Below are 121,896 nucleotides of genomic sequence, written 5' to 3' on the forward strand. Positions count from 1 at the left end.
AGTAACTTTTTAAAATTAAAAAAATTAAAGTGTTTTGAGGATGTTAGTACACCCTAGGTAATTCTTAAAAATTCAAATAACTAAATTGGGTCGTTGCTAGCGTGTCGTTGTTGCCGTTGCCGTTTCCGTTCCATGTCGTTCCGTGCCCACGGGTCGTGCCGTGTACGATCCGTTCTGTGTCGTTCCTGCGTGTCTAATGGGCCGTGTTTAACGGGTCTGGGGCTCTAAAATCCCAGCCCCGACACGGCACGCCAGACCCGTGACGGGTCGGCACGGCACGGAATGGACCGTTCCGTGTCCTCAAATAAACGGGTCGTGCCGGTCCGTTTCCGTGTCGGCACGACCCGTTGGCCACCACTATTTTGTATATTAACTCCCAAATCACGCTAAATTGATCCTACATTATATACTATTTCCACATCTGAAAGTTAAGGGAGAGAAAATTGTTTTGAATTGAAAAATTTACATAGTAAGATAGAGAAAATTGATTTGGTTTCCAAATCTGTAAAGAAGAGAGAGAAAATTGATTTGGAAATATCCGTGGTGATAATGTTTTGGTTTTGGTTAGGATTTTGGTTCTGATTGATTCGGATAATAGGAAAGAGAAAATTTGATTTCCAAATCTGTTTAGAGGAGAGAGAAATTATGATTTGTTTCTAATAAATCTCCATATTTTTGGCTAATAAATCTCCATATCAAATATGTAAAGAAGAGAGAGAAAATTGATTTGCAAAAGTTTGGATTTTGTTTCTAAACAGATTATAGAAGAGAGAGAAAATTTCGTGAGAATCTATCCGTTTTTTCCTAAATTTATCCTAAAATCAAGGTACATTAAACCGTTTGAAATTTTTGTCCGGCCCAACATATTAAAATCCCTTGAAAAACGACTGGGACATGGAAGGAATTATGTAATATATATTAAGGGTTTTTAGTCCCAAGAGCAAAAGGACTAAAAATCCATTTTTTGGGAAGATAGGACCCTAAATCCTTTTTGAACATTATTTTGGGCTATATACCCACGGACCCTTTAGAAAATGGTTAAATTTTGCAACAATGTTATCTTGATTCATATGTTAATAAATAAAATGTATTTTTATTTCAGGCATTTGACTTGTGTTTTTCTTTTCTTTTTTGAAATAGGCATTTGATTCTAAAAGTGGATCACTTGGATCTCTTGACCAAATTTGATGAGTTTCTAGAACATGTTTGATTGTTTTAAGTGTGCAATGAGTAGCATGATAAGGTCAAAATTTATTAATATTTTACTCCATTGATTTGTTTTCTTAAAAGGCAATATAGTAACTAAATTGTTGATTGAAGTTAGGAAATATTTGTTATCACGGTTCAAAATATTATTCTCCATTTGAGGTGAAATGATAATTAAAGCCTATAAATAAGAGGTATCTTTGATTCATATATCCAACAAAGTTTATAAAAAAAAGTTGAGGTACAGGGGCGGAACTAGGATTTCATGCCAGATAGGGCAAGCCTAAAATCTCTATAAAGTAAACTCCTATTTGTAATGTGTGTTGGCCTTACAAAATCTAACACAAACACGAGACAATATTCGAAGGAAATCCTTTCGTATCATGATTTTGTACATTTATCTTAATAAGTTAATAATCCAACTTAACAATAGAAGTGATCTTTTAACTTAGATTTACAAATTAACTTTTTTTTTTTTTTGATGAAATAGATTTACAAATTAACTTAACATTAGATAACTCAATTGAGTACCAAACATCGACATCGATAGATTCTTTATCAACTATTATACATCTTAAAGAAAAAAAATTTGTATATTATTAATCATTAGTCTATGATCTTTATATTATAATTACTCAATTATACTTTTTATGTTGAAATAATTACTCAATTATACTTGAAGTAAACAAAATTACATACCCAAAAGTATACACAAGCAAAAATAGGATTTTCTCTAGCAATTATACTTGAAACCAAAATGAAATAAAAAAGAGAAAATGGGTGGCAGAGGGATTTGAACCCCTGTCTTAGCCTTGGAATGGTGCAGACTCCCCCACTGGAGCTACAGGAAGTGTAATTGATATTAGTAGCTTGAACTACATATGTGGAGATCAGGCCGGGCAACTGCCCAGCCTGGTCTCCACATAGTTCCGCCCCTGTTGAGGTATATTGGAGGGAAATAGAAAACTAGGGTTGCTTCACAAAAAATAACAAATGGAAGGAAGAAATGTGAGAGGAATACTAGTTTTGTTGGTTCTAGTATTTGGAATGTGTATTGAGAAGAGTTCAGCATCCTATGGGGAATGTTACAAGCTTTGCCTGCTCACTTGTATTGCTACGCATGATGGATTTTTTGCCAAGCTCAAATGCCCTTTTATCTGCCTCAAAGACTGCATTGGCCAGCCTACCTCAGAACAATCTGATATTACATTGCGTCTTGAAAATCAGGAATGATGTGCACTTTTTTTTATATTAGATCTCACTTTTATCATGTAATAAAGCTTTATGCTCTAGAGAAAATTATTAATTTAGCAAAAGATATTGTCTTGAATTTTAATTTAGTGTTATATTCCGAGTGGGCCCTAAAGTATGACAAGTTTCTTGTGTGGCTCTCTAAGTTAGAGAAAATGCGGAGACAATATTTTTACTATGTATTGACTAAACAATCAAAAAATTTCAATATATTGATGCTTTGCAGAAAAAAGAATTCGGGCTACAAAGTTGGGTGGAAACAATTTTTTCGTAATTTTTTGTTTTTACACCCTTAATGTTTTTACATTTTCTTCTTACTCCATATTCCCTTCCCACTACCACCATCAACTCTGGCAACAACTCCACCACGTTTTTTTTTTCGAACCTTTCCTCCAACCAATAGTCGATCTAGTTTAAGGGGGTTCTCCCAAACCCGATCGGTCTTCCAACAATAGGTAGAGAAGAAGGAGAGAAAGCGAGAGAAGAGGAGAGAGATAAAAAATGAGAAGAGATAAAAGGGTTTGTTTGGAAGATATTTTTGGGTTTCCAACCCTTTGAAATTTTGTAACGCGGGACCTTTTCTTGTTTCCTTGTTTTCGTTTTTGTTTTTGTTTTTGTCCCTATTACTTTTGTCTTCTCAATTTTAAGCTCTATCACCATCTTCTTCTCCGCTTTTTTTTTGTTGAAATTAGAACTGTCTTTTTTTTTTATTAATCTGGGCAACTATACGTGGTCCAAATCAAGAGTAAGACATATCATTGGATTCGATTCGTCGAGTTCTTGAATTTAGATATAAAGTTTGTCAAATTCCGATTTCTTATGAATGAGTTATCATTGATTTACTTGTGACATAATGAAAGGATAACTACCAAGCGTAATTTTATCGTTAGTACATATTGAAAAAAATAAGGCAAGTTCTACTTCCTTATATATATAGACCTTTTGATTTACTAATATTAGATTCTTTGAAACGATAAGGTGCTTTGCGTGGTTTGCACCACGTAAACCCCACGTGGCATGGACGTATGGACGCATTTGGCGCTTTACTTCAGGGAGCTAGACCGTTGTCATCTGACGGTTAAGATTACACCGGAAACCCGACATACAAGTGCGACTCTTGGGAACATTTTCTGAGTATTCATTTTCAAGCATTAGAGTTTGGAATCATTTTTAAAAGTTCGTATTGCTTAAAAAGTTCGACAAACTATCAAAATTAAGAAGTACCATCTCTTAACTTGATGGATAATCCGTTTTATCCTGGGAGAAATACACCATTATTGTTGGTACTAATATACAAGGTGTAAATTGTCTTAAGGATAGAAGTATCCTCGACTCTTCTGACATATATTACATTTCATTTTAGTTATTTAGTTTTAAGTTTATTTAATTGAGAGAAGATAAGTTTTTTCCTGATTTATTAGATAGAAAGAAACTTAAAGCAGTAATTACATCGATTGTTAGCATTTTCTGAGTATTCATTTTCAAACATTAGAGTTTAAGAATCATTGTTTAGAAGTTTGTATTGCTTACAAAGTTAGGCAGACTATCAAAATTAAAAGGTGATATCTTTATAAATAGTTGATCTTGGTAGTGGCAATTATTTCACGTACGCCAAACATAGCCTTTGTGTTTTTGTCACTAATAGTAAATTCAAGGGGGTAAGCTCAATTACCCATTATTGAGGGGGTAAGCTCAATTACCAATTAGTGACGAGGGGGTAAGTCCAAAAAACACTAAAGTAGTAGATGTTGTCCTATGTAATTTAGGCCCTAAATAAAGTAGATGTTGTCAGGCTTTGGGACCTCTTTAGTTATTGGTTTAAACTAGGTTTTGGACATATCCCTCTCTCCTTCGCCGGTAAATTATGTGAAGGAAGAACATATAAAAAATCACTAACAATAAAGATTTGATAAAAAAATTGGGAGATCGATTTCTTTTGTTGTTGTTTTTTTTTTGAATAAAATTTCTTCGTTTTTGAATAAAGATTTGATTAAAAAAAATTTTGAATAAAGTTTCAAAGATGTAATGCCTGCAAGAAAAAAATAGGGAGAGAAATATGTGAATAGTAGTTATTCTAACTAATTTTGACTGATTTACATAGATACTCTTCTTTTTTTAGTCTTCCTATCCTCTGTATAACCGACTGAGTTGTTTTAATATAATAGATTTTTTTTTAATAAAATTTCTTCGTTTTTGAATAAAGATTTGATTAAAAAAGATTTTGAATAAAGTTTCAAAGATGTAATTGCCTGCAAGAAAAAAATAGGGAGAGAAATATGTGAGTAGTAGTTATTTTAACTAATTTTGACTGATTTACATAGATATCCTTCTTTTTTTTAGTCTTCCCAACCAAATTTCTAAAATAAAATGGACGATGAGACTTACCCCTGTATAACCGACTGAGTTGTTTTAATATAATAGATTAGGCGGTTATGCGGTTATGGTGCTTAAGGACTGATGTTGATCCATTCAAGAAAAAAATAAATATATTAGTACCTGGAGGCGCCTTTAAAACTTTCGTATCAGTTTTGGGATCAAAACTGAACCTCGCGAGCGTAAAAGCCAACAATTTCTCCTGTCTCTTGTTGATCGAAAGCAGTCGTTCTCGTCTTCATCATTTCTCCGACATGGTAATCTCTCTCTCTCTCTCTCTCTCTCTCTCTTGCTCTTCGTTCGCCTTTAGTTTCTACTTACCTTATCTCATTCTCTAGAAACCTTCACTGTAACTCCCACAATCGTCAATCTTTAAGCTTTAGGGTTTTATATTTATGTATGTAGAACTAGAAAGATGAATTTCCCACAATTAGTCAATTCAAAATGAAGGAGAGTGTTAGGGGAAAAGCTTACTTGTGTGAAAACATTTGATTCTAGGTCATTGTTGAGTGATATATTACCCAAGACAAAGTCACCTATGATAGGTAAGGAATCATCATAGGTAGAGGCTGGTTGACTCATGTTCCATGTGATTTTCCTTCTTAATACTGGTTTTATCAGAACATCAGTCCAACAAGTTATGAACTAGGATCAACACCATAAATCCCCGAGGCATGCTGTAGAAATGGGGGCACACTTGCAATTAATCTCGACTAAATCGTAACACAACAAAATGCCTAGCAAATTTGAAAAACGAGTAACTCGACATTTAATGGACCAAGTACTCCAATTTGGGCTACTCTGAAAAGTTCTGTAATTGATTATTGCTCATAATGTTGTATGCCCTTTTATTTTAGCGGCACAAAAGCAATATTATCCTTGAAAGTTGTAGCCATAAGATTGTCACAGTGTATTCTTTGTATCTTTGTAGCATTGTCGCCTTTAAGTTTGTTCAACTTAAACATCATATTCTGACTCATAGGCTGCTTGATTATATTGGTTCATGTGCAGGCTCATAATAGTAAACACACCATTATTCTGATGCAAACATCTCCGAATAGAGCAACACGAACGTTTATGGACTATGAGTCTATCAGTCAAGCAATGGATGGTATGGTTTAGTATCCTGTCTTATATTTTCTTAGTAAACTTAACCTTCATAGTTCGAAAGATAAGTAAGAGTACTGCACATCTCAGAACATGAATGAAGGAAATTATTCATTAATTGCCATTTTGTAGCTGTTATTGCCCCACGTCCAGCATTAATAAGTGCTCTGAGCCTTTGACGAAGGGTTCAAAGTGTGAGTGGTGTGCAACTACCGGTATCTTATTCTTGTGTTTGGATGTTTTTTCTAAAATAAATCTATGTCAATATAAAGAGCTCCACTGAAATACCATCCAAGTGTTGAAGGATTAACATCTGAGCGCAACATTTAGGAATTAGATGGCCGTGTCTTTGTACTTCATTATCTATTAGTGGTTGCCGTTTGCCTTTCTTCCACTTTCATTATTGATCCGGTTTTATTGCATAAAGTTGAGGTGTGTCTTGCACCAAATTGTACGAAAACGACATTCTCATTGTTATCTCGAATTCTTGTCTCAGATTCTCTCTAGAAATACTACTCCGCACATTTCGCCTATGCACCATAGTATCCCCGTATCATTGATCACTCATACAAAAAAACATCATCACTCTTTACTAAATATCCCACGCATCTTAAATAAGTATTCTTTCGTTCCATTGATTACATAGCATATTTATTTCCAGAGGAATGTGTTTCACATTAAAATTGCCTTTTTTGCACCAGAAGACAACTTCTCTTCTTGTAAAAGCTATGACATCAAACTCGCTACTCAGCCATCAACAAGACTACATTTGTTTATTGATTAGCACTACTAAATAATGCTATCTTATTCCTAATTGTCATTTTGGCTAATAGAAAAGATGAAGGTCGTGCCCATGTAAATTAGAAGATTCTTTAGATCTTGTTTAATGTAAATATTTGATATAATTGTCATATTTATAGCTGCAACTGTTGAACTATATTTTGATTCGTCTACTTTTGTGGATTTCTGGACTCACTTTCATAAAGCTCTTTGATTTCCTGTCTAAGTTATTAATTTTTTTTCGTTAGTGAAGTTCAATTCATGATCTCCATCTGCAGGCATCTGTGGACTATATGAACGAAAGCTTAAGGAGCTCAACCCAAACAGGCCAAACATCAATTATGACATTGCAGATCTCTATTGTTACATTGATGCCCTTGCAGATTTGAGTGCATTAGTGTAAGCTCTCAACTATGATAATATTAGGTTTATATCTGATTTGATACTTCTATCATTTTTTTGGGGGTAGATTACTAAACGAGAAACCCTAATTTTTTAGTCTGACTTGCATAGTGGGCCCAACGTTTTAAATCGGTCAAGGCGTACGCCTTGAGGCGTGCCTTGGATCGGTTCGGTGCCTTCTTGCCTCAAGGCGTACACCTTTTTCATACCCAATAAAATGTACGCATTTACTTTGCGAGGCGTATACCTGAAGGCGCACGAGGAGTATGCCTCACAAAATGACCATGTTTGTAAAAATATGAATTGTATACTTGCCTCCATAAGTTCCCTTTCAATCTCTCATGAGGCCTCTTGTCTTCTTATGGGTTTTTTAAATGTCATAAAATATATTGCTCTTGTTCCTTTTGAGGGCTTTGGAGTTTATGCTAGTATCTGACATTAAAAACATTGCTGCGTATGTCTATTAACCTAAGACTTCTGATTATTGTAGCAAAATAAAAAGACTGTTATGCTATCTTTTTAAAAAGGAAAATTATGTACACTTCGTAAGGATGTGGAGTATGCCTTAAGGCACCATTTCACATCTTAGGAACCTACTGCCTTGAGGCGGAAAAAACGATATTAAGCGGGCCTACACCATTTTTAACACTTTGAGTAAAGGCACCATTTCACATCTTAGGAACCTACTGCTTTGAGGCGGAAAACGATATTAAGCGGGCCTACACCATTTTTAACACTTGGAGTAAAGGCACCATTTCACATCTTAGGAACCTACTGCCTTGAGGCGGAATAACGATATTAAGCGGGCCTACACCATTTTTAACACTTGGAGTATATAATAGAAAACCCATAACTCGAGTGGAAGTTTATTTCGATATTTTTCCTTAAAATTCACAGTTCGAGAACAGCCAATCAAACTTGTCATGTTTCGTCAACCCATATGAAAAGTTGGTGATGTTTCAATAACCTTCTATTGTTTGAATTAGACTCGTCTGACTCGTTCGAATCTGAGTAGTTTGAATTTTATGAACCTTCTAAACCTTACTCAGCCATTTTGACGAGCCATACATCACGAATCAGAAAAACAAACATTTTGTAGATTCAAGTCAATTCAAAACTCGAGTCAGATTTCAGATCTGACTTAGAAAAACAGAACACTACCTAAGTGTCAGTGATGTTTCATTCACCCATACTTATATTGGGTCGTATTGCCGTGCTAAGAGTTGGTGAAAAAGATCTGGTTCTGCTGAGTGCTGATATTGTCTTTTTGTTTACGAACAGTGTTAGAACATATTCCTTTCTCTCCTCGTGCGTAGATGGTGTAATTTAATAATCTTACGTATAAATTTTCTATTGCAGTTACGAACAATCTATTCAGGCTTTCCTGCCATATGACCGAGAGTGGATTAAATACCGAATCTTGCAGCACCTGAAGAAATTGGCTGTCTCGTCACCTCACTAGTTAGTATCTAGATTTGCCGTCTACTCTCAAAGAAGTTGATTTGATGGTTCTAATTTACATGGTTGCACTCCATTACATTTTCATCTACCTTCATGTATATTTATCGGATCAAAGGTATATACCGATTTGGTTTGATATGGATGAAAACCTTATTTGCTAGTTGTTGTAGACTTGTATTTCCGAAACATTGGTTTCTTAGATTATACTTTGTACATACTTGTTGGAGAATATCGGGCTCAGGTGGTTTAATGGTGTTTGATAAGTTCATTCAGAGATTCTAAACTTTTAGGTTATTTGGTTTTCTGAAAACAACTGAATGTGCAGGTTATTACTTTTGATGGATGATTTCTTGTTTATAGTTCAAAAAACTAGAGAAACTGCACCCTAGACTATTTTCTTGACGTGTAATTCTCTGCTGCCAGTGAATTGGGTGTGGAATAGATCAGGTACTCCTGGGTGATATCTTTATCAGTTGGGCTACTGAGGGTGGAACTTCCCGTTACACGTTTGGGTTGTCAGGTGGGCTCAGGCTGGATGCTCGACAAATTCCTGTATCAAAGAGCTTGGTTGGGTTATGATTGGCTATGGGAGGTTGACTGCGAAAGCTTTTCCATTGATGTAGAATAACAGGAGGGTTGACCAGGCTGGTGTCTAGCAGCTCTTCGCCTCTTCCCAGTTCCCACCTTACTCAAAACCAAAGTTGAGCTGATTCAATTTGGCATACCAGTGGCTTGAATTACTGTGTCCTTGTCAAAAAAATATTGCTTAATTTAACACCTTTTAGTATGATGCCCACAAGACTCATGTTTTAGGGAAAACAATAAAAGAGACCAAGTTTTGTGGAGCTTTAGGCCTAATTTCCTTACCACAGACTAGTCCTCCACATGCTTACAACTTGAAAATGTGCCAGAAACAACTAAAGCTAGATAAAGCTAAAGAGTAAGGTGATGTTGTATTGATACTGTCTAAATCATAGGCATTTGAATCTGAACGGAATGAACCCAATATCAAAATCATTCAATGAATCAGGCAAAATCAAATATTTTAGATAAACTAGTTCATGCGTCAAATCAGATTTTATATATGACTTACAAAAAGAACAAACACTCGTCTCATCGCGTACCTTATTGACTACAAAAAGAAAATGCACGATATATATGCTGGGTTTGACAACCAAGTATGGGGTCAAGACCTTTTTTCCTTTTAGTGATGCTACAAATACTTCAATGTACACTTTCTACTACATTCTCCTTGATTATCTCACAGTTCATTTATCATCATCTAGCATTAACTACGTAGAAACGAATGTACAAATTCAATATGAATTAGCTAGAAGTTATAGAAACATATATTTTATTCTCGCTTACCTTAATAATAACAATACATTTCGTATGAAGATCAAGTACTTCATATGAATTTCGACTATTGCCTATTTTATGTTTTAGGTCTTTATAACCTAGACCCAAAGCCTTACAACGTGGGAATCTAGATGTTGGCCTCGAGCCGGTAGGATAAAGATAAGTCTTATTACCAACCAACTTAGAAGTTGTAGAAAATCCTAAGTACACCTTGCGACGGTTAAGATGACCAAACTTGATGATCTTCATCGAAAACTTATTTCCAACCATTTGATCCTATTGTTGTAAAGCAATCCCACATTGGTGGGAGACAGGAGTGTGGTGCTCCTCTTAAGAGGTTAAGCACCCTTCCCTAGTGAGGCCTTTTAAAACCGTGAGGCCCGAGTGTACCAAAGCGGACAATATCACTAGCAGCCCAGAAGGCTGGTCCGCACCATCTTATAACACGTTATCAGCACGATTCTCTCTACTATGATGTGGTTTTGGGAGGGTGTGTTATAAAGCAATCACACATTGGTGGGAGACAGGAGTGTGGTGCTCCTCTTAAGAGGTTAAGCACCCTTCCCTAGTGACCCTTTTAAAACCGTGAGGCCCGAGTGTGCCAAAGCGGACAATATCACTAGCAGCCCGGAAGGCTAGTTCGCACCATCCTATAACACGTTATCAGCACGATTCGCTCTACTATGATGTGGTCTTGGGAGGGTGTGTTGTAAAGCAATCCCACATTGGTGGGAGACAGGAGTGTGGTGCTCCTCTTCAGAGGTTAAGCACCCTTCCCTAATGAGGCCTTTTAAAACCGTGAGGCCCGAGTGTGCCAAAGCGGACAATATCACTAGCAGCCCGGAAGGCTGGTCCGCACCATCCTATAACATTGTCATCTTTATTGATTAAATGATACAGTAGTCCTTAAGTCTTATATGGATTCGGGTAACCCGAATCGAAGATGGGTAAACGGGTCAGGTTCCTCATATCCATTTCGTCTAAAACATAACAACAACAAACCTTTTCTCTCTCTAAAGTTTTCCCAATTGTTTTTTGTTCTCCCGTCACAGCTCTCTCGTCGCTGCTGATTACAAAATCCCCACAAGCACAAACCCTAGAAAGCTATCAATTTCCTACTCGATTCAGTTTCCTCAATCATAACCTGCAAAATCATCGGTACGCTTTTTTACTATCTTTTTGTAATTTTTTGTTTTCTGTTCAGAGCTAATGTGTATGTATTTCTAGTAGCTCATTAATAATATATTTATATTCAGGGGCTCAATCGATTTGACTGTTTGATTTAGTTATCACTACCAAATCATAACTCTAATGGTTGTTGATGGTTTTCATCTAATAATGCATCTTAGGACCTAGGGTTTGTGATGAGGTCTCCATTCCAACTCAAATTGAAGGAATAAAATTTGATTGATTTTTTTTTTTTTTTTGCTTTCTTCTTCTTGCTTACTCTTTATGTTTTCAGTAGCTCCTTAAAAAACTGTATGCTTAGTGGCTAATTAGTGTTCTGACTAGTCATTTAAGTTCTTTTTTTGATAATGATTTATTGAGAATTAGGAAGTAAGGGTTTTGTATATCGTTCTGGATTTCAGATAGAGTTGAGTTGAACTCATGATTTGTTGGGGGGTAATGCTCATATTTACTACTTGTTGCTCTTATTGTTTCATTAAGGGTCCGAAACCCCAAATTTTGGATATTCGGATGGTTTTTACGTGAGGATGCATATAAAATAGACGAGATTTATTTGGTTTTATCCATCTGACATGTTGTTCATATTGGGATTTTTAGCATGACAAGATGAATTCTTTCTCTGTTACGCGGAAGAAAACCCCTTTCCAGAAACACAGAGAGGAAGAAGAGGCAAAGAAAAAGGTAGAAATTATTTGCCCACCCTAATTTGTTCAATTAGCTATAGTTTTTACTGACCCTTTGTTTTGCAGAGAGAGGAAGATGAAACTGCGAGATTGTACGCGGAGTTTCTGGACTCATTTCAAGGTGATAACACACCAGGAACAAAGACCTTTGTCAGAGGAGGAACAATAAACACAGGCGAAAAACCTAAGAGCGAACCTGAAGGTGAGCGTCAGTTGTGAAATTTGTATTCACTCTCACATTTATATCCCTTATGCATTTATAGTTCGTGTTTGTTTCTGAATTTGTATATGAGTGGTTTTTATCTACTTATGCTGAGAGCACTTAATAAAAATGTGGGCCTTTTATTCATTCAACGGCAGGTGGAACTTCCAGAGATGGGGCATCTGTTCCAAAGAAGGGAAGTAGGTAAATAAAATACACGATTTTTACAGATAGTGCCTTCGTGTTGGCCTTGTTCTGGATGCTGGAATGTCTCTGTGATCTGTGACGTATATATGTTTATATATTCATGACGATTTAAGATAAATGAAATTAATTCAAAATGGACCTTAGTTACATTTTATTTTATGTTGTTGGGATCCAAAGTATTATTTTAATACGCCGTTTTGGGGATTGGTTTCTTGCAAAAGAATGCATACTTGCTAGTACAAGATCTAGAGCTTGTAGCCCTGGCTACAATCTATGTGGCAGGGAGTTATGATTGTCCATATCGAGCACATAGGTCATGCTTTTGTTGCATTACTAATTTACTTGCATACTTCACATCTCTTAGAGTTGCGTATTCTCAATATGTCAATTGAAGAGCCAATACTGTAGGTTGGAAAGGGGTTGAACTCGGTTTGTTGAAATGTCCCTGGTTTGTGCTAAGTGCAGTTACGAGCGCCTTGCTTGCCTCAGCTCGCCTGAGAACACCTAGTCAGTTGTCAATTTGCAGTTTTTACGATAAATGATTAACTTTTTTTTTTCCTTCTAAATCTCATTTTATGCATAAATAATAAGATCTACATTCTCTGCCCTTTTAATAGGCCAGAAATTCTTTTGTGTGTTAATGCTTGTTAGTTGTTACTGCTTTTGTGAAGAGATTTCTTTAATAGTTGGTTAATCCCTTCCGTTTAATGATGATTGAAGTCATAATAGTGCTGTAAAGTGTATCATTCATCATTCATGTAAATTGCAAAAATATTGTACATGACAATAGCTTAACTGACGCTTAACAATGCTTAGGCGAGTCAATAGCTACGCTGCAATGTCTAGCGGTCTAGCCCTAGGATTCCGATCATGCAAATATGGAAATACCTATATTGTATAATATATTTAATATATCATTCATCAGTCGATTTAATTGACTAATTTATAATGTGTTTTAAATGGTCCCATTCTATAACATGTGATGCAACATAACCTTATATTTAGATAATGCATTGTGAATGGTCGGACTCAGTAAGGAGAAAGTGGTACTGTGGCAATATATTGACATATGGACCACGGTTATATCTATGCCTAACCAACTTATCCATATGTTTACTTCATATTCAAGAATCTTCAACTATTTTAATCAAGAGCTTCCCTTATGTTTGTTTGATCATTTGGTTTTGCTTCACTGGTCACTTGGTTGTCTATCTGTCTTTGGTAAGATCCATTTCAACGAATTGAAATATCATACTTGTTCTTTCAATCACAAGAAAGAATCATGTATTAAATGTGAATTTTTTTATTCAAATTTGTTAATGGTGGCACTCTATAACTGGAAGCGAAGAACTAAATATCATAATGTAATAAACTTTGGCTCGCCCACTTCAATATTGCTTTATTTCTTGCTTTCCACATGCCCCAAAAGAAATGTCATGCTTGGTAAATCAGAATCCCTAGGTTTAGCCCATTCCTTATGTTATTCCTACCAGTAAAATCTGTTTCGAGTTTCACCATAAATATGGATTGGAATACTAGAGCTGGTTTTTGTTTATCGTAGTCAACTGAAGCAGTTCCCTCTACATTGTGTGGACCAAGATTTTGTTAACCTGAAATGCACCTAATCGATTGGAAATTTTCGAGATCCTATACGGAATTCCTTCTTGGAACTAACAAAATGTGGAACTTCACATTGAACGGATAGGAAGTTTACTGACACAGTCAAGCCATCTTTCTACCATAGCGAGTAGATACAAGAACTTACTTGCTTTGAGAGGCGAGCTGATAAAGTGAGTCCAGTCCCCTTAAGGGTCAGCCTCTTTAGGAATTAGGAGTACTTCTTTTTAACAACTTGATTGAATTAAGAAGAAGAGGAAAAGATTGTTACGAAATATTTCTCACTGTAGGGTAGACATTGAGGATGTGAAAGGAATTGGTTATGCTTGTTCTAGGGCTATTAAGGATTTTAAAGATGTTGCTTTCGTAGACTTGGTAGTCATTTGTGGAAGGCGTGGATGTCGTAACGAGTCCCTTCTGATTTACCTTTCCTTTTATATATTTTTTTCCCTCAATATATTCATTCAAATTTTCAAAATAAAATAAAATAAAATAAATAAATAAAAATGATTTTTTTTAAAAAAAAATAAAAAAAAATATTTATCACTGTAAGGAGACCAAACTTTGTACTGAAACCCAGATTTATATAGTACGAGTCTGTGATACTACTGCTGATACATTGTGACTGCTTTGGAATTTCTTAATTTTAGCCACACTATTGTCGACATATTTGTAGAAGGGAATGCATTCTAGAATCTCAATAGCTAGTTTAGTCATTTGTGGAAGCTATATGTGGAGTTTTTTGTATATATGGATGCATCGGAAAGATGTTACTGTTGTTTGGAGGACGAAGGTGTGATATTGTAAGGGTCAACGGGTACAGATGAAACTTTGCTAATTGTCCTCCTTCATGATAATACTTGAAACATAATCAAGGAAAGATTTCATATCCATTGTTATATCAGCTCATTGCATTCATTTGGCCTCTGTTAGTTGGACTAGTAACATGAATATGAATCAGTAGAAAGTAGAAAGATGTAACTAGTAACTACACATTTTCTACTGCAGTTTTTAAGGCAATATAGAGAACTCAGCCTTATGATTCTTGTTATATATATATATATATATATGTCATAAATGGAAGTTTAGCTTCTCTTAGTACGTTGATCAGATGTTAGTGTTGCTTCGCACTTTTATCGAGTTGAAAGGAATACAAAATCTTACAGATCATCATTATTAGTTGGAAATCATTTTTGCGCAAGTAAATGTTTGTTTAGTGGAAGTTCAGTGTTAAATTTTGCTTTGCTGCAGGTATGTTCCTTCATTCATACCGCCTCCTCTGGCAACCAGAGGAAGAGAACATGAGAGACAGGTTAGTTTGTCTAAAACTGCTTTTGGTCAACCCTCCAATTGTTATGTAAATTAGTTATTGATTCTTATACACATATTTAAGATTACTGCCTCTATGTTATAATTTGTAGGAGGAGAAACCAAAGGAGAAAGAAAAGGGGAAGTCGAGAAACATAGATCATTTTATGCAAGAACTGAAGCATGAACAAGAGTTGAGGGAGAGGCGAAATCAGGAGCGTGACCAGTATGGGCGCCATAATGAGAGCTCTGCTGTAAGATTTTTTCTGACACTAACTTGCCATATTTATGCAATTTAAGGAGCAGAAAGGACGTCGTATGCTTCACCATACCTACTGATAAGGGGATAATAGTGACTGCACTCTGTTGGTTCTATCCCTATGGTTTTGTTTCTTCACTCTGTTAGCAATAGCTTCAGCGTTCCTGTTGGAATATAATGGTATATTTCATAATGGAATGTTAGATTCTACTTTATAACGGAATATAAACGTCTTCTGCTACTCTAGTTTCTTTTTGTTGCTTACTGATATTTGCATGTCTTAAATTTATTCTGCAGTCACTTAGCCGATTCGATGAGCTACCCGATGATTTTGATCCTAGTGGGAGGCTTCCCGGATCATTTGAAGACGGAGATCCGCAAAGCACAAACCTTTATGTTGGCAATCTCTCACCACAGGTGACTGACTGCTATTGTTTATTGTTCATATTTTAATCACACACTCTCACATATATAAATGTCAGAGTATTCATATATTTAGTTGTAGTACGAATATACGAGCGTTTGTGGGTTCCACGTAATAGTGATGAAGAACTGACCTTTATTTCGGTTGAACAACATATTCACTGTTCTGAACGTTCTTGTTCTCACCAATAACTCTACATCCTTCTGAAACTTCTAAAAATGAATAATTTATGGTCCGTTCATTGTTTAAATAAATGGAAGTCTAAACCAACTGTCTATGGAGGTAGAGGAAACATCCTTGTGCCCTCGATTCTTCTTAACGTGGGGTCCTCAAAGTCCTACGACTGCAATACATGATGTCTGCATTAGGGTATCAGCCTGTCAGGATCCTTTCCATATGTTACACTCCTTATTTTAGACTCATGGCTAAAGCCTCCTAGAGCTAGTATAATATTGACATGAATTGATCTTTTTTGTTGTTCCAAATGTGACAGGTGGATGAAAATTTTCTCTTGAGGACGTTTGGAAGGTTTGGTCCAATTGCTAGTGTAAAGATAATGTGGCCCAGGACTGAGGATGAACACAAACGCCAAAGGAACTGCGGTTTTGTAGCTTTCATGAATAGAGCAGATGGACAGGCAGCAAAGGATGAAATGCAAGGTTTGAGTCTTCCCAGATATTTCAATGTAAAATGCATTATTAATGAAGCTCGAGATATGGTCCATGTCTTATATGGTGCACTGGTTATCTTGCTCCATTTTCCCTGGGCTAAATCGTGGTATTATGTTATTATGTACATTATATTATTATCCGTGCACGATACTTTGATAATTTTCCGAAATATAAGTCATGCAAGTGTCTACGTAATGAGTTATTGTTTATTTTATAGGCCTATCAATTTATGTTTTTGCTATATTATAGTTTGAGAATGTGAGATATTTTTCTCAATATCTGCGGAAGGGTTAGGGAGTGGGGACTAGTACCAATACAGTTCGTGCTAGTGGTGGGCAGTTAGGATGTATTTTTTCTTGTATGTATTTATCGTACAAGACATTTTTACCTTTATAGTGGAGGGGGCAGTAACCTTTCTTTTCATATTGTTGTTCCAACTGATAACTATGCTGGTGTCCTATTTATAAACATACATGTGGCAGGATTATGAATTTTTTTCTTCTTTTGCTCCAGGTGTCATCGTTTATGACTATGAGTTGAAGGTAGGATGGGGCAAGTCTGTTTCTCTTCCAGGGCAAGCATTGCCTGCTCCTCCGCCTGGACAGATGGCAATTAGGAGTAAGGAGGTTCGTTGAAGTTTTAATTTTTCTTTTTGAAACTTCGAATTATATTTATAAAGAAAGAATTTAAGGAGGAACTGAAGCAGCTATGTTACATCATCATAGCCTCACAGTTGTGAACAAAACCTGTACAATATTATGATTTAGCCCAATTCAAATTTCCCCTCCAGTGGAGCAGCAGGCCTTTAGCATCCTCTGCATCTGTAACAGACTTGGGAGACATCGACTGCTTTGGAGTCTTTACTTGCTGCCATGGCTAAATTGATTGATCAATAGACTTAGGGAGACATAGACTGTTGTTGAAAGCATTGATGAAGTAGAGCCAAAGGCTTGCAGCCACTTTTTGATGCAACAGGAAGTGGTCTGTCGAATCTTCAATTCTCCTTGCATATGACGTATCTGTTCTGAATAACTCCGAAACTTCAGGTGATCCACTATTGGAAGCTTGTAAAGGCAAGCAGCCCACAGAGTGAAGCTAACTCTGGGAGGGGAGTTAAGTGTCTTGGTTTGTCGAAGTTATCCTCTCTTTCCTACCAGACTCTGGAATCTGCATCTTCACTCAGACGATGGCCTTTTGTAGTATCCAATAAGTTTGTCAGAATACTTCCCAATCACTTAAGTTCCTTTAGGTACTAGTTTTCCACCGTCCATGGATTGTGTCGTACACCTGACTAACAGTTGATTCTTCATATGGGGTTGTGATAGATGGCCGCAAATCTCTCTCTGAGGCAGATTGTTGAGCACCATCTATTATGCCAGAATTTTATGCTCTTTCCGACTTCCCGTCACCTAGTTTCCATTTAGTGATGGTATTAAAATACACCTCTCTATTCTGAATTCCTCTCCACATGCTACAGCCGTATGGAATGTTAAAGTTCATGTTGGGCAATCCTTCGTTATCCTCCCCATATTTCTCACAAATCATGTTTAGCCATAGATTGTTCTTTTGCATTGTTCATGTTTCTAAGATTCTCGACCCCAAGGCTCCTTGAGATCTTTGGAGATAATGTTCCAAGCAACCCGGTGCAGTTTTCTTGTTTCTTACTTACTGTGTTAAAAGAAATTGTACATCTTCTTGTCCATGATTTTGAGGAGGCCAATGGGGATAGCGTATAGGGCACAGTAATATCTATCTTTCCTCTCTTGGTAACAAGCAAATATGATAGATATACGAGGTTAGGATTATCTATTTAGTGGACATCTTTCCCTCAGAATTCTGTACCTTATTACTTTGTATATTTCATGCATAGTTATATTAACGAATTAAGTCTTCTGGAGTGTGTCCCACCTTAAAGTATTAAGTCATTTACTTGTCTTGCCAGGGTGCTACCGTCATTTTATCTGGTGCTGCTGGCCCGCCAGTCACTTCTGTGACGAATCAGGGGTCTGAGCTGGTAAGTAGACTCAAAATTTTTGGGGAACTTGTTTCTCAAATTCCTGTTTGTTATTATATTACGAGTTTTTCTATTTTATCTTGTCAGGATTTGAATATAATTTGATTTAGGATTAGCAAGTATAGAATGAAATGGATCTATGTGATACTAAATTACTAATAATTTTAGTTTTATAATGTGGACGAACATGCTAAGTGCTATTACTGTTCGTGTCACTTGTGGGCAAATATAATGAAAAAGGGGGACTCAGTTTTTTATCGTCAACAAGCACAAAGGTCACCCTGAAGTGTTTCTTTAGTAGAAAAAACATGTTTATTGCAACTCTGAGGGAAAAAGTTTTTCTCATTGATTTGCCTTTATTATAGTTCAAGTTCTTTCAGTCTTGCACTTTTATGTAAGAGGAACGAGGACAGTGGATAATGATAAGCTAATATGTTATATTCTATCGTAAAAGCAAGAACAGTAATAATCACAATTAAAAAGCCCACTGGTGCTATTAGCTACATGATATGATGTTATCAGACCTTTGGATTTCAAGCATGAAAAGTTACGAAATGCTACCGGTCAAGGGCGGAGTCTATACAGAAAACTGTTGTTCCCAAAACTTGATTGTTCGACCTCTTGAATCTAGGTGAGGTGCACAATTATTGGCCTACTAGGCCCTCGTGCTTCTCGTTCTCGGTCCATTTGAATTTTAAAAGCAAAGTTACTTTTGTGGTAAAAAAGTAAAAACTACATGCCTTTCTTTTTAATTTTTTTTTTGTTCAACATGTTGTTTCTTAGCTAAGTATGTATATTACGGATACACAGTCTTCCTACAAATATGCTTTTACTAAGTTGAATATTACGTTCAGGTTCTTACGCCTAATGTTCCTGACATAACGGTTGTTCCACCTGAGGATGATCACCTTCGCCATGTGATCGATACTATGGCTTTGTATGTTCTTGATGGAGGATGTGCTTTTGAACAAGCTATAATGGAGAGAGGTCGTGGAGTTCCGCTTTTTAACTTCTTGTTTCAGCTTGGGTCAAAGGAGCATACTTATTATGTTTGGCGGCTGTATTCCTTTTCTCAGGTATGTCTGTTATAGACTTAAGCAGGAATGCTGTGTCTCTCTGCCCACGCCAGTTATTAGGGAGTCCTGTACTATATCCTTATATTGGAAGCGAAGTTGACTCTACGTCTCTACCTTTATATGCCCATTTGACAAGTTTCTTATTCTTGTGTGAACGTAGGGTGATACTCTTCAGAGGTGGCGAACAGAGCCTTTCATCATGATTACTGGAAGTGGGAGGTAAACTTTTGCAGGATTAGTCAAATGGACGATTGATTGTTGACTTTATTTTTATTCCTAGTAATCGCGTTAAGTTGATATATGTTCCTGTTTCTGTTCAGATGGATGCCTCCTTCGTTGCCACCAATTAAGAGCCCTGAACATGAGAAAGAGGCTGGTACTACATTTGCAGCTGGTAGAAGCAGGGTAAGTGTTAATATCTAATGGTCCCTTGATGCATTTGCCCTTTATGCTAGAAAGTAAATGGGCTCTGAATGAGCTTCTATTTATTTTATTTTGAAAGCGTTCCAGCTTAAGGTAGAGTTTTGAATGAATGGTTTCACCATGTCATGGCATACCAATTTTTTCTCTATACAACTGTAACAATTGAACCCACCTTGGTGGTTTATTTCGTCGTACAACTCTCTCATTTCATAAATTTGTGAATAATGCTGTTTTTGATTATGTTTTTTCTCGTAACTGAGCTCTTATTATCATGTCGACAGCGTGTAGAACTGGAGCGTACATTGACAGATCCACAGAGAGATGAGTTTGAGGATATGTTACGTGCTTTAACGCTGGAGAGGAGCCAGATAAAAGAAGCCATGGGTTTTGCTTTAGACAATGCTGATGCAGCTGGGGAGGTAACACTCATTGCGCAATAGGCACCTCCATCAACCGAGTTCATCTCTTTGTTGTTAAAACTCTCAGTTCTCTGATAGTTCGAGTTATATTAGAAGTCTAAAAGTTTAAGATTCAACTCCCTTTAGAAATTGCAAGCAATTCTAAGTTGATTGGTTACTATTGATGTTCACTTTTCCATGTGTACTAATTTTATTTGCGTATTCATGATGCACAAGATGATTTGTTTCTCAACATGTAGTAGGTTATGAGCTATCAGCTATGTAACCTTTCTCTTTGTATTACTTCATTTGCATCTTCTTTGTATTTGCAGGTAGTTGAGGTTCTTACCGAATCGTTAACTCTGAAAGAAACCCCAATACCAACAAAAGTTGCGAGGCTCATGCTTGTATCTGATATCCTTCATAACAGTAGCGCTCCTGTAAAAAATGCATCTGCGTACCGTACAAAATTCGAAGCTACCATACCTGATATAATGGAGAGTTTTAATGACTTGTACCGTAGTGTTACAGGAAGAATCACTGCTGAGGCTCTTAAGGTAAGCTGTAAGAATCGCTCGTAGACTCTTTTTTGGATTTTTTTTTTCTGGCTTACTCAGTTCTTTTTCCTTATTTCGATTTTTGATTTGTCCCTGTCTTGCATTCTGAAGGAAAGAGTCATAAAGGTTCTTCAAGTATGGGCAGATTGGTTTCTCTTTTCCGATGCATATGTGAATGGACTCCGGGCTACCTTTCTTAGATCTGGAAATTCTGGTGTTACTCCTTTCCACTCTATTTCTGGAGATGCACAAGAAAACGAGAAACAAATAAGCTCCGAAGATAGAGCTGAAGGAGTTAAGGTTAACCAAGATGCTGCACTAGCAATGGGGAAGGGAGCGGCTACAAAAGAGTTATTAGATCTTCCACTCCCTGAGCTCGAAAGACGCTGCAGGCATAATGGGTTATCGCTTGTTGGTGGTAGGGAAGTGATGGTTGCAAGATTGCTTAGTCTGGAAGAGGCAGAAAAACAAAGTGGTTTTGATCGAGATGAGGATATTAGACATGGCCAGGTCCAATCAAAATCAATTAGATATTCGGAGGACGACGTCAGCTGGAATGCAGATAACAGTGTCCGTCAAAGAACCAACTATAGTTTTGAACCACAGAGTTCCCAGGGTGAAGGTTCTTCTATGCTTGTGAGCTCAACACTTTCTATCCCACAACCCGAACTAAAAGCTTTCTCGAAAATGGAAAAGCCCGATCCTGTTCTGTTGGATTCTAAATGGGCTCGGGAGGATGGTAGCGATGATGAAGACAAGGGAAGTGCTCGAGGCCTAGGATTAAGCTATTCCTCTTCTGGAAGTGAAAATGCTGGTGATGGTCCCAGTAGAGTTAATGATATGGATTCTGTGCCTGATGCATATATTTCTTCACACCTTGACAGTACGATGAATGAGGGACATAGGTCGTATTTCATTTCTAATATCTGACAATCTTTCTCCAGAAAAGAAAAAGAAAATCCAATTTCATCATTTCTGTACTCCATAGTATTGTTATTAGTAACTTAATCTTATAAATCTGTATTTACTAGTGGCATTTGCATTACAGGCAAAAGTTAAGGCGTCTAGAGGTTGCTGTGATGGAATACCGTGAATCAATTGAAGAGCGAGGTATCAGAAGTCCTGGGGAAATTGAGAGGAAAGTGTCAACCCACCGTCGACGGTTGCTGACGGAATTTGGATTATCAGAATCTAATGAAGATATTTCTGGCAGCACCAGGCAGTCTTCTCGTAAGTAAACCACTAAATTCTGAATATATATATATATATATATATATATATATATATTCTTTAAATATGACGCTGAATGAGCATCCTGAAACAGATATGTTTCCGGTATATCTTCTGTGCAGTTTTCTCAATATTACCTATGTTTACGTTCCATGCTCTCATCGGTTTTTTCTGGTGTACTTCAGCATGAAGTCCAATTGCATAACTTGGCCTTGCTTTTAGTCGTAATATATATATATATATATATATATATATATATGTATATGTTGGTCCGTTATCTTCTGTTATATAACACATTATTCGTTTCCATTCTTGTGGAATTTATGTTCGTCTCTCAATGGCTGTGATCTAATTTTAGTGGTCAAATATTTAACAACAATTTAAATTTCAGAGAGGTCTTCTGTGGAGAGGAAAGATAGACGAGATGATTCACGTGAGGCTTCAAGGAAACGACACCGCAGTCAGAGCCCTCAACGCAAGTCATTAAACAGAGACAAAGAGAGAGAGACTGATCTTGGTAGGCATAGTGGTAGAGACCGAGGCCATGAGCGGGAGAGTGATAGGGGCAGGGAGCGGGAGAGTGATAGGGGCAGGGAGCGCGAGAAGAGTGGGAGTAGAGAGAGAGGCGAACATGGTAGGGATAAAGGTAGAGAGCGAGACAGGGATAGGAGAAGGAAAGGAAAATGAGAAAGATAATCCCGAAGTGCAGATTTCAGGCTCGATCTAATAGAGATTAGTTATTTGGGGTGGAAGCTATGACACTAAAGATTGAATTCAAACGCCAACTCTTTCTCGTCGATTCAACAGAGTGGGGGATAGAATCCTCAAGTGAATTTTATTTTTCTTTGAGCTTTCATCAAGATATATACTCCTAACTCAAATTGAAGATCTATCTATGTAAGGGTTTTATCTTGTTTAGCATTTTACCCCTCTGTGTGAGTTGTTTATGTAGTGATATTTTGTTTCCAACTTCCTAACTTAAGTTACTGCAATTTATCCATGGTGATAATCTGCTATTCCATATTTCCATACTTCTTTTTTCTCTTGTAGAATTGCCCTGAAGGTTTTACTTCTGCAAGTTGATCCTTACAGGAAGTGTCATGTTCAAGCTGGTGATAGGTCTGCATCTAGCTACATTTCAGAATGTGTTACACAATTGTCTGATCAGATATTAATTTAATGTGATTCTGGTCTGCACATTATATTTCTGACTTATTTACAGAAATCCTCAGAGCTAATTGTTCGGCCTATTATATTACTGGACTGGCTGACAAAACTTGGAAAATCTTCGTCCAGAAGTTGTTGAGAGTAAGCTATAAAAGTGACCAAATTGAGTCTCAACATCACGTACTCTGTATCGTCCTTTCAGGTGCCTGGTTCACATAACTGAATAGTACAGCCGCCTAAAAGACAGACAGATTTTGTTGAGGCTGTCGGAGGATTACTTTGATCATGCGATCACTAGAAATGGAATTCTTATGGGGCGGGTTAGTGGTTCAGGACATTTCCATGCCATGTTCGTGTTAATGTCCTGAAATGTTTCTGTTAGTCATTTGAGTTTAAATGTCATGAAACATTTCTATGCCATGTCCGTGTTAATGTCTCGAAATGTCAGTGTTAGTCATTTTAAATGTCAAATGTTATGAAGTATTGGTGTTACTCGTTTAAGACACTTCAAATGTCTGCACAGGGGGAAAAGTCAGTCTCTTCATTGCCATCGTTAATGCGGGCAAAAAGAAATGTTATTGGGCAAGTATTTCTAAGGAAATGGTGTATAATTTTTCAAGGTTTATGGGATGAAAATATCTGATTCATTTAACATTACCCTATTCTTTTTTTATCTTTTTCGAAGGAAGGCCAGTGATTTTTTATTTCTTTTATCTCCACCACCACTATCGACGACCACCAACCACTACCATTACCATTTTTTCTACTAATGATTTACTATTCTTTGTTACAGTTACACAATCTGTACAAGGGAAAATTCATTTCTTGATTTTTATTTTCATCATTAGTGTGGCCACAAAGATATGTTTTTTTTTTTTTTTTTTTTTTTGAACATCAAAGATATGTTTTTTGGTATGGAAATATCTAAGCTGTGATTCATTTAACACTATTCAAATATTTTTTTTCTTTTTTTAGTAGAGAAGCCAGTGTTTTTATCTCCACCACAGCACCACGACCATGAAACCACCACCCAAGGAGCTCCAGAGTTTAGGAGTACATATATATGTACTCCTAACGAGTAACGAAGGATCAGTTGTTGAGAATAAATACATTTTAATAAATTAAAAAAATCAATTGAATCAAATTCTCACAAAAAAATTCTTTGTCCTTCGCCAACATTTTCTCTTTCATCATTCGAGACATTTTCTTCGTGCGCGGCTATTTTAAAGTTTCAGTTGTATAATCGATCTCATCAGCACCAGGAATTGAGAGGAGAGAGAAACACCAGAATAAAATGGGGAAGAAGACGGATTCCATTGGATCTAATAACATAAACCCAAATGCCTCCATCACAGTTCCATTATCATTTCTATTTCATTTCATCTGCTCTCTAGGGTTAGCTCTCGCTGTTTGGTTGTCTAAGAACGTTTATTCAATCAATCTTATCTCTAACCCTTCTGAAACCCTACTTCTCATTGCGGTAAAATTTTATTTGTAATTCTTTCATCCTCAATCATTTACATTTTGGTATTTCAGTATAGTTTCAACTTCTTCAGTTTTTTCTTTTCTGATTAAAGGTTGTTGAGAGCCCAATCGTGATCTTACTTTACAGTCTATTTCGCCGAAATCCTGAAAAATGCTCGGTAACCTTGTAAATTGATCTCATTTTCTGAATTTGTTGTAAATTGGATTGAGTTATTGTTTTGTTATTAGATTTGAATAACTAATTAGGGTTTTATTAGTATTTTGACAGTACTTGAAGGCTACTGGAAGAGGAATTGTTGGACTTCCAATTGGTAAGTGACTAATCTGTGGTTCATTATTTTGTTCAATTTCTGTTAGAGCATCTCGTGTGCAACACTCAATCTTACAAATTTTGAGTGCCACATAAGATTTTAGAAACTCTCTCTCAATCTTGATCTTTAACATGACGACGGTAGTTAAATTGCGATATCTGAAGATGACACTATTTCTAGAGTGTTCTCTTGAGATATCTCTAGTTGTCCGACTCATCATTTTTTTATATTTCAATCAGTAGAATTAAGTCTTCATATATCTTCATAATGACTAATTATTTCTTTACAATAATAAGCATGCCAATTCAAAAAAATAAACAACTTTAGAGATTTGCATTGGAGACACACAAAAATTAGAGGATCTCTATTTCGTCACCTAAGAATGAGAATTTTAATTGAGACTTGACGAATAGGAATGATAGAGTTTTTTTTTTTGAGTTATGCATTGGAGATGGTCTTAATTTGACGCTTTGAAGGAAAAAATGTATGGAATCCATTTTGATTTAAGTGCTAAATGAATTGTATTTCTAAAGTTAAGAACTTCAACATTTACATAGAATTCGATCATATAATTTTGTAACCTTTTGTTATATTAAGCGATTACGTTTCTAGTTATCTATGCTAAGTCAGCAATTTAATTGTCTCTGAGGCATAACTTGATTTACTATAGGTGGTATGTTGATGGCATTTGGAGCTGTTATTTTGGGTGCACCAGTTGGAACTCAGTGAGCTATAATTTGTACTTAGACGCTAATACGCTATGAAGGATATGAATATATGATTTCCTAATACTCTACAACGATGCACTAAGTTCTTTTTATGTTTCCGTTGACAGATTTCTTTGGAAGACCGTTAGTTGGTGCCTTGTCATGTCTTTGTTGACGGTGAATATACCATCTAATGCTCGTTGTGCTTTTGCATGTTTATTTTCTCTGATTGGTTGCTTTCATCTCGTGATCAATGAGTCTTTGTTAGTCTATTTATGGATCATTAAGTAGAAAGAAGTGTACTTTATAAGCCTATAGAAGGAAGTTTAAAAGTGCCTCCCGTTCTTTCCATAAGCGCCACCTTCACCCCCTTTGACTTGGTAAATGTGATTTGACGGCCTTTGGTTAGAGGCGCTCCAGAGGACTTGCTGAAGTTTGTTACAAAAATTGGATCAAGTCCACCGAATTTGAGTTTTACCCAGTAGAAAGTGCTCTACCCCATTGAAATTGGTGAGTTTGAGCCAATTTGATAAGCAAATCAGTTTGAGGACACTGATTTTGAATCACAAGAGGAATATGGGCGCTTATAACAATTTTTTAAAAATTTAAGGGGTGCTTTTACCCGAAAGCTCTTTTAACAACAACGCGAGGCGCTTTTAAGACTTCCCGCCAATAAATCCCTACCTTTCAATGAAAAAGCATGGAAGTATATGTTTGGCCTCTTCCCATGTTCATGCCCTGATGTATGTGGATCACATGGTCTTTACCACAATACTTCCTTGATTGCTCCATTAAGTAAATCTCATTGATGAATGATGGATAGTGGCTTCAAAGTAATGTAGCCATAAAGAACAAGCAAATTCTTGAATTCCTAAACTCTCTTTAATGGTTTTAGATAGCTGTAGTCTACAGTTGCCATTTTTTATTTATTTATGTACGACGCAAAAAAGAAGTTATGTGATTATTAGTACTGTAACTCTTTTGGTTGTTGAGTTCGTCCATGCAAAAATTGGTATGCCAATATTAAGTTACTTAAGTAGGTTAGTGGTGTAACGTACTAAAATATTGGACGTTTTGGCAGGTTGTACCTGCAGCCTGTGTTTTTGGCTCATCGTGGGACGACTGGCAACGTCTGTTTGCACATACCAAGTACAGTTTTCCTTCAGTTTGGTGTTTTATCTATATGGAAATTGGCAAGTAATACCATTACCACATAATATGGCATTATTATTAGAGTATTAGCTTATTATTTTATGCAATTATATATAGTTTTTTGTCCTTCTTTTATATTTAATAGATGAAAACTCTTGACCTCAGACCTGCTGGAATTCTTGAGTATATGATCTGTATACCAGCTTATGGAGCTATTATTGGAGCCTGGCTGGGAGCTTTCCCCATGCCGCTTGATTGGGAAAGGCCATGGCAGGTGATTCTTGTCACTCTCGCTTGTGGTTCACTTGTTTGAGTGCAAATTGCTGATTGATCACTTGACCTCTCTACTTGTAGTTATAGGTATTACCTGTCACTGGTTTAGTCTTCCTCTAATTAGTTGTAGTTACTAGATCTCTTGTTAAATGCTACTATGCTAGTATGAACTTTGTGAGAATAATCCCACATGGGAGAATGGGTATCTAGCAACCAAGAATATAATGTCTAGGTCCTCTCCAGTCTCCCCTCATTGCCAATTGGTTTTGAGTTGGATGACCACAAACTTAACATGGTATCAGAGCGAGGCCCACACTTGATAGGCTTACACGTGCTCCACGTCACCTGAAAAGAAAAAAAGAACTCACGTGCTAGGCTCAAAAGGACGCTACATGTGAGGGGGCGATTGAGAATAGTCCCACATAGGAGAATGGGTATGTAGCAATCAAGAATATAATGTCTAGGTCGTCTCAGCCAATTGGTTTTGAGTTGTATGACCACAAACTTAACAAACTTCTTGGTGTTAATATCGAGTTAGCTGTACTATTGGCCACTTTACTCAACTTATTTATAGTATTTTGAAATACCACTAACAATTCCAACATATATTTAGATAAATGATTTAATTTATCATTTGTAGCAACAGATGTTTATTAGTTCGAGTATCTGCAATACTATAATCCGAATGAGGAAAATAAATATCCGATAAGCTATTCCTAGTTAGTCAGTCCCCGAATTTCGAATTGGACGTCGATAGAATTTATATTTTGAATATTTGTAGGCTGGGTTAGTTTGAAACCATTAAGATTCTTTTTGGGGTTGGTACATTTGGAAGAGTCAGGTGTTTGCAGCCTCAATTACTGAGACAGTTTGAGGTTGATTCCTTCATTTAGTTCATAGTGGGATATTACCCCGATATATCCAGCATCACTTGACAGGTAATAGCAGTGCTATAATCTAACAGATGCCAAACAGCAAGCGTCGTGGCTGATTAGTGATTATTATAAACAATAAATTGGGTGATTTTCAAATACATTGGCTTATTAGTTAATACCTAACAAAGGCGATATAAGTTGTACAAACGTTCTTTATTTTAAAACTAGAAACATATATGATTTTATCTTGTTTATTGTAAAAGCTATAAGTTGCTAAAACCCACATTCTAATCTTAAAGCCATAATTTCTCAGTGCATTGTCTGCAGTTGGTGTATATATTCTGCACATATTTGCATGAAATTATTAATAGGTTCAATGAAATATACATTTGTACATGATCCTGTAACTTCTTTTGTTCACCCGTACATTGGTGTCGCTGATGACCCCTTAATCAATATGGTCCGGGTATCAAGTATTAAGCCAGATTCTCTATAACCCAAGTGAGGAAAGCAAACGTAGTCCATACTGTGATACTCCAATTTCATTCTTAATTTGAGACACAGTTCTTCTGCGTTCATGTAGCTGAAATCAAGAAAACCAAATTCTCTGACCCTCTTATATGGATAATTCATAAGAGATAGTTAACTTGAGTCATTACGTATTTGTTCCAGCCAATTCACTTGATTACTTAAGTTAATTATGAAAGGTATACCATATTTTCTGTTTTTTTTCTTCTTTTGGTGACTATTCTAAATGGACTTGGTAATATTGCTGAAGCCTGAGCTCTTATTTACTTTATGAATCATTTTGCTTAAGCCTGAGCTCCTGAAGTATAATTTTTTTTTTTTGTAGGAATGGCCAATTTGTGTGAGTTATGGAGCAATAGCAGGCTATTTACTTGGAACTTTGGGGAATTTGTTGTTCGTGACCTTGTTCCATAAAAGACAACACATCAAAGGAGAGTAACTAACATGTAAGATAGCTTTTAGTTTATAACAATTTGTTTATCCACTCGAGAGATCTGAACGATTATAACTTACGATAGAAACTTAATCAAGTAACAAGATTTTTGGATTGATAAGAGATTATGGAATGACGACACAAGTTTTTACGGCCTTTCTGTAAGAATACAATCTGTGCACTTGAAGTCACCTGATATTTTTGAGTTCCAGGACAACATAAAAACATTAGTATTTTTGTATTGAACATTTAAGACTATATTACGATAGTAAAGTAGAAAAATTATGTATATAAAATTGATGTCATTTTCCTTAGAAAGCCTTTTACACACTGAGGTGTATGCCTCGAGGCGCGCTCCGCCTCGCCTTGTGAGGGTAAACTCCCAAAACGTTTTTAAAACATTAAACAAAAAACTAGTTTCTTCATTGGATAAGGAGGATATGTGGCATCAAGCGACTTTTAAATTCAATTGAGCGAAATAATAAAGCTAACAGTTTATTAATACAAACCTAAGCGAGTGTTATCGTTCTTGACTTAACACGGTTCCTATTTTTCTTTAGAAGTACATTGGATAGGTTCTAACAGGCGTCTTGAGCTTTAAAATGGATTACAGCACTTGATTTAGATAAAGTTTAGCAGACTAGATGTAAATGAGACATTTTTCAATTTTTAGTGGGAATGCACTTTTAAACAACTTGTCAAGTTGTGTTTGTATATATCTATCTTATCTTATTGCTAATAATAAAACAAGTAAACAACAACCCCCAATCTTGAATGGAGTATTATTCTTAAATTCTTAAATACAAAACACAAGTTAGAGAGAGAGAAAGAATAAAAAGGAGTGAGAGGGTATCCACATAAAATGGTTCCATAAGTATAAATATATGATTGGCTGCTAATTTTTAGAGAGAGAGAGAGAGAGAGAGAGTGCAAAGTCAGAGAAAACAACTCATCATTTTAGAATCTCTCCATTCCCCTCTCTCTCTCTATCTATCTCTCTCTATAGACCCTCTTATATCTCTTTTTTCTAAGAAACCCATCTCTTCTCTGCTCTTCCTTCTCTATACTTTCTTATCCATAATACATAACAATGGTAGAATCAAAACCACTTTTACCATTAATGTTCTTTCTTGTTTTACTCTTCAATTTTGGTATTGAAGAGGTTCAATGTTCTTCTAGAGAGAGAAAATTATTGTCTTTAAAGAAGCTTCAAGGGAGAAAGCTTAATCCTATCTCAACATGTCATCCTCAAAAATCAAGTGAGTTTTATTTAATAAACACAACTCCCCTTGTTTATATAAACATGAAAATCTTTTTATAGGTGTTTCATAGTTTATTGTTTAATTCTTTATACTTTGGGAGGTGTAATCTTTTACTAATATTTTATGCATTTTGATGCTAATAATGATGGGTTCCTCCTTTTTTTACAAATCAAACTTTACCTTCTCTAATATTGAGTTTTTTGTGATGAATGGATTCTTTCTTTTGTTTTAGAGAAACTTGAATTTGATTGAATGACATGAATTGGATTAATAAAATGGAAGAACCTCCACAACAAATTAAACATTTAATCAATAACTCATTGAACTAAGATTGTATAGAAATGGAGGAATATGATTCACTCAATAAATTCTATCTTTTCCGAATTTGCTATGCCTTCTTCATTTATATATAATAAGCTTTTGATTGGAATTTCATTTAATATTGTATGGTATTGGGCCGTTCTTACCCTAAAAGCTTGTTTAAGAAGTATGTCTTTCGCGCTGACGGACGACCACCTCTACCTACCCTCCTACAATCTCTCACTTCACATACCAAGACCTGGAAGACAATCTATCATGCAGTCTCAAATTTAATGCGAAAGACTCTGGCTTTGTTACCATTTGTTAAGTGATATTGGCCCTTTGTCACATAGAAACCTAGCTCTAGAGTTGAGCCTTTCTATCATACTTATAAACTAATCATAACCTATTAACCTCTCCTACAACAGATTCAAGATAATTCCAATACTTTGAAACAATAGATAGTATATATTAATCCATTCATTATTAGTGACATTAACATCGTTCTTTATTTTTTGGGGGTCTACCCTCTTCATCGTTTATTCGTTTTTGTTAAGCTTGTTATGCTATCAACGTTTCTTTCATTACTATTACCACCCAAGTAAAATGCAGATGAAAAGATGTGCTTAGTTACTTATATACTACAACATAGTTTAATGTTCTCATTTTGGATTATTAGGAAGAGAAAATGGCGGATATATACTAGAAATGAAGCACAAAGATTACTGCTCTGGACATATAAAAAATTGGGACGATGAGCTTCAAAATCGCTTGATTACCGACAGTGATAGAGTAGAATTTCTGCAATCAAAGATAAAGAAACATGTTACAAGCAAGAACTTATTATATAAGACAAGCACTGAAATCCCGCTAAACTCGGGAATACAACTTCTTACCCTTAACTACATTGTTACCGTTCAACTCGGTAAGAGAAATATGACTGTAATTGTCGATACAGGAAGCGACCTAACATGGGTTCAATGTGAACCTTGTACATCTTGTTATAACCAACAAGACGCGCTCTTAAATCCAAGTAAGTCCCGTTCATACTCTTCTGTTTCATGCAATTCATCTACATGTAAATTTCTTCAAAGTGCTACGGGGTTTTCCGGAGTTTGTGGTAACAACCAAGAAACCTGCAACTACATAGTTAACTATGGAGATGGATCATATACCCGTGGTGAACTAGGCCGTGAACTACTCTTTATCGGAAAAACATATGTCAAAGATTTCATATTTGGATGTGGAAGAAACAACAAAGGATTATTTGGAGGAGCTTCTGGCTTAATGGGGCTAGGAAAAAGCAGTCTTTCACTAGTTTCTCAAACTTATAAAAAATTTGATGGGGTTTTCTCCTATTGTTTGCCTATTTCAAATGCCGACTCTTCGGGTTCTCTAAATTTTGGCAGAGATTCTTCTACATATAAGAATTCTACACCGATTTCATATACTAGAATGATTCCAGACCCAATGATCTCACATTTTTACTTCCTAAATTTCACTGGTATTAGTATTGGAGGGGTGGAAGTAAAGGCTTCAGGGTTTACTAATAGTAGAACACTCATTGATTCTGGAACCGTTATAACGAGGCTTGTTCCTTCGGTTTATAATGCTGTAAAAACTGAGTTCTTAAAACAGTTTTCAGGGTACCCAGTAGCTCCATCTTTCTCAATCTTGGACACTTGTTTCAACCTAACTTCATACGGCGAAATCAATGTTCCAACACTGACGATGAAGTTCGATGGTGTTATTGAAGTGAATGTGGATGTAGATGGGATGTTTTATTTTGGTAAGAGTGATGGTTCTCAAGTTTGTTTAGCTCTTGCTAGTCTCTCCTCTGAAGATGATGTTGGAATTATAGGGAATTTTCAGCAGAAGAATCTAAGGGTTATTTATGACATTAAAAATTCCAAGTTAGGATTTGCAGAAGAAAGTTGTAAGTATACTTAGGTGGTGTTTGTTTTCTTCTCATTGTCTCAATCTGACTTGTCTTCCCTGAAAGAAATGGACCGAAAATCAACCTTAATCATCCATTCAAACCAGGCAGACATAACAAATCAGACAAAACAAAGATTCTGAAAATTGACTCGAGTTAATTCAGACCTTGAGTCAGATTTCAGATCTGACTTAGGGCAAAAGAAACCTTAGAGAGGGAGAGAAAGTCTACAAGGAATATGGAACTGTAATATTATTTGATATGTACTTTCTAAGCAAAGCTCAGTACTTGTTTCATCTATGCAAGGAGGATTAGGTATTTTCTTCTTAAAAAGTTTCTCTTGTACTATTCTATGCAACTTAAAAATTTGGCCCCAATTTGTGCACTCTTCCAATTTGGCTCCCAAAACTATTATTTCGTTAGTCGTTGTCCGTCAACTTCAACATTTTATTTTTTTTCCTTTTTACCCCTATAAAATGATTTTATTTTCCCTCTCTATCCTTTGTCGCTCTTACTCGCCGCATTGGATCGTCGAAAAGGGTTCCCGAATCCGACGGGCGATTTGTTTCTGACGGCCTCCAATACTTCATCCAGAAAAAAACAATTTGTCTAGTTCTCTTCTTCTTCTTACTACCACTACAACCAGGGGCGGAACCAGGATTTCATATTAGGCAGGGCAAGCCTAAAGTCTATGAAGTAAACTTCTACGTATAATACGTATAGCTTTACAAGATACACCACAAGACAATTTTTTTAGGAACATCCTTTCATATCATGATTTTTTTTACATTTATCTTAATAATCTAAATAAAACAATGGAAGCGATCTTTTGACTTAAATTTACAAATTAACGTAGTATTGGATAACTCAATTGAGTACCAAAATATCAATAGAACTTTATCAATTATTTTACATCTTAAAGAACAAAAAAATTACACAATTTTATTAACATTAATCTAAGAGCTTCGTGTTATAATTATTCAATAACATTTGAAGTAGAAAAAAATTACATAACCAAGAGTATACCCAAGCAAAAACAAGACTTTCTCTTGGGCACTTAGTTTAGCTTTGAAGCAAAAATGCAAAAAAAAGAAAAAACATAAGGCAGGGAAAGAGGTTTGAACCCGGGTCTAAAGGTTGGGAATGCACAAGCTCAACCACTTGAGCTAAGGTGAACTATTGAAATTAGTGGAAGCTTGCCTTATATATGTGGAGACCAGGCCGGGCAACTGCCCAGCCTGGTCTCCACATAGATCCGCCCCTGACTACAACTGCCACCACCACTGTCGTCATCATCATAATCATTCTTTCGCCGTCCCTCATATTCTTTTTTCCCTCTCGAGGAAACCCTATATGAGTTCCTATAAAGAGAGGTCTAGACAGAAAATGATGATGATGGTGGCAGTGGTGGTGTGGTGGCCGGTGAGAAGAAGAAGACATGATTATGAAAATCTTTTTATTTTGAGTTGAGGGTTGGTGGCAATGCCAACAACCCGAGAGACGAAGGATAGAAAGAGAAACGCGTTCTAAATACGGTGAAAACTAAGATATTGACCGATAAAGTTGACCAACATAGACTACCGAAAGTATAATTTAGGGGACCAAATATAAATGCCCATGTATATAAGTGTCAAAAAGTTTAAGTGGTCACAAAAGGGGCAAAAATTGAAACCATTTTAAATGTAATATGAATTGCACTTTCCTTTTAGTCATGTTATCAAATCTTCTAGCAATAGGAACCAAATTTTGTGCAACTAGAAAACATAACAAGAAGACGTCCCGATAAAGATACTTTTTTTCTTGCTTTTATCACATATTTGGAAGTAAAAGAGACTAAAGAATTTTGGGACAAAACAGATTTATTTTATAGATTTATAAGTCAGTGATCTTTGTTTGCGCCGTCTAGGTTTTTTTTTGAATTTTTGGGTTCCTAGTCCAAAAATCTACCACTAAAACACATTTAGTCCCCCTAATATTAATATAAGATTTTAAGCCAAAATAATAATTATAATAGATATTTAGTCCAAATTAGTTAAAGTATGTCTAGACTTCAAAGTTACAGTATTTTTCTGTATAAAAGTTCTTGTTTTGTTTCATAAATTACCTGTAATTTATTGTTAAAGTTTCATACTTTATTTCATGTTTTCCATACTTTATTTCATTTTTTTTATATGTGTCATACATAACACGTTATTTATCAACAATGTTTCTTCCAAAACGAAAAGGACTAAAAACCTATTTTCTAGGAAGATTGGACCTTAAATTTTTTTTGAACTTTATTTTGGACTTAACACCCATGGACCCTTTTTTTTTTTTGGAGAATAGCACCTCATTCATGATTATAACGTTACAATATGACCCATTACCTTCTAGGGAGTTTTTAGTTACCATATTTTAGTGTTTTTTCATCAAAACAAATATTCTATTGTCTTGTCAGGATGCATAAATTTCAGCATGAATTTTTTTCTCTATACCCTCTCAGAGGAAAATCTAGGAGTGTCGTGTGACTAGTCATTTTATAAAGGAATCTTTTGATGAGAATAACTATAGGCGCCCTCTTAAACTGTAAATGTATAAAGGTGACAAGAACTATAACTAGGCTCAGTGGTATTGATGGTGTGGTCTTGTGGGTGAGTATGCGTGAGGTTGTGGGTTTGAATCCAACTTCATACATTTTTTATTTTATTTTTGAAATTATTAAGTTATTATCCTAAATTCATATAAAACCAATTCAACTACCTTGAAACATATAAAATCAATTCAACTACCCTAAACCCCTACAAACTTCAATTCATCTACCATAAACTCTTACAAACTTCAATTCATCTACCATAAATCCTATTTTTTTTTAACTGTATATCAAACTGTACATGTATAAAGACGACTGGAACTAGAGTGTGGCTCAGTGGTTTTGACGGTGTGGTATTGTGGGTGCATGAGTGTCCTTGAGGTTGTGGACTTGTGGGTTTGAATCCAACCTCATACATTTTTAATTTTATTTTTGAAATTATTAAATTTAATTATCCTAAATTCATATAAAATTAATTCAACTACCCTGAAACCTATAAAATCAATTCAACACCCTGAAAACCTACAAACTTCAATTCATCTACCCCAAGCTTCTACAAACTTCAATTCATCTACCATAAACTCCTACAAACTTCAATTCATCTACCCAATCATCGAACTACACAACTCTCTACCTTTATATATATACATATATCTATATATATATATATCCCACTTCTTCGTCTCAAACCATGCCAAAATCACTTCTCCTCTACTATTACTTCTTCTTCTTCTTATTTATGTAATCAAGTATTCAGGTTCAACTAACAACTATGGAAAGATATCTTAAAAGAAAATTATCTTTAGGTTCATCAAGTTCAACACCGGAAGTTCCAGACTCAACTCCAACATTATTTTCCATTCCAACACCGGGGCCCACTCCAACATTGGTAAGTCCTCTCGAATTTAATTTATCATCTTTACCAATTGATCCGGGGATTAGACTATCAATTTCAAGTTATGAATCCAAAAATAGATATGAAATTCGTAGACACTATTTACAACGTGGTCCATTCCAACCAAAGAACCATAATTTTCCTAAAGACCATAATGATAGGTGTTTCATTCCGCCTTGGGTTGATGATCATCAAGAGTGGTTAGAATATAGTGTCGAAAAAGATGCTCAATTTGTTTGTTTCGTTATGTTTCTGGAAAAGGTAAAGTTGGTCGGGATACCTTTGTAAATGGAGGTTGGAGTAGTTGGAGAAAACCTGACCGATTAATGAAACATGTTGGCAACAAATTACAAACTTTTATCACTATCAAGTGGAGATTTTCAATACTGTTATTGATATGCAACTTCAAGAATTAAATGCTCGTTTCACTGAGAAGAATACCGAGTTGCTCTGTTGTATGCATGTTTGAGTCCATTTAGAGGTTTTGCCCTTTTCGACAAAAGTAAGTTGATTTGTTTTGCTGAATTTTATCCGTCAGATTTCAGTAGTCTTGACACTATGCTACTTCGTTCTCAGCTTGATAAATACATTTACAATATGAGTAAAATGATGGTTTCTCGAATTTAGATGAAATTGAAGCTCTTGCCAGAACATTGGTGGAAACTAAGAGGGATAAAACATATCATTTAGTTTATTTGCTTATCACTTTAACACTAACTTTGTCGGTTGCAACTACCTATGTTGAAAGAACTTTTTCAGCTATGAAGCTAGTTAAAATACGCTTAAGAAACAGGATGAGGGATGCGTGGTTGAATGATAGTTTAGTAGTCTTTATTGAAAAAGAAGTTTCTGGGGAAATTGACAATGAGTCGATTATTCGAACATTTCAAAATATGAATTCTCGTAGAAGTCAATTGCGTTTGTAATCGTTGATGTATTAGTATAATTAATGAATATAAGTATCTCATTAGTTACTGTGTTTGCAAAAAAAAATTTATTTAGGTATATAAATCCGCACCCCCTAAGTGAAAGTCCTGAATCTGTCCCTGGTGGCCTATGATTTTTTTGAGAAATCGACTACGATCTACGTTAGTCGTTACAAGGCATTGATACATCAGGAAGATGTGATAAGCACGATAACTACCTAAGTTCAACATTAATGAAAGGGGCCTAAAGCCCGACCACATGAAAGAGTCCTAAAGCCCGACAAATTTATTATATTATTTACACCATTAATAACCAAAATTCAATAAACCATAGATTCTACCCTCCTTTGGAATCAAACCTGAGACCTCTTGGATTTGGGAGTTTATGTAAAAACTTGCAATCACTTGGGCAAGCAAGTGTTGACCCGTATAGGACTTTCTTTGTTGCTAAAGTGTTGGATAATCTAGTGGTGTATATTTAGTGTCTAACTGACCAAACCAATCCAAAAGGATTTAGGCAGTTCGGGGACCGAACCTAGGGTTACTTGGATTGGTTTGGTATTAAAAGTTCATAACCGAGGGGTTTGGTTAGCTGTATAGATTTGTTTGATGGATAAATGTATTGAAGTTCTTTTTATATATTATACATGAAAAATATATGACAGGCTTGATGGATAATGAAGATTTAAACAACTCCTCGCCGCTGCCGACCCCTCTTCTTCTTCGTCATTTATCATCTTCTTCTTCCAAACCTCCTTTTCTTCTTCAACATAAACTCGTCTCTCCCTCTCTTTCTTCTTGAGTCTCCACCAGCCACGACTAAATAATGCTTCATTTCCAAGTCAGCAAGTCCATAGCTCTTACATCCTCATACGTTCGTCCGATGTTCTTCTTCTATTTTTTTTCCTCCCCTTTCACAAACTAATTTCCAGCAGGTTTAAGGTATAACTTTAGAAGGTTTTAAAGTCGAAAGTTTGTTCTTGTTAAGTTTAACCGCACCAAACCATGGGCGGTTTGGTTACGTTTGAGTTTCCAAAAGTCGAACCCTTCGAATTGGTTTGTAGATGGGACCCAAAAATCGGTTGCCAAACCAATGTACAACCTTAGGATAAACTGGTGTTTGTTTGGCTCAATCTAATGTTTCTTTAGGAGAAACAAATATTTCTTTTGTTTTAGAAAATGTTAAAAAACAATGAACAAACAGGTGTATGTTAGAAAGTGTTGGAAGGTCCACTCCACTCGGCCAAACCGAGTGGACTTGGTCCAAATAGGAATCCAACTACAACTAGGATTCCTTAGGTATTAGGATTATAGTTTAGATTAGTTTAGGATTAGTTTAGATAAGTTTTGATAACTTAAAACTCTATCATGTAAACCTATATAAAGAGATCCATACATAATGTAATGTACAAGTTGTAGTGTTAATAAACAAGGTATTTACCTATCTCTCTCTCTCTCTCTCACACACAACAACCAACAAGCTCACCGATCTTCATCTCTCGGTTTCAACCGAGTTCATCATCAACAATTCTCGGATTATAACCGAGAGCTCCATTCATCTCTCTCTCGGTTATACCTGAGTATCACCACTCTCGGTTTTCACCAAGAGTCGTTACATACCTCTCGGTTATAGCCGAGACACTCTCTCTCGGTCATCAACCGAGAAGATCACCTTATTCATCTCCACTCGTTATACGCGAGTGTGTTTTATCATTCAAAGGTTTAAACCTTTTCACATGGTATAAGAGCCTTCAAATTTTTTTTCTCTTGAATCATGACTACTCCCGAAACTTCGGAAACTTCTCAAATTCACACTAATCTCAATAGTGGGCCGTTTGATGTTCACCATTCGGATTCTCCTACTACTATTCTTATTACACCACTTCTAACGGGTGATAATTACTCCTCATGGTCTCGAGGTATGTCAAAAGCTTTAAGAGCAAAAGGCAAACTAAGTTTCGTAGACGGAAGCATCGATAAACCCACCGATCCTAATGAATTAGAACAATGGGGACGATGTAACGATCTCGTTTCTAGTTGGCTTATTAATTCGGTAGACCCACCTCTTCGATCATCTATATTATATGATGAGACGGCATCCGATATATGGAAGAATCTCTTTGATAGATTTCATCAGACCAATGCTCCTAAAATCTTTCAATTAAAGAGAGCTATTTCTTGTCTCAAACAAGAGAATTTAGACGTTTCTACGTATTTTACACATCTCAAGGCTCTTCAAGATGAACTCAATTCCTTGCTAATCACCGAGCCTTGTATATGTGGTCATGGTCGCTCTTTGGTAGAAAGAACCAACCAAGATAGAGCTATGGAATTTCTTCAAGGTCTTAATGACCGGTTCTCATCAATTCGGAGTCAAATCTTGTTAATTGAACCCTTCCCTTCAATTCTTCGAATACATTCACTTATCAAGCAAGAAGAGGTTCAACAAAATCTCATTACTCCCATGAATGTTGACTCTAATACTGTTGCCCTTGCGGTTGGTTCCAACGATTACTCACATAACCGATTCAACGGTTCCGATAGACAACGTACTAAACGTCCTCGACCTTTTTGCGAAAATTGCAAAATTCATGGACATGATGTTTCCTCATGCTACAAATTACATGGGTATCCACCCAACTATGATCAACGTGGAAGGAACCGAACACGACAAGATGCCGTGACTGCCTCGGTTATGGACAACAATGGTTCGGCCATGAACCATAACGGTTCGGGGGTGCCTGCAGCGTCATCTTTTACTAATGAGCAATATCAAGGTATTTTAGCATTATTGGACCGCAATAGGCAACCAACCGACCACTCTAACGGCACCAACAAGGATCCCCTCATCAATCTCACAGGTAAGTACTCTTCTTCTTCTCATCCTCCATGGGTTATTGATTCGGGAGCCGCTAAACATATTTGTTCCAATCTTTCAAGATTCTCTTCTTATTCCCTTGCACCACCGGATTTATATGTCCGATTACCGGACGACTCCCGAGTCAAGGTTGATCATATTGGTACCATCTATTTTACGAATAGATTTTATTTAAAGGATGTTCTTCACATCCCTTCTTTTCAATTTAATCTCATATCTATATCTCAGATTTCTAAATCACTTCATTGTACCGTCCTATTTGACCGTGATTTGTGTCTTTTTCAGGACCGAAAAACGAAGACGGAGATTGGGCATGGTAGTCTTCATGACGACCTTTATTTCCTTCGCACGGAGCGTCCCATCCTTTCAGTTTCAAATCTAGTTCGAGATAATTCTAGTCATGAGTCTTTTGTTTTATGGCATTGCCGTCTTGGCCACCCATCTTTTTCACGTTTTCAATATTTTAATTCTAGACTTCCATGTATGAATTTTAATTTTTTATCAAATAAAGTACCGTGCGAATTATGTCCTCTTTCAAAACAAAGTCGCTTACCTTTTCCAAATAGTACTACTACTTCTTCAAGTATATTTGACATAGTACATATGGATTTATGGGGTCCCTTTCCGGTCCCCTCCACCTCCGGGTGTCGTTATTTTTTAACCCTTGTTGACGATTTTTCACGTTGTACTTGGATATTTCTCATGAGTTCCAAATCGGACTCAAATACGTTAATTATGAATTTCTCTAATTACGTTCACACACAATTCAATTGTAACATTAAAACAATTCGAACGGACAACGGATCCGAGTTTATGAATAATTCTCTACAACGTTGGTTTCTTGAAAAGGGAATTTCCCACCAACGTAGTTGTACCTATACACCTCAACAAAACGGACTTGTTGAGCGCAAACACCGTCACATTCTTGAAGTGGCACGATCTTTACGTCTTCAAGCTCATCTCCCTCTTTCCTTTTGGGGAGAATGCGTTCTAACCGTCGTCTATCTCATTAACAAGTTACCTATACCTATTATTGATGGAAAATCACCTCATGAAGTCCTCATGGGTTCTCCTCCGAATCTTTCACACTTACGTGTATTCGGATGTCTTTGTTATGCCCGAATTCCTTTGGTCAAAACTAAGATGGATGCTCGTTCTTCCGCCGGCATCTTCCTTGGTTATCCAAACGGACAAAAGGGTTATCGAATCTATGATATCTCCACCCGACGTATATATATTTCACGTGATGTGACCTTTATTGAAAACCGATTCCCGATGTCATCCACACGATGGTACAACCCTCTATCTCGCGTCCGGCACCCTTCATCTCCATCGACGACGACGACACGTTTGTCTTTCCGGCAAACGATAAAATTCAATCCATCCCACCGCCGGACAGCAGCAGATTCACTGATGAATCTGTTGTTCCTGTTCCCGGGAGTCTGGATTCAGCGACAGGGGTGCCTTCAGACACCCCTGCTGGCCCGACTTCAGGTCCAACTCACAATGGACCGTCTTCCCCAACAGGGGTGCCTTCAGCAGACCGTAATGAAGACCCAGGTCCTGGTGTGCCTCCAGAACGGTCTATTCCACCACCGAGCAATGACTCTTCATTGCCAAATCCTTCACCCGACGTCCGGAGCTCCGATTCCGGCCGACCGGTTCGGTCTCGCCGCCCACCTAGTCATCTAGACGACTATGTGTGTTCAAATACAAACACTATTAAGTATCCTCTTGAAAACTATTTTTCCATTAATTCGTTTTCCAATTCTCATCAACAATTTCTCTCTTCAGTTTTATCGTCTACCGAACCAACCTCTTTCACTCAAGCAATGAAGTCCCCCCATTGGAAAGAGGCCATGGCCAAGGAAATCTCAGCCTTGGAAGAAAATTAAACCTGGACAATCACTGGTTTACCACCCGGCAAAAAGCCCATCGGTTGCAAATGGGTGTATAAAATTAAATTCAAATCCGATGGATCTATAGAGCGATATAAAGCCCGCCTAGTAGCCAAAGGCTACACCCAAATCGAGGGGTTGGACTATAATGACACCTTTGCTCCAGTTGCTAAATTAGTAACCGTTCGTGTCCTTCTTTCTCTTGCCGCCATTAAAGGGTGGAATCTCCATCAATTGGATGTCAATAACGCCTTTCTTCAAGGCGACCTTAATGAAGAAGTTTACATGAAATTACCCCCCGGTTTTTCATCTCAGGGGGAGTCTAAAGTATGTCGTCTCCATAAATCTCTCTATGGTCTCAAACAGGCCTCTCGACAATGGTTTTCAAAATTTTCCTTCGTTCTCATCGAACGTGGCTTTTCTCAGTCTAAAAGTGACTATTCTCTTTTTACTTTTAGATCTCACTCCACTCAAATCCAGGGGCGGCCCAGGCCCAAAGCAGCCAAAGCAGCTGCTTTGGGCCCCATTTGGAGAAGGGCCCCAAACTATATTTGTTTAAAGGCACCTACTCAGAAAAAATTCAAACAATAATCTGTTGGGCTTTGAAGGACGGATGTCTAAAGTCTAAACGAGCAGGCCTTTCTCGTGATCAATTAATAAGGGGAAATCCACCTACTAACCCTACTAACCTACCCGCTGTCTCTGTACCAAAAAAAACCTCCATACTGTTTCTTCAAATAAAAAGCTCTTGGCCTATAACATGGGATTTAGCTTCTTACTTTATTCAATCTAAAACCTTTTTTTTGTTGCAAATATTCAATAAACTTACAAAAGCCAAATTATCTCCCTCATTCACCCAAATTCTCTCTATCCTATACCACTATTGACTATATTATATAATAACTTTTGTAGGTGTAGCGTATATACTTCTTATTTAGATCTTTGAATGTTATTCTTTATAGAACAGATGCGAAATATTATTGTCACTGTTACGCTAGATTGTTTTTTGTATTTCTGCGATATAGCATGACATGCAGTTTGATGTTGATGGTACTCGACGGTGTGCCAAAGTCAAAGTTTAAAAAGTGATTTTACTAAGTGGCATAAGAAAAACAATTGAGTGTTTGATTTTATTAGTTCAAATTTTAGAACATTACATTTTCCAAATGCTTGAATCTCTTACAAGATTATATTAACTATACCAGTTATAGTAACTTTGGTCGAGAGAAATTTTTCTAAGCTAAAGTTGATCAAGTCTTACCTACGCTACTCAACAAAAAAGTCTTACCTACGCTCTTGTCGCATGAGCTATGTTATCAATTGAACAAGATATGACAAAAGAATTGGACTATGAACGCATACTAATTTTGCATCTCAAAAGACGAGAAGAATGTTTTCGTAACATATTTAACTCATTTCTATATGTAATTAGATTAACTTCTTATAAAGTATATAGTTCATGTTTATATTTTTAGTTTTGTTTTTCGTACTGATTTAAATTGTTACGTAAAAGAATTCAACTTTTTTAAGTTAATGTATAAAGGGCCCCAAATTTTACTTCGCTTTAGGCCCCCAAATTACATGGGTCGGCCCTGCTCAAATCTATGTCCTTGTCTACGTAGATGATATAATTATCACGGGAAATAATGATCATGCTATCTCCCAGTTAAAAATATTTCTGAATAAAGCCTTTTCACTAAAAGATCTGGGTCGTCTGCAGTACTTCCTTGGTATCGAAGTATCTCGCTCATCACAAGGCATTTTTCTATGTCAAAGGAAATATGCTCTTGATATTTTGAAAGATTCTGGACTCACCGCTGCACGTCCTTCTGAGTTTCCCATGGAACAAAAACTCCGTCTCAGTCCCACCGACGTTACACCTTTACCAGATCCGTCAGTTTACCGTCGTCTCATAGGCAGATTACTTTACTTAACGGTTACACGGCCGGATATCACCTTCGCCGTAAACAACCTCAGTCAATTCATGCAAACACCTAGCCAAGTACACTTAGACGCAGCTCATCGCGTTCTACGATACTTGAAGGGTATTCTTGATAAAGGAGTCTTCTTATCCGCAGACAACTCTCTCCATATTACAGGATACTGTGATTCGGATTGGGCTGGCTGCCCTTCAACCCGTAGATCCACTACTGGATATTTCATAATGTTGGGATCCAGCCCTCTCTCCTGGAAATCAAAGAAGCAACCCACAGTTGCCAAATCTTCGGCAGAAGCAGAATATCGAGCTTTAGCCATCCTCACATGCGAATTACAATGGCTCAAGTATTTACTACTTGATTTTGGAATCAACCACTCTGACCCGATGACAGTTTACTGTGACAATCGGGCCGCTCTCCACATTGCTGATAATCCCGTCTTCCACGAACGTACAAAACACATTGAGATAGATTGCCACATCGTTCGTGAAAAGATTAAAGACAACGTCATTGCCACACGCTTCACCAGTACAGAAAATCAGTTAGCGGATATCTTCACAAAGCCACTTGGGGCAGAACCGTTCAAGAACATTATTGGCAAGTTAGGCGTTACTTCCATTCCCGCTCTAACTTGAGGGGGAGTGTTGGAAGGTCCACTCCACTCGGCCAAACCGAGTGGACTTGGTCCAAATAGGAATCCTACTACAACTAGGATTCCTTAGGTATTAGGATTATAGTTTAGATTAGTTTAGGATTAGTTTAGATAAGTTTTGATAACTTAAAACTCTATCATGTAAACCTATATAAAGAGATCCATACATAATGTAATGTACAAGTTGTAGTGTTAATAAACAAGGTATTTACCTATCTCTCTCTCTCTCTCTCACACACAACAACCAACAAGCTCACCGATCTTCATCTCTCGGTTTCAATCGAGTTCATCATCAACAATTCTCGGATTATAACCGAGAGCTCCATTCATCTCTCTCTCGGTTATACCCGAGTATCACCACTCTCGGTTTTCACCAAGAGTCGTTACATACCTCTCGGTTATAGCCGAGACACTCTCTCTCGGTCATCAACCGAGAAGATCACCTTATTCATCTCCACTCGTTATACTCGAGTGTGTTTTATCATTCAAAGGTTTAAACCTTTTCACAGAAAGAAAAGATTACCATAAAAACGATTGTATGGTAGTAACAAATAGTTTTGTGTTTGTGATAAACTGGTGTTTGTATTATTAGGAAAAGAAGAAATCCCAGAAATAATTTGGCCAATAAAACATTTGGATTATTTCCCGATTGAGCCCCTAAAGTATGACCAACTTCCCGCGTAGCTCTCTAATTTATTCGAAATGTCGAGATGATCCCCATCTCTATTTTCCCGTCTACGAGATACTACTATCATACTTCATCGTCTTAATTCACCCTTTTGTATGTTAGTCTCGCGTGAAGCTGGTCATACTTTAGAAGCCAATCAAGAAATAACCCAAAAGATTTTTTGAAAAAAAAAAGTATGATAGGACCCAAAATTAGGTCTTATTTAGTCTCGTTGTTTGGAGCTAAGACCCCAAATTTCTTAATGATACCGCTTTGAGGAAACAAGAAAATTTTCCTCGATACAAATTTTTGAGTGGAAATTTTTTTGCGCCTTGTTTTATTTCCTCCAACCTCATTACAATTTCTTTTGCACGTTGGTAATGGTGGCTAACAAACTGCCACTGTTGGCAACCTTAAATTCTTTTTTTTCAGATCTCTCTATGTTCTCCTCTTGACCATCAGCATCTTCCACCACTATCACTTTTTCTCTTAATTTTTTTTCCTCGGTGTTTCTCTCTTCTTCCTCTTCCTCTTCCTCTTCCTCTTCCTCTTCCTCCTTTATCTGTTCCGAAGAAGGGGAGTGTCCTTTTGTCGGAATGTTAATTTGATTTCTGTGAAGTCTCCCAAACCAATGCCTTTACTGCAGGATAAAAAGAGGGGGAGGGCGGAGGCGAGGGGGAGGAAAGATGAAGAGAATAGAGAGAGAGCGAAAAATAAATAGTGAGAGAGAGGGATAAATACAAAAGAGGGAAAGAAAGAGAGTAAAAAAGGATAGGTAAATAGAGGTGGTGGTGGGAAGAAGAAGAAGAAGAATTGGGGGAGAAAGAGAGAGAGAGAGAGAGAGAGAGGGGAGATAAATGGTGGTAGCAACAGGTTGTTGCTGGAGATAGTGGTCGAAGATAGAAGGAGATGAGGAAGAAGTTTTGTTACACCTGAATATTCTCTAAAATCTACAATTTTGTTATAATATTAGATTTATGATGGATGACCATCACACATTATTGTGCTTGAATACAAAGTAATGGTGGAGAACTTATGGTGGTGGAAATTACAATATGTGGTGGTCATCCGTCATAAATCTGATATTTTTGACAAACTTTTCTTTAAAGTTTTGTACTCCAAAATATTTTCTTACACGTCAACTTTTCTTAATATATTCCTTCCACGAATGACAAGTTGTAATCCCCTAAGCTCTCCAACAATTTATCCCGCATCCACATTCCATGTGGAGCAGAATTAACCACCTCTCTTAAATTTTGTAGGGCGTGGGACTTGAGAGAAATGGGCCATATATCGGTACTGAGCATACCATCACTAATTTCTAAATTTTGTTGTGGTGTCTTTTCAAAAATAATAATCGAAGTTTTTATACTGCTAGAAGTTAGTATACATTTAGTAGAAGTCCTTTTACTTTAATAAAATAAACTAAAAGATGTAAGAATATATTCGAAAAATAGTAACTTAAAAATAAAGAAATGTTATTAAGTTATTTTGATAACACTCTTACCATTTTAACTTTTCTTGTCTCAAAGTTTAATGAAATTATGATTTCTGTACGTGATTGGAATGGTCGTATAGACGTATAATGGTGATGATGGTAGATGATGGAGCTTCAACCACCACACCTCAACCACTGCAACCATCACACTTCAGCCACCACACTTCAAACACCACCATATTTCTGATACTACATTTTGGACAATATTATTACGTAGATTGCGCCAATCACTACCATCTATAAACCACCAATACAAATCTACCATCATCTTCATCTCTTTGACCATAACTTCTGGACCACGTCCACTGCTATACCACCACTCCAATCTCATACCAAAAAAATAATTTTAGTTGTAATGAAGTACCTCCTTGAGACATAAAATTTAGGATTAGAAAAATGTCACTAAACTAACTTAGTAATTTTTTGATTTATATGTCTATTTTCCTAAATATGCCTTTTATTTTATTAAAGCAAAAGGGTAAAAGTGCAAAAGGATTTCTACTAGAAGTAGAATATATTCTACTTTCACATGCCAAACAGCTCTTAAACCTGATTTGGAGATAAAAGATAGCCAGCGTTTTTGAGAGATAAGAAAATTTTCGGGGTACAAAATTTTAAAGAGAAATTAAGGGATTTGTCGAATTATCTGAGGTACAAATTTTTTAAGGCAACAAAACTTCTTATTTCTCATCTCCAACCACCACCATTTCTCTTGTCTATTTCCTCCGCTTTTTCTTTTTCTTCTCCTCCCAAATAAATGTCAAACAAAAAACGGACGGTTAGACTTCTTTCTTATCTTATAGATTTAATCTTTATTAAACTTCTAATAAAAAAGGTAAGACACCAAATAACCATCTGTCCTGTTTTATTATATAGGATTCATAAGTTTGTTGTTATTAGAAAGTATTAGGTATGTAAAACGAAAAAAAGAGGAACACTTTTTGTAAGTAGGTGCCCCTGTTGTTATTGATATTCTCTCTTTTTTGTTGTTATTGATATTCTCTCTTTTTTTTTTGTTGAAATTGATATTCTCTCTTTGTGTTGATGGATTTTATCTTTTGAACTAAATGACCACCTGTTCTTTGTGATAAAGCATGGAGTAAAATTAGACTTCAATGTTGTCACAAATATTTTTAAATCATTTTCAGTATTTTTAAATTATTTTCGATTTTGAATTTGATTTGTTCTTATCCAAATACAATTGTATAAATACTGTATATCTATAAATACCTCTCGCAGTAAGAGTTACATGTAAGAGAAAATAAGAAATAAAATTCTTTGCTTTATCACTTTCAACTTGCTTTTGTTATCAATCTATTAAAGCTAACTGTTTGGCTTTAAAACTTCTATTGTGAAAGCAAGCTTCTTTGACAAAACTTAGAGCATCTCCAATGCAACACTCAATCTCAGAAACTCCGAGTGCCACCTAGGATTTTTAGAGTTGTTTCTTAAAAATCCTCTCCAATGCAACACTCTATTTGGATCTCTAAGATGACGTGTCGAGGGTGGAATAGAGATATCTCAAGAGGACACTTTATTTCTAGAGTGTCCTCTTGAGATATCTCTAATTGTCCAACTCATCAATATTTGATTTTCAACCAATAGAAATCGAGTCCTCTATATTTTCTAAAATAACTTATTATTTATTTGTAAAAATAACTATGTCACATAAGTAAATAAGATAAGTTTAGAGTTTTGTATTGGAGACAAAATTTTTTTGAAGATCTCTATTAACGCCACCTAGGAGTGAGAATCTCAAAAGGAACTTGACATATAGGATGAATAGAAATTTTTTTGAGTTTTGCATTGGAGATGCTCTTAGGCCGAGTTTGATTGCAAGGTGGGGAAAAGGAAAGGATAGAGAGGAAATATTTAATATGAGAATCATTTTCTCCATAACTTTTCTTATTTTGAGCAGTATGAATAGCCATTAATTTTGGTCCTTTCATTTTCACACCCATTGTTTAGGTAAGGAAAATCATGCATCTCTCATTCTCTCTGAATAATTATGTTTCTCTGCCTACAAGTTTTATCAATTGAAAACTGAAAAAACCTAACCAACTCAGGAAAACAAATCTCAATTTCTTAACATATCATAAAAGCACAAATGGCAAAATTAATTAAGAACCAAATAGATTATACTACTCATCAAATCCAAAACCAATCTTAGATTTATTGAGTTATGGGGAAGTGACACTTGTGGTGATAGAGGTGCCACCAAGAAACTCAGTTGGCGAAGACAATCCCCCATAAATGCCACCCACCCAGTCTCACTGGAGTGGAAGAAAATAATGATGAATATAATGGTGAAGGACCAATAATTTCTTTTCCAAATTTACAAAATCCAATTTACTGAAGCAATAATTAAAAGAATGGGAAACATGTTATTGTGGAGAAGATGATTGAGATAACAATTATGCGACCACTGATTCAGAAAGGAAGTCTGGTTTCAACTTCTACACAAATGTTATAGTCTCTCTTTTTCTTCCTTTGCTCATTTTTTTCTCAAAGAGATAGATTATAGTCTATGCCGAGTTGCCAACAACTGGTAGGCCAGTTGGTCAGTGCATCTACTCCGCAATACGGAGGTCTCAGGTTCGATTCCATGAAGTGCAAATCCAGAATATTGAAGTTGGGTATAAGCAAAGTAGTTTCTGTGGGCTTTAGGCCATTTAATTTCGTCGGACTTTAGACCAATAGTAATTCGGCAACCATTGTACTTATCACATCGTATTGATGTATCAATGCCTTTGTAATGACCATTGTAGTCAATATTCAAAAAAATATCGATGACTCATGATTCCTTGGTCTATTTGGTTACAAAAAATTATAAGATAAGTCCAAAATTTGTATTGGACCAAAATCCCACCCTATCCACTAATATTTGGTAGAATTTTGAACTAATAAACTTAAATTTCGAACTTAAAATTAACGCAAAAAAATATCTCTTTAAAAACATATTATTTTTCTACAAAATAATTGTTAAAATTTTTTTTTTCCCATACTTTGTTTCTTTCCAAAAACTTTTTTCCCGAATTTTTCTTTTTGCCAAAAATCTTTTTTTTTTTCAAAATCGACTTTTTCTCGAAAACCACTTTCCACCAAAATTGTTTTCTCGAGGTTTTTTCCAAATACTGTTTATCCCCGAAAATTGTTTTTTCTCGAAAAACGTTTTCCCCCGAAACCGAGAAAATTTTTTTTCTCGAAAAACCGTCTTTTATCCTGAAATTGATTTTTCTCGAAAAACGCTTTTCTCCGAAATATTTTTTTTTCTCAAAATCGATTTTTCCAGAAAATCACTTTCCCCCGAAAATCGTTGTTCCCGAAGACCACTTAACCCCTAAAACTGTTTTTCCCTCGTAAACAATTTTTTCTAGAAAATCATTTTTTTATGATAATTTTTTTCTCGAAAAACCCGTGTCTACTTTTTCTCAGAATTTTTTTTTTCTAAAACCGTTTTTTCTCAAAAAAAATTCCTAAAAAATAGATTTTGAAGAAAAATGGTTTCTCGGGGAATAACAGTTATCTTGGAAAAAAAATTCGGAAAAAGAACGGTTTTCGGGGTAAAAAAGAATTTGGAGAAAAATACATTTTTTGAAGAAGTTGTTTTTCGGGAAAAATGGTTTATGAAAAAAATAGAAAAATGAATTTGGAAAAATGATTTTCTGAAAAATAATAGATTTAGAAAAAAAATTTGAAAAACAACTTTCGAGAAAAATATATCGAAGAAAATGGTATTTGACAACAAAAATGAACAGTTTTGAAAAAAAAATTCTTTAGTTTCTTTTTAAAATAATTATAATTACCAATATTCCAACCAAACAAAAAAAATCATTTAGACTCATGAATCTGTGAAATCAAATCCAAAAGACTCGTGAACGGCTTTTATCCTCTTATTCTGCAGGAGAAACAAAGAGAAAGTGTTGTATTATCTAGGGTGAGAGATAGTTGAAAGAGAGCGAGTAATTGACAAGACTGAGATATGACAAGAATGAGACATTAAGAAATGTGAGAGATGATGTCTATGGTTGGGGGAGCTAGTGGACCAATCACCAATGGTGGTGCAGTGAGAGACTATTGTGGTCCGGCCGTTGGGGGGGAAGAAGGTGAAGTAGAGGAAGATGAAATTAAATGGGAAAAAACACGACATCTCAATTGTGTGATTCTTTCGTAATAACGGGGTGAATCCAAACCGTTAGATAGAGACTCACACTTAATGTCTTAATTTGTGGGTGAATGAATGAATTTTGCTAGAAGCAAGACAATTTCTAACTACTATATATCCCGTATATCTTATGGATATGTTTCTAGAAAGAACAAATGTGAGCCCCACAAATCTTCACGCTTTAAAATTTTTTTGTTATTCATGGATCTAAATATTTTTAATTCATAAAATTTTAAACCATAAAATAAAATTATTGATTTATCAACCAAAAAGAAAAGGAACAAAACAAATTATATTGACAGGGCCGGTACAAACATGTGAGAGGCTTCCTTCCAGCAAAGTTAAATATGAGAGTCCTATATAATTCATGTTGAAAAAGAAAATTAAAATTGGTAATAGTATTTAGTGGGATTTGATACCTACCTTTTAGACATAACCTAGGCCCTTACACCTTAATTTTCTTTTTTTTTGAGAAATGGATTACGATCTACGTTAGTCGTTACAAGCCATTGACATCATGAAAATGTGATAAGCACGATAACCGCCTAAGTTCAATCATTAATGAAAGAAGCTTAAAACCCAACAATATTAAAGAGACTTAAAGCCCGACAAATTTATTACATTATTTATACCTTTAATAACCAAATTCAATAAACTATGAATTCCACCTCTTCTGGAAATCGAACTTGAAACCTCCAGGGTTTTAGAGTCTATGTCAACATTTTGAAATACTTGAGCAAGCAAGTGTTGACCTTAGTCCTTAATTAGTAAGCTACAAATTTCAATCTTGTTAGAATATAATTGTTAATTATTATTTTGAAAGTAACGTACAAAATCCAAACATATGAAGCTCTTGCCTACGTTGGTCGCAAAGCGGCCGTTTTGACTACTTTGGGCCGAGCCACCCTAACATAAGATCTGCACCGTTCATTCACCAAATAATTTAGTAAATGACTATAGTAATTAAATTAATTAGTTTCTAACAAAACTAAATTAATTAATTTCTATTCAGATCACAAATTAAAGTCTATCAACCAAGTACCAAAGAAAATTAGTTCAACAAAAAAAAAAAAAAGTACCAAAGAAAAGTGGTTGACATTATAAATGAGGATTTTGCCAGGTAACCCTTATCTTTTCTCATTTTCTGTTTTGGGAAGCTCCGCAGTGATTGAAATCTTCAATCTCTCGCACTCTCTCTCTCTCTCTCTCTCTCTCTCTCTCTCCCTAGAATCACCTTTCTTGTTTCAGGGCGTAAAACACAATTTCAGGTACAGGTACTTCAGCACTTGGTTTTCTTACTTCAGCCTTATGCTTTATATTACTTGCATTGTAAATATAAAGCAATTATATTTGTGTGATCCCTTCAAACAAACACATAACATGTGCTGCAATTATAAATCAGTGGCGGCTTGTACATGTCATAGGTATTTGTGTGATCTTAGATAGCTTCAAAATGCTTCTTTCACTCACACAGCATACTTGCTAAAGTGTCATTCTTTCTAACTATAGCTTTAAAGTCATCATTTATTATATTTTAAATAAATGATGTAGGATTCTTGAATAAGATTCCTACTAAAAATAGATTTTCTAAGAACCAAAATTCCTTAGTGTTTGGCTATTAAAAATCTTAAGGTTCTTGGTCCTAAGTCCAAAATTTGTATTGGACTAAAATTTCACCTACTCCTATGATTTGTTAGGATTTTGACTTATTTAATAGAAATTTCCAAATTAAAATTAACAAAAAAAAATTCTTTAAAAGCATGTTTTTCCTATAAAATAAATTGGATACCGTTTTTTTTTTTCAGAAACAATTTTTTTCGCGAACACCATTTTTTTCTTAAATTGGTGTTCCGTTTATTTTTCCAGTAACTGTTCTGTTTATTTTTTCAAAAACCAACATTTTCTTTTTAGAAATCGTTTTCTCGGAAGATGCTTTTAAGAAACTTTTGTTCTAGAATCTCTTTTTTTGGCAACTATATTTCGCGAAAACCACTTTTTTCGAAAATCAAAATCCTTTTTTACAAAACCCTATGTGTTTTTCAGATTTTATTTTTTCAGAAGGCACTTTTTTAAGAAACCGGTTATTCTTTCGGCAACTGTTTTTTTTTTGCAAAAACGGGTGTTTTCGTTTTCAGAACCGTTTTCGAGAAAAAAAAAATTAAAAACTTTTACAGGAAAAGAACGGTTTGTGAAAAAAAAACAACTTCCAAAAAGTACATATGGAAAAAAAAAATGTTTTCGAAATTCGGGAAACACGGGTTTGAAAAAATCGAGTTTTCAAAAAATGATTGTTTAAGCATTTAAAAAAACTCAAATAATTATAAATTCTTGTATTATTTTTTCTTTTTAAAGTGTCCACGTTAGTAGTTACAACGACACTGATACTTAATGAGTTGTGATAAGCATGTTAAACGCTAATTTGAACTCTTACATAAACAGGCTTAAAGCCCAACTGAACACAGGCCTAAAGCCAACTGAACGGGCTACCTGTCTCACCCGAGCTCTTATGGTAGCCATCATAGGTTGGCATGCTAAGGGCGAGGGTTCGAGTCATGGTACTCCTCTTTCTCTCTCTCTAAAATTTAGGTATTACAAAATACCTACTTAAATAGCCAACAACCCTTGGTTGGAGTGGTAGGAGGTATAATCTTCCACCCAGGGGCGGAGCTATATGTAGACTAACCCAGGCTATAACCTGGGTTATCTACTAATAGTTCCGGACCACAAGGTTGACACCTGTAGGATTTAGCCCTGCTGGTGGAAGGCAGGTGCTTACACACCCATGATCATGGGTTCGAATCCACCCAAAGGGAGATTTTTCAGATGTTTTTTTTCAGCTATTGGAAAGAAGTAATTCAGGTTTGGCCCCCAATTGATAACAGACTTCTGATTTGGCCCTTAGTTCGTATGTAACTGTCATTTTGGCACTCAATTTTGTCAAAAATTTCCTTTTTGGCCCCCATATCTTTTTGTGCTTATTCTTTTCTATTTAATTTTTTTTTTCTTCTTTCATTTTTATTTTCTCTTATCTTTCTCTCTCGTATACTTTATATTTCCCTCTCATATACTTTATGTTTCTCTCTCGTATACTTCGTCTTTATCTCTTCTTCTTCGTCTTCCTTCACTTTCATATTTTCTCTTAGTTGCTACGGCTGTAGAGTCTCCTTTCTCAGATTTTTCCTCTTTGTAAACGAGTAGCGTAGTATGTTTATCGTATTTTATTTCATTTACTTGGTAAAACAGAATATTTTATATCTTATTTTTTTGTTTATCTCAACGAATCTAACTGCAAAATTTTTTATCCGCTTCTCAAATCCTAGGTATGTCTATTAGTAGAAAAATAAGAAAATATTATCATAAAATGAATAAGCGTACAAAGCAATTATAATTGAATAAAAAAACGTCGTTATCTTTTAAGGGTTCGAGGCACACGCTGAACAATTCAAAAAAAAAATTGAACTACGGGCTTAAAGCTTAACTAAACTAGTTTATTTTGACCTTTAACCGCCCAAGTTCAATAAACCATGAATTTCATCTTTTCTGAGAGTCGAACTTGGACCTCCAGGTTTGGAGTTTATGTCAACACTATCGACAACTTAGGCAATTAAGGGTTGACAAAAATCTTAGTAGTCTATTAGTTACCAAACAAATAAACAAACAAATAAATAATTTTCACTCATGAATCTTCGGAACCATAAATCGGAGGAACTCATGATTTCGTCGAAGGTATAAAAGGGAAATATTCAAAGCCGCGAAAAATTTGTTTTAGCGGGACCGAAGTTTATGATTTTTTAGTAATGTGAAATCTGATACACATAAGTAATTAGATTATCTAAGTTCTTCATAGGTTTTTTAGATTTTTCTTTTAAAAACCTGCGCCCAATGCAAATTTTAATTTAGATCTTTTAGATGATGTGAAAGTAGTTAATCTTAAAGATCTCGAGAGGACTTTTGAGATATTTCTAATTCTACAATTCAACATTTGCCCTATTAGAAACTTTTTTTTTTCTAAATTTTAAAATAACATATTATATTTTCTACCAAAATAGTCATAACACATAAATAAATAATGTACTCTTAGAGATTTGCATTTATGACACCAAGACTTTAGAAGATCTCTATTTTGCCCATAAGATAAAATCAATTAGATATCATATAATAAACACATGATACATAAGACTTTTAAAGTTTATTTATTTTTAGTTTTGCATTGGAGATGTTCTAGAGTGTTGCATCGGAGAAGTTTGTGAAAATACCAACCTCGAACAAGAACAACTGAAGAACAAATTTGAGGTAAAAACTAAAGTAGTCTTTATTGATCTACTTTATGTGTCTATTGAGTACATTTGATAATGTTTACAAGAAAACAATTTAGCAAATACAAGAGGTTTACACAAAATGTGACTATACATAATTTAGGAACGTTAGACAGTATGCAACCCTAAAAGTAATCTTGTCTTTTTCTTTCTTTGTGCCGATTTCAAACTGTGGACCTCAATTTTGCCCAATTAGAAAGAGACAAATCAGAAATTCAAATCTTTTGTTTTTTTTTTGTTGAGAACAGAAATTCAAATCTTGACAGGTATATTTTTCGATTTTTTTTTAAAAATTTTGCATTCAAGATGCTCTAATAAGATATTTCTTGGAGATAGAGAGAGAGGTGCATTGATGAATTGAGAGACTGGTAGAAGTTGAGATTCAGAGATTTCAAAGATTTATCAAGAAAAAATTCCGTGAGATATCGAAATTTTTTATAAAGTGGCCGGTATTTCAGTCATAAATAATGAAGTAGAGAGATTTAGGGAGTATTAGAGAGGGAGAGAGAGTTTGAATGATGAAAAATTGGATTGAGAGTAAAGGGAGAGAGAGAGAGAGCAAGAGTTCGATAGTTCATTAGGAAAGGATAATGCTAGTCGGACTCTCAAAGTGCCGACAAAATCACGAAATCAGGCACTTTGAGAGTCTGGGTTTGTAAACCCCAACCACTTTGGTCAAAATGGTTTACAACCACTTTTACCGACCAGATTCTCAAAGTGCCTGATTTCGTGATTTTATGGGCACTTTGAGAGTCCGACTAGCATTATCCCTTACGAAATAGAGCTTGGTAGCCTTGGTATAACTTATTTTGGTCAAATCAAACCTACAAAACCAATTTTTCAAGAAAACTACTTTTCACTCTAAATTTCACGAAATCAAACATGCCTTTAGATTGATTGAAATTTTCCATTGTTTCTTTTTTCGGATCTAGCTTTTCGTATTTTATTAAAGTATTTTGTTTTCGCATATATTGTTTACATTTCTATAATATAAACTACACTCTTTTTTTTTACTTCAAATGGGCTTCTCACAGTATCTTTCATTTATCTGTAGCATGTGGAAGCTTAAGGTTGCAGATCATGGCGGCCCATTTAGCCAATGGCTTTTTAGCACGAATAATTATGTTGGGAGACAAACATGGGAATTCGACCAAAACGCTGGGACACCAGAAGAGCGAGCCGAAGTTGAAAAAGCTCGCCAAGAGTTTTATAAAAATCGATACAAAGTCAAAACTTGTGGAGATGTTTTGATGCGATTACAGGTAAAATGTAGATAAGCAAGTATTCGACTTACATGAGTAGGATTAAATTCAAGGGAAATTTTTATTTCCTCTTGATGTTGCTTCTTTAATATTTTACTTACGATGATTTTGACTAAATTGGACAGCAATTGAGAGAAAATAAGAATAAATATGATCTGAGCACACCCCCGGTGACAATAGACGAAGAACAAGAAGTTACATATGATGATGTAACAACAACTTTGACGAAAGCAGTTCGATACTTTTCTACTTTGCAGGCAGACGATGGTCATTGGGCTGCTAATATTGATGGACCCTTATTTCTTATGCCACCCTTGGTAACTTTTATTAACTCCTCACGCTTAACACATGGTATGATTTCTATAAGAAAGTTAGTTTGTCATGCAGAAATTGTTTGTGTAACAAGCAAAAAAGGGTAAATATCATCGAATTTTCTCGTAACATGTCCATTAATGATGAAATACATATATTTCGAAAAGATTTTTCGTTACTTTCAATGTAGGATCCAATTTAGTAGTACTATTTTTTTAAATCAAAAGATCACACGGAAAAGTTGTCTTTTTAAGAGAAAATCGTCCTTTTTTCAAGTTTCCCAACTACTCCACCTAACTGCAATAAAACCTAGGTATTTACCAATATGATCCAATTACATCAGCATTTTCAGTAATAAAATGAGCATAATTGTGTTTGCATCAAAAATTTTGAGTTTCTCTTACAAAAATATATATTTTAGTCAATTTTTTCAAATTTGTTTATATTCTCTTATTATTCTACCTAAAACGTGTTGACCTAAATTTGCTCATTAAATGAAGGTTTTCACGCTATATATTACGGGGACTCTTAATGCTATATTATCACCAGAACATATAAAAGAGACGCTCCGTTACATCTATTGTCATCAGGTATGTACATGTGTATATATAAATATACATAAGTTATTCATCTTGATTAAGTGTACACTAATTCAATTGACCACTTATTTTTATTTTTGAAGAATGAAGATGGAGGGTTTGGGTTTCACTTTGAAGGTCATAGTACAATGTTCTGCACGACCCTTAACTACATTTGTATGCGTATACTCGGAGAGGGGCCTGAAGGGGGTGAAAACCATGCCTGCGAAAGAGCACGAAAATGGATCATTGATCGTGGTGGTGTGACATCTTTGCCGTCATGGGGAAAGACTTGGCTTTCAGTATGTCTGTCTAAATCATTTGTTTGATATGAAAACTTGTTTTTAGACCTTACCATATAAAGAGCTAAAAGTGGGAATATATGCCGTGTGGGAGTTTGGGTCGTCCTATACCCAATTCACTCCGTATGAGTTTTTCTTCCCAAACGCTTCCCCTCTTGTTGATGGATTTTCCGAGGTGTCCCGTTAAAAATATTATATGAACAAACGAATATAAAATAGTACATTTTTTTTGTTGAAATGATATAAATATAATACACATTATACTAATATACTATTAAATATTTTTTAGTTATACGTTGTCTAAATACATTCACTATATACCAAATGTAGCTAATTAGCGATCGGTTAATTAAGTTGTGTCCATTAATTAGTTGCTCCAAAGTTTGGAATTAGTACCTAATCAATTAATGTCACATTCAAACTCATAAAATACCTAATCAAACAATTGGTGTCAGATGACGGAAGTTCTTGAACCTAACAAAGATTCGGTAAACGTGATCAGATATATTATACTTCGAGAAAATTTAATATTGTAACTCGTAAACTTGTTAGATTTACTTTTTTAAACAATGTAAACAAGGTGTGGTCATCACAACTTGAAACCTGAACCAATCGATTTCGATAGAACTTCAATATTAGATCTTATTATGAACGAACGAAAGGCGTATGCTACTTTTCCATAAAATAAACCTCATTGTTATTCTAGAAATTGTCTGTTTGAACCAAATGCAGGGAAAATCTCACACAACTAAGAGGCATAGGCTCATTAAAATGACTAAACATTCATGATCAATGCAGGTACTTGGAGTGTATGAATGGTCAGGGGTTAATCCAATTCCTCCAGAATTTTGGCTCCTTCCTAGATTTTTGCCCGTTAATCCAGGTTTGCATCTGAATTTCTAGCATACGTAATCGTTTTCTATACATTATGAATTCACTGACTTATTTTTATATGTCACTTTAGCCAAAATGTGGTGCTACAGTCGGTTGGTTTGCTTGCCAATGTCGTATATATATGGGAAAAAATTTGTTGCACCGATAACCAATCTCACTTTGTCATTGAGAGAGGAACTCCATGTGCAACCTTACAATGAAATAAACTGGACAAAAACGCGTCATGTCGTTGCCAAGGTCAGTACATTTATGTGCAATCCATAATGAATTTCTGTCTTATATATACACATGTATGTGATATACACATGTATGTGATAGTCTCGCATTGCTTAGAGGAGCATCTTCAGATATATCATGGTGGATTGTCGAGGCGTTTTGAATGGACTTGTAAGAGCTTAAGTCACGTACAAATCCCTATATATATTCGTTGGGATTGGGTATGAGTGTTTGTGTGCCTTCGTCCGTCATGTCCATGCTGCAAGCACGTCGATAAATTTTTTTAAATACATTTAGTAATATTTAATAAAGTGTTGCATTTGTGTAGGAGGATGTCTACTTCCCTCGTCCCCGGATACAAAATTTGATATGGGACGCTTTAAGTATATTTTCGGAACCTCTTTTATCAAGGTGGCCATTTTCGAAATTGAGAGAGAAAGCTTTAAAAGTAGCAATGGAACACATTCATTACGAAGATGAGAATAGTCGTTATATCACGATGGCCTCGGTAGAGAAGGTACAAACATATAATATTTTCTTTTAATATATTTACAAATAAATCAAATATTTGAGTATTTGTGTCAGTGTCGATGAAATTGATATATGTGTGTGTTACTATATAGGCACTGTGTATGCTAGCTTGTTGGATAGATGAACCAAATTCAGATGCATTCAAGAAACATCTAGCCAGAGTCCCGGATTACTTATGGATGGCCGAAGATGGACTCCGTATGCAGGTTTGGAGTTAACAAATAACTCGAAAATTCTAACAATATGTCATTTAATATAAGTCCTTGTACTTCTAGCAAATATACAACAAGCCCCAAAAAAATTTATATTCAAACTCAGATCCACAAAAACAAGTACAACCTCATCCTACTAACTTATAATAACCTAAACCTCTTTGTAGAGTGTTCCAAGTCAGACGTGGGACAGCAGTCTTGGCATTCAAGCACTTCTTGCAAGTAATCTTAGTGAAGAAATTGGTCCTACTCTTAAAAGGGCGCATGATTACTTAAAAGCTTCACAGGTTTTATTTTCTTCTCAAGTTAATTTTAGAATGGCATAAATATGTGTTATTTTTCGGAAATTCTTAACTGTCGACGAATCTTGAATGAAAATATGAAGGTGAAAGATAACCCGTCGGGAGACTTTCGTAGCATGTACCGTCATATTTGTAAAGGAGCATGGTCTTTCTCGGATCAAGATCAGGGATGGCAAGTTTCAGATTGTACGGCTGAAGCACTTACCGTAAGTATCATATGATAAATAAAACTCTACAAGACACAAGTAGAATGTGAATAATATTTGCAAAAGATACTTTGATAGCAAGAGGAGCCTATAAAATTACAAAACCACCCAAATAGTTTTAAAACTTAGCATTTATTGAATTGGCTATATAGATGGCTTGATTACTACTTTTTACTTAGAAACTTTTTCGACCACGAGGCTCTTACCAAAAGGTTAAAGCTTCATGATTTACCAATTTATCTACACCGGTTTCATCCATTACACTTGCAAGCCTTATTTTGGTATTTATAAATCAAACAGGCATGCCTCCTTTTCTCACAAATGCCGTCTGAAATTGTCGGTGAAAGAATTCCGAAAGAACGGCTATATGATTCTATTGAGGTCCTCCTTTCCCTTCAAGTAAGATCCCTTCTCTCTCCATTCATTAATGTATTTTTATATTGCTTCATTGGTAACTTAATATAAGAAATTAGAAAAGACATAGAAGAACCAAATAACATACAAGAACACATAAGATAATGTATTCAATGGTTAGGACAAACTCTACGAGAAAATTAGTAAATCATTAGCTAGGGTAACTTTAGATAACGTGTTCGATGGTTAGGACATGCTCTGTGAAGAATAAGATTATAGAAATTTAATATATACTTCTTCTCCACGATCACAAAACATTGAGCATCTTTCTCACATCAAAGCCTAAAACATTTTGTATGGTCTAGATACCTGATACAGCAAACATGATGTATGGTCTGAAAATCTAAGTCGATTTTAACCCACAAATAGAGTGGTCGGTCCAAATTTTCCAAACAGAACGAAAGTGCTTGAAAATTTTGAGCAACTATCCCATTAAGGTCGGCTCAGTTTTTTTTAGCAATACACCATAGTTGTTATCGATTATTTCAATTTTGAAACCTTTTGTGGGAAATAGGGTGCAGATGGTGGAATGGGAGCTTGGGAACCGCCAATGTCGGGGGAATGGATGGAGGTTATTTGCTAATCCAATAGTTTTAACTAATTACAAAACTGATTATTAGTAGAAAACTAGTCTTCATTCTTAGTTTTATTAACAAAATTTTGTTGCCTGGGTGAACAAAAATAGGTTCTCAACTCAACAGAAGTTTTTGAGGATGTCTTCGTCGAGCATGAGTAAGATTAATAATATTTCTTTATCGCCATATCTAATTATTTTTTACTATTAATTGTCTAATTTTCTTACTCCAGTCCTTGATTTTGACTTTTCCGAATATCTTCCTAGAAAACTTGAATACTTTTTTTTTTAAGTAATGAATGTCGTGTTGATGTACAGGTATATTGAGTGCACTTCATCAACCATACACGCTCTTTTGCTATTTAAGAAGTTACATCCTGGATATCGTACCAAAGAAATACAAACTTTCATTGAAAAAGCGGTTCGTTACATTGAAGATATACAGAATCCTGATGGTTCATGGTAACTATCAACAACTCATTTTATGTGGTCTTTTTTCAATCTGAATTTGACTCGTGTCTACCTAAAATTCAACCTAAATCAATCATTCAAATGAGTCGGACATCATAAAGTCTTCCATTCTAAAATTTGAAAATAGGTATGGAAATTGGGGAGTCTGCTATATCTACGGTACATGGTTTGGGTTGCGTGGACTAGCTGCTGTTGGAAAGAACTATCAGAACAGTTTGACCGCCCGCAAAGCTTGTGATTTTCTATTATCAATACAAAATTCATCTGGAGGATGGGGAGAGAGTTTTCTTTCATGCATGAAGAAGGTAAAATTAAATACACACTCAGGGTTTTCAAAAGAATTTTCGATTTTTTTAGGAATTAATTTATTTGCTTATTTTACTCTAGTTAATTGCTATAATATGTTTTAATTTTCATGTAAACAGGAATTTGTACCTCTAAATAATGATCACTTGGTTCATACTGCTTGGGCTCTGATGGGTCTTATTCATGGTGGTCAGGTAATTAATTAATACTTAATTACATTGAATTTTCTTAATTTGTAGGACTTAAAACTTTGTATTTAAGATCTCTTATATGATTAGGTTGGAAAACAAAACCTAGTAAAATTCCTTCCTGCTATTACTATACTTAAAATTGTTACAAGTTAATTTTTTGGTGAATATAGGCTGAAAGGGATCCAACTCCACTTCATAAAGCAGCAAAAATCCTAATAAACAATCAAATGGAAAACGGCGATTTTCCCCAACAGGTATAGCACAAATACTAGGCGATTGCTGAATTGTATACCAACTTGATTGTCGGGTATTTGTATATAAGAAAATGCAACTGCGAATGAATGATTTTGCTATTTGTTGACAGGAACTGTCTGGAGCTTCCATAAAGACATGTATGTTGCACTATGCAGTAGCAAGAAACGTTTTTCCGATATGGGCTCTAGCAGAATATCGACAGTGCATCAAAAGTTACCAATCCAACCAAGAGAAAACCCTTAAATTACATTAGGAGGTACATATTTCTCGTTGGTGGCATGCTATTCTCTTGTTCTTCCATACACATGCGAAGAACTCGCAAAAATAAGAATGATATCGTTCCCGATCGTAAGATGTTACAGACCATCTTAAACTTATTCACATATTTCTTCTCTCTTCTCCTCCTTTTTCTCTCTCCCTTCTCCTTTCTTCTACTTTATTAAACTTATTCACCATTAATTACTAATGGGAGATAAAAAGTATTCATAGTTTTATTTATGTAATTCATAAAGGATTATACTAATAAGTAATGGCTACCTATTTAGACTTTGGTGAGTGGGTTTTACTTTTAAGTTTTAAATGCAAAGCTTGAGGTTGACTTACTTGGTTAAACTTTTCGTCCGCGAAAAAAACTTCAAGTACAATTATTTTCTGTAAGAGACATGGTATTCAAAATTATCTCTCTGGATCATCCATCTCAAATTCTCTGCAAAACAAGAAGCTAGCTGAAGATGTGAGGTTTTCCCTCACACCCATTAAGTGAACACAACACTCCTTCCACAACTAATGGAGGACTGACCAACTCCAACTATCTTTCTCTTCGCACATTGGGACCTCGAAGACTATCCTCCCCATCCACAATGGGACTTGAAAGATTTTAGAAAACCTAAGCTCTCATACTATGAGTTGGTGCAGTTTTGGGCCTCCCCTCATACTGAAGCTAGCTCAAGAGGTGATCAGAATTCAGAACTCCCTCGCACGGAGTTTTGGGCCTCCCCTCATCCTGCAGCTAGCTCAAGAGGTGATCACAAGCCCCTCGCACGGAGTTTTGGGCCTCCCCTCATCGTGAAGCTAGCTCAAGAGGTGATCACAAGCCCCTCGCACGGAGTTTTGGGCCTCCCCTCATCGTGAAGCTAGCTCAAGAGGTGATCACAACCCGGGGCCTCCCCTCATCCTGAAGCTAGCTCAAGAGGTGATCACAATAGCTGAAGAGGTGATCACAACCCGGGGCCTCCCCTCATCCTGAAGCTAGCTCAAGAGGTGATCACAACCCCCTCGCACGGAGTTTTGGGCCTCCCCTCATCCCGAAGCTAGTTCAAGAGGTGATCACAACCCCCTCGCACAACCAATGTCCGACTAACTCCAACAAACTGTAATGACAAAGCCCTAATTACCTAATTTAGAGAATTTGAGACATGCCCAAACCCTTAAACTATATAGCTTGTGCTAATAAAGTTCTTGAATGGTAATCAAAGCAAATAGCATATCTAGTTAACCCATTTGTGCATATTTCTTGATTATATCATACAAACAAGCAAAACAAAAGAACAATAAAATCACCTATTTGATTAGTTCTATGAGAGCAAATAACAACCAAAATCCACAATTAATAAACACAACCTTCAATTTTATTTATAATATATCATTTACTAGTTCACACATATCCAAGAAATCATTAAGTAAAAAACCACAATAGATAAACACAAGGATTCATCTTAGGAATCAGACAAACATAAACCCTAAAATTTCATCTTCATATATGGTTTAATGATGATAAACAAACAAGAAACCCTAGTTAAGCAATAGTACCAACAATAGGGTATTTAGCTTCAAATTTCTTCTCCCAGTCATTAAGAACACCAATTTCTTTCTCAGAAAGACCATCAATAGAAGCACAGACATCTTCTTCGTTTTTGCTCATCTTTCCTAGGGCTCTACTTGCATCTTTACCAGCGAACATACAGTAAGATCCACCAGGACCATAGAAACTTTTTCCAGTCGTAACGTCAAAAATCCTTCCTTTAATTGCTACATAAATAGGTTTGCTTGGATCAGATCCATCGAATTGCTTCAACTGCTGCTCTGTTAGTTCCATCTTCAGTTTTAGAGAGAGAGAAAGTTGAGAGAGAAAATTTGGGGTTTGATTTTGGTGGATAGGAGGACTGGGGCAGAGGGAAATGTTAGAGATGATTTGAGATAAACCCATAGTAATGGTGATATTTGACCAGCACCCCCTCTTTATGACAGTTATTCTGAGAATGGGACAGAGATAACTACAAATCTACAATCAAGTGATGTTACAACAAAGAACAAGCAACTCAGAAAACTAGTAAAGAAAATAATCAATCACACAGAACACAAAAGATTTACATGGTCCAATTTAGTGGGCGTACTCCATTGGGAACAATGACGTAATGATCGTATCTCTTTCTAATTCTGAAATATACATGGATACTCGTTACATTGATAACCACCCTAACAGTAGTTCTGCCTCGCAGACCATCAAAACCGATTGTCCATGCTCTAAAGGTCAACTTTGCTTGGAAGACCAACCCTATAATATGGGTCGAAGCAAAGTTGCAATAGAATTGTAATTGTTGAGGGATTTGAAGAGCAGATTAAAAAATATTTTTAGTTTTTGAGGAAAGAAAATTTTTTGCTTGTTTTTTTAACACCAAAAAAAATTATATAACGATGCTTGTGCCTAATTCTATTTAATTTAAAGAGCGAAAATAAATTTTAGAAATATTAAAATGTCCAAGTAGTCGAGCACAAGGCATATCTTCAACTAATGAATAAAAAATTTGTTTAGCAAAAAAAAAAGAACTACAATTTTATTTAAAATTATATTACTTAGAAGCATTTAAATTAATTGAAAATTCGAAAAATTACAATGTTAATTAACAAAGACAACAGGATATTAAAAAAACAAGCAACCCAAGGGTTTCAACAAAAAAAAAACACCTGTAGATAAATAAAAAAATTAAACAAAGGAAGAAGAACAAAAGATTTTTCACTCTTTATTGTAAGCGAAAACCAACCTAACTCATAGAAACATGGTAAGCATCGTTTAGAGGTGGATTGCCCACCCTTCCAATTCCAAAACAAAAACACCAACAATGTAAGTGAAGAGATTTGATCAAGGACCTCTTATGCCTCAACCAAACCGAAAATTACCACACTAAAATAAATTATTTATGTAGATAACAATATTACACATAACATTCTTTTATTACCACTGCTACTAAAAAAGACCAGAAATTCCTCCCCTTCAATGCTGTACGCACATACACTCACGTAATTATGTGTCATGATGAGTTGATAAAGAAGTTTGTATGTTTAACTGATAGTTGGTTTATCTAAAGAAGATTAACAAACACTACGAGGTTTATCTAAAGAAGATTAACGAGTACTAAAGAAAATGACTCAGTTCACCACCTTTGGTACAGTAGATGGACTTTCGACCCCTTTAGGATGGCCTTAACGGTCCTTAGGACCAATTGTAGCATATTTTAGGGTCTATTTGATACGTGCTTCCAGTAAAGTAGGGTCATCTCTAGTTGATTACGTGCCCCGGAACTAAAAGTGGAGGCCCCAAACCCTTGGCCATTCAGAAAATGAAAATCCCTCCTTTTCTATTCTATTTTTATTTCCTTCTCCAATGGCGGTTCTCACTATTCTTCTTCTTCTTGATAAGAAAAATATAAAACTTTAGCTACAACATATAACTAAAACCCTATAAATTTCTACGATTCTTTCATTCATTTAAAGGAGAATTATCTTCGTTTAGAGGAGAATTATCTTCACTTCGGAATTATCTTCATTTAGAGGAGAATCCAAAACTCCTTGTACTTCGATTGTTTCGTCATTTAAAAGACACAAATGCAAGAAACCCTAATTTTCATACAAGATCATTCTTTTGCTCGGAATCTGAAACAATGACAGAAGGTGAGGTAGAAGAAGCAGAAGTCGCCAAAGTTGTGGAATCCCAAACCATGACAGAAGGTGAAGTAGAAGAAGAAGCAAAAGTAGCCAAAGTTGTGGAATCTGAAACCATGACAGAAGGTGAAGTAGAAGAAAAAGAAGCAGAAGTCGGCAAAGTTGTGGAATCTGCAACCATGACGGAAGGTGAGGTAGAAGGAGAACCAGAAGTAGCCAAAGTTGTGGAATCTGAAACCATGACGGAAGGTGAAGTAGAAGGAAAAGAAGCAGAAGTCGCCAAAGTTGTGGAATCTGCAACCGTGACAGAGAGTGTAGAGGGAGTTGATTCAAAGTCATCTTCTTCTTCTCCAGCTATCGTTTCAACGACTCCAAGACTTGAGGATCATCTCAAGGTACTCCCAATAGTTCTACTTTCTCTCAATATTTGTTGTAAATTTTGATTTGGCTAATCTTTTCAAGAAAGTTCAAAAAGAAATTGTTAAAGAATTGGTCATACCTAATTAAAGATGAATTCTTCATTCTTGAATTCGAATTCAGAAATGACCAAGATTTAAAAATGAGGTATCATTGAATTTGTCGGCTTTCAATCTTATTGACATAAATCAATTTGGGAAATGAAGTTATGAATGAACCATATGTTAAATTTGTAATCTTGTCAATGTTTCTTGAAATGAGAAAAAGAAAAGTACCATCAATTTGAAAAACATATAATGTGTTCGAGTGCTGTGATTAATGAACTCCCTAGTTTCTTGCTTTCTTGTCAATCATCAGTAGAACAACCATCATTTTTGTCTTCGACTCATTTTTCAAAGAACATTCTATTTAATATTAATATTTAGGATTGATCGTATATGATGGGCTTTAAGAAGAGATTAACCTTAGACATTAAATTTACACCATAATAACCCTCAACTATTTAATTTGTGAATGAATTTTTTGTATCACATTAAATCTGCAGAAGAAGAGATCCTTATAATGCTCCATTTATCGTTAACTTGCATTCTTTTTACCAGTTTATCTTCTAATCGATTTCTTATTTCTGTGCTTTTGTATCAGGTTATTGTAGTACCTTTGAAACAGAGACCATTATTTCCAGGTTTTTACATGCCAGTAGATGTGAAGGTATTTTTTGTTTTGATCAAAACATATCATACTTGAATGAATATATAATAGTAACTCCGTAAAAAGATTCAAATTATACCGAAAATCGCTAACTTGCTTCCGAAGATAATATCTAAGATAAGAAGGGCTTCCTATGATTAGACTCAACGTTTTTTTCATACTACTTTTGCTTTATCAGTTTATCCACACTTCTTCAGAGTCCACCCTTTTAATTTAGTTTCTTTTTCTTCCCTTTCCCTTTGGTGCTCGTTATTTGTTAAACATAAGCAGTGGTTAAGTCTTTCTTTCCAGGACCCTAAACTAGCAGAAGCTTTAAAGGAGAGCCGTAAAAGGCATGCCCCATATGCAGGTGCTTTTCTTCTCAAAGATGAGGCAGGAACTGATCTCAAAGGGAAAGATCTATACAACCGACTTCATGCAGTTGGTACTTTGGCCCAGGTACTCTTGATTATCTGAAATTCAAATATCTTACTTTACTTTGTCGACGCAACATCGAAGGCAAAATGCAAAAAGCATTGACTAGGTTACAGACTACAGTTTTACCATCATTTCTAATGATGGTTTTATTTCAACTTGCAAACCAGATAACCCCAAACCAGATAACCAGTTTCTGGCATGAACATGTGGTACTTATTGGTCATCGGCGGCTTCGAATAACTGAGATGGTAAGCTGGATTTGATGTCATGCTGGAACTATCTGTCTAACTTGCCATTTCATTGTGTAAAAACTAAAAAGTATCTCTTATATTTATTTAATATATAATGTAAAAGCATTCAGACTTAAGGTTAGTAAGAATAATAAGTAGGTTTGATCTTATGGTACATCTACTATTGCTTGTATTAAGGATCTCTATGATAGTTTGTGAAATTAATTTAAACTTTATAATTTATTTCTTAAGGTGAGCGAAGACCCCCTTACAGTGAAAGTTGATCATCTCAAGGTATCTATTTTTTTTCACCTTTCTCCACTTCTATGTGCTTCCTCATGTTAGACTTATTTACAGGATGCTTCTATGTGCTTTCTCCACTTCTATTTTCTTTCTTTCACAGGATAAACCATATGATAAGGATGATAATGTTATAAAGGCAACATCTGCTGAACTTATTTCAACCCTAAAGGATGTCTTGAAGGGTAGTTCTCTCTGGAGAGATCATGTTGAGAGTCTTCAGACATATAGTACGGTGAGATACTTTTAAAGCTGTTGCCCAACCATCCAAGTGAGGTTATTACTAGAAAGTACTGGAAATGTTATCTGCAGTGGTGCTAATCTGCTCATGATATGTCTTAGCCTGTTGGCGATTTCAATAATCCTAGGTTGGCTGATTTTGGAGCTGCAATCTCTGGAGGTAATAAGTTGCGATGCCAAGAAGTGCTTGAAGAATTTGATGTAAGAACTCCTAAGTACACCAATCTCTATTTAATTATAATACATCTAGATATTTAAATCTTCATTATTGAGGTAATAAGTCTGCAATCTGAACTGTTGTTCATATTCTGATTGCTCAATTCTTGTTAGAAGTTATACGCGTACCTATTTCATTAATTTCTTTATGTGGTCTGATAAATTCATGGAACTTATATGTTATCCCTATTTTTGTTACAAGAACGTGTATTTGTCATTCTCTCCAAGTTCAACATCAAATCAGCTTCTGATGTAGGGGATACCATGGGCAGCCGAATGGGCTGGGTTCCAAAGGGATATTGAGGAAGCCATATTAGGGCTTATAGGGAGTGTCGATTGTAGGTTTTGGGAGTGGGACAGCAGCTAAGGTTTCATAACGGTTTAACCTTTTAAGCCAATAAGGACTCCTACAATTGACCAGACTATTAGGGTTAGCTGTGGATACAAATACATGCTGAAGTCTTGTTGTACTCATCTTTGATCAGTGCAATAAACCCTGTTGTTGCCATCTGTTTCTCTTTTCCTTTTATATGCTTCGTTATGCCTTCAGAATGTTTTCTAGTTGTAAAACCTAGCATAGTTTGTAATATAGTTGTAGTCTTCCACAATGATACATTAGCTTTATTTACATTTCAAATTTTGTCATTATTAAGCAGTTCATCTGGTTCATTCAGATATTTAAATACTCCAATATCATTGGTAATTCAGGTGTATAAAAGTTTAAGACTGACTTTAAAGTTGGTAAAGAAAGAGTTAGAGATCACCAAGATACAGGTATGCATGTTCATCGCTTTTAGGGGTTCCACTTCTAAACTTAAATCAATTCTACTTCTAAACTTAAAATCAATTACTTGAGTTTATGTCCCCTTTTATCTTAAGCTTATATTTTCTTTGTTTGGATTGTCTTAGGAACAAATAGCAAACGAAATGGAAGTAATAATGAGTGACGAGCAACGTTGGTACTGGTTAAACGAGCAGCTTAAGGCAATATACAAGGTATGTCTACCACTGTCCGTTTCTCTATTAGCTTGTTTCTTGTGCCTACGATTGGGCTCTGGACCTAACTGAGTCGGGGCTGAGTCCGACGTCCTACTCTGTAGCCTCTAGAATCTTCAAGCGTGACTCGTGCCGGATATATGTGTGGCGATCCTATTATCTGGACACTCACCCACGACACGAAGTGTAAGCCAATAATCCAAACTTAAAACATGTTCTGTTGCCGAATACAAGTAAAACCGACTTAAGAATAAGTAGTTGACGAACTCCATCTATTGCAATCTGTCGAAAGCCTAAATCAGTAGACACATACACCATCTAAGGAAGTATTTAGGAACTCTTCTGTGGAAATATATCTGAACAGTAGTAACTTTGTTAAAGCCTTTTAGGATTGTTTTTATCACTTCATTGCACCTTTCAAAAAGTTAACCACATTTATATTGTCGCAGGAGCTTGGTTGGGATAATGGTGACAAAACAGCACTTTCCGGTTAGTATCAATCAGATGATTGAAGTTTCAACTGAGAATTAGAGGTGTCCATCCTTGCTAACATGCAGGAATGGAACAGCTAGAAGTTGTCCCGTTCTGTCTCAAAGATATTGAAGGCAAAATATTGAACGATTGATCTCAATTTGTTAAACCGTAGATTCTAGACATTCTATTGGATGTTCAAACTGGCATAATTTTGAGTAGGTTTAAATGGTTCACACTTCCATATAGTAAATGCTTTCTCTTCTTTTTCTGCAGAAAAATTCAGGGAAAGACTTGAACCAAATAAGGAGAGATGCCCACGACATGTTCGGCAAGTCATTGAAGAAGAGCTAACCAAGCTCCAGGTGTTAGAAGCCAGTTCCCATGAGTTTAATATAGCTCGTAATTATTTGGATTGGCTCACCGTGTTGCCCTGGGGAAACTACAGGTTACTCTTTTAACTGGTCTTGAATAATTTCCTTCACCTCTGTGACAAAATATCTTCCTAATAAATTTAGCAGTTCCTATTGCTATGGTTGGTCTGTCTTGAAATCTATAGAATGGAGGTAGGCTTATTTTGAGGTGCTAATTTTACTCTACATCATAAAATGTAAACTTGCATGTTGCTTTATCTCAGGGAGTTGGTTTTCTGAAACTGATTTTAGATAAATTTGCTTTCCCAAGTAAGGATTAAGGGCTACTCAAAAAAGTTCGCAAATTTCTTTTTCCTTTTATAGATGTTACCTCTTATATAATAATATTTATTGATTTTTGTACTGCTTAAGATAGTTACTAACTCAGTGCTTTCCCATCCCAAGGGAGTTGAGGGATGCGTGAGAGTTGAATGCGATATTGAATTTGTTATCCTAGTTCTGTTTATAGACTGGGCTAGTTCTCTACCATGGAGATTACATATGTGATTGTGTGCTAAAGTTCGAAAGGTGCGAGTTGACTGACCCACTTAACATAGACCTTGGAGTATTCCAAGCTTGAATAATTGGAATGCTCTTTCTTGTTCCATATGCCTTAAGTAATCAAATATACGTCGTCTCGCTTCAAAGAGGCTTTCTGTTCTCTAATACCACAAAGGCAAATTGGTCGCAGGGTGTGCATGAATTAGCTAAAGGGCGTTTGTTAGTTTCGTTCGTCTTAAATGCTAAACTCTTTTGCTTAGTGTCATGCCTTTGGATATATTAGACTTAATTGTTATTTAATTTGATCTAAATGTAGCGATGAGAACTTTGATGTCCATCATGCTCAAACAATACTGGACGAAGACCATTATGGTTTAAGTGATGTTAAAGAGCTGATACTGGAATTCGTAGCTGTTGGAAAACTCAGAGGAACCTCACAAGGTAAGTAGAAAGATCTTGGAGTAAGAAATTTTATTTGCATAGATTATGTTCACTTCATAGCAAGGTCAGTGCATAATTTTGAGAAACCAGTTCTAAAAATGTTCTGGATTCAGAATAAGGTTGATCTGGTTTACTTTGTCTAACTCCACGTTCTGGGTTCTCTAGATATACCTTTTCCATGGGTGTAAGCCCCTGGTCATTTACAGCCATCTCTGATGTGGGAGCATGAGAGCCTGATTTTGTGTAAATCTGATTTTCAGGAAAAATCATTTGCCTTTCTGGACCACCTGGAGTAGGTAAAACTAGCATTGGTCGTTCAATTGCTCGAGCCCTGAACAGGAAGTTCTACCGATTTTCTGTAGGAGGCTTAGTTGATGTAGCGGAAATTAAGGTATACTTTAGACTGGGGTAAATCTATCAATTATATTCGCATTCAACTCTACCAACTCAGCTACGAACATCTTTTCATTTATAACTATGTACAGGGGCATCGTCGAACCTATGTTGGTGCCATGCCAGGAAAGATGGTTCAATGCCTGAAAAGTGTGGGGACAGCTAACCCGCTTGTTCTAATTGATGAAATTGACAAGGTTCTCTTTTTGTTATTAATTGTTTTTATTTCTTGCACGAAATACTCATTTGTTCATGACTTTAAAAAGTCTTTGAAGTTTAGCTTTTGAAGTATGTTGTAAGTATGATTTATGACCCTTACCTGTTGGAGACTTGATAGATAGAAATTTATTTTGCTTAATGACTTCAAATGGCTTCTACATTATTGTTTCTATGATGTCCTGGATGTTTGATGACTTGTGTCTCATTGCAGGTAGGAAATGTACATGGTGGGGATCCCGCAAGTGCTTTGTTAGAGCTTCTTGATCCGGAACAAAATGCAAATTTTCTAGACCATTACCTTGATGTTCCAATTGATGTATCAAAGGTGGGTGCTTAATCCCAAAAGAAAGCGTTTATGGATTTACCCATTGAGAAAGGCTGTACTTTGGTGAATTCTTGCACTTCGTTTTTGTTTCTCACCTTGTTACGCACCTCTTTGTGCTCTTTTGGCTAAAATCTGTTATGTGGCTAACATTATTGTTTTTGAATTTTCCGAGCATTACTAGTCCAACAATGTGGAGGAAAGATGAGAAAACATTCGAATATAATTGACCAATGCAAAATGTCTAATGTAACCGATTGTGCTCTCTTAGCGAATGTTGTGATCCTATCTTCTACAAAAGGGCCTCATATTTTACATAACCCTAGATTGAGCTAAGAGGCTGACGTGTTGCATACTATCCACAATTAATATAAGTGAGAGTTTTGCTTTAGACTCAGTTAAGAAAATAGGTTTATCAGAAAATAACTTACCCATGTAACAACTGATAATATAGCTCTTACTTAAAAAAAGTTATTATGGCCCTTATTATCTTAACACTTTCTGTAACAATTGCTTCGTAGGTTCTTTTTGTGTGCACAGCAAATGTTATTGAGATGATACCAAATCCTCTACTGGATAGAATGGAGATCATCAGTATTACTGGTTATACAACTGATGAAAAGATGCACATTGCGAGGGATTATTTGGAGAACACAACTCGTGAAGCCTGTGGAATCAAGCCTGAACAAGTAAGAGATGTTGCTCCCTTTCCTTTCTTATTTTGGAGAAAGCTTTAGCATAGGATACTTCCTAAGTTTTTCTGACGGTTTTATTAGGAAAATTCGTACACCATTTTTTTCATTGGTGTGCTTGTGTTCTTGGTCGAGCAAAGGTAGGGTAGTCTTGGTCGGGGTGCAGCGTCGGATATAATGAATTGAAAAGATGAATATGTGGTGCTTGAACTAAACCAATGATATTATTCCTGGTAGAATCTGCAAGGAACACAGGCCAAATAGCTTGATGTTAAAGTTTTGAAAGTTGGGAGCCCTTTTAAGTTCCATCTCATGGCAGTGCCTTGGTCTCTCGCTTAGGAGTTGAGCCTGAGACTTCGTCTCGACTTGTCTGGGACCGAGCAAGAGCCTACAGTGTCTCTCCCTGGTAACTCATGAGTTACATGGGAACCCAATAATATGGGCCAGGCAATGATACATTATGTAAGTTGTGTTCTATAATTGACATCATAGTGTCTTGTAAAGAAGTGTAATTGAAACGATAATCCTGTGTCACAGGTTGAAGTCACGGATGAAGCTATTTTAGGATTGGTTGAAAACTACTGCCGGGAAGCAGGAGTAAGAAATCTACAAAAGCATATAGAGAAGATTTACCGCAAGGTTTGTCAATGCCCCAATTCCAGTTTGAGTTAATTGATTGGTCAGTAAATAATGCAAATTGGAGGCTAGTCTGGGACTCTGGAATGTAGAGTCCAGGGGAAATAGTTTCCAAGTCCCATGCTTTGACCCAATCCATTGTGGAGGATATGTCGTGATGTAATGTGTTTGGAAGCTTACATCTTCATAGCCCACAATCGTGGTAGTGGAGCCTCCAAGCTTTCCCAGCTGGATACTTATCAGGAGTTCTTAAATGCGTATCCTAATACGAAGTTTATCCATTAATCACTTGACAGATTGCTTTGCAACTCGAGAGGCAAGGAGTACCGGACGAATCATCTCCAGTTGTGGAGGATAAGGGCATGGATGGCGAGTCTAAAGCGAAAACTCAAACTGAGGTTGAAGAGAAGGCCCAGATTGAATTTGGACCAGAAGATATTACTAGCAAACAAGAGAAGGATAGTAAAACAAACACAGAGTTAGAACAAACACATGCTGATCAAATCCCATCTGAAGGTGATCAAGTTCTTCTTTTACAGGTATCATCAAGTCCGAGATTTTCAGCATAGTTGCATTTTCGTTTTCCTTTGTTAATGCAGCTGTAAAAGATTCACTCGTAGATGAACCTGAGGCAAGAGAAACAGCCGAGAAGATAATCATTAGTGAGTCAAACCTGTCTGAATATGTTGGCAAACCCGTTTTCCATGCTGATCGCATCTACCAGAAGACACCAGTTGGAGTTGTTATGGGGCTTGCTTGGACCTGCATGGGTGGTTCAGCTCTATATATAGAAACAACCCAAGTGGAACAAGGTGAGGGAAAAGGAGGACTCCATCTTACTGGGCAACTTGGTGATGTGATGAAGGAGAGTGCCGAAATTGCTCAGACGGTTTCCAGAGCAATATTACTTGAGAAAGAACAAGATGCCCTGTACTTCACCAATACCAAGATTCACCTCCATGTTCCAGCGGGTGCCTCTCCAAAGGATGGACCAAGCGCTGGATGCTCAATGATCACATCAATGCTTTCACTTGCCATGAAGAAGCCTGTCAGAAAGGACCTAGCAATGACTGGTGAAGTAACTTTAACAGGGAAGATCCTTCCTATTGGCGGGGTAAGTAAAAAACACCTCACGTTTTTTTTTTATCTCTTTTCGAATTTGGTTCTATACCTGTTTCAAAATTCTAAATACTAATAAAATGTAGCAGCTCATTGTCTCTTGTACTTGCAAAATTTTTCTTAGATGAAGAAAATTCAAAATTGTGGAGTTTCACTTTCAAATATCCCAATTGTTCACTAATCCTATTTAATTGGTTCCCGCATGATACAACGTTTTGCTTGAGGACTGAATTACAGTCAATAGCCACATGCTTTAAGCATCCATGTCTAAAATGAGCAAACAACTATTTTATTTGTTTCTGGTTACGTTATAAGAGTGTAAAGCTTGCTATCTGAATCAGATAATTCTGTCGGCCTTCGTGATTCACATGCTATTTGGTATTGGACAAAACAGGTGAAAGAAAAGACAATCGCTGCGAAAAGGTGTGGTGTGAAGACTATAATATTCCCTTCAGCTAACAGAAGAGATTTTGACGAGCTTGAAGCTAACTTGACAGAAGGACTAGATGTTCACTTCGTGGATGATTACATGCAGATATTTGACATAGCTTTCAGTGATGACCAGGACACAGAAAAATGAAGGCTAACTTGAATATTCAACTGAGGCAAGTCTTACACCATTACTACTTATTTTTGTTCCGACACGAAAGGAAATGAAACCCACCCAAATGTTATGTTCATATGATGTGGATGGCGTATCAGAAAACAATCTTTCGAGCTCCAACAGAATATATTTCGTTTCGAAGATGTTAGATTTTGTGGTCACCCTTAAACTCTCTCTGCCTACGAGGTCTTATTTCGAGCTCCAACAGAATATTATTACTTAAAGCTAGAAGAACATCTTGTTTCTTGTAATATCATGGCATCATGTAGAGTAAAAGCTGTCTTTCTCAAATTGAGAAAATTCATTGTTGATATTTTAGTCCTGTTTTCTCTGTTATCAAATTACTGTTACAATTTTGAAGTAAATAATATAACAATGGAATTGTTATATGATCGTTGCTTTTGTAGTTGTCTTTTCGCAGTTATCGAATTACTGTTACAATTTTGAAGTAAATAATAAAACAATGGAATTGTTATATTGATCATTGTTTTTGTAGTTGTCTTTTCGCAGTTATCGAATTACTTTACAATTTTGAATTAAAATAATAAAACAATGGAATTTATTACTTCTACCTTTCTGTTTTACTGTTATTTTAACATCCATCACGAATGCAGGAGAGAACCTATCTGGTGGCTAAGTCGGAAATTGATGGTTCTACCATCCTGTAGAAGACTGATTTTGCTTGTTAGGCTTCTAAAATGTGTGCCAATTACAAATCTGGTGACTGGCGGTGCCTAGGGTTGTTTAAGAAGACCGAGAACCCGAATGGCCGAACCCCATCAAGGACAACTGAGACCATGCCTATTGTCGCGAACATAAATTTTCATCTAAGCAATGGGCTGACTTATGGGCTTATGTGATATCCCTTTTCTTGGTGGAAAATTTTAGAGATGGATTCTCAAGGTGAAGCGTTTAAAATTGTTAGTATATGAACTTAGGTCGGATTGCATTACTTGTGAGCTGCTATGGAGAAATTCATGGAGCATCTAGGAGTACTCTAGAAGCAGTTATATGGAAGAGTCCACATGCTTCCTTGTCCTTGGATCGTCCACATGTGAGACAATCATGCCTGTCCATTGTAAGGACTTGTAATATAAGTAGGGTGAACCCCTCATTTGTACCCCATCCAAGAACTAATCCAAACAAGAGAGTCCAAAGTGTGAGTGACTTGAGAAACGTGTTTGTAAGTTTGTATGCGAGAGTTGTTTTAGCAATAGAAGAGTTCCTTTCCACCAAATGATAATGTCGTCTAGTAGAGCACTCTTGCTAGTAGAGAAAGTCTGAGACGGGAGGAGAGAGAGCGCGACATTGAGGGTGAGAAAGTCACTTTCCCATGTTTTGGATGGGAAAATTTCTCACCTAATATTTTAACCTTTTTTTCTTAAGAAATTTGGTTTTCCAACACTTTTGGTTGAATCAAACAACAGAAAACCGATTTTCGTAAACGAAAATAGTTTTTCCAACCTGATTTTCATAGGTATCAAACAGACCCTAAGTCTCTTACGTGATTCGGACACTAAGAGATTGTTTGTCTATAATCAAGGTTACTTGGCAAATTTAAGGAAATACTACTTGTGCTCGATTTGCGTCGATCTTGAAGCATACGTGCCGCACGGGTAATAGGAGATAGTGTCGAGTCATATTTTACTCCTTGACACCATGGACACCCAAAATTCGAATGCATATCCAACCGGATGAAATAAATGGGTCGGATTCAGATTTTGAAGTGCTACTCAAACATCTTATATGAACCCTACTTAACCCTTTAATATTTGTTCAACATTAATCTCTTATCAAGAGTCCACCCATTTATGAAAACAGAGGAAATAGAAGTTGTTTAATCCACATCACAAGAAAATATCACATTTTTGGATGGATCATTATATTCTAAAATTTTTGTTAGGCTCAAAAAAGACTTGCAGGGCTTTAGCATCGTTATGTTCATGTCGTTAGCGTATGAAGGTGTCCCTCGCTTGAGTAGCCCCCCCTCCTCCTTTTTGGATAGTGCAAAACCTAAGTGGAGATTGCCCGATAAACCCAAAAGACTTGACGGGTTCAGACGGATTATGTACTCTAAGATTTTACAAATAATTACCCGCACAAATCCAACTTGCCGAAGTCCGCCCCATAACTCTAATTGATATAAATTTTAAAATCCAACCGACTCGACCTTGTGAGGGAATAAACCGGTGGTCAGTCGACCCGGCCGGTTCCCACACCTAGTGGTGCCGTAACACTTCTACGAGCCACAACCTAACACTAGACTCATCAATTTCCCTTCGAACATAGGGTGCTATAGTGGAAACTGATCAAATGGAGGATCTAAAGATAATCAATGGGAAACCTTGAGGGTGTGAAAACTCCTTTTATCCACAGACCTTCTCCTTTTTCTTCTAGTCTGCTAGATAACGGATAGACAACTGAACAAAAAAAAAAAAACCTTCCTAGGCAGAAATAATGGCGTCTGCAACTATGATGCCTTTCTCTCTCAAGTTCTTTTCTACTTCTTACCCTTCAAATCATTCCTTCAATGGCGTCCGATTATCTTCCACTTTTTACAAGGGATCTTCTTCCTTCAACTTGAAGCTTAGTTCTTCCCAAAACATTTCTGGATTCTCACCTTCTTCAATTCTACCCAAAACTCTTTCTGTCCCCCAAAACCCATCAACTTTTACTGTTTTTGCTGCAAAAGGTTACAAAATGAAAACCCACAAGGTATTTCTTTCTTCTCTTTTCTCATTCAATGATTTTTCTGCACAATTAGGTAGAACTAATGAAAACCCATTTTGGGCTTTGGTGTGTGATTGTGTTTTTCTGAAATGATTTGGATTTGATTGTTGAGTTTTATAGGCTTCTGCTAAGAGATTTAGAGTGACGGGTAATGGGAAGATTGTTAGGAGAAGAGCTGGAAAGCAACATTTACTTGCTAAGAAGAACACAAAAAGGAAAAATCGATTGTCGAAAATGGTGGGTTCTTTCTTAATTGACAAATTTTTGAACTTTTCTTTTCATTTGTTCAATGTGAAATTCATGAATGATTTGGATGAGTGTATATAGAACAAGAATAAATATCTAAACATGCTTAAATAGTTTCAAACTTTGAATTTAGGATGAATAGTTTCAAACTTTGAATTTAAATAGTAACTTAGAGGCTGAGTTATTTCATATAATGGGTACCCAAATTACATAAAACAACTTGTTGAGCTATGTTATCACCATATCTTTGATATTGTGGATAGAGTAACAGTTTGAATGAGATGACCACTGAGGTTAATCCTTCTACAGTGTTGCAATCAAGAATCGGCATTATAGATAACAGTTTAGTTCTTTTTCTTTCAAAGCTCACTTCTTGTGCGCCATTGCCCTATTTCTGTTCAAATTGTTGTAGAAAGAAAAAAATGTTTTGTTTTGCTACTTGTGGTATTCGTAGCTGAGTTCGTGCTTAAAAAGTTCTCTTTTTGTACTTATTAAGTTCTTCTCCTAGATAGTTTAATAGAAGAACAAGGTTGGAAACAAAGTAGAAGTTAGAAAACATGGGGCTCGTGTACAATCAGTTTAGGATAACTTATATTTCTTAACTCATTGTCGTAAAACAATCAAATTTGATAGTTTTCCTGTAACAATGTTCTGCTTTAGTGAGGTGCTTGACTAGGGTGATTATGAGTGTTGTTTTATTGTCTGCGGTCAGATACTTAATTTTTTGTTTAACTGCAGGATCTATCGGATAAAAATTACAATTTTGCGTTATTGTCAAAGTAACTGTCTTGTGTTGGTCCTTCATCAAAAAAAAAAAAAAAACTGTCTTGTGTTGGAGCATTGTTCAAAAATTTAAAACCTCCCTTTATGTCTCCACTAGGCTTATCCTAGAGTTCGACCAATTTCCTTACAAATTTGGGTAGTAGATGAACATGCCTTTGACGCTCCATTTTCAAAAAGTAGGAGGTTTGATAGTTCGAGCAATTTCCTTGCAGATTTGGCCTTTGGCACCTTGTTGTGTTCTTCTTTCCTGCACAATTATTGAAGTGTAATTTTATTGGGGGCAAAGTCATTGTTTTTACTGTGTAACTGTGACGCTGAATCATGTACAAACACTTCCTCCGAAAACTAAAGAAATTTTATGTTTCGAAGAAGGGAAGAAGTTCTTCACTAAATAACTTGGCTAGTGGCAGATGCGATTAGTTTGTGAGTTTTTCTTACGTCTATCATGTCAAACTGAGTATATGCTTGTCATTCAAACTCCATTACAAACTACTATTATCTTTTTCACTTCAATAAAAAGTAGACCTCATAATGTAGTTCGAGTAGATCCTAGGCCAAACTCTTAAGGTAGTGATTATATTTGAAACTTAATTTGAACTATTACAGTAAAGTTTGCGGCCTATAAATAATATATATATATATATATGTATGTATATTATATGTATGGGTTAGTGATAACTCAGCCGAGTTACTCAGCTTGGATTGATGGGGATCGGGGATGGCCAATCTCCACACCAACTGCTTAGCCTCTTACCTAGTTAAGGAAATAGAGATGGGCTATCTCCAATTAAACGGCTGGTGTTGTCGGATTGTGAAACCGAGTTCTTGTTGTTAATTTTGTCACCATGAAGCAATGTTTAGATGGTGTTAATCAGACTTCTTATTTGTGTCTGCTATGATCATTTACAGACTGCAGTTAGCAGGAGTGACTACGACAATGTCATCGGTGCCTTACCCTATTTAAAAGTCAATCGAAATGCAAAGTAAGGTGATGACACATTACTTATTTTAAGTTGAGGATCACTGTATTTTGTTTATCGTTTCTATCTTTGTTTTTATGTAATCAGAATTGAACAAAATTTCTTCATTGTATCTCTCAGACAACAATTTAATTCGTGAAGTTATCCATGTACTTCCCTTTTTAGAATAATGAATTTTCTACTTCTTCGGCAATCTATATCCTCCGTGCTCTAGTTATTTGATCCATTTATTCAAATGTTTTATCACTTTACGACTCAGACGTCAGTGAGTCAGATTCAGATGATGTAGATGAAGAGACTGGTGATGCTAGAGTTTTATGATATTTTTTGCATAGAACAGTTCCAAGTTCATTACATGCCCTGAACTTTATCGGTTCCATTTGAGTAATATAAATGGGTACCAAAATATTTATCGGTATGAAAAGTAGAACCATAACCAATATAACCAGTTTCATTTTTGTTTTGGATAAGTATATACCACCTTTAGTTTCCATTAGAGTCATCTGCACTTCTCCTCAGTCTGACGTTGAAGAAATGACCCATCTCTATTTCCAACCATCTGCCCCACGTCTCCTGCTGAACTTCCTGTCTGCCTTATTCTCTAAAGGAGTCCAAACATAAGCACATTACTTTCTCCCCACTATACTCACTATTACCACCTCGGATCCCCCAAATATTTGGATCACTGCATTGGCAGGTGGGAACTCGAACCCATACGCACCTTCTACCAACTTGAAGACAGAATATCGAACCCATACGCACCTTCTACCAACTTGAAGACATAATAAACTGCGTAAGAGTCTTCAGAGGTAATAGCCGAGTCTCTAGTTTCAGCTACCTCTGCGAACTTGTAAATGGTCGTTGGTCATATTGCAAGTATGAGACAATGGAGCCAGGGAGCAGTCTCCACTTCCAGTACTTGTGAGTGGTTTAGGGATATTATCTCAGTTCTCGGTTGGTCAATAGATATTTGAAAATGGGTAAAACATAATAGGTAGAAAGATGATCTAAAGTATGAAACAAGTAAAAGGATAATCCAAGAATCAAAACGATCTATGCGAAAATACAAAGAAATTTTTTGTGTTGACGTTATAACGATTGTGTTTCCATCTCCACTGCAATGATATTCAGACGATGCTGGACAAACACAAAAGAAAACCGACAAAATAGCACCTATATGTCTGAAAATTGTGGACATTAAATAGATACTATTATGTTTTAATTACGATATGTTTAACTTTCTCTTTACAATATGCATATCCTGCTTCTATAAACCAGAACTAAAGAGCAGTTCTTTTACTTCTGCAATTAGTCGGAGTGTCAAGATCGAATCTTTTTTCTCTCAAAAACATCAGTATTTCTCCTTTCACACTTCCTGTTTATTGTTCATATGTAACTCAACAAATTGAAAACCACGAAAACCACCTAACAAATTATCAAAACATCAGCTGTTCCGCACACCACAGACACAAGAAGCTGGTATGCCACAAATCATTTGTTCTATATGTTCTCTTTGGGCCTAAGTTCGATTCCTTCGATGATGAGGCCAGACTTCCAACTACCGTCAGCAGTTTCCTTCAGAGTCATCTGAACTTCTTCTCCTACTTCTCCGTGGTTGAAGAAATGACCCATCTCTATCTCCAACCATCCGTCCCCTCTCTCCTGCGGAAACTGTCCTTCCCACCTTGACAGCAACTCTAACGGTCTAAACCTAAGTCTCATTAGACCCATACCATAGGGCTCAATCCGCAATTGTCTCCTTCGTAAATCGTCTGTATCGAGCCATATTTCTTTCTCCCCGCTACACTCACTATTACCACCTCCGCCAGATATTTGGATCACTGCAGTTACAGGTGCGGGGTCGAATCCATAAGCTCCTTCGCGGAGCTTGCAAACAAAATAAACTGCATAAGTGGTCTTTGGGGATAGTAACCGAGTCTCCATTGTCCCATGGATTTCGAGCCAACAAACAGCACGAAGTTCAGCTACCTCGGCAAACCTGTAGATAGTCATATTATATGTATGAGAGAGAGAGAGTGGGCTTGAGAGAAGAATGTGAAGCCAACTTTGTTGGGTGATAGCATTGTGATTTGTGTCTGTAGACTACAGAGACCAAGGTTCGAATCTTACTGTATCCTAACAAGAGTGAGAGGTCCGTAGAGAGAGAAAGAGAAAGAGCGGTACCTGGAGCCAGGGAATGGTTTCCACTCCCAGTATTGAGGGGTGCTTCCCCAAGTAATCGTTAGGTCCTTTGCTCCAAGCATGTAACATTTCTTCCCGTTGCGTTTCGCTAGAGAAAAGCTCTGTAGCAATAACAAACAATCCGCTATGAAATTGCATACGTGGCGAGGGAAAACCCACGACGAAACATTAGATCATACAACATAAACTGGTCACACAAAAGGGCATGTCTTATTTAGTTAGTTTAATAAGAAGCTCTTTCTAAAACTCATTCTTTAATGTGAAGCATCACAATGATATATTGACCGATCGAGTTCAAGAAGGGAAGTCTATAGCATTTTACAGCGAGAAGTTCAACGACACAAGCCCGAAGATATCGCACTAGTTATGGTCAAGAATTTTATGCTATTGCCCAAGCACAAAGGCATGGAGACACTATTAGATACAAATGGACTTCGTTTTGTTCTCAGACCCAGGAAGCACTAAAACATAAACTGCAAAAGGGGCTAGCAAGGTGATTTGTTTTGCATAACGAGTGATTGTAAACCTAATCCAGTTAACAATTATAAGGGAAAAAAAGATAAGGAAGTTACCTTAAGACCGCCATCAATTAGAATTGGGTAATGACAAAGACTGTAATAAAGTTCCTTCTTAGTTTTAGATAAGAGATCGAGCACAAAAGAAGAAGAAGATCTGGCGAGGATTTCTGGGTAATCGGAAGGAAGGAATTTCCCCCAAACAGAGTCAGATTCAGCGGCTGATTTAAATACAGATGAAACAAGGCAACATGTACACGCATCTAGAGGAGATGTTAGGGATATGATGTTGGAGATGCATCCTTCAGGCAGATCACTGAAATCAACCAAACCCACATCTTCATCTTCATAAACAACCTCCTTCGTTTCTTTGTTTCCCATCTCTCTCTCTCTCTCTCTAGAATTCTCTTGGCTGATATATTTGAACCAAAATGTTTGGGTGACTCCAAGATACAAAAGAAGAGAGGGAACTGGTGAAGAAATCAAAGAAATATTGTCCTCACTTTTGACACCTAAACGGTTAAGGGAGCGGCTGTAGGCGCCTCCCAAAACTACTGTAGGGGCCTCTTCTCTGTAGGCGCCTCCCGAAACATCTATAGGGGCCTCTTGAGCACCTCCATCTTCTTCTTCTCTTCATCGTTTTTCTTCTTTCTCTCTCTACTTTCAATTCAACAATCAACCAACTAAAATCCATTAATCTTCAAAAAGATTAAACACAAGATTAAACCCTAAACCCGTTTTCAATCGTTTTCGGCTTCCTTCTCTCTCTACTTTCTTTATCTTAAACCAACTTAAAAACATAATGAAAACCTTAGATTTTGCCAGCCAACTTCGAAAGCGTGATGAAGAACCCCTAGATATGTTGTCCAATTTCGAAAGTGTGATGAAGAAATCTTAGATCTACTGTCCAATTTCAAGTGTAAGGAAGAACCCCACCATTAATGATGATTTAAACCATTAATGAAGAAACCCTAGATCTACTTTCTTTATCTTCTCTCGGACTGATCAGTCCGAAGTCTAAAGGATGGCCTCGGCTTGGGCCAGTCCGAAACTTATCGGACTGGACAGTCCGACCTATTTCGGACTGGGCCAGTGCGAGGCAAAACTTTGAGCCTCGGATTGGTCAGTCCGAGTGGGGGGCGCCTATAGGTGTCGGGTGTTGACTACGGTCAAACAGCAATTGGAGGCCCCTATAGCATTTTGGAGAGGCGCCTTTAGACGCGCCCAACGGTTAAACTCAAGTTCAAGAAGGATTTTGTTTGGGCGCGTCTATAGGGGCCTCCCGAAATTCCTTAGGCGCCTCTCCTCCTTAGGCGCCTCCACAAAATTACTGTAGGTGCGTCCGAGCACTCCCTCGTCTTCTTCGTCACCGTTCTTCTCTCTACTTTCTCTTCCAATTTTCCAATCTCAAAATTAATCAAACATTAAACCAACAAAAACCATTAATCATTAAAAAAAATCATTAAACATCAATCTAGATTCACTTTAAGGTCTTCAAGCTTAGGAAATCAAAATCCCTTTAATCTTCAAGTTTAAAGGTCTCTTTCGATCTACAACCATCTAACCAACAAAGATTAAATCAACAAGCATAGAAATCTATCAAAAAGATTAAACCAACTAGAAGATATATCATCTTTTGATCTCTTGGTTTTGACAAAAATAAACTTTTAGCCAATCAAATCTACGATTCTATAAAAAGCAAAACCTAAAACTTATAACTAACAAAAATCCATGAATCAATAAAAAATATTGAACCGAGAGAGATGGAAAATCTGATTAAATCTTCTTGAAAGAGAATCCATCATTCTTTTACTTTCCCACGGTTACTGAGAGAATTATGGAGAGAAAAACATTATGTTGAGGTTAGGCGCCTCCTCCCAGACAGTCCAGTCCAACTGGGCTCAGACTCACAATGTCCGAGGACCAGAGCATGGTCTCGGACTGGTCCCAGTCAGTGATTACTCGGACTGGACAATCACAGTACTTTCAGACTAGGCCTGGTCCGATGACATTCTTTGCTCTTCGGATTGTTCAATCTGTGAGGAGGTGCCTATAGATGTCGGGGTTTGACCACGGTCAAACCTTCTCGGGAGGCCCTTATAGACGTGTGTTTTCGGCAAAAGTTCCACGATCTCACCCAAAATGCTTCAAGACTTATCCAACATTCCAACCTATAACCTAGACTACCTTAACCTTATACCTCCATTGGCAACGAAGTAGGATCAGAGAGTAATAGACTATCATTAAGAGTAAGTATAGATCCTGTTGCAGCAGGTGAAGAGCAAGGCTTAGCACCAATCATATCACTTTTGTTTAATAAATTCAAAGTGTATTTAGTTTGAGTCAGACTAAGACATGAGTTGTCCCTCTTAACTTCTAATCCCAAGAAGTAATGTAAATCTCCAAGATCCTTCATAGAGAAGGAGGAACTTAGTTGATCAATCAAGGACCTACAAGCATCAGGAGAATTGTCAGTGACGAGAATGCCCTCCACATAGATCAAAACAATGGTAAGAACGCCTTGAGAGTAACTGATAAACAGAGATGAGTCTGACATTGATGTAGTAAACCCCAAACCCGAAAGAGCATCCATTAAAGCTTCATACCAAGCTCTAGGAGTCTGATTAAGACCATAAAGGGACTTATGAAGCTTACATACATAGTCAGGATGAAGAAAGTCTTAAAAACCAAAGGGCTGAACCATGTAGACCTCTTCCTTTAGCTGACCATGGGGGAAAGCATTGCTCACATCCAATTGTCTAATTTGCCAATCATATTGAACTGCAAGAGATAAAACAACTCTACTTGTGGTGGGTTTAGCCACTGGACTAAATGTTTCAGATAAATCAATACCCTCCTTCTGATGAAATCCCTTGGTAACCAATCTTGCCATATATCTCTCAATGGAGCCATCTGACTTTTGCTTGATTTTAAACACCCACTTACAACCAACCAAGTTCTGAGATGAGGTAGAAGGAATCAAAGTCCAAGTTTCTGCCTTTAGAAGTGCATCAAATTCAACTTGCATTGCCTCTTACCAATGTGGAACCTTATTAGCCTGGGTAAAGCATGTTGGTGTGTCAGGAATGGGACTAGCAAGAAGAGCTTCAGGAATTGGATGTTTAGTGGCCTAAAACACCTTAGGTTTGAAAAATGCATGCTTTAGATCTTGTAACCATGTGATGATTATTGGATAATATGGGTAATTGGTCTGGTAATGGAGATGGTTATGGTAATATAGATGAGTCTGGTAATGGAGGTGGGTTAGAAGAGGTAGAAGTAATAGGTGGTGTAGTAGAAGTAATAGGGAGAGGTTGAGGGGTGGGTGGTATAGTGATGGCTATAGGAGATTCAGTGATAGGTGCAGAAGTAACACAAGTAGGGGAATTACTAAAACTATGAACTGTAGGTAAAGTGATGACAGTGCAATTGATGGGAATAAACTTGGGCACAAGCCGGCTAATAATATCTAGTGGGTAAAAAGATTCATCAAAGACCACATGTCTAGAAGTATAAATCCTATTTGTCTTAGGAGCTAGACGTTTGTAGCCTTTTTGAGTTGGACAATAACCAAGAAGACACACTAGATACTCTTTGGTTCCAGTTTATGAGCAGTATAAGGTCTTAACCATGGATAGCAAGCACATCTAAAAAACTTAAGCATTGAATAATCAGGGACAACACCATAGAGTTTCTCAAGGGGACTCATAAAGGCAATTGACCTAGTTGGCAGCCTATTGATCAAGTAATTGGTAGTAAGAAGAGCTTCATTCCAAAAGGAAGATGGGAGAGAAGCTTGAATAAGAAGAGTACTTGTAACCTAAGGTGCCTATGTTTTGATTCTGCAACACTATTCTATTCTGGTGTATGTGGACAAGAGGTTTGATGCTGAATACCATGAGAAGCTAGTAAAAATTGGAGTTCTTTGTGAAGAAACTCCCCACCATTATCAGTTCTTATAGTATCTATTTTACAACTAAAATGATTTTCAATTCTTGCTTTAAGCTAAAGGACGACATGTTTGAAATCAGATTAGCAGAAAGAAGAAAGACCCTACAGTATTTACTCCAATCATCAATAACATTCACATAATATTTGGAACCAAAAATGGAAGATTCATTAGTTGGTCCCCATACATCCATATGAAGTAATTCAAATGGTTTAGAAGAAGTAGTTGTAGAGATTGAAAATGGAAGCTTTTTTACTTCTACCTAATTGACAATCTTCACAGAACATGGGTTTATTACAAGAATCAGTAAAATGTAAGTTATGTTTTATTCTTCGAAGAGATTGAAATAAAGGATGCCCAAGCCTCTTGTGCCATAAAGTGGATGAAGCAACATTGGTATGAAAGGATTTAACAGCAAGAGGTCAAATGTGAATTTATGAATAGATAGGAGATTATGTGAAGATTGAGGAACATGTAATATACCTTTTAGAGTAAAATTATGCTTGTTAACTTGAAAATGAGAATTACCTATGTGAGAGATACACATACCTCGACCACTAACAGTGTTCACAGTCTCATTGCCAAGATAAAAAAAGTGGAAGCAACATTAGACAAGTCAGGAGTAATATGATTAGATGCTCCAGTATCAGCATACCATGGGTTTATGCCATTTATATTAGCTGTGGCAAGCATTGCTGAAAGATTTTTAGGAGGATTTTTTTCCTTGAATAGAAAAATTCATCCTATGATCGCATTCATAAGCACTATGACCAAGTTTGTTGCAGATTTGACATCTTGGAGGAGGTTTATCTGAAAAGGAACTCATTGAGTTACCTGAGTTGTACTGATTTTTTGATGTATAGGCATTAGGAATTGACTGATTAGATCGATTTTGATGCTGATTATAATAAGTTTGATGTTGAAAACAACCATTACCTCTTCCTTGATGTTTCTTGTTATCATATTTACCTCTATTGAAGTTTTGACTAGAAGAGGCAAGAAATGCTTGAGTAAACGAATAAGATGATTGTTTGATCTTACCTGAAACAGTGATTTCTTCACTGACTAGTGATTATGATTTAATTTTTAGATGAAGTAGAATATTACAAGGATATGTATGACTCTAATTGCTGCAGAGAAAGCATCATATTCAGATGGAAGACCTCTAAGCATAGTTATTATGATTTCATTTTTAGATGAAGGTGATCCTGCTGCTGCTAGGCTATTAGTGATTTTCTTGATTTGACCTAGATACTCTTTAACAGAGAGATTTCCTTTTGTAATTTGTCGTAGCTTGTTATGTAGTTGAAGAACATGAGCAGTGGATGAAGAGGCAAAGTTTTCTTCAAGACTAAGCAATAAATCTCGAACAAAGGTTATACTAACAACATATGATATAATTGAATCAGAAAGTGTCGAGTTTAACCAAATGAGAAGTGTCTGATCTTCTTCGATCCAGTCAATATATGATTGATTTATGTTTTCAGGAGATATCATCATCAACGAATTTTGAAGGACATGATCTTGTTCCTTCGATTATATCAAGAACTTTGTATTTTTTGAGAATTGGAAGGAATAAGTATTTCCAAGCAATGTATTTATCACCTTGAAGCTTAATAGGAATTGCATTTGCCATGGAATTAACTGGAACTGAAGTGATTTTAGGATGTTCCATTTGATCTTTAATTTGTAAGATTTGATTCTCTGAAAACTTGATTCTTAGTGAGAGAAAGTTGAGGATGAAGATGAAGATTGATGAAGATGATGATGATGAAGAGGAGAGAGAAACTAGAGAGAGAAAGATCGCGCTTGTGAGCTGACTGCTCTGATACCATAATCGAAAACTGAAAAACTTGTATCGATCAATAGAGATTACAAGTTATATAGAGAAGTCAGTTAGAGTTTATTAGAGGTTGTTGTGGTTAGTTAGGTTGGTATGAAATAACTATCTAGTGTGACAGGCCACACCTAGACATTATACAACACATTACAACTCTCTCCTATATTTTCTTACACTCCTTCCTTGTACACTATGACCACCTTTGACTGATCTTGACTATTAAAACCCACTATAAGCATCTTCGTAACTCTGTTTATATACCATTTCTCATACATTTATACACAACTTATAAGACTACTAGATATAGCCCGGGTTTATCACGATAAAAGTCGACTTCAAACTTCTACCAGAAACAATAGTTCTCTTAGCAAAAACAACCTTTATTTTCATCATTTCAAGTTTGGATGATTACGTCATGTAATATTAAACAAATACGAACCTATGAAAACCAATTTACACTTTAGGAGTGAAAATCACTAATAAAACATCATGTTTTCTTCGGTTTGCAAATAAAATTATAAACACACAAGCTAATACATACACACACTCACACAAATAAATCAATTATGTTTATAAGAAAGGAGGTACTTTATATATTCCCTTTGGGCCTAAATTCAATACCTTCGACAATGAGGCCCGACTTCCACTGAGATCCAATTTCCCTCAGAGACACCTGCACTTCCCCTCTATCTTCTTCTTCTCCCTCGTTGAAGAAATACCCCATATCTATCTCAAACCATCCATCCCCTCTCTTATGAGGGAAATGTCTCTCCCACATTGATATCGACCCAGACTGTGTCCTGCTCCTAAGTAGCCCATCTGGATCCATGGAGACATCTTTTTCCATCCTACACTCACTATTACCACCTTCCCTTATTATCTCGACCGCTACTGTAGCAACTAGATTATCGAACCCATAGGTACCTTCTTTAAACTTGAAGACAAAGTAAACAACATAAGAAGTTTTTGGGGATAGTAATCGAGTCTCCATTTTTCCACGGATATCGAGCCAACAAACATCACGAAGTTTAGCTACCTCTGCAAACCTGTAGGAGAACGAATTGTAAGTATGAATGAGAAAGCGGCTGTGAAATAAGAGTGAAAGGGAAGTGGAGAGACAGACCTAGAGCCAGGGAATTGACTCCATTTCCAGTACTGTGGACTGCTTCCCCAGGTAACGGATAGGCCTCTTGCTCCAATCATGTAACACTTTTTCCCACTGTTTTTGTCTAGAGAAAAACTCTGCACCAACAACAAATAATAGACTATGGTGATAAAAATATCCCAAGGTAAGCTACCATGACAAAACAATATATTTTGCAAATGAACAGTCAAATTATAGGACAATTAGTTCAACAAAAAAATATTATAGGACAATTGATAAGAGACACACTAACTATAGAAGAGTCCAAAGGACTGTTTCGGAATATATGAAAAAGAATGGGCAAGCACAACCCAACATGGCCGTTCCAATTCATGGGCTCGAGCCTAGACGGGTTGTGCTTGGGTCTGAATAACATTTTTAAAGAGTAATTAACTGATTTTTAAATGATTTTGATCCAGTTCCATTGAAGTTCACCAGTAAGCTTACAAATAAATCAAAATTCAAACTTGCCGGCCCATCCTCTCATTACAAACTCTAACATAATTCATATTGATTTTAGTAAGTTTAAAAGGCGCCTCCAGAACTCCCTTAGACTTGATAAATCTAGTTTGAGTTCGTTTGGTCATTAAGCGACTTCAAATCGGTGGTTTCGTGTCAAATTTTATTACAAAATTACACTAAAAATCCAACTGAATTTAACTCTAAAATTTGAGTTGAATTTATAAATTTAGACTGAATTTTGTTACAAAATTCGACTCAAGGTGTACTGAATTCAACAACGATGTTTTATAGTTGAATTTGGGGGGATTGAGCCGAAATTTGTAACAGAATTCAGCCTGCGTCCACCGATATAAGTTGTATTTAATAGTTCTAAGTCACTTTGGAATCAGTGGATTTGAGTCATTTTATAACCAAATCGACTCGATTCCACCTAAGTCTGTCAATGAATATCCAAATATTCGACATCCGATCTGCATCCGTTTTCAAATTTTAGAAAATATCCGAAATTTCAGATATCGGATACGGATATTCCTTATCAGGTATCTGCTTATCGGATTCGGATATGGATAACTAATATTCGATCCGATAAATATCCGTATCCAATAAGTAATATAAAAAAATAATAAAAATTTAAATTTATTCATAATAATATATAAAATGTATGGTTGAGATTTATTATTTAGATCTAATGATTAAAAATTTAAGGAAAAAATTTAAAATTTTGTTAAAATTTCGAATATCGGATATTCATTAATAATATCGGATTCGAATTCGGATATTGATTTATAATATCTGTCGGATAATTATCAGATAGCTTATCGGAGTCGGATACGGATATGCCTATATCTTATCTGATAAGCTACCGTTTACGGGCCTAAGTCCACCCATATAACTTGTATTCAACAGTATTCGGTCCCTTTCGGACTCTACTCGAGTCCTACCATATGCGTTGTATTCAATAGTTCTCGATTCCTCTGGGACTCGACTCTAATATAAATTTTGATGATTAGACTTGTATGAATAGTTTATTTGTTTAATCGATTTCAATGTCTGTGACTCATGATGTTTCATATATCATCTTATCTCTAGGTTCTTCTCGCATAGTTAATGTTCTTAATGACCAAGTACTACTCATTCATGATGTTTATTTGATTAGGTAAGATCTCTAGATTCATGAAATGCTTTGAGTGCCTACTTTTAGAGGCGAGAATAGGTTTGATAATAGATTCATTCTATCTGACTATAGAAGTTTTTTAGCGTCTCTCATAGTTAATTATTATCACGCTGATTTTTTTTTTCAAATTGTCCATGTAACTCGAACCCTTAACTTCTATAGTGGAAGACTAAACCTCTTACTTTATTGGTCTAATTTAATCATGATACAGATTGGACCCGTTTGAATAATTATTTTTTGTGCACACATCATTTGTGGTACAAAAAAAATACAGATGGGAACACATACCTTAAGACCCCCATGAATGAGAATTGGATTTTGAAGGTAAAGTTGCTTCTTAGATGTGAAATTGCCTTCCGACCAAGAAGAAGAAGAAGAAGTGGCAAGGATTTCTGGGTAATCAGATAAGAGGAATTTCTCCCAAACAGAATCAGATTCAGCAGCTGATCTAAATGTTGAAGAAATTAGACAACAAGCACACGCATCCCTAGGAGATGTTAGAGATATGATGCTTGATATACATCCCTCAGTCAAGACATTGAAATCAGCCAAACCGCCAACATCTTCATTATCTTCCTTCATTATTTTGTCTTCCATCTCTATATTCTCTCTCTCTCTTTCTCTAAAATTCTGTTGATTAGATGATATAAAAGAATGGAAGAGAACTGATGAATATATCAAACACTAAAAGTCAATACAAATTAACTTGGTGACTAAGCTTCTCTTGTGTTTGTTGACATGATGAAGAAACCTCTAAATTTCCAAAGTATTTTTTATTCCAGAGTGGCCAGCAAGACAAATTCTTTCTTTATAGAAACATTAAATATGGACAATCTGTAAGCAGTATTTGATCCATACCTGTTAAATCAAAATGAATTGCCAACAACTAGAACTTCAGTTGGTTAGTGTAACGATTCTTTCATTTTTTTTAATTAGGCGGTTATCGTGCTTATCACATATTCGTGATGTATCAATGTCTTATCACATATTCGTGATGTATCAATGTCTCTAATGCAATAAATTTGTCGGGATTTAGACTTCTTTCATTTTTTAATTAGGCGGTTATCGTGCTTATCACATATTCGTGATGTATCTGAAAATAATTGAATTCTCCCTACTCAAACAGTAGGTTCTTCTATTGTATTTATAGTCAAAAATTAGTTGTTTACAAGATCTCTCTTGATAGAGATGAATACAATATTTGAAATTCAAAATTTGAAAGTGGAAGTTACAACTGACTTGAATACCAAGTCAGACCAAGACTAAGTCAAACATAATATTGTGTTATCAGCCCCCCTCAAGCCGAACGGGTTGATCCAATAGTGAGAGCTTGCCACAGAGAAATTGATGTCGAGCTTTTACTAGTCCCTTGGTAAAAATATCCGCAATTTGTTGTTGTGTAGGGATGTATACCACTTGAAGAGCCTTTTGTTGTACCTTTTCGCGAACAAACTGGTAGTCCAACTCCATATGCTTGGTTCGCGAATGTAAAATAGGATTATGAGCCAAGTATGTCGCACTAACATTATCACAATAAAGTGTAGGCAGTTGCTTAAGGACAACACCTAAATCCTGTAACAAATATTGAATCCATGTAACTTCTGCTGTGGTGGTGGCCATGGCACGATATTCCGCCTCTGTACTTGAGCGTGAAACTGTTGGTTGCTTCTTCGAAGCCCATGAAACCAAGTGATTACCTAAATAAACACAATATCCAGAAACTGATCGTCGAGTATCTGGATCACCAGCCCAATCAGCATCGGAGAAAGCATTTAAATGAGACTCAAACCCACGAAGCTGAAAATCAGATTGTGTGCCAAAAAATAATCCCCGATCAATAGTACCTTTTAGGTATCGTAGAATTCGTTTAACAGCACTAAAGTGAACGTCGGTTGGAGTTTGCATGTATTGACAAACCTGATTAACTGAATAAGTTATATCAGGTCTCGTCAAAGATAAATATTGTAAAGCTCCAACTAAAGAACGATATAACGTGACATTATCAAACGTCTTACCGTCTAACTTTGACATCTTCTTGCCACATGGGCTTGGAGTGGAAACAGGTTTAGATTGTAAAAGATCAATCTTGTTCAATAACTCGGTTGTATACCGTGTCTGAGTTAACAATAATCCCTTTTTGGTTCTTTTAATTTCCATCCCCAAAAAGTTATGTAAATCCCCTAGATCTGACATTGAAAACTGTTGATGTAGTTGTGTTACAATGGCATGAATAGTTGAAGAGTCTGAACCTGTGATCAAGATATCATCGACGTATAAAAGCAGTATTATAATGGAACCACCAGTGCGATAAGTAAATAATGAATTATCTGATGTTGAAGCAATGAAACCCAGCTCAAAAAGATAAGTCGTAAATCTTTGAAACCAAGCTCTTGGTGCTTGTTTAAGACCATATAAAGCTTTTTGCAGACGACAAACATAATTAGGATTTGAACTATCAACAAAACCAGGTGGTTGGTCCATAAATACCTCTTTGTCAAGAAAACCGTGCAGAAAAGCATTTTTAACATCAAGTTGTTTTATATTCCACCCCGACGTAACTGCCAAACTCAAGACAAGTCTAATAGTCACTGGTTTCACAACCGGAGAAAATGTCTCATCATAATCGAGACCATGTTCTTGGGAATAACCCTTCGCTACCAAACGTGCCTTATAACGATCGATAGAACCATCACTTTTCGTTTTAACCCGATACACCCATTTGCAACCGATAACATTCATCGATGGTGTTCGTGGAACCAAAGACCACGTACTATTTCGAATCAATGCATTGAATTCATCTGCCATTGCATTCTGCCAATTTGTATTTTTAGAAGCCTCTGTAAAACAACTAGGCTCTTTTGGCAAAGAATTAATTTGTGATAAAAACAAATGATGAACAGGATATCTTGAAGCAAGCATTGATTTAAATATCTTGGGTTTAGTAATACCTGCTTTTGATCGTGTGACCATTTGATGGCTTGGAACCGACCGAACAGGAGAATTAGCTTCATCACGTCTCAAAGTAGATGGTTCACTAGATAACGGTTCCGGCTCATGTTGGTCTTCAATGAAGTCAGGAGAATTTGTAGCAATTGTGTTTTCCCTTTCCACAGATGATGGAACATCAGCTAAAGAAGAATTAAAAGGTGATGGGTGAACATCATCGGAGTGAGATGAGGTGGACAAAGTGTGGGAAATCGAATTTGAAACAGTAGGTAGGTTGGAAATAGGTAAGGTGGAATTGGAAATAGAACTAGTTTCAACAGTGGGTAGAGTGGAATTGGAAAAAGGAATTACTTGAGGAGCCGAAGAGTTTTCTATATAGACCCATTGGGGCGCCTCTGACACAGTAACTTCTTTACTAACATTGAAAAGATCAGGAAGAGCAAAAGGAAATAAACTTTCTTCGAATAATACATCCCTTGAAATATAAACTCGAGATGTTTTAGGATCGAAACATTTATAACCTTTGTGCATCTCACTGTAACCGATAAAAATGCAAGGGACACTTTTATAATCCAACTTGTTTTTGCGGTAAGGAGTTAAAAGTGGATAACAACGACAACCGAACACTTTTAGGAATTGGTAATCAGGTGACCGATTATATAAGAGTAAATATGGCGAATTGTTTTGTAAAGATGTAGATGGCAACCTGTTTATCAAATATGCGGCAGTACTGAAGGCTTCCGGCCAATAAGATTTTGGAAAATGACTTTGGTGGAGTAAAGCAAGGCCGGTTTCAACAACATGGCGTATTTTTCTCTCAGCCACCCCATTTTGTTGCGGGGTGTGAGGACACGACATTTGATGAAAAATACCTTGTTCAAGGAGATAATCACGAAGTTTGTGTGAAACGTATTCACCTCCACCATCGCTTTGAAGTATTTGCAGTTTAGCATTGAAACGATTTTCAACTAAAACTTTAAAAGTCTTCAAACAACCAAGAACTTGGGTTTTATCTTTCAAAAAATATAGCCATGTAAATCTTGTATAGTCATCAACGAGAATTAAAAAATATCGAAAACCAGAAGTAGAAGTTACGGGCGAAGGACCCCACAAGTCACTATGAATTTTTGAAATAGGCTTGGTAGATTTAGTAGAAGACAGTGAGAAAGGAAGTCGATGGTGCTTAGAAAGAATACAAGAGTCACATAAACCAACTGATTTCAAACCTTTATTTGATGGGAATGAAGATGAAATAACACGAGAAAAAACACGGGAATGGGGATGACCCAAACGCATGTGCCAAACATCACTCTTTATTTTTGTTCCTAAAAAACTAGAATGAAAACTCCTAACAGCATTTTTGAACCCTTGAAGAGCCTTTCCCGAGCACTTGTATAAACCATCTTTATTGGTTCCGTGAAGTACTAGCTTCCCCGTTCGACGATCCTGAACAAAAAAATGATCACGATAAAAAATTACCCAACAATCATAATCTTTAGTTAATTGGGAAACAGATAAGAGATTTTTCGCAATTGACGGAACGTGAAAGACGTTCTTTAAGGTGAAGGAGGAAGAAGGTGTTTTTAAAGAAACATTACCAACATGAGAAATGGGTAAGAGAGTACCATTTCCAATAGAAATCTGTTCAGAACCATAATATGGATTTTTGTTTACCATCGTCGTCGAATCACTCGTCATGTGGTTCGTTGCTCCTGAATCAGCATAATAACTTGGATCCAAGGGCACAACATGTTGTTGATAAGCAGCAAAAGACTGTGGGACATCCTGTGTTTGATAACCTGGAGTATAATGATAACACTGCAAAGCAGAATGCCGGAAGCGGCCGCAAATCTGACAAGTAATGGTTTTTTGATTGGGAGGGGGTGGACTGCCGAGGAGAGATTTTTGCTGAGATTGGTTTGGAGTATACCAACCATTATGAGAATTCCAACCGGATCGTCCTCGTCCACGTCCCCTTGCTCCATATTTGCCACCTCGACCACTTCCACGAGTTGCATAGGATTGAGTGTTCTGACCTCTAGGTTGAAGAGGAGGTTTATCGAGCTGGGTTTTGGCTACTAAAGCTGTGGCCAATGAAGAACTGGATTCATCCTCCTGTTGTTGTTTGAGCCGCATTTCTTGAGTAAATAACAAGGGTTGTAGCTGATTGAATGTAGGCAAAGTTTCTCTGGTTTCAATAGCTGTAACAAAGGAGTAGTAATCCGATCCCAAACCTCTCAATGTGTGAAGCACAAGTTCTATGTCTGGAACAGGAGTATGAGCAGCCGCTATAGCATCTGAAATCTCCTTTATTTTACCTACATAATCAGCCATTGAGAGTGATTCTTTCTTAATAGTTTGGAGATGAAGAAGCATTTGTGATTTCCTAGCTGTGTTTTGTGCCGAAAAGGTCGATTGCAAATAAGAGAATAGAGATTTTGCCGTATCAAATTCGGGTGTTTGGGAAAGAACAGAGGGGGTAAGGGTTGTGTTTATCCAACTAATTAAAGTTTGATCAACACGAGTCCAAGCGAGAAATGCCGGATTTGGTATCTCCTGATTTGTTGTTTCGTCAATGAGGAAGGAAGGAGGAGAAGTTGTTGTAGCATCAATGTGATGATACAAATCTTGGGACTTCATTATAGGAAGGATTTGTTTCTTCCAAGTAAGGAAATTGGTATGATCAAGCTTAATGGAAACTAAGGGAACAAGACTGATTAATGATGGAGGATTATGGTTTGTAGAAGAAAGAGGTGCAGAGGAAGACATTGTTGAGATGAAAAATGATTAAGAAAAACCTAAACTACTGATACCATGAAAATAATTGAATTCTCCCTACTCAAACAGTAGGTTCTTCTATTGTATTTATAGTCAAAAATTAGTTGTTTACAAGATCTCTCTTGATAGAGATGAATACAATATTTGAAATTCAAAATTTGAAAGTGGAAGTTACAACTGACTTGAATACCAAGTCAGACCAAGACTAAGTCAAACATAATATTGTGTTATCAGTATCAATGTCTTGTAACGACTAACGTAGAACCCAACTTAATACTGAGCATTTCCATATAACGATTTATGTCCGACAGGGTGAGAGTGTTTTTTTTTTACTAAAAATCAAGTTTAATGAAATTTTATTTTCTTATTGGTTTAGCTTAGGGGTGAGAAAAAGATCCGGAAGACCGATATCCGACCCGTTCGACCGAGATAAAAAGTGTCCATGAACGCCCGATGGTCATAGCGGTCAGTCTCCGACCGGCCCGAAAGAATTGGCAGACGGTCATGGTCAAAATTCTATGTCGAAGGACCGACCGCTAACCGACCGACCAATATAGAATTTCTAAATAACCGACCGGTACGAATGACCGAATAGGTTGACCGACTAATCTGTCCTCATTTTTAGAAGTTGACCGTTGATTTTTTATAGACATATGAATATATGATGGTCGTTGGCTATAGTCATATAGTCTTCTGAAAGACCAAACATTAGTACATGGCTTAATTATATCTTGTCAAATGATGATCAACTGTGTTTTTTTCTTTTTTATATTTACTTTTGATTTCTTGGTTAAACATCTTCATTTGTAAGTAATTTTGTTTGTGGTAATAAAAATAAAATTCCGAATTTAAGTAAATTTTATTGGAAAGTCCGGACCGAGACCGTCCGGTGTCCGAGTGGCCCGGTGAAATAAACGGTCTTAGACGGTCAATGGACAAAGAATTCTTGAAAGTGACCGTCCGAGTCCGCCCGAGTAAATAGGTGGTCACCAACAATTTATGTTTGAGTCGACCGGTTCGATGAAGTTACAGTCCGGTACCGACCGGTCCGGACCGATTCCCACCCCTTTAGCCAATCTTAATTAGTTTTATTTTCTTAAATTAAGTTTTACAAATGTCTATCATTTTAATTAGTTACTTTTTTTTTCTTCAAATTAATCGGTTTTACAAGTTGTCTTGTCAAATTAATCAAACGGATGCAGATATGTCTATTCCGATCCTATAAACTACCGTTTACAACCCTCCTACAAACTTGTGATTGATGCAATAGTTCTCTTAGTAAAAACAACCTTCATTTTCTGTCATTTCAAATTTTTGGACAATGACTTGCTCTAAATTAAACAAATGTCAAAACTTATGGAAATCAATTCACACTTTAGGAGTGAAAATTACTGTATAAAAATCATGTTACTTTTTTTTCGGTTCACAAATAAAATCATAAACACAACAAGCTGTATTATACATACATGCTCACTCACTGACATAAATCAATTATGTTTGTATAAAAGGAGGTTTGGCCGCTTGGGCAGTATGTACTTCATATGTATATTCTATTTAGGCGGAAGTTCGATGCCTTCCACTAGGAGACCTGCCTTAGTGTGAAGATGTTCAATTTCCCTTGGACTCATTTGGACTTCTCCTCCATTCTTTCCTTTCCCTCGTTGAAGAAATGTCCCGTCTCTATTTCGAACCATCTGTCCCCTCTCTTTTGACGGAAGTGCCTTTCCCACCTTGATATTAACTCTGACCGAGTACTTCCGTGTCTATTGAGTAGCCCATGTGGATCCAAGCAGACAGCTTTTTCCATCCTACACTCACTATTACCACCTCCCCCTATTACTTCAACCACCGCCTTCGTAGCTGGGTGATCGAATCCACATGCACCTTCAACAAACTTGAAGACAAAGAAAACAACATAAGAGGTCTTTGGGGATAGTAATTGCGCCTCCAATATCCCATGGATATCGAACCAACAAATAAAACCAAGTTTAGCTACCTCTGGAAACCTGTAGAAGGACGAATTGTAAGTATGAATGAGGGGAGAGGGTGTGAAATAAGAGTGAAAGGGAAGTCGAGAAAGAGAGACCTAGAGCCAGGGAATGGACACCATTCCCAGTACTGGGGACTGCTTCCCCAGGCAACGGTTAAGCCTTCTGCTGCTCCAAGCATACAACATCTTTTCCTACTGTTTTTGTCTAGAGAAAAACTCTGCAACAACAACAAATAATACACTATGGTGTTTAAAATACGATAAATACCAAAGGTAAGTTACCACGGCAAAACCATATATTTTGCAAATCCACGGCCGGTCTAATTACAGGACACTTGCTAAGAGACAAATTAACTACAGAAGAGTCCAAAGGACTACTTACTGATATATGAAAAAGAACGAGCACGCATAGCCCAACGTGTCCGATACAATTCATGTGTCCGAGCCTATAGCGGGTTGAACGCTTAGAGTATTAAATGGTATTTTCGCTATGATCTAATTTAAAGAGTAATTAATTTAAGACCGATTTTTAAATGATTTTCATGGAGAACTGGGTAGTAGATGAACATGCCTTTGACGCACAATTTTCAGAAGTAGGGACTTTTGATAGTTAGGCCAATTTCCTTCTAGGTTCGGCCTTTGGCACCTTGTTGTGGTCTCCTGACCTCCTTTCCAACACAACTATTGAAGTTTAATTTTCATCAGGGCAAATGTATTTGTTTTTACTCTGTATAACGTGTGATGCTGAATTGTAGACAAAACCGTTCCTTTTTTCAGAAAACTATAGAAAATTTTAGGTTTCGAAGATGGGAAGTTGTTCACTTAGTAACTTGGCTAATGGCGGATGTGATTGGTTTGTGAGTTTCGTGTGCGTCTATTATGTCAAACTGGGTATATGCTTTTGTCATTCAAAACTTATTACAAATACTATTATCCTTTCCACTTCAATTGAAAAGTGGACCTCTTAATTAAGCATATATGTGATTGGTGGATCCACCTAGGTAATTTGTATTGGCTCGGGCACGAAGGTAGCCTGGGTAGGTCCTAGTCCAACTCTTGAGGTAGTGATTAAATTTGAAACTTTGAATCATGAGAGATTAATTTGAACTATTACTGTAAAGTTTGTGGCCTATACATAAAATATCTTCATACATACAGCAGTATATTACATACATGTATGGGTTATAACTCATCTGAGTTACTCAGCTTGGATCGGTGGGGATCCGGGATGGCCAATCTCCACTCCAACTGCTTAGCCTCTTACCTAGTTAAGGAAATAGAGATGGGCTATCTCCAATTAAACGGCTGGTGTTGTCGGATTGTGAAACCGAGTTCTTGTTGTTAATTTTGTCTCCATGAAGCAATGGTTAGATGGTGTTAATCAGACTTCTTATTTGTGTCTGCTATGATCATTTACAGACTGCAGTTAGCAGGAGTGACTACGACAATGTGATCGGTGCCTTACCCTATTTAAAAGTCAATCGAAATGCAAAGTAAGGTGATGACAATCGCTTATTTTAAGTTGAGGATCACTGTATTTTGTTTATCGTTTCTATCTTTGTTTTTATGTAAGCAGAATTGAACAAAATTTCTTCATTGTATCTCTCAGACAACAATTTAATTCGTGTAGTTATCCACGTACTTCCCTTTTTAGAATAATGAATTTTCTACTTCTTCGGCAATTTATATCCTCCGTGCTCTAGTTATTTGATTCATTTATTCAAATGTTTTATCACTCTACGACTCAGACGTCAGTGAGTCAGATTCAGATGATGTAGATGAAGAGACTGGTAATGATAGAGTTTTATGATATTTTCTGCATAGAACAGTTCCAAGTTCATTACATGCCCTGAACTTCCTCGTTAACGCGGAACAAGAAAATATAGTGCCGTAAATATTGACCTATGAGAGAACTTTATCGGTTCCATTTGAGTAATATAAATGGGTACCAAAATATTTATCGGTATGAAAAGTAGAACCATAACTAATATAACCAGTTTCGTTTTTGTTTTGGATAAGTATATACCACCTTTAGTTTCCATTAGAGTCATCTGCACTTGTCCTCCTCAGTCTGACGTTGAAGAAATGACCATCTCTATTTCCAACCATCTGCCCCATGTCTCCTGCTGAAGTTCCTGTCTGCCTTATTCTCTAAAGGAGTCCAAACATAAGCACATTACTTTCTCCCAAATATTACCACCTCGGATCCCCCAAATATTTGGATCACTGCTTTGGCAGGTGGGAACTCGAACCCATACGCACCTTCTACCAACTTGAGGACAGAATAAACTGTGTAAGAGTCTTCAGAGGTAATAGCCGAGTCTCTAGTTTCAGCTACCTCTGCGAACTTGTAAATGGTCGTTGGTCATATTGCAAGTATGAGAGAGTGGAGCCAGGGAGCAGTCTCCACTTCCAGTACTTGTGAGTGGTTTAGGGAATTTATCTCAGTTCTCGGTTTGTCAATAGATATTTGAAAATGGGTAAAACATCATAGGTAGAAAGATGATCTATGTTTCAAAGTATGAAACAAGTAAAAGGATAATCCAAGAATCAAAACGATTTATGCGAAAATACAAAGAAATTTTTTTGTTGACGTTATAACGATGGTGTTTCCATCTCCACATTCAGACGATGCTGGACAAACACAAAAGAAAACCGATACTATTAGGTGTTAATTACAATATGTTTAACTTTCTCTTTACAATACGCATATCCTGCTTCTATAAACCAGAACTAAAGAGCAGTTCTTTTACTTCTGCAATTAGTCGGAGTGTCAAGATCGAATCTTTTTTCTCACAAAAACATCAGTATTTCTCCTTTCAGACTTCCTGTTTATTGTTCATATGTAACTCAACAAATTGAAAACCACGAAAACCACCTAACAAATTATCAAAACATCAGCTGTTCCGCACACCACAGACACAAGAAGCTGGTATGCCACAAATCATTTGTTCTATATGTTCTCTTTGGGCCTAAGTTCGATTCCTTCAATGATGAGGCCAGACTTCCAACTACCATCAGCAGTTTCCTTCAGAGTCATCTGAACTTCTTCTCCTACTTCTCCGTGGTTGAAGAAATGACCCATCTCTATCTCCAACCATCCGTCCCTTCTCTCCTGCGGAAACTGTCCTTCCCACCTTGACAGCAACTCTAATGGTCTAAACTTAAGTCTCATTAGACCCATACCATAGGGCTCAATCCGCAATTGTCTCCTTCGTAAATCATCTGTATCCAACCATATTTCTTTCTCCCCGCTACACTCACTATTACCACCTCAGCCAGATATTTGGATCACTGCAGTTACAGGTGCGGGATCAAATCCATAAGCTCCTTCGCGGAGCTTGCAAACAAAATAAACTGCATAAGTGGTCTTTGGGGATAGTAACCGAGTCTCCATTGTCCCATGGATTTCGAGCCAACAAACAGCACGAAGTTCAGCTACCTCAGCAAACCTGTAGATAGTCATATTATATGTATGAGGGAGAGAGAGAGTGGGCTTGAGACAAGAATGTGAAGCCAACTTCGTTGGGTGATAGCATTGTGATTTGTGTCTATAGACTACGGAGACCAAGGTTCGAATCTTACTGTATCAAAACAAGTAAGAGTGAGAGGTCCGTAGAGAGAGAAAGAGCGGTACCTGGAGCCAGGGAATGGTTTCCACTCCCAGTATTGAGGGGTGCTTCCCCAAGTAATCGATAGGTCCTTTGCTCCAAGCATGTAACATTTCTTCCCGTTGCGTTTCGCTAAAGAAAAGCTCTGTAGCAATAACAAACAATCCGTTATGATATTGCACACGTGGCGAGGGAAAACCCACGACGAAACATTAGATCATAAAACATAAACTGGTCACACAAAAGGGCATGTCTTATTTAGTTAGTTTAATAAGAAGCTCTTTCTAAAACTCATTCTTTAATGTGAAGCATCACAAATGATATATTGACCGATCGAGTTCAAGAAGGGAAGCCTATCGCATTTTACAGCGAGAAGTTCAACGACACAAGCCAGAAGATATCGCACTTATGGTCAAGAATTTTATGCTATTGTCCAAGCACAAAGGCATGGAGACACTATTAGATACAAATGGACTTTGTTTTGTTCTCAGACTCAGGAAGCACTAAAACATAAACTGCAAAAGGGGCCAGCAAGGTGATTTCTTTTGCACAAGGAGTGATTGTAAACCTAATCCAGTTAACTATTATAAGGGAAAAAAAGATAAGGAAGTTACCATAAGACCGCCATCAATTAGAATTGGGTAATGACAAAGACTGTAATAAAGTTCCTTCTTAGTTTTAGATAAGAGATCGAGCACAAAAGAAGAAGAAGATCTGGCGAGGATTTCTGGGTAATCGGAAGGAAGGAATTTCCCCCAAACAGAGTCAGATTCAGCGGCTGATTTAAATACAGATGAAACAAGGCAACATGTACACGCATCTAGAGGAGATGTTAGGGATATGATGTTGGAGATGCATCCTTCAGGCAGATCACTGAAATCAACCAAACCCACATCTTCATCTTCATAAACAACCTCCTTCGTTTCTTTGTTTCCCATCTCTCTCTCTCTCTCTCTTTTTTTTTTTTTTTTTTTTTTTTTTTTTTTTTTTTTTTTTTTTTTTATTATTATTATTATTATTATTATTTTTTTGAAGTAAAAGCCAGTCTAACAACAGAACCTAAGAACAAACAGGGTACAACGAGTCGGGAAGATCGGTTAGCGACAGCCACACCCAGGATCCTGCATGCAATCTACTCCATTTGACTATTTGGTCCGCTTTGTGGTTGCCTTCCCTGTGGATGTGGGTATAGAGAACTTTGCAGAAATTAGCGTCATGCTGATGTACCATGTCAATCCATTTGTTTGCTTGCCATAAAATATCTGCGGTCTCTTTGTTGAGGAACTGAATTATATTGCTATTGTCGCTTTCGATGTGAAGGTACGAAATGTTCTTTTTCCTGGCCCATTGGAGTGCTTTAATGATTGCCCAGCACTCCCCTTCTTCTGCATTTTGTCCACGAACATTGCAGGCCATTGCCGCTACGAATTGTGCTTTATCGTCATGCATAATACAACCAATACCGACAAATTCCTGTTCAGTCAAAAAGGAGGCATCCACGTTAATTTTAATAAAGGGTGGTTTTGGAGGTGACCATGGGATAGTTCTGACAATCTTCTTGTTGATGTTTGGGGGATTTGACACAAAAGTAGAGCATTGAATAAGTTCAATGATTTTCATTGGTACAATCTGGGTGCGCGAGAAGCATGAATCGCATCTTGCTTTCCAAATCTGCCAAAGTGTGTTAGTAAAAAGGCAAGTAATTTGTTCATCCAGGTCCTTCCAGGATATAATCCAGTCAAGAAGATTCGGAATATTAATAGAGATAATATTAAAATGAAGCCAGATTTTCCTGGCCAAATCACAATGAAGTAAAATATGGTTTATCGTTTCGTTTGCCTGACAAAAAACACAGTTGAAAATATTGCCCACGTATTTACCTATTTTATCTCTTACCGGTAGGCTGTTTGTACAACATTTCCATAGGAATAGTTTGATTTTAGGCTGTAAGTGCATGGTCCAGATGAAGACCCATTCCTTTTGTTCGAAAGGATAGTGTTCGGTACGAAGATAGTAGTACATAGATTTGATTGAGAATTTACCTGATTTTGTAAGAGACCATCGGGGTACATCCTCCATCTGATCCTGTAAATTAATACTCAAAATAGAATTACAGATATCTCTGTTAAAGCATTGAGATAAGATAGTCATAATCCACGTGTTATTACTAATAAGCTGAGAAACTACAGTGAGATTACTATGATTGATATTACTAATGGGTGGGGGGTGGTTAGGAATCCAGTAATCATGCCAAATATTAATGTTCGTACCTTTATTAATATCCCAAAAGGTTAGTTTGGTCACGTTATTGATCACCTGCTTGTAAAGGGATTTCCAGAGCCACGAATGATGATTTTTTGCCACTTTAGGTTTATGCTCTTTGTTGAAGTACTTCGCTCTAAGAACCTCTGTCCACGGGGAGCTAGGTTCTTTCAGAAGACGCCAAATTAGTTTACTTAGAAAAGCTTGGTTATCAAGATACGGGACACGAAATCCAAGGCCACCAAGTTTCTTCGGGAGACAGATGGCAGACCAATTTATCGTATGGATGGATTGGGTTTTTCCCCACCAGAAAGCTCTTTGGAGAACTTCAATGCGATTGCTTATACCTTTGGGGATGGCGAAGCATTGCATTTGGTATCGGGGAACAGCCGCTGCTATTGTGTGGATCACAACAGAGCGGCCAGCAGGGGATAGGAGAGAAGAGTGCCATTTGGAGAGTTTGTGCTGGATTTGGGTAGTAATGGACGAAAAGACTTTCCTTTTATTTGCTCCAATAAAAAGATGAGTGCCGAGGTATTTGTCGAGGTTGGAGGATTGACGCACTTTAAAATTGCGAATGATAATCCGCTTGAATTTCGGGTGAGTGTTTTTAGAAAAGAAAATGGTAGACTTGTTGAAATTGATCATCTGTCCCGACGCCTGACAAAATATATCAAGAATGTGCTGGAGCGAGGAGATGTTAACAAGGGAGTTCTGCTAAAAAATAATACAATCATCAGCGAAAAGGAGGTGTTTCAGGTTGATGTTAGTACCTGGGATGGGGAAGCCCTGAAAAGGAGTCGTCAGTCGAGGAGATTCTAGAAGGCGACTCAAGCCTTCCATAGCCAGGGTGAACAAGAAGGGGGAAAGCGGGTCTCCCTGCCTAATACCTCTACTGACATTGAAGGTGGGTCCCGGACGACCATTTATAAGGGCCGCCATGGTGGAAGTTGAGAGACAGGTGTGTATTAGACTAATCCACTTAGCGCTAAAACCCATCTGTCTCATGATCATGGTTAAAAAGCTCCATTCGACCCGGTCAAAGGCTTTAGACATATTTAATTTGAGAGCAAAAAAACTTTTGGAGCCTTTACTGATTTTGAAGGAGTGCACTACTTCTTGACTGATGATGATGTTATCCGTGATCTGCCGCCCAGGAACATAGGCCGCTTGAAACGGGGAAATGAGGTTTGGAAGGACAAGCTTGAGACGGTCGGCTAGGATTTTGGTGATGATTTTGTAAGTGGTATTGAGCAGACTAATCGGACGATAGTCGGCTGTAGATTGAGGGGTTTTGGTTTTGGGAATCAGACAGATGTGGGTGTCATTAACTTGATTAGGCAGGTGATTATGGACGAAGAAATCAGAGACTAACTTGAGGATGTCTGGCTTTACAGTATTCCAGTTAGACTGGTAAAAGAACGGCGGGAAACCATCTGGGCCAGGAGCCGCATCAGATTTAAGAGATTTAACAGATTTAAGGATTTGCGCCTCAGTAGGAGTACCAGTAAGGACGAAATTTTGGTTATCCGTAATCTGGTTAGAAAAAAGATCAAGAATTTCGGTAGAGGAACTAGGAACCACAGTCGTGGAGATGCTGCGCAGATTATCAGAGAAAATGTTTGCAATCTCGGAAGCCTCCTGAATCCAATTGCCATTGTTGTCTTTGATGGCCGTGATACGGTTTTTCCAATTTCGATTGATGGCTTTGGCATGGAAGAATTTCGTGTTTTGGTCGCCCAGCTGGATTTGATCATTTCTGGACTTTTCTTTCCACAAACTTTCCAGCTGGATATACGCTTCTTCAAGCTGGTTATTTAACTTATGATAATTCTCAAAATCCTCTGTGTTTTGGATCGCCTCGGTCAGATTGCGAATCCGATAGTCGAGGTTACCAAACACTAGTTTGTTCCAATTAGCAAGCTTAATAGCAAGATGGTCTAGCTTGGGCTGGATAGGGTTGTTGTTTGGGGGCCAGTGGTTATGAATAAAGTCACCACACTCAGGGTGGGACATCTAAGTCCGGATAAATTTGAATGGTCTATTACCCAGGTTAGAGGTGGCATGAGTGGTAAGTAAAATTGGGCTGTGATCAGAGCCCACACCTGAAAGGTGAGTCACTAGGGAAGAGGGGAACTCCACAAGCCAAGTATGATTCATGAGGGCCCGGTCCAATCTCTCCTTGATGAGTGTGCCCTTAAATTGCCGGTTAGTCCATGTGAAAGTAGAGCCTCTAAACCCCGCATCTTTAAGACCCATCTGATTAATGGCCCGGTTAATCTTGTTGACATAGTTAGGGACTTCTTTTTTACCTCCGTCCTTTTCCGAAGGATGAAGGATGGTATTTAAGTCCCCAATCACAACCCAAGGGATAGAGGGGTCCGGCTGATGGAGATGTATTGTCTCCCAAGGAGTCATTCTGTTTTTACTGTAGGGGCTCCCATAAAAGCCAGTTAAAGCAAAATTAAGGCCCGAGCTAATGTGGGTGCAAATAGTGTGAATCATGTTGTCATCAGTCCAAATGGCTTTAGTCTCATAGTCATTATTCCAATATAAGACTAGCCCACCAGCCTTGTTTTTAGGCTCAACCACCAAACGATTATAGTTGTCATGCAGTCTGAGGTTATGCTGTAGTTGTTGGGGGGTGCTTTTAGTCTCGGAGAGGAAGATGAAATCCGGTTTGTTAGTCCTAATGAGCCGGTGCAGATGTTTACGATTAAGGTATTGACCACACCCCCTGATATTCCAGGCCAGGATGGAGAGGTCAGGCCTCGGAAGGTCCATGAAGGTCTAAAGGCACCACCGAAAAGAAGAAACAGGAAACAAGCTAAAAGCAAATACAAACTACAGATACTATTAACTACTAACTAAAACACAGCAAAACAGAGAACACGATTACAAGACCAGGAGGGTCACTACAACAAAGCAGCAGATTGGTACAAGTTACCAAAGTTCCTTAAAAGGGAGTTCAAACTGTCTCCAATGGTTGAACCACAGACACAGCTGAACCCAACCCAAGCTGCAGGTTCGAAAGAACTAGAGCTAATGAAACTGTGGTGACTTGTACCAGACAAAATCAAGGCCAAAGAGCCCAAACAGTCCACACCAACAAAAGACCAGAAAGGTCTAAACAACAGAAACAAACCGAAATAAAACTAAAAAACCAACACTAACTAAAAAGGAACAAACTAAACAAGACACCAAGAACATCTAGTCAGACCGGTCTGGATGGATGACACCATCTCCTTCTTCCCCTTGCACTAGTATGTTGAGACTTCTGGATAACATCATGGACTCCTCAAGGAGAGATTGGGTTGTCTGATTATCAGAGAACAGGGACTGAATATGATTGTCTTCTTCTGAGAATTCAGAAGAGCTAATGGAGTGGTGGCTAGCCTGCTCTCTGGATCTCTTGCCTGTGGGGTTAAACAGAAGATGAGGGGGGGTAGGACGACTGCCTGGTGATGGTGGTGGGGCTAACAGAAGTGGTTCCACTGGTTCTGGAGAGATGATGATAGTCTCATCCATAGGATCGTCTAAAGAATCTGATACTGAGTTTTCATCATCACCTGAAAAAAGAACTGTAGTGGGGTGGGACATCTGTTCAGGGCGTGTTCAACTATCCGGCAGTGCTGACAAATCGCTCCCGGGAACTTTTTGTAGCTAATCTTGATTTCAGAGACTGTATCATTGAAGATAGGGTTGACGACTGCGAGAAGAGGTGATCGAACATCATAAAGAAAGTGAATACGAATCACAGGGTTGTTAACTAAACCAAGGTTGCGAGGACGAATTTGTATGATCTTTCCCATGCTTTCAAAGATCGCATCAAGATCATCTTTATTTTGGATGGCTTGAGGGATCTTGTACAAAGTACACCACATTGGTTCATAGTAAAGGTCATCCGATGGTTCGGTGAGAGGGAAGTCGACTTGTTTCAGGACTAAGAGCATACCTCTAAGCACCCAGGGTCTGCCGAAATTGAGGGCATTAAGAACAAACAGACTCTTTGGTTTGATCAAAAAGGTGTTGATTGGACCTTGGGTAAGAGCATAATCAAAGTCCCTAAAGAACCGGGATTGAGGATACAGAAGTCTCTTGATGAAGTTTAGAAAAGCTTCGTAAGGGTTGCACCATCGAGCTACAAACCCTTGAGAGATGGGTTGGAGCTCAGGTTTGGTAGATGGCTTTGTGAAACGAATAGAGAGGCGTCCACGAGAGGTGAGGGTAGATTGGGTGGCCATGAGAATGTAGAGGAGAAGGCAGGGAGTAGGAGTAAACAAGGGAATGGTGGTGAGGTTAAGATGAAGTGAGTTTAAGTATAAGAAGGGGGAGTAAGCAGACAAACAGAGACCTCCAAAGATCAGAACACTCCAATAAATCATGATGATGTTGCATGCAAGGGGATTGGGGGGAGGGTCACCACCAGAGCAGCCTACTCTCGAGCTCCGGTGGTGACTGACTGCATTCTAGAAAGAGAGAGGAGAAAAGAAAACGACAAAAAGAAAAACCCTTGACAGAAATAGAAGACGAAAGAGAGAGCAATAAGATTAAGCAGAGAAGAGTAACTACGAGAGGGAGAAGAGAGAAAGATAAGAGTCTGTACCTTGATGAGACGACGGTTGGGTTATCAAAGCTCGTTCTGTTCTCGTCTTCCTTAAATGTGAGGTGAGTTGTACCCAATCATGTGTTGGTCAGGTCTCGGGAAGGATTAAAGTAGGATTCTGTTGATATTCTTCTCTCCTATCTTATTCCTTTCTACTTACGTTAATTACATGCCGGGTTTTGGGTGCGCAGTAATGAGGTGAAAGGTTCGAAAGTGTAATGATGGTGGATGACGAAATTAATGGGTTTTGTTGTTTCCCCAGGGATGATTCATGCACTTTTGGAGAAGCTCGAGAGGGAATCGAAGGGTTTTAAGATGGAAGAGTTAATGGTTGCGCCGCCGATGAGCTGGTTTTGGAAGATGAAAAGAAGAGAAGATGAAAAACCCTAGCTGACGTCACTAGAGACAATCTTTCTCCTCAAAAAATCCCCCCAACTCCACCTAGTCCAAACGACTCTCTCTTTCTCTCTCTAGAATTCTCTTGGCTGATATATTTGAACCAAAATGTTTGGGTGACTCCAAGATACAAAAGAAGAGAGGGAACTGGTGAAGAAATCAAAGAAATATTGTCCTCACTTTTGACACCTAAACAGTTAAACCCAAGTTCAAAAAGGATTTTGTTTGGGCGCGTCTATAGGGGCCTCCCAAAATTCCTTAGCCGCCTCTCCTCCTTAGGCGCCTCCACAAAATTACTGTAGGTGCGTCCGACCACTCCCTCGTCTTCTTCGTCACCGTTCTTCTCTCTACTTTCTCTTCCAATTTTCCAATCTCAAAATTAATAAAACATTAAACCAACAAAAACCATTAATCATTAAAAAAAAATCATTAAACATCATGAAGGAAATCAAAAATCTAGATTCACTTTAAGGTCTTCAAGCTTAGGAAATAAAAAACCCTTCAATCTTCAAGTTTAAAGGTCTCTTTCGATCTACAATCGTCTAACCAACAAAGATTAAATCAACAAAGCTTAGAAATCTATCAAAAAGATTAAACCAACTAGAAGATATATCATCTTTTGATCTCTTGGTTTTGATTCAAAAATAAACTTTTAGCCAATCAAATCTACGATTCTATAAAAAGCAAAACCTAAAACTTATAACTAACAAAAATCCATGAATCAATAAAAAATATTGAACCGAGAGAGATGGAAAATCTGATTAAATCTTCTTGAAAGAGAATCCATCATTCTTTTACTTTCCCACGGTTACAGAGAGAATTATGGAGAGAAAAACATTATGTTGAGGTTAGGCGCCACCTCCCAGACAGTCCAGTCCAACTGGGCTCAGACTCACAATGTCCGAGGACCAGAGCATGGTCTCGGACTGGTCCCAGTCAGTGATTACTCGGACTGGACAATCACAGTACTTTCAGACTAGGCCTGGTCCGATGACATTCTTTGCTCTTCGGATTGTTCAATCTGTGAGGAGGTGCCTATAGATGTCGGGGTTTGACCACGGTCAAACCTTCTCGGGAGGCCCTTATAGACGCGTGTTTTCGGCAAAAGTTCCACGATCTCACCCAAAATGCTTCAAGACTTATCCAACATTCCAACCTATAACCTAGACTACCTTAACCTTATACCTCCATTGGCAACGAAGTAGGATCAGAGAGAAATAGACTATCATTAAGAGTAAGTATAGATCCTGTTGCAGCAGGTGAAGAGCAAGGCTTAGCACCAATCATATCACTTTTGTTTAATAAATTCAAAGTGTACTAAGTTTGAGTCAGACTAAGACATGAGTTGTCCCTCTTAACTTCTAATCCCAAGAAGTAATGTAAATCTCCAAGATCCTTCATAGAGAAGGAGGAACTTAGTTGATCAATCAAGGACCTACAAGCATCAGGAGAATTGTCAGTGACGAGAATGCCCTCCACATAGATCAAAACAACGGTAAGAACGCCTTGAGAGTAACTGATAAACAGAGATGAGTCTGACATTGATGTAGTAAACCCCAAACCCAAAAGAGCATCCATTAAAGCTTCATACCAAGCTCTAGGAGTCTGATTAAGACCATAAAGGGACTTATGAAGCTTACATACATAGTCAGGATGAAGAAAGTCTTAAAAACCAGAGGGCTGAACCATATAGACCTCTTCCTTTAGCTGACCATGGGGGAAAGCATTGCTCACATCCAATTGTCTAATTTGCCAATCATATTGAACTGCAAGAGATAAAACAACTCTACTTGTGGTGGGTTTAGCCACTGGACTAAATGTTTCAGATAAATCAATACCCTCCTTTTGATGAAATCCCTTGGTAACCAATCTTGCCATATATCTCTCAATGGAGCCATCTGACTTTTGCTTGATTTTAAACACCCACTTACAACCAACCAAGTTCTGAGATGAGGTAGAAGGAATCAAAGTCCAAGTTTCTGCCTTTAGAAGTGCATCAAATTCAACTTGCATTGCCTCTTACCAATGTGGAACCTTATTAGCCTGGGTAAAGCATGTTGGTGTGTCAAGAATGGGACTAGCAAGAAGAGCTTCAGGAATTGGATGTTTAGTGGCCTAAAACATCTTAGGTTTGAAAAATGCATGCTTTAGATCTTGTAACCATTTGATGATTATTGGATAATATGGGTAATTGGTCTGGTAATGGAGATGGTTATGGTAATATAGATGAGTCTGGTAATGGAGGTGGGTTAGAAGAGGTAGAATTAATAGGTGGTGTAGTAGAAGGTGTAGGGAGAGGTTGAGGGGTGGGTGGTATAGTGATGGCTATAGGAGATTCAGTGATAGGTGCAGAAGTAACACAAGTAGGGGAATTACTAAAACTATGAACTGTAGGTAAAGTGATGACAGTGCAATTGATGGGAGAAGACTTGGGCACAAGCCGGCTAATAATATCTAGTGGGTAAAAAGATTCATCAAAGACCACATGTCTAGAAGTATAAATCCTATTTGTCTTAGGAGCTAGACGTTTGTAGCCTTTTTGAGTTGGACAATAACCAAGAAGACACACTAGATACTCTTTGGGTCCAGTTTATGAGCAGTATAAGGTCTTAACCATGGATAGCAAGCACATCTAAAAAACTTAAGCATTGAATAATCAGGGACAACACCATAGAGTTTCTCAAGAGGACTCATAAAGGCAATTGACCTAGTTGGCAGCCTATTGATCAAGTAATTGGCAGTAAGAAGAGCTTCATTCCAAAAGGAAGATGGGAGAGAAGCTTGAATAAGAAGAGTACTTGTAACCTAAGGTGCCTATGTTTTGATTCTGCAACACTATTCTATTCTGGTGTATGTGGACAAGAGGTTTGATGCTGAATACCATGAGAAGCTAGTAAAAATTAGAGTTCTTTGTGAAGAAACTCCCCACCATTATCAGTTCTTATAGTATCTATTTTACAACTAAAATGATTTTCAATTCTTGCTTTAAGCTAAAGGACGACATGTTTGAAATCAGATTAGCAGAAAGAAGAAAGACCCTACAGTATTTACTCCAATCATCAATAACATTCACATAATATTTGGAACCAAAAATGGAAGATTCATTAGTTGGTCCCCATACATCCATATGAAGGAATTCAAATGGTTTAGAAGAAGTAGTTGTAGAGATTGAAAATGGAAGCTTTTTTACTTCTACCTAATTGACAATCTTCACAGAACATGGGTTTATTACAAGAATCAGTAAAATGTAAGTTATGTTTTATTCTTCGAAGAGATTGAAATAAAGGATGCCCAAGCCTCTTGTGCCATAAAGTGGATGAAGCAGCATTGGTATGAAAGGATTTAACAGCAAGAGGTCAAATGTGAATTTATGAATAGATAGGAGATTATGTGAAGATTGAGGAACATGTAATATACCTTTTAGAGTAAAATTATGCTTGTTAACTTGAAAATAAGAATTACCTATGTGAGAGATACACATACCTCGGCCACTAACAGTGTTCACAGTCTCATTGCCAAGATAAAAAAAGTGGAAGCAACATTAGACAAGTCAGGAGTAATATGATTAGATGCTCCAGTATCAGCATACCATGGGTTTATGCCATTTATATTAGCTGTGGCAAGCATTGCTGAAAGATTTTTAGGAGGATTTTTTTCCTTGAATAGAAAAATTCATCCTATGATAGCATTCATAAGCACTATGACCAAGTTTGTTGCAGATTTGACATCTTGGAGGAGGTTTATCTGAAAAGGAACTCATTGAGTTACCTGAGTTGTACTGATTTTTTGATGTATAGGCATTAGGAATTGACTGATTAGATCGATTTTGATGCTGATTATAATAAGTTTGATGTTGAAAACAACCATTACCTCTTCCTTGATGTTTCTTGTTATCATATTTACCTCTATTGAAGTTTCGACTAGAAGAGGCAAGAAATGCTTGAGTAAACGAATAAGATGATTGTTTGATCTTACCTGAAACAGTGATTTCTTCACTGACTAGTGATTATGATTTAATTTTTAGATGAAGTAGAATATTACAGAGATATATCTGACTCTAATTGCTGCAGAGAAAGCATCATATTCAGATGGAAGACCTCTAAGCATAGTTATTATGATTTCATTTTTAGATGAAGGTGATCCTGCTGCTGCTAGGCTATTAGTGATTTTCTTGATTTGACCTAGATACTCTTTAACAGAGAGATTTCCTTTTGTAATTTGTCGTAGCTTGTTATGTAGTTGAAGAACATGAGCAGTGGATGAAGAGGCAAAGTTTTCTTCAAGACTAAGCAATAAATCTCGAACAAAGGTTATACCAACAACATATGATATAATTGAATCAGAAAGTGTCGAGTTTAACGAAATGAGAAGTGACTGATCTTCTTCGATCCAGTCAATATATGATTGATTTATGTTTTCAGGAGATATCATCATCAACGAATTTTGAAGGACATGATCTTGTTCCTTTGATTATATCAAGAACTTTGTATTTTTTGAGAATTGGAAGGAATAAGTATTTCCAAGCAATGTATTTATCACCTTGAAGCTTAATAGGAATTGCATTTGCCATGGAATTAACTGGAACTGAAGTGATTTTAGGATGTTCCATTTGATCTTTAATTTGTAAGATTTGATTCTCTGAAAACTTGATTCTTAGTGAGAGAAAGTTGAGGATGAAGACGAAGATTGATGAAGATGATGATGATGAAGAGGAGAGAGAAACTAGAGAGAGAAAGATCGCGCTTGTGAGCTGACTGCTCTGATACCATAATCGAAAACTGAAAAACTTGTATCGATCAATAGAGATTACAAGTTATATAGAGAAGTCAGTTAGAGTTTATTAGAGGTTGTTGTGGTTAGTTAGGTTGGTATGAAATAACTATCTAGTGTGACAGGCCACACCTAGACATTATACAACACATTACAACTCTCTCCTTTATTTTCTTACACTCCTTGTACACTATGACCACCTTTGACTGATCTTGACTATTAAAACCCACTATAAGCATCTTCGTAACTCTGTTTATATACCATTTCTCATACATTTATACACAACTTATAAGACTACTAGATATAGCCCGGGTTTATCACGATAAAAGTCAACTTCAAACTTCTACCAGAAACAATAGTTCTCTTAGCAAAAACAACCTTTATTTTCATCATTTCAAGTTTGGATGATTGCGTCATGTAATATTAAACAAATACGAACCTATGAAAACCAATTTACACTTTAGGAGTGAAAATCACTAATAAAACATCATGTTTTCTTCGGTTTGCAAATAAAATTATAAACACACAAGCTAATACATACACACACTCACACAAACAAATCAATTATGTTTATAAGAAAGGAGGTACTTTATATATTCCCTTTGGGCCTAAATTCGATACCTTCGACAATGAGGCCCGACTTCCACTGAGATCCAATTTCCCTCAGAGACATCTGCACTTCCACTCTATCTTCTTCTTCTCCTTCGTTGAAGAAATACCCCATATCTATCTCAAACCATCCATCCCCTCTCTTATGAGGGAAATGTCTCTCCCACATTGATATCGACCCAGACTGTGTCCTGCTCCTAAGTAGCTCATTTGGATCCATGGAGACATCTTTTTCCATCCTACACTCACTATTACCACCTTCCCTTATTATCTCGACCGCTACTGTAGCAACTAGATTATCGAACCCATAGGTACCTTCTTTAAACTTGAAGACAAAGTAAACAACATAAGAAGTTTTTGGGGATAGTAATCGAGTCTCCATTTTTCCACGGATATCGAGCCAACAAACATCACGAAGTTTAGCTTCCACTCCAAACCTGTAGGAGGACGAATTGTAAGTATGAACGAGGGAGCGGCTGTGAAATAAGAGTGAAAGGGAAGTGGAGAGACAGACCTAGAGCGGAATTGATTCCATTTCCACAACTGGGGTCTGCTTCCCCAGGTAACGGATAGGCCTCTTGCTCCAATCATGTAACACTTTTTCCCACTGTTTTTGTCTAGAGAAAAACTCTGCACCAACAACAAATAATACACTATGGTGATAAAAATACCCCAAGGTAAAGCTACCATGAAAAAACAAAATATTTTGCAAATTAACAGTCAAATTATAGGACAATTAGTTCAAAAAAAAAATAAAAAAAAATTATAGGACAATTGATAAGAGACGCACTAACTATAGAAGAGTCCAAAGGACTGTTTCGGAATATATGAAAAGAATGAGGAAGGACAACCCAACATGGCCTATCCAATTCATGGGCTCGAGCCTAGACGGGTTGTGCTTGGGTCTGAATAACATTTTTAAAGAGTAATTAACTGATTTTTAAATGATTTTGATCCAATTCCATTGAAGTTCACCAGTAAGCTTACAAATAAATCAAAATTCAGCCCATACTCTCATTACAAACTCTAACATAATTCATATTGATTTTAGTAAGTTTAAAAGGCGCCTCCAGAACTCCCTTAGACTTGATAAATCTAGTTTGAGTTCGTTTGGTCATTAAGCGACTTCAAATCGGTGGTTTCGTGTCAAATTTTATTACAAAATTAGACTAAAAGTCCAACTGAATTTAACTCTAAAATTTGAGTTGAATTTATAAATTTAGACTGAATTTTGTTACAAAATTCTACTCAAGGTGCACTGAATTCAACAACGATGTTTTATAGTTGAACTTGGGGGGCTTGAGCCGAAATTTGTAACAGAATTCGGCCTGCGTCCACCGATATAAGTTGTATTTAACAGTTCTAAGTCACTTTGGAATCAGTGGATTTGAGTCATTTTATAACTAAATCGACTCGAGTCCACCTAAGTGTGAAAAGGTAAAACCTCGATGAATAGAAGAACACACACTAAAATAAAGAACACAATGGTTTACATGGTTCGGTCGGAGGATCACGACCTACATCCACGGAGAAAGCCATGAATGGCTGGATTATATTATTTCCACAATTGTGGGATTGATTGGTTACAGACTCGAAGACTCAAATGCAACTCAATTCAATGTAAAATACATAGAGGTCACTTATATTTATGGAGTGATTTGGGTATCTTATTTTCCTAGGACTCTATCTAGGATAAGTATAAATAATATCTTCATATATCTTAGACGGTTGATACGGATATCTACGGATATCTACGGATCTCGATTCATCTCGATCTTTATACTCTAACACTCCCCCTCAAGTTGGAAGCAGAACTTGTGGAGTTTCTAACTTGAACTTGAACTTGAATTTTAGTTTTTGTTTAATGTCGAACAATTCCCAATGTTGCTGAATTCTTCGTTTGCAACTTGAACTTGTAATCGACATAAACTTGATTTAATATTTTTGTCTTTCGTAAGCTTGAATCTCATTCTTTTCTTCTTTGTTTTATTTCTTTCTCGAGCTTGAATAAAATTTGGTGAGAGGGAGGTGAACTTCAAATTTATCAACAAACTAAAGAGGAAACGATACCATATGTAGTTGATGATGGAAGAGATGAACCGGTGGATCCACGAAGAGGATGATGAAGACATAGTGTCACAAAAAGAAGAGATAGGTGACAGAAAAATTATATCACAACTAGAAATAGTCGGAGATAAGAGATAGTAGTGATTTGTCCGAGAAAGATTTTGCAACAATATGAGCAAAAGATGTCACACAAAACTGTGGTAAAATTTTGTCACAAATAAAAGAGAAGGTGACAGAAAGAGTGTCTCGAAACCATGTGAAATTTCACACTCACGTGAGAGAAACCATGAGGGAGAGATTACAACCCACGAGTGATATCGTGAGGGAAAGAGATATAGCCGAGAGAGAAGGTTATGGCCGAGAGATTGAATACGATGAATATCGAGATGAAACAAAAATTATAGTAGTATATCCTACTAAATATGATTTGAAGGTGGTGTAATTGATGAGATTAAAGAGCGACCATCAATGATGTGTGGAAATTTGCGACTCCTCATTAAGAAATCCACGACAGTGATGATTGAACGATCAAAACAACAAAAAAATTGTCAACTTGCAGAAGCTTAATCCAGATGCAAAAGAAACGATTCGACAAAGTCCGTTATGAGAAGAGAGTGAATGATGGATTAAGGTGAACTCACCGCAGCCGATAGAACGACAATATTAAGTTGATTAAAAATATACTGATTAACTTGCTCATAAGAAGCATGTTGAAGATGATTGGACGATATTTGAATTCGACCAAAGAGAGAGGAAACAAATCATAGCTAAAAAACTGAAGCTGGAAATCTTAAAGAGTGAAGTGATGAAGCTTCATTCCAAATTAAATTGAGAAGAGAACAACACTAAAGTCGTGTTATGATCGACAAGCTATCCATTGTCGAAAAGTACAAGGTCACGGATCTAATTCCCGAACAAAATAGACATACTCTATTTGTTGAAAGGAACTTCCAAAAATATATATTGGAAAGTGGGATTGGTCGGCAGTCGGCAATGGCGCCTTTGGAGATGGGCTAAATCGCGGACCAAGATGGTACTCAGCACTAGTAGAGAGAGAAATAGAAAACAATAGAGGTCACTTCTTTTGTCAAAGCCACATCTCTCTGTATAAGAACAAAAATCATGAACTGAAGGTAGAGAGAGAGAATTTTGCAACATATCGACAAAGTCGATTACGTAATCGCAATGCCAAAAAATACGTCGGAACTTGATAATCACAAGAAGCTGCATAGGAACCTTAAGGAGAGCAGGAGGATGAGTGGAACATCCAACATATAAGCAAATCCTCCTTGAACAAATCCGAGAACCAACAAGACGGATGGATATGAGGAAAAGAGATAAACTGTTTTGAAATTCTTTGAACACAATATCACATAAGAAGTGTTTAGGTTGAGCTGGGAAGATAAGAAAAGATGAATCTCGGATGAATCGCTCCTAAATTGGATTGGTGTTTTAATAAACTCCTTTGAGAAAAGAATCATGAACTTTGACTAATCTTGGATATAAGTTCTTCTTGAAATCCATAAGAAGATGAACCGGAGACGCAAGATAATCTTCCATATTTGAAAATAATCGGCTAAGAGATTGATCGATTATTAATTACAGATCGGACCCGTTTGAATAATTATTTTTTGTGCAACACATCATTTGTGGTACAAAAAAAATACAGATGGGAACACATACCTTAAGACCCCCATGAATGAGAATTGGATTCTGAAGATAAAGTTGCTTCTTCGATGTGAAATTGCCTTCCGACCAAGAAGAAGAAGAAGTGGCAAGGATTTCTGGATAATCAGATAAGAGGAATTTCTCCCAAACAGAATCAGATTCAGCAGCTGATCTAAATGTTGAAGAAATTAGACAACAAGCACACGCATCTCGAGGAGATGTTAGAGATATGATGCTTGATAAACATCCTTCAGTCAAGACATTGAAATCAGCCAAACCGCCAACATCTTCATTATCTTCCTTCATTATTTTGTCTTCCATCTCTATATTCTCTCTCTCTCTCTCTCTCAAATTCTGTTGATATAAAAGAATGGAGGATAACTAATGAAGAAATAAAACACTAAAAGTCAATACAAATTAACTTGGTGACTAAGCTTCTCTTGTGTTTGTTGACATGACGAAGAAACCTCTAAATTTCCAAAGTATTTTTTATTTTTTCGCCAGAGTGGCCAGCAAGACAAATTCTTTCTTTATAGAAACATTAAATATGGACAATGTGTAAGCAGTATTTGATCCATACCTGTTAAATCAAAATGAATTGCCAACAACTGGAACTTCAGTTGGTTAGTATATCAGTCTGTAATGTAGTAAATTTATCGGGATTTAGACTTCTTTCATTTTTTAGTTAGGCGGTTATCGTGCTTATTACATCTTCGTGATGTATCAATGTCTTGTAACGACTAACGTAGAACCCAACTTAATACTGAGCATTTCCATATAACGATTTATGTCTGACAGGGCGAGAGTGTTTTTTTTTTTTTAACTAAAAATCAAGTTTAATGAAATTTTATTTTCTTATTGGTTTAGCCTAGGGGTGGGAAAAAGATCCGGAAGACCGATATCCGACCCGTTCGACCGAGATAAAAAGTGTCCACGAACACCCGATGGTCATAGCGGTCAGTCTCCGACCGGCCCGAAAGAATTGGCAGACGGTCACGGTCAAAATTCTATGTCGAAGGACCGACCGCTAACCGACCGACCAATATAGAATGTATAAATAACCGACCGGTACGAATGACCGAATAGGTTGACCGACTAAACTGTCCTCATTTTTAGAAGTTGACCATTGATTTGTTATAGACATATGAATATATGATGGTCGTTGGCTATAGTCATATAGTCTTCTGGAAGACCAAACATTAGTACATGGCTCAATTATATCTTGTCAAATGATGATCAACTGTGTTTTTTTCTTTTTTATATTTACTTTTGATTTCTTGGTTAAACATCTTCATTTGTATGTAATTTTGTTTGTGGTAATAAAAATAAAGTTTCGAAGTAAATTTTATTGGAAAGTCCGGACCGAGACCGTCCGGTGTCCGAGTGGCCCGGTAAAATAAACGGTCTTAGACGGTCAATGGACAAAGAATTCTTGAGAGTGACCGTCCGAGTCCGCCCGAGTAAATAGGTGGTCACCAACAATTTATGTTTGAGTCGACCGGTTCGATGAAGTTAGAGTCCGGTACCGACCGGTCCGGACCGATTCCCACCCCTTTAGCCAATCTTAATTAGTTTTATTTTCTTAAATTAAGTTTTACAAATGTCTATCATTTTAATTGGTTACTTTTTTCTTCAAATTAATCGGTTTTACAAGTTGTCTTGTCAAATTAATCAAACGGATGCAGATATGTCTATTCCGATCCTATAAACTACCGTTTACAACCCTCCTACAAACTTGTGATAGATGCAATAGTTCTCTTAGTAAAAACAACCTTCATTTTCTGTCATTTCAAATTTTTGGACAATGACTTGCTCTAAATTAAACAAATGTCAACTTATGGAAATCAATTCACACTTTAGGAGTGAAAAGTACTGTATAAAAATCATGTTACTTTTTTTTCGGTTCACAAATAAAATCATAAACACAACAAGCTGTATTATACATACATGCTCACTCACTGACATAAATCAATTATATTTGTATAAAAGGAGGTTTGGCCGCTTGGGCAGTATGTACTTCATATGTATCTATTTAGGCGGAAGTTCGATGCCTTCCACTAGGAGACCTGCCTTAGTGTGAAGATGTTCAATTTCCCTTAGACTCATTTGGACTTCTCCTCCATTCTTTCCTTTCCCTCGTTGAAGAAATGTCCCGTCTCTATTTCGAACCATCTGTCCCCTCTCTTTTGACGGAAGTGCCTTTCCCACCTTGATATTAACTCTGACCGAGTACTTCCGTGTCTATTGAGTAGCCCATGTGGATCCAAGCAGACAGCTTTTTCCATCCTACACTCACTATTACCACCTCCCCCTATTACTTCAACCACCGCCTTCGTAGCTGGGTGATCGAATCCATATGCACCTTCAACAAACTTGAAGACAAAGAAAACAACATAAGAGGTCTTTGGGGATAGTAATTGCGCCTCCAATATCCCATGGATATCGAGCCAACAAATAAAACCAAGTTTAGCTACCTCTGGAAACCTGTAGAAGGACGAATTGTAAGTATGAATGAGGGGAGAGGGTGTGAAATAAGAGTGAAAGGGAAGTCGAGAAAGAGAGACCTAGAGCCAGGGAATGGACACCATTCCCAGTACTGGGGACTGCTTCCCCAGGCAACAGTTAAGCCTTATGCTGCTCCAAGCATATAACATCTTTTCCTACTGTTTTTGTCTAGAGAAAAACTCTGCAACAACAACAAATAATACACTATGGTGTTTAAAATACGATAAATACCAAAGGTAAGTTACCACGGCAAAACCATATATTTTGCAAATCCACGGCCGGTCTAATTACAGGACACTTGCTAAGAGACAAATTCATGTGTCCGAGCCTATAGCGG

General features: G+C 36.8%; 13 protein-coding genes and 1 pseudogene across 31 annotated transcripts; 7 read left to right on the forward strand and 7 right to left on the reverse strand.

Moving 5' to 3' along the window:
• Positions 1–4,982: 4,982 nt before the first annotated feature.
• On the forward strand, positions 4,983–8,852 carry LOC147564214 (enhancer of rudimentary protein). Its single transcript, XM_086644426.1, has 4 exons — positions 4,983–5,087; positions 5,842–5,941; positions 6,996–7,116; positions 8,479–8,852. Exons 1-4 carry the CDS (start codon positions 5,085–5,087, stop codon positions 8,579–8,581), a joined length of 327 nt encoding a protein of 108 aa, XP_086500552.1. The 5' UTR covers positions 4,983–5,084; the 3' UTR covers positions 8,582–8,852.
• Positions 8,853–10,731: 1,879 nt separating this feature from the next.
• Positions 10,732–23,219, forward strand: LOC147564215 (protein RRC1-like). Of its 2 annotated transcripts, XM_086644435.1 has the most exons (18): positions 10,732–11,097; positions 11,725–11,808; positions 11,877–12,012; positions 12,171–12,216; positions 15,088–15,148; positions 15,258–15,398; positions 15,701–15,820; positions 16,321–16,486; positions 17,012–17,124; positions 18,441–18,512; positions 19,367–19,588; positions 19,749–19,807; positions 19,909–19,993; positions 20,293–20,430; positions 20,742–20,966; positions 21,078–21,871; positions 22,015–22,196; positions 22,588–23,219. In XM_086644435.1, exons 2-18 carry the CDS (start codon positions 11,734–11,736, stop codon positions 22,881–22,883), a joined length of 2,931 nt encoding a protein of 976 aa, XP_086500561.1. In that variant the 5' UTR covers positions 10,732–11,097; positions 11,725–11,733; the 3' UTR covers positions 22,884–23,219. The 2 variants fall into 2 exon arrangements, with proteins under 2 accessions (XP_086500561.1, XP_086500566.1); XM_086644440.1 differs by lacking the exon at positions 12,171–12,216 and having other exon boundaries at positions 10,885–11,097.
• Positions 23,220–24,294: 1,075 nt separating this feature from the next.
• LOC147564216 (phosphatidylinositol-glycan biosynthesis class F-like protein) lies at positions 24,295–29,292 on the forward strand. 2 transcript variants are annotated; one of them, XM_086644471.1, is made up of 8 exons: positions 24,295–24,843; positions 24,941–25,006; positions 25,117–25,159; positions 25,830–25,884; positions 25,995–26,043; positions 26,948–27,015; positions 27,184–27,292; positions 29,020–29,292. In XM_086644471.1, the coding sequence occupies exons 1-8, from the start codon at positions 24,658–24,660 to the stop codon at positions 29,131–29,133; spliced, it is 690 nt and encodes a 229-aa protein (XP_086500597.1). In that variant the 5' UTR covers positions 24,295–24,657; the 3' UTR covers positions 29,134–29,292. The 2 variants fall into 2 exon arrangements, with proteins under 2 accessions (XP_086500597.1, XP_086500589.1); XM_086644463.1 differs by having other exon boundaries at positions 24,340–24,843; positions 26,948–27,063.
• Positions 29,293–29,899: 607 nt separating this feature from the next.
• Positions 29,900–32,958, forward strand: LOC147564217 (aspartyl protease family protein At5g10770-like). The gene is made up of 2 exons (XM_086644452.1): positions 29,900–30,386; positions 31,369–32,958. Exons 1-2 carry the CDS (start codon positions 30,218–30,220, stop codon positions 32,637–32,639), a joined length of 1,440 nt encoding a protein of 479 aa, XP_086500578.1. The 5' UTR covers positions 29,900–30,217; the 3' UTR covers positions 32,640–32,958.
• Positions 32,959–51,795: 18,837 nt separating this feature from the next.
• LOC147564218 (beta-amyrin synthase-like) lies at positions 51,796–62,605 on the forward strand. Of its 10 annotated transcripts, none has more exons than XM_086644511.1 (20): positions 51,796–51,978; positions 54,815–55,003; positions 56,081–56,288; positions 56,414–56,605; positions 57,101–57,190; positions 57,283–57,480; positions 58,279–58,363; positions 58,445–58,611; positions 58,919–59,107; positions 59,214–59,327; positions 59,501–59,620; positions 59,719–59,841; positions 60,142–60,240; positions 60,770–60,826; positions 60,941–60,987; positions 61,148–61,291; positions 61,428–61,605; positions 61,726–61,800; positions 61,968–62,051; positions 62,162–62,605. In XM_086644511.1, exons 3-20 carry the CDS (start codon positions 56,082–56,084, stop codon positions 62,303–62,305), a joined length of 2,313 nt encoding a protein of 770 aa, XP_086500637.1. In that variant the 5' UTR covers positions 51,796–51,978; positions 54,815–55,003; position 56,081; the 3' UTR covers positions 62,306–62,605. The 10 variants fall into 10 exon arrangements, with proteins under 10 accessions (XP_086500637.1, XP_086500646.1, XP_086500665.1 ...); XM_086644520.1 differs by having other exon boundaries at positions 51,840–51,978; positions 54,914–55,003; XM_086644539.1 differs by having other exon boundaries at positions 51,840–51,978; positions 54,936–55,003.
• Positions 62,606–63,658: 1,053 nt separating this feature from the next.
• MAPR2 (membrane-associated progesterone binding protein 2) lies at positions 63,659–64,288 on the reverse strand. Its single transcript, XM_086644588.1, has one exon. The coding sequence runs from the start codon at positions 64,256–64,258 to the stop codon at positions 63,848–63,850; it is 411 nt and encodes a 136-aa protein (XP_086500714.1). The 5' UTR covers positions 64,259–64,288; the 3' UTR covers positions 63,659–63,847.
• A 1,302-nt stretch (positions 64,289–65,590) lies between these two features.
• On the forward strand, positions 65,591–75,810 carry LOC147564220 (lon protease homolog, mitochondrial-like). Of its 6 annotated transcripts, none has more exons than XR_015226305.1 (21): positions 65,591–66,386; positions 67,051–67,116; positions 67,408–67,554; positions 67,701–67,781; positions 68,016–68,057; positions 68,167–68,298; positions 68,406–68,504; positions 69,228–69,293; positions 69,429–69,515; positions 69,965–70,004; positions 70,263–70,434; positions 71,217–71,341; positions 71,602–71,732; positions 71,827–71,931; positions 72,165–72,278; positions 72,797–72,964; positions 73,505–73,606; positions 73,900–74,166; positions 74,224–74,717; positions 75,117–75,686; positions 75,776–75,810. XR_015226305.1 is itself a non-coding variant. In XM_086644480.1 (20 exons), exons 1-20 carry the CDS (start codon positions 65,991–65,993, stop codon positions 75,300–75,302), a joined length of 2,973 nt encoding a protein of 990 aa, XP_086500606.1. In that variant the 5' UTR covers positions 65,591–65,990; the 3' UTR covers positions 75,303–75,715. The 6 variants fall into 6 exon arrangements, 1 of the variants encoding a protein (XP_086500606.1); XR_015226315.1 differs by having other exon boundaries at positions 73,900–74,142; positions 74,203–74,717; XR_015226316.1 differs by lacking the exon at positions 75,776–75,810 and having other exon boundaries at positions 65,599–66,117; positions 66,181–66,386; positions 73,900–74,142; positions 74,203–74,717; positions 75,117–75,715.
• A 1,778-nt stretch (positions 75,811–77,588) lies between these two features.
• On the forward strand, positions 77,589–100,748 carry LOC147564221 (large ribosomal subunit protein bL35c-like). Of its 2 annotated transcripts, none has more exons than XM_086644609.1 (3): positions 77,589–78,041; positions 78,177–78,293; positions 79,995–80,258. In XM_086644609.1, exons 1-3 carry the CDS (start codon positions 77,784–77,786, stop codon positions 80,070–80,072), a joined length of 453 nt encoding a protein of 150 aa, XP_086500735.1. In that variant the 5' UTR covers positions 77,589–77,783; the 3' UTR covers positions 80,073–80,258. The 2 variants fall into 2 exon arrangements, with proteins under 2 accessions (XP_086500735.1, XP_086500742.1); XM_086644616.1 differs by lacking the exon at positions 79,995–80,258 and adding an exon at positions 100,485–100,748 and having other exon boundaries at positions 77,681–78,041.
• On the reverse strand, positions 81,244–83,294 carry LOC147564222 (putative F-box protein PP2-B12). Its single transcript, XM_086644596.1, has 3 exons — positions 82,840–83,294; positions 82,250–82,368; positions 81,244–82,064 (listed from the first exon to the last, which is right to left on the reverse strand). The coding sequence occupies exons 1-3, from the start codon at positions 83,161–83,163 to the stop codon at positions 81,566–81,568; spliced, it is 942 nt and encodes a 313-aa protein (XP_086500722.1). The 5' UTR covers positions 83,164–83,294; the 3' UTR covers positions 81,244–81,565.
• LOC147564223 (F-box protein PP2-B10-like) lies at positions 88,939–92,182 on the reverse strand. Its single transcript, XM_086665573.1, has 3 exons — positions 91,640–92,182; positions 89,695–89,813; positions 88,939–89,617 (listed from the first exon to the last, which is right to left on the reverse strand). Exons 1-3 carry the CDS (start codon positions 91,946–91,948, stop codon positions 89,161–89,163), a joined length of 885 nt encoding a protein of 294 aa, XP_086521699.1. The 5' UTR covers positions 91,949–92,182; the 3' UTR covers positions 88,939–89,160.
• LOC147564224 (F-box protein PP2-B10-like) lies at positions 98,626–99,501 on the reverse strand (annotated as a pseudogene).
• Positions 100,749–101,624: 876 nt separating the features above from the next.
• On the reverse strand, positions 101,625–110,156 carry LOC147564225 (F-box protein PP2-B3-like). Of its 2 annotated transcripts, XM_086644635.1 has the most exons (4): positions 109,997–110,156; positions 103,291–103,630; positions 102,703–102,821; positions 101,625–102,517 (listed from the first exon to the last, which is right to left on the reverse strand). In XM_086644635.1, exons 2-4 carry the CDS (start codon positions 103,612–103,614, stop codon positions 102,340–102,342), a joined length of 621 nt encoding a protein of 206 aa, XP_086500761.1. In that variant the 5' UTR covers positions 103,615–103,630; positions 109,997–110,156; the 3' UTR covers positions 101,625–102,339. The 2 variants fall into 2 exon arrangements, with proteins under 2 accessions (XP_086500761.1, XP_086500754.1); XM_086644628.1 differs by lacking the exon at positions 109,997–110,156 and having other exon boundaries at positions 103,291–103,635.
• Positions 104,478–106,954, reverse strand: LOC147564226 (uncharacterized). The gene is made up of 3 exons (XM_086668277.1): positions 106,314–106,954; positions 104,719–104,798; positions 104,478–104,515 (listed from the first exon to the last, which is right to left on the reverse strand). The coding sequence occupies exons 1-3, from the start codon at positions 106,952–106,954 to the stop codon at positions 104,478–104,480; spliced, it is 759 nt and encodes a 252-aa protein (XP_086524403.1).
• Positions 110,157–115,074: 4,918 nt separating the features above from the next.
• On the reverse strand, positions 115,075–119,568 carry LOC147564227 (F-box protein PP2-B10-like). The gene is made up of 3 exons (XM_086644643.1): positions 119,070–119,568; positions 115,834–115,949; positions 115,075–115,756 (listed from the first exon to the last, which is right to left on the reverse strand). Exons 1-3 carry the CDS (start codon positions 119,373–119,375, stop codon positions 115,300–115,302), a joined length of 879 nt encoding a protein of 292 aa, XP_086500769.1. The 5' UTR covers positions 119,376–119,568; the 3' UTR covers positions 115,075–115,299.
• Positions 119,569–121,896: the final 2,328 nt, after the last annotated feature.

Source organism: Eschscholzia californica, unplaced genomic scaffold (assembly GCF_041429995.1).
Source record: "Eschscholzia californica isolate CP2 unplaced genomic scaffold, dmEscCali1.0.p SCAF_1, whole genome shotgun sequence".
Classification (NCBI taxonomy): Eukaryota; Viridiplantae; Streptophyta; class Magnoliopsida; order Ranunculales; family Papaveraceae; genus Eschscholzia; species Eschscholzia californica.

Coding starts and splice junctions, on each gene's coding strand:
- LOC147564222 (XM_086644596.1), bottom strand. CDS start 83,163: ATGGGAAACAAAGAAACGAAGGAGGTTGTTTATGAAGATGAAGATGTG. Junction 82,369..82,839: donor TAATTGATGGCGGTCTTAAG/GTAACTTCCTTA, acceptor TTATTGCTACAG/AGCTTTTCTCTAGCGAAACG. Junction 82,065..82,249: donor AAACCATTCCCTGGCTCCAG/GTACCGCTCTTT, acceptor GACTATCTACAG/GTTTGCCGAGGTAGCTGAAC.
- MAPR2 (XM_086644588.1), bottom strand. CDS start 64,258: ATGGGTTTATCTCAAATCATCTCTAACATTTCCCTCTGCCCCAGTCCT.
- LOC147564220 (XM_086644480.1), top strand. CDS start 65,991: ATGACAGAAGGTGAGGTAGAAGAAGCAGAAGTCGCCAAAGTTGTGGAA. Junction 67,117..67,407: donor ACATGCCAGTAGATGTGAAG/GTATTTTTTGTT, acceptor CTTTCTTTCCAG/GACCCTAAACTAGCAGAAGC. Junction 72,279..72,796: donor TTCCAATTGATGTATCAAAG/GTGGGTGCTTAA, acceptor ATTGCTTCGTAG/GTTCTTTTTGTGTGCACAGC.
- LOC147564214 (XM_086644426.1), top strand. Junction 5,942..6,995: donor TATCAGTCAAGCAATGGATG/GTATGGTTTAGT, acceptor CTCCATCTGCAG/GCATCTGTGGACTATATGAA. Junction 7,117..8,478: donor GCAGATTTGAGTGCATTAGT/GTAAGCTCTCAA, acceptor TTTCTATTGCAG/TTACGAACAATCTATTCAGG.
- LOC147564223 (XM_086665573.1), bottom strand. CDS start 91,948: ATGGAAGACAAAATAATGAAGGAAGATAATGAAGATGTTGGCGGTTTG. Junction 89,814..91,639: donor TCATTCATGGGGGTCTTAAG/GTATGTGTTCCC, acceptor TTGTTGGTGCAG/AGTTTTTCTCTAGACAAAAA. Junction 89,618..89,694: donor AGTCAATTCCCTGGCTCTAG/GTCTGTCTCTCC, acceptor GTTCTCCTACAG/GTTTGCAGAGGTAGCTAAAC.
- LOC147564225 (XM_086644635.1), bottom strand. CDS start 103,614: ATGGGAAACAAAGAAACGAAGGAGGTTGTTTATGAAGATGAAGATGTG. Junction 102,822..103,290: donor TAATTGATGGCGGTCTTATG/GTAACTTCCTTA, acceptor TTATTGCTACAG/AGCTTTTCTTTAGCGAAACG. Junction 102,518..102,702: donor AAACCATTCCCTGGCTCCAG/GTACCGCTCTTT, acceptor GACTATCTACAG/GTTTGCTGAGGTAGCTGAAC.
- LOC147564226 (XM_086668277.1), bottom strand. CDS start 106,954: ATGTCCCACCCTGAGTGTGGTGACTTTATTCATAACCACTGGCCCCCA. Junction 104,799..106,313: donor GTAAAGCCAGACATCCTCAA/GTTAGTCTCTGA, acceptor ATGCTTTAACAG/AGATATCTGTAATTCTATTT. Junction 104,516..104,718: donor ATGGTCTCTTACAAAATCAG/GTAAATTCTCAA, acceptor GTTTTTTGTCAG/GCAAACGAAACGATAAACCA.
- LOC147564227 (XM_086644643.1), bottom strand. CDS start 119,375: ATGGAAGACAAAATAATGAAGGAAGATAATGAAGATGTTGGCGGTTTG. Junction 115,950..119,069: donor TCATTCATGGGGGTCTTAAG/GTATGTGTTCCC, acceptor TTGTTGGTGCAG/AGTTTTTCTCTAGACAAAAA. Junction 115,757..115,833: donor TGGAATCAATTCCGCTCTAG/GTCTGTCTCTCC, acceptor GTCCTCCTACAG/GTTTGGAGTGGAAGCTAAAC.
- LOC147564215 (XM_086644435.1), top strand. CDS start 11,734: ATGAATTCTTTCTCTGTTACGCGGAAGAAAACCCCTTTCCAGAAACAC. Junction 20,431..20,741: donor ATGCTGATGCAGCTGGGGAG/GTAACACTCATT, acceptor TTGTATTTGCAG/GTAGTTGAGGTTCTTACCGA. Junction 20,967..21,077: donor TCACTGCTGAGGCTCTTAAG/GTAAGCTGTAAG, acceptor TGCATTCTGAAG/GAAAGAGTCATAAAGGTTCT.
- LOC147564218 (XM_086644505.1), top strand. CDS start 56,046: ATGGGCTTCTCACAGTATCTTTCATTTATCTGTAGCATGTGGAAGCTT. Junction 56,289..56,413: donor ATGTTTTGATGCGATTACAG/GTAAAATGTAGA, acceptor TAAATTGGACAG/CAATTGAGAGAAAATAAGAA. Junction 57,191..57,282: donor GTTACATCTATTGTCATCAG/GTATGTACATGT, acceptor TTATTTTTGAAG/AATGAAGATGGAGGGTTTGG.
- LOC147564221 (XM_086644609.1), top strand. CDS start 77,784: ATGGCGTCTGCAACTATGATGCCTTTCTCTCTCAAGTTCTTTTCTACT. Junction 78,042..78,176: donor ACAAAATGAAAACCCACAAG/GTATTTCTTTCT, acceptor TGAGTTTTATAG/GCTTCTGCTAAGAGATTTAG. Junction 78,294..79,994: donor AAAATCGATTGTCGAAAATG/GTGGGTTCTTTC, acceptor GATCATTTACAG/ACTGCAGTTAGCAGGAGTGA.
- LOC147564216 (XM_086644463.1), top strand. CDS start 24,658: ATGGGGAAGAAGACGGATTCCATTGGATCTAATAACATAAACCCAAAT. Junction 24,844..24,940: donor AAACCCTACTTCTCATTGCG/GTAAAATTTTAT, acceptor TTCTGATTAAAG/GTTGTTGAGAGCCCAATCGT. Junction 26,044..26,947: donor TTGTCATGTCTTTGTTGACG/GTGAATATACCA, acceptor ACGTTTTGGCAG/GTTGTACCTGCAGCCTGTGT.
- LOC147564217 (XM_086644452.1), top strand. CDS start 30,218: ATGGTAGAATCAAAACCACTTTTACCATTAATGTTCTTTCTTGTTTTA. Junction 30,387..31,368: donor ATGTCATCCTCAAAAATCAA/GTGAGTTTTATT, acceptor TTGGATTATTAG/GAAGAGAAAATGGCGGATAT.